We start from the raw sequence: 144,179 nt of genomic DNA on the forward strand, positions 1-144,179 counted from the left end.
CCCGATTCGGCATTGTAATCAGCGAGCAAAAATTAAGAGGTCATGAGATAAGAGGAAAAGCCTTGTACAATATTCAATGCTGTGCAATTTTATTTTTTTTAAATTGGTAAGAGAGTTATTTTTTGTAGGTCAAAAATAATTATGCGAGAAAAGAAGGCTTTAGATCTCGTTCTTACTTTTCTTCTTTGTGCTTTTTCCTTGATGGGGGTCTCAACTCCGCCCATAACCGGAACACCAATTGAATCTGTAGTTGTACTCATTTTTATGTGAAAGGGAAACTCCCTGTGACCCCCCCCCCAAATGTTTGGTCAAGCAACCCCTATGATAGAGCTTGCCATCCCTTTGTAACCTTAATACATTGAGAGCATTTTTTGGACAATATTTTTACCGAAAGCATTGATGAAACGACAACTTTTAACAACTTTTTAACGGAAAGGGCTTTCCATTTGTGTTAGTTTCATTTTGGGCTTTTTTCCATAGTTTTGAAAGTTCAATCAGCAATTTTTATTATAACTTTTGCAACTGAGAGAGCACAGTATTTTAGATCAGCTCTAACAGATGCACCATAAAATGAAAAAAAACATGTCAGGATAGACACATGAATCCTTGATCTTTAAAGATTCAGTAACAAAAGTGTAGGCAGACGCATTTATTCATAGCAACAAATCAAGTGTTAAATACTTTAGTGAATTTCGGTGTATCTAAGCATTTGTAATTATTTGTGAAACTGTTTGCTTATTTTTTACCATCCTCGATGAAGTGTTTTTCTCCCTATGTCCCGAGATTCAACCAGATCTTTGCCGTGCATTTGATGTTTAACATCAAGTGTGCTGCCGCCTAATGGTATAAAGCAAAGGCGGTAGAGCACTGGATTCCCATGCCGAATTCCAGGATTTCAATCATGAAAAATGCATGGATGTTTTTAATCAGTACTTCTTCTTTTACAATCATGTTTCAGTGGTTCAGATCCAACTTTAAGCCTTCACTCCCCACTAACAACTGGAGGAGCTTTTGTTTATTTTTTCAAAAACCCAAATCTGGATTATAAACAGAATGCAAAGTTCTAAACTGGATTTAAATGAGGAACTAAAGGAGTTTCTCTGGAATATAAAGAGTTACTGCATGCATTGTCCAGTCCTATCACCAGACGTTTTTATTTATCAATGAATATTTGGACTATGGGGCACAAAAGGGAAATGTGTAAGTGAAAACAATGGAATGGCATTTAAATACTTGATATTGATAATGCAAGACAATCCTGGCCATGACTGGTTGGGAGCCCGTAACTAGTCAACTAGCCATTTGTCCTACATATCTACATATGGAACATAAGAGAAATCTTACAGCCCGTCCTCCATGGAAAAAAGAATTTAACTCAAATATGCAACGATCATTCCGTAACCCCTTAGAAGGAAAGTTTTAAATTTAAAACTGCATTGCAAACACAACAAAACGAACCCCCCCCCCCAAAAAAAAAAAGCTATCACTTCAGAAAAGGAAAAAATAAAAAAAACAGTGTTGGACATTTGAAAATAGTTTTCAAATTCGTGGTCAGAGAAAAATAAAAGACAAAATCGGAAGTAAAATGCACAATAAACTGAACAAAAGGACATCCTGAGCACATCTTTCCGAAACTGGCCTCGCTGCTTGAAATTTGTGCACATTTTACATAATATAAAGTAATTTCAACTTGACTGCAACATTGAAAGTTGGCAAAATTGGAAGCGCTTATATCTTCTGTTCTAATTAATTGAGAGCAATGGAACAAACTTCTTGTGCAGAAAAAGCAATTTCTAATGACACATAATGTAAGGGGATGATTGATTTTTTCACCACACAATTAGGTGAAATATGTGAAATTTCAGCTTAAAAAATTAATTAAAAAAAACTAATTTGAAATTTAGAAAAGGGGTTCCCAAGTGCAGACCCCCGGAATATGTACGTTTGTGCCAAGTTTCAAGGCTGTAGGTGCTAAGGGGTCCCCTGGTCATCACGCACAAACATTGTCTCCTTTATAAATACAGATAGATACTTTTAAAAATTAAAATACTTTATTTGTACATAAAGGTGGTAAAACAAGTAACCATACAAGTATTTAACAAATGACAAAGTGAAACAAATTTTATCACAATAGAATGAATAACTAAGATGCAGGAACTCATACATGGTTTAGTCTAATACTTGAACGAAGTCACGTTCATTTTCTTTCTCGTACATTTCACAACAATTTGGAGGACATTTACGACTCAAGTCTTGCCGACCACTATGGGAGGAATGTTACGAAAGTTTTGAATGATGATATTTGACATACTCAAGTCCTGAACATTTTCCTGGCCACAAAATATTGGTTTTTTCAATCCAGGAACTTCACTCTTTTCAGCAGGCTTGTACGGAGTTATTAAGTTCAGATGCGGTAATGCTGGCAAATGATGAAAATATTCATGCCAAGAATGATTGGTTGATGACAATTGTGGAAAAGATGAAGATGAATGCAGTTTGCTTCTTTGTATGGTACTGTTTTGAAGATGAGTCAAACTATCTTCATATACTGAAAAAAAAAAGTTTTTATTACACTATTTACAAAAGTAAAATTGCAAGATTTTTTTTCCCCTATTAAAATTACTTGTTCTTTATGAATCGAAGAAAAAAGTTTTTAAGATTCATAGCTTCAGTTAAAATATGTGCATTCATTATCAGTAAATCCCACCTGAATTGCAAAGTTCTGCTGATGTAAAAGACAAAGTTTTCCCTTAATTTAACATAATTATCTTCATTAGTCCCTGAGAAAGATAATTCTAGCTTTTGACAAGTATCTGAACTGAAGGAAAAAATCAGTAAGAAACTATAATTAATTGAACAGTTTTACTTTGATTATTGAAAAATTTATGCTACAACTCCTAAATTAAGTTTGTCAAAAAAACTACTTCAAATAAACTTTGATGAGCAATTTTAAAATCTGAGGATATTTGACGTGACAAATCAAAACCATTTTTTTTTAAATTTTTAACAGGAGATACAAAAAAAAAAATTTTAAAAAATAAATAAAAATTTGAATTTTGACATCTTGAATTCAAATTATGTTTTTCGTAATCACGAGTGTGTGTATGTAAGTGTGTGTGTTTGTATGTGTGGGGAGGGGGGGTATGTGTATGTGTGTGTAGGCACTCATGTCTGTGTGCTGGCATAAGTGTGTGGGTAGTTGTGTGTATGAATGTGTGTGTGTGGGGGATATGTGTATGTGTGTGTAGGCATATGTGTTTGTGTCCGTGTGCAGGTATGAATGTGTGGGTAGTTTTGTGTATGTGTAGGTGTCTGTATGTATGCGTGCATATATGTGTAGGTGTGTGCGTGTGTAGTTGTGTATGTATGCGCGTGTGTGTAGGACATGGATGCAACCTGTAGACGGCTTTCGCTATAGGAGCAGCATCGTGAGGAGCCGGTCGACTGTGATGCTGCGGAGGGTGGCGGTGGGAAAATAAAATGATAGCACGCCAAAAAATGTCAAATAAAAGCAATAAGCAATCATGATTGCTCAAAAAAAAAAGAAAAGAAAAAGCATATAACTAAGATTTTATGCTGCATTATCTATTAACGCTCGAGCCGAGCAAAGAAATATCGTGAGCATGTGAGATAGGAGATGAAAGTTCATCCCATGATTTTGACAGAAATTTCATGGATTGGACAGATTATCTATACTAAACCTATCAATTTAGATTCTCATGCTACATGTCTATAACATGTTTAATATTTTTTCTTCCCATCAAACAGAGCATTAAAAGTCTTAAAGAGGTAAACATCGGGAGCTTCTTTGAAACACTGAAAAGTATCGAAACTATGTAGTTTGATGAACAAAACAGAGCTTTGAAAAGTAGAAAACCAAATAAAAATGGCAACATGAGGGTAAGAGGGGAAAAAAAGGGAAGAGATTGAGATTCCTCAGGAAAGCGATGTTCGGACTCTTTTTTTAGGACCTATCTTAAAAGTATAGACTTACACTTTTGAGACAGGAACCTGTTTTTACAGCTATTTCAAAATAAAAAGAATAAAAATGCCCTGGGAAAGAAAACAGCAGTAGTTGCACATTTTTAATTCTTCATTTCTTTTTCCTTTTGTTTGCATTTTTGCCATCTATTATAGTTTTGCTTTATTGCACAAGCTTGCTTACTTGATCAAGACATCAAAAGAAAAATTCCAGCATGTTAGTGGGGAATAGAAAACGCATTTATTCAAATATCTCAAAAACTCATTTTTGTAGATACTGCAGTTTACCTGCCCATGGCAGAACGGTCCTTTGTGATAGTATTAAATGAACAGAAAATCCCATATCAAATAGACGTGATACTAAGCATTAGTTTCAAGAGGTAGGAAAATTACCAAGAAATAGCAAATACAGTGACCTCTCACTTATATGCAACCAAAGGAGACAGTGAAATTTTTGCGAACAAGTGAGATTTGCACATGTGTGAAAGACCCAAAAATAAGCTTAAATGCAATAAGTTTACATCAGTTATAGTGATACTAATAGTATACTACTAACACTAATGAATAAATATGCACATTATTTCTGTTTATGCATTGTAATTTAATAAAAATGTAAAATTTGAAGTAGTACGTTTTGTCATTTTTTATACACTGTACAGTAAGTAAGGGAATTCTCCCAAACCTAAAAAATGTCACGTTATTAGAGCTATAGTCTACAAGGATGCAAAAAATTCTCAACAGCCTACGTCAATGCTTACCGCTTGACCACGACTTTTAGTGACGTCTACCTTTTCGTATGTAACTTGTTCTTCCCTCCCGATGTCAATCACAAGACTAATTCCAACCCCAGTTGCACATTTGTGCGAAAAAGAACGCGTTTTTGAAAGAATCCGAACAATGGAATACAGGCGTGTGAATGCATTCTAAGAGACAGAACAAGACAGGTACAAATCTTCCAATAAGCAAGCCTAAATACGCAAATTAACTAAAACTGGGGGGGGGGATTTTCCGCATAAATGAACAAGATTTAACATTGTTTTCCTATATCGCTGGCCGGCCCATGAGAAAAACATGCATGAGCGGAAAATGCTTATAACAGAGGCCACATATAAGCGAGAGATCACTGTAATTTTATAGCACTTAACCTAATTAGTCTATTTTAAATTATAAAATAAACCAGTGATAATTTACAATGAAGCAATATTTTAAACTGCAAACTATGAAAAAGTTAATTTTTTTAAAAGGAATACTCAATATTTATTCAACGAACAGTTAATACAAAATCAGGAAAAACATCAATTTGTACCAACTTTGCTTCAGATAAAACAAAATCTGTATGAACTTTTTATAAAAAAAATAAAGTTCGTCAATTTTGTATTAGAAAATCTATTACTTGATATATCATTAAAAAATATATAGCAGTGTATTGATTTTGGAATATAAGATTATTTTTAAAAGTTATGCAGCAGTGTTAATCAAAATAGCATCTAAGTTATTTTCCATACAAAATTTAACTTTATTGGGGGAAAGAATAGAAATTAAAACACGTAAATGTGATTCTCTCTCCAAATAGACCAAATAAAGGTTAAGAAAAAAATGCTATCAACTTTCTCAAAAACACATGATTTCTTTATTTTTTTTATGAGTTAATTTGAAATTATCTACATTAGGAAAATTATTGGCCATGATCAATCACATTTAGGGTAACGGCACCAGTAACAGGCATCACTCTCAGGTTAACTCTATTTTCTCAGCCTTTTAATGTATATAGACTTTTTAAACTACTTTTCTCACATGCAACTACATCTCATCTAACGTTTGACTGATTCTGGATCCTTTGCATTAGTTAATTCTATTGTTCTTTGCTCAATTTCGAAAAAAGGTCCGAGCCCCTAGTATCAGACACTGAAAATTCTGATGAAACCTAGCAACAGATAGGATGAGGAAAAGATGAGTAATGGTCATAATTCCCCTTTTCTCTTCAAAACTTGCAAAAGGTCTTTATTATTAGATCTAAAACCTTATTAAATTCAAATGAACATGAAACACCGGCAGACCTCGAGGTAGCTGTTCATAACCTTCAACCATTGCTTTGTAAATACCACCAACTGGCTCATAAAATTCCCTCTGATAACACTAGATGGTTGCACTGTATCACTCTTGCATAGTAATTCCTAGTAAAATTTAGCAAGATATGGTAACAAAATTTTTAATTTGATTAAATTTTTCATCATGCTTTTTCAATCTTGTTTATGTCTAAATATTTCTTTAATACAGCAAATTATCATTCACATGAATAATAACTCAATTTTATTCAATCCCCCCACACCCACTCCTCTTTTAGAGTAAGTATCAATTACAAAGCCATAAAATTTATCAAATAAAAAAAAATGAAAAAGAAACATTTCATATAATAAGATATTTGTTCTGATTATTTATCATAAAAATCTATTACAAAAAAAATTTAAAATATTAAGTAATTCTACTTTTAAACTTTTATCTACATTTATTAGTACTATTCAGCACATTTAAAATAATAAATTTTGTAAACAAATAAATAAATCATTTTTACAAATAATAATAATAATAATAAAACTCTTCCTAACCCCTTCCACAAACACCTAAACACCTAGAATAACTCAAAACAAGGAAACACTCTTGCAATCAGTTACTTGACACTGCTCAACTCAAATAGAATTAATTTCATGGCTTGGATAAATGTCTTCCTCTACTTAAAACATGCTGTATTATGATGATAGCGCTTTGGATCCAACAATGCTATATATTCAATAAAATATTTCAACATGAACCCATTATGACCCCATCTTGAAACTTCTACAGCCATTTCAGTTATCTATAAACATTGTTTAAAACAATTTTGAAAAAAATTGAGGCGGCAGCATTTTTACCATTAGCTTTAAATCGCAAAGTAAGAATAATTGATATGTCGCCCATTATATAAACACAATATAAAAACATATGAACATATCATACACTTGCTGCTCGAGTTCGACAAATCTCAAATCAGCTCAGACATACACTACACCACTTTTGCATGAAGAAGAATGAAGTTGAAACTAATTTCGAGTGCTGAAAATAGAAATTATAAAAAAAGACTAGCACTAGGTGTGATCTAAACGACTAAAACGATACCCTGATGGAGGGGGGGGGGGTGAATACCTTACTCATTCATGCACAAAATGCAGAAACCATAAAATTAAATTTTAAATACTTCTTTCTCTTCTGCATTTTTAAAAATGCTATACTATTTAGATTAAAGTCAGTAAATTAAAAACGTTTTCATCTTTCTGACATTGCTTTGGGATATATTTTTTCTTGCCTGAAATTTGGGAAGTCAAAAATGACTCATAGTTTCAAAAAAGGAGGTAAATTAAAAAATATACGTATTGATTAAATGTAAAAAAGAAAAAAGTAAAGGTAGTACAAATCTTTACTTTATATAGTGGGAAATATACCAGGACAATAGTCCCATGCAACATTCTATCAAAATACCTATCAAAAATCAGTTATAAAATACAAATCTTATTTCTTTTTGCATAAAATTTCATTTAAGAACAAATGAGGCAGGGAGAAGCAAAGGGAGATAAGTTGACATTTTCAAGTTTTGAGTAAAATGCATTTAAAGATAACGTCCTACGTAAGCATTCTTTTCTTTTTCCCCACCTAAATCATGCTGTACATTAGCACCTATCAGAGTTACTAGCACTATCTCTTGCCCCAAGGCAGAGGAGAGGTTCACCTCCCATTTACACTGGTTACCTCCAAATTTTTAATTTTGCCACGTACATCCCTTTGCTTCTCACTGCTTCAAATAGAAAGCAAAATACACCTAACTTTTTTTCGGGATAAGAAATGTTGGAACTTACTTTTTTGTTGCTTTAGTTTTAAATTTATTAAGGCTTTTTGCCCTTCATCACAGCCATAGTCTGCAAGTATTTGATATAACGCTTTTGCAAAATCACAATCATTATCACAGCCTACGAATAAAAACCAAAACTAAGCATAGTCACAAGAGCAATACAATTAGGTCAAATACAACCTAAAATATAGCAAATGTAACTTCATTACCTACCTTTTCAGGAATTACTTTGAAAATTAGTTAATTAATACACAAACATACAAACATCTGAGAGCTTATAAGGTGTTAAATTAATTAGAAAGTAGTGAATCAGGTTGAAAAATTCAGAAAATTGCTGTAGTAATTTTGTTATGCTTTTTTTCTTTTTTCAGTCTACTTTCTCATAAAAGTAAAAGAAAAAGCATGAAAGGCTGAATCCATCATAAAAAATCTTCAAAAAAATACAAAAAACAGATGCTTTTTATTTGGCTATTTAAAGGTTTTTGAACTATTATTTTTTTTAAACATAATACCATACCTGCCAACCTCCGAGGAAAAAAATCCGGAAGATTTTTTTATTTTTATCCACAAGATTTTAACGCAAAGTAAAATCAAACAGGACACCTACCCTCTTTACATTTAACAATACATTAGTTATGAATTTCATATCAATTGAACTTACTTTCGTTTAGTAAATATTACTTTTATTGCTTTCTTTAAAAGTTTGCAAATAACATTTGTTACTCATCTTAAAAAAAGAACGAAGCAAAAACAGCTTGAATTGAGAGAATGAGAAGATAATTGGCGCCGAAATTGTGCCCCTAGTTGCCCGCCGCGACGCTTGCTTTGATTGGATCCCGATGAAGTCATGCGCTGTATCACTCAGTGACGTCATAATCTTGCCTCGCTTCTTCTCCTGCCATTCTCTTACGGCAACCTTTCCTTGGCTACTTGGCCTAAAACGCGGTGCCGCGTTCCACAAAAGTATCTTTAGCGCAAAAATTAGCGAGATAATTATTTTTCCTACAAAACATGAAAAATCCGGAAGATTTTGCTCATAACCGGAAAAACGGAAAAGGACATAAAAATCCGTAAAACTTCCGGGAAATCCGGAAGGGTTGGCAGGTATGTAATACCAAGGGGAGAAATTCAAATATTTTTATTTGTGAAACCAACAATAAAAATTATTTTTTGGTACCAAAAAATTGAGAAATTCTGCAGATTCTTAATTTTCGGTTTCAGGAAACATGAAATAAGTTATTGAAAATAACTGAAATATTTTTCCTTGCAGACTTAGCATTGACAAAAGTTAGATATACATGTGTTGATTGATTGAATCCAAATTAAGGAAATTCAAAGAGAAAATCATTTTATGAGAACTACTAAACTACTGTGTTGTTTATTGAAATTACTTGTTAAACTATCATTCATTACTTTTTTTAAAATGTCTACTGATTTATTATTACATTTTTAGACACGTGTTATCAGTTTGGCCAAGATAAAGAACATTTCCCCACAAAATCAACTATCTTGCTTAATTGAATATTATATATTAAAACCATAGGTATTTGTTTAAGTGGGGCTGACAGTAGTATTTTTTTCATCAATACAAAAGTTTTTTTAAAAATTTTATACTTTGTGTTAAAATACAAAATGGTTACTTAAATACAAATATACAAAAATCAAACGTTAAACAGGGTGGCAACAAGAACTGTGAAAAAAAGTTCCCTGACTTTTCCCAGATTTCCCTGATTAAGTTCACCAAATTTCCCTGATTTACGTTACCAATGATAATGGTTTTTTTTCTTTGCTCTACTTGAAATCCATTGTATATCTGTATAAAATGCAGTATTTTTAACGTTTTAAGCTGTGTAAAGTTGTTGAACTAAATATATATTTTCAAAAGATGTTACTTTTTTTTAATAAAATGGTTAAAAAAATATATCAAGTCAATCTTTGGGGGGGGGGGGGAACCTACAAAACAGTACATTAAAATTTTCTACAATGGAAAGATTATAGAAAATTAAGAAAAAAAAAATACTTCATTTCCAGAAACCACTTTGCATGAGAATTTTAAGAAACTATTAAAATTACTCTTAAAAACATATGTGTATTTAAGATAGAACTAAAAAGTAATTAAAGTCATTTTGAACTAAGTTTTCAAACAGTATAATAGTTATTGCAAGAATAACAAGTAATAGTGAAAGAATAGAATATTTATGCAAAACAGATGAAACCATTTGACATCCATTCATAGGGAGCTTTTCTCTAATCAAGAACATAGGTTTTAACGAATGAATACAGCATTTTAACAATAAAAAAAAAAATTACTTAAGTACACAAGTTAACTGTATTTAAAATCATTTCAGTATGTAATGAAAAAAAAAATCTTAGATTGCTTTTGTAACAAAAAACTTTGAAATGCAAGAAAAAAAAAAGAAAAAAAAGCAATTAGTTAATTTCAAAACATATAAAAGAATACAACTTGGTTATAAAATTAAAGAATCACTTAAGTCTGAAGAAAAGAAAACCTTTATAATCTGCGGTGGCAACAAATAGTATAACGGCAAAAAACAAAGTTTTTTTTATTGAAAGTTCAGTTTTAGCAATTAAATTGAAAATGCAAAGAAGTGATAACTTTTAAGCTTTTATAGTATTAATTCAAAAACCAAAGATTTCTTCTTGAGATCGTGATTACAGTACGCTAATCACTTCAAGACAACGGAATAAAGGCAAAGAAGCTAAGGCATTAATGAAGGTTTCCTCTTTGCCTGTATGGTTGTTTATTTTACGTAGCATTGAAAGCGTAAAAGGAAATTTCAAGCTAGGTAAAATAAACAACCTAAGAGACACAGAAGAAATCTTAGGAAGTTCATCCTTTGGTTAATAAGTAAGATTCAATACTTTGACGTTGAGGAAAAAAGATGCACAAATATGCGGCAGTGTATAATCACACCTCATTAATTTTACTTTTTTTTTAACAGATCATTGGCAGAAAATGCGTAGGGAATTAGAGTACTTAATTTTGTAAAACAAAAAAAAAAAAAATTCTTCATAAAATAAATTTTCTCTGATTTTTTGTTATTTTTTCAAAATTCCCTGATATTTCCCTGACTTTTCCCTGATTAATAAAGTTCCCTGACTTTTCCCTGATCTCCCTGATCTGTCGCCACCCTGTTAAAGATAAAAACAAAAAAATCTGAATTAAAATGCAAATTACCAGAAACAATTGAGCAAGCAACTAATGTTCACCCTTATTATCTTAAGATAAAAGTAATGCCATAGATAATTACCTCCTTTTCCAGTCTCATAATATGAGCCCAGTTTGAGAATAGATTTTTTATGTCCTAAAGCTGCTGTCTGTGCAAATAACTCAGCAGCAGCTGCTTCATTTTTGTTTACACCCCATCCATTTTCATAACATACGCCTAGATAATATTTTCCATCCAGAATCTAATAAAAGGAAAAAAATATTTTAAGTTTTTGCAAACATCTATAAAGACTACAAAGTCAGCATTAAATAATGCTGACACAAAAGTTGAATAAGTTCGATAAAAATAAAATTCTCGTTTGATTCCATTTTTAATCAAAGTGATGTTTTGGACTTGAAGAAAGTTTTTTGTACATGAACTAAAATTAATTCACAGAAAAAAATAGAATCATTTTCAACTGAATTAACTGTTGCCTATAAGAACCAGACAATGCTGGATATTGCAAAGATTGAATGATTAAATCTATGCCATCTGCTCTTCTGGTACAGTCGAACCTATCCATCTCGAAAACTTTCTATGCTAAAATTTTTCATTTTCCCTGCATTTATGGGATAAATTCCAATGTTTGACTCCATGTTTACCTTGAATGAATTTTCTCAAAAAACTCTATACCTTGAATTCCAACTATTGTTTTTTTTAAATTTGATCCCCAGTTATCTTTATTAGAAAACAGAACTTAGGGATAAAAAATTTTTTTTCTAATATAAGCAGTGTACTCCTTCCAGTCCTGTGAGACATTTAACCAAGAGAAAACTATATGTACAAGGATTGACTTTGAGAAATTTTACCCTCCTGGAGACTGGGGAAGATGGGTAATTGTTGAAAGTGGGAAAAAGTTTTACTTAGTCATCTAGAACAGTAATGAGGATAATGAGTAACATTAATGACTGAATGAGTAACGAAGAAAGAGTAAAAATATCAACATTTTTGAACGACGATCATTGAAAAGTAATTTTCGTCTTAAAAGGTATGAATAAGCTTGGTATCGGTATAATCATTTTAGTAAAACATGTAATCATAACATGTCACACAGTAAAATGTTCAACACGGGGCCGTCGACAGGATTTATGGGCCCCTATGCAACTTTCTTTTGGGCCCCCCCCCCTATGGGCACCACAGCAACTTTTTTTTGCCCCCCCCCCCAACCTTTGATTCAACTTTCGCTATTATGCTTTGTTTTCACATAAATAGCGAAATATTCTCTGTAGATATAAAAGAAAATAATGTTTTACAGAATGTTTTCGTGTGAATAAAAATCGATTAGTAATACGTCTTGTTTTTCAAGAGGTTTCCAACTTAGTTTTTTTTTTTTGAGGGTTACAGCTGCAGCCGCAAACCATAAAGGTTCGGTGATGGACCGCAACATAACTATTACAAGGACGAAAATACGTTTTTGTCGGGGGTAGGGGATTATCGCATCGTAATGAAAGTTAAAAAAAGAAAAATAAATGGAATGAAATAAATAAACTGTTCCAAAAGTATATATAAAATGTTCAATAGAAAAACTCAGTTTGTTGGCTTGCAGCCACCAAAAACGATGTCCAGCTTAAGCTCTGTCATGGGAGAGTCTGAACTACTTAAGGTGTGATACACATTTGAATTTAGAAAGTGCGTCATATACTACATAAGTTAATGCAGCATAACCTACGGTATTCATTAATGAACAGCATTTAGACTCGATGTGGATTTTCTAAAAAAAAATTTTCTTGCATACAAACATGAAATTAAATGCAGCAAATAGTTTTCCCAAACGGGCTTCTCGAGCCACAGAAGCAAGACACGCGGGCCATATGCGGCCCGGCGGCCGCAGTTGGAAATGCCTGAGTTGTAACATTTAAGATTGTTCTTTAAATGAAAAAATCCATGGTGGCTAAGCCACTACCAGTCTTATGTACTGGTAACCCCATCGCCAAGGGGTCACGCCCGATAGCCAGGCAAGGCTAGCCACGGGTGGGTTTCTTCGTCATAGGATCCCAAGCCTAAATATGGGTATCTTATCAGGTTCCCAAGCCTAATAGACCAAGAGCTGACCCCCCAAAACACGATTTATCTCTTTTATGGCTTGTGGCCGGTTAAAATAATAAAAAAATGCAATTTAAAACTTTGGCTCGAATCCCCCCCCACTAATTTTGGGTCACACGGCTGCGTGGGTGGATGAAAGGTCAAAAAAATGAAAAATATCAAAGTGATGAGTTAAATGGCTAAAAACTATATAATAGCATTAAATTAATAAGAAAAAACCCGTAGCTAATTTCCCCCCCAGCTATGTTGGGGCGAACGTGGTGGCCCCCCAGGGGTAAAGTATCGATTATTAAACTTAAAAAAAAAATGATCACTTTCGTAGGGGGGAATTTTACAGGGTATTAGTTTCATTATTTTGATTGCCAAAAAAAATCCCCCCCCCCAGTAACTATGGGTCAATTTGTCAAAAAAATTTTTTTTTGTTCCTCTTTATTTGGTTCAAGTCGAGTATTATTCGAACTTACGCATGACTGTTTAAGTTGCAAAAAAAACCCCAAAGTTTGAACGTTTTTTCATTAAAAAAAACTCGTAGCAATCCCCCCCCCCCACACCTATGGAGGGGGTTGCTACGCGGTGCGCAGTTTTACAACGTGGCAATTTAATTGCAAAACAAAATATCTCCTCCCCAGCAATTATAAGTCTACTAGCTGCATTGTCAGGCGTTGCACGGTCTACCTCAAAAATGTACGTGTTTTCGGCGTTCCAAGCATTTTATACAATTATATAAATTTTCTCGCTTTCATTACATTTCTTATTGCTGCTCCACTCTTATTAGTCAAAGCGCAATGTTATATAGCCTATAGCCTTCTCAATAAATGGACTATTCAACACAAAATGAATTTTTCAGTTCGAACCCGTCGTCCCTGTAGACCAAGAGCTGAGCCCCCAAAACACGGTTTATCTGTTTTATGGCGGGTGGCCGGTTAAAATAATAAAAAAATGTGATTAAAAATTTTGGCTCTAATCCCCCCCCCCTCCGCCCACTATTTTCGGGTCACACGCTGCATGGGTGGATGAAAGGTCAAAATAAAAGAAAAATATTAACATAAGTGAAATGGCTAAAAATTATATAATAACATTAAATTAATTAAAAAAACCACGTAGCAAATCTCCCCTCCAGCTATGTTGGGGCGAATGTGGGAGCCCCCCCCCCCCAGAAGTGAATATCGATTGTTAAAATTAAAAAAAAAAATCACTTTCGTGGGGTTGGGGATGGGGAACTTTACAGGGTATTTGTTTCATTATTTTGATTTTCAAAAAATCTCCCCCCCCCCCCAGTAACTATGGGTAAATTTGTCAAAAAAAAAGTTTTTTGTTTCTCTTTATTTGGTTCGAGTCCAGTACTATTCGAATTTTCCCATGACCTCTTAAATTGTAAAAAACAATTGCAATTATTTATTCGGTAAAAAAAACACGTAGAAAATCCCCCCCCCCCCAGCTATGTTAGGGCGAACTTGTTGCCCCCCCAGGAGTGAATTATCGATTGATTAAATAAAAAAAAAAGATTACTTTCGTAGAGAGGAGGGATTTTCTCAGAGTTTACATTTGATTGTAGCAGGAAAAAAAATCCCCCCCCCCCAAAAAATGTTTTTAATTTAAATTAGAAATTTTGAAATATTTTTCAAAATGAAAGGAAGCAATACAGCGTCCGTACATCTGCTTCTACCATTGTGTGCTTAGCATGAAAAGAATGAAGGGGAAAGTATACGCCTGTGATGATTTCTTCTTGCTGTTTCGAGGGCAGTTTCGTCAGTGATCAACTGTAGCCAACACAGTGAAGTCGTTATAGCTGTTGGTTTTTCTTTTCGGAGCACGCTGTACCGAATCCTTAAACTGAAAACGTAAAAAAATCCTTTTTTCAAAAATATATTTTGATGTTTTTATATTATGAGTGTTTTAAAGGGTAATTTTAAGTGTAGCCAGCCACCAGATAAAAGATAATTTAGTATATTATCTCCAGAGTATACATTTAATTGTTTTAATTGCAAAAAAAAAAAAAATCTCCCCCTACCCCAGTAATTATGAGTTTATTTCACAAACAAAAGTGATTTTATGTTAAAATTGCAATAACGACGTTATTACTTGTAAATGTTAATGCGTTAATCCGATGCGTTAAATGAATTTTTAAAATAATAATTTGGAAATTCATATAGATTTATTTACCTTCAGCATATTGGTTGTGATAGTGTCTATCTAGTTTGATAAAAATGTTCTTGCAATCTCGATGATATAAATCTGCTTCTGTTAAGAACTCAGAAAAATCTAAATCACGGAATTTCAGTTTTCAGTCTTTTCGAATCTTTGAAACTTTTATTCCTTCAAATAAAGTTTCTGTCAAAACATTATCTTTTATCTGGTGGCTGGCTACACTTAAAATTACCCTTTAAAATACTCATAATATAAAAACATCAAAATATATTTTTGAAAAAAGGATTTTTTTACGTTTTCAGTTTAAGGATGCGGTACAGCGTGCTCCGAAAAGAAAAACCAACAGCTATAATGACTTCACTGTGTTGGCTACAGTTGATCACTGACGAAACTGCCCTCGAAACAGCAAGAAGAAATCATCACAGGCGTATACTTTCCCCTTCATTCTTTTCCTGCTGAGCACACAGTGTTAGAAGCAGATGTACGGACGCTGAATTGCTTCCTTTCATTTTGAAAAATATTTCAAAATTTCTAATTTAAATTAAAAACATTTTTTGGGGGGGGGGATATTTTTTCCTGCTACAATCAAATGTAAACTCTGAGAAAATCCCTCCTCTCTACGAAAGTAATCTTTTTTTTTTATTTAATCAATCGATAATTCACTCCTGGGGGGCAACAAGTTCGCCCTAACATAGCTGGGGGGGGGGGATTTTCTACGTGTTTTTTTTTACCGAATAAATAATTGAAATTGTTTTTTACAATTTAAGAGGTCATGGGAAAATTCGAATAGTACTGGACTCGGACCAAATAAAGAGAAACAAAAAACTTTTTTTTTGACAAATTTACCCATACTTACTGGGGGGGGGAGATTTTTTGGAAATCAAAATAATGAAACAAATACCCTGTAAAGTTCCCCATCCCCAACCCCACGAAAGTGATTTTTTTTTTTTTTTTTAATTTTAACAATCGATATTCACTTCTGGGGGGGGGGGGCTCCCACATTCGCTCCAACATAGCTGGAGGGGAGATTTGCGACGTGTTTTTTTAAATTAATTTAATGTTATTATATAATTTTTAGCCATTTCACTTATGTTAATATTTTTCTTTTATTTTGACCTTTCATCCACCCATGCAGCGTGTGACCCGAAAATAGTGGGCGGAGGGGGGGGGGGATTAGAGCCAAAATTTTTAATCACATTTTTTTATTATTTTAACCGGCCACCCGCCATAAAACAGATAAACCGTGTTTTGGGGGCTCAGCTCTTGGTCTACAGGGACGACGGGTTCGAACTGAAAAATTCATTTTATGTTGAATAGTCCATTTATTGAGAAGGCTATAGGCTATATAACATTGCGCTTTGACTAATAAGAGTGGAGCAGCAATAAGAAATGTAATGAAAGCGAGAAAATTTATATAATTGTATAAAATGCTTGGAACGCCGAATATACGTACATTTTTGAGGTAGACCGTGCAACGCCTGGCAATGCAGCTAGTAGACTTATAATTGCTGGGGAGGAGATATTTTGTTTTGCAATTAAATGTATACTCTGTAAAATTCCCTCCACGAAAGTGATCATTTATTTTTAATTTAATCAATCGACAATTCACCCCTGGGGGGGGGCACCACGTTGTAAAACTGCGCACCGCGTAGCAACCCCCTCCATAGGTGTGGGGGGGGGATTGCTACGAGTTTTTTTAATGAAAAAACGTTCAAACTTTGGGGGTTTTTTTTGCAACTTAAACAGTCATGCGTAAGTTCGAATAATACTCGACTTGAACCAAATAAAGAGGAACAAAAAAATTTTTTTTTGACAAATTGACCCATAGTTACTGGGGGGGGGGGGGAATTTTTTTTGGCAATCAAAATAATGAAACTAATACCCTGTAAAATTCCCCCCCACGAAAGTGATCATTTTTTTTAAGTTTAATAATCGATACTTTACCCCTGGGGGGCACCACGTTCGCCCCAACATAGTTGGGGGGAAAATTAGCTACGGGTTTTTTCTTATTAATTTAATGCTATTATATAGTTTTTAGCCATTTAACTCATCACTTTGATATTTTTCATTTTTTTGACCTTTCATCCACCCACGCAGCCGTGTAACCCAAAATTAGTGGGGGGGATTCGAGCCAAAGTTTTAAATTGCATTTTTTTATTATTTTAACCGGCCACAAGCCATAAAAGAGATAAATCGTGTTTTGGGGGGTCAGCTCTTGGTCTATAAGTAGGGGTATCTGTCAGGTTCCCAAGCCTGTATGGACGTCTGTCAGGTTCCCAAGCCTAGTTATGGGTATCTATCAGGTTTCTGAGCCTAAGTAGGGGTATCTGTCAGGTTCTCAAGCCTGTATGGGCGTCTGTCAGGTTCCCAAGCCTAGTTATGGATATCTATCAGGTTCCCAAGCCTTAAGTAGGGGCATCTGTTAGGTTCATAAGCCTTAATATGGGTATATCTTAGGTTTCAAAGTCCAAAGATTATAGAAGGCATTTTCTAGATTTTTTGGAAGCAAATTCTGAAATAATGTCTTCAAAGTTCAAACTTCTAGCCAATTCAGACTCTATAGAAAGCAGACAAAGCCCACCTAGTCTTTCTTGACCCATAGTTGACCGTAAAATGTTTTTGACAAATTTTAATTTGCTGAAGGATCTTTCAGCCTCTAGGGATGGTGCAAAAGATTCTAATTGCTGCGCATACATTAGGAAACAATTTTTCCAGTTTTAAGGATCGTAATGCATTTAATAGCGGTAAGGGCTTCAGCAATACTGGTGCTATGTTTGATTTGTGTATGAATTTCAGAAACACCATTTCTTCGTCAATTTCGGAACTTATGTCACATTCATAAGTTTCTGCGAAAGCACTACATTCCCTAATTAAATCCGTGTCACTTAGTTCCAGATCAGATCCGTTGATCAGGCTGTTTTAAAATGGATTTATTCCGTGCGTGATCGGAAATTACCTTTGCTAAAAATTAGGCATAGAAATTTACGATTTTCTCTTTTGCGAAGTTTCTATATAACGAACATTTTCAAAAGTCCCTTGCGACTTCGTTATATGGAGACTTCGATCACTCTTCAGTGAAAAGATTCTAACATTCCCTCTTCAATCAGGTAAACATTTTTTTATTTCCAATGTGGTTTCGATTTGATATTTAGAGTGTTCTCTGTGTTCTACTAATACAAAACTGTGATAAGATTCTGAACAGCCTCCCCCCCCACCCGAAAAAAAAAGGATAAATCCAACACTTATAAAAAAACGTTCACTGAAACACAAAGTTTACGGATGCGTGATGCGGGGCTATCAGAGAAAGGGAAACTGTAGGGGAGAGGGCCCCCAGAGTTGCATCGGGCCCCAACTGACTTTAGTCAGGCCCTATGCGCTACTATTGTAAACTAATGAAAGATTGTGACATAAGGTCGACTTTCCCCCCCTTTTCTCTCCCGTTTAAATTAAAGCTCCAATACATAATAAGAGTTGCAGGGCCTGATTAACACACATGCCAACCAGGCCTGGGTCTGGGCCCCCCCCCCCTTTTTTTACTTATGCATAGCATTAAAAAAATCATGTATTTTTGTGAAAAAATAAAAGGTTTTTTTTAAATAAATGTTAAACGTTATTTTAACATTATTTTAGGTTGGCTTAATGTGATAGAATACATCGCATCACACCCGAGGGTCCCCTGTTCCTATGCCATTAGTGACTTGCCCAGATTACAGACCCTCGGGAAGTTGTGATAGAATACAGAAGGGGGCCTCCAAACCTCCAAAGCGTAGTGGGCCTTGGGCCTCACTATTAGATAGTCGAACCCTGAAGAGATGCGCCGAAAAGTGGGTCCTGAAAAAGGGATAAGTAGAATTTCTCGCTTGGAATGTTGAAAATTAAGCGTATTCTTGCCTAGCCAACTCAAAAGTTAATTTTTAACGTTTTTTTTTTTTTTTTTTTGGTCCCGCTTCGCGGGCCCCCCAACGTCTCACGGGCCCCTGTGCAATGCATAGGCTTGCCCCCCCCCTCTCGACGGCCCTGGTTCAACAATATCAATGCAAAAAAACTTATAGGTCTGTGACTGTGTTCTCCAACTGCCTTTTTTGTATAACTTTTATTGAAACCTCTGTATCTAGAATTTTTGAAAGAAACCTGGAACCTTAGTGTTGCTATGAGGCGAAAATATAATGTTTATTTACTTCTGATATTTTTTTGTGCCACAACATTGATCCTTTATTATTAAAACTCACATTACTTTACTATCAACATTTTATGAAATGAATGAAAACTTACTCCTTTTTCTGCTAAACTGTTAAAAACAGTAAAGGCTTCTGACCACTTTTCAGTTTCTAAGTAATCCAAACCAATGAACGTTTGAGCCTTAAGAAAAGAGATTGATGATAAATTGCTAAGTAAACAGATGAAAATTAATGTTTAAAACACTGAAAAAAAAAAAAAGCATTAAGAACTGCATGATTAACAAATGAGGCAATAAGAAGCAAAGGGATGTAAGTGGACATTGTAAAGTTTTGAGTAAAGCACGTTTATTCAAAACAAGAGTAAATGTGTTTTAAAGACAAGCAGGGTTGGCAAAAACCCGTGTTTTTTTTAAAAAGCCCATGACCCAGGGTTTTTTAGTTTTTTTAAAAATAAAACCCAACTAAAGCTGGGGTTTAAAAAAAGAAATGTGGGTTTATTGTCTTTTTTAGGGAAAATGTGGAGTACTTGTAGCATATTGTAGAGTATATGGACAAAGCACAAAAATTGTTTTGGGGTAAAAAAAAAAGCTGGAAAATTCAGCGTTTTCTGAAGAAAAGTATAAAAGATGAGAAAACCCAAGAATGGTGAAGTTTCAGATTTTTTAGTTCCCGTGATTACCAACAGTTAAGGCAAAATTACTTCTCAAGTGATAAAATCTGGTTCGTTTTTAATTACTACATTTTTTTTTTTTTTTTTTTGCATTTTACTTTATTGTATTTCATTTTGTTATGCAAAACTACTGTAGAACTTCAAGTAGTTTAAAAATCCCTTTTTACTGAATTCCAGCTTAATCAAGACATTTCTTTGAATTTAATGTTGCCTGTTTTTCTATTTCTGTGTACAGAGTAAGAAATATTAAACTTTTTCGTAAGATAATGAAAATACTGTACATCCTGTTCTGTCGACCATTTGAAAAACCTGTTAATTTCTAAAAAATATACTTTGTTTATTCGAGAGTTGTGACGTGTTGGTTTGCAGAAAATAATTCACATGAAAGTCTTTTAGCTGGAGTAGTTTCCTCTGTACAATCTACAAATATTAGGAAAATCAGGCGTGACAGGACTTAGTCAAGATAATTTGAGCTATTTATTGAGACCAGTTAAAGAAAAAAGTTAAATACATTTATTTAAAATCTTTGAAGTATTTTTTAATGCCGTTAAGAGTTAACAAATACTATTAAAGTTCAAAATTCATTTTTAATGTCCATTGTCAGTGGTGAAGAACAAATAAAAAAGAAGTTTAAATTGTGAAAGTATTTAAATTGATTAATTTTTTAAAAAACTTCTCAGAAAATTTTAAAAAGCCCAATGGGATTTTTTAAAAACCCGTTGGGTCCAATCCGGCCAACCCTGAAGACAAGGCCCCAAGATAGGCTTTCATTGGAAAGTTTCTCTAAATCATGCTGTATAACAGCAGCTATTAGGGCTACTTGTACCATGTATTGTCTCACAGGGGTGATTGTGACTCCATGAAAAAATACCTGAACTTTTTTTCCCAAGAAGAAAAAGTGTTTTGATGGGCATATATATATACATTATGTGTATGTACACATTATATGATGTATATAAATCATTTATATACATAATTATTTGTTGGGGCTAAAACTCGAAGTTTTAATTGAACTTAATACGTCCATGTGCATGGTGGGAATTAAATTCTTTTAATTTTTCTCATTTCTTAAAAATTTTCAAGGATTCTTCTTATCTAGCCTTTATTCAACCCCCACCCCAGCTGTTCTTCGATAATTACCATAGAGTTAACAAACAATGACCGTAGCTTAAGCTTTATACCAAACAAAACGTCTTCAATTTGGACTTTTGGCATTTCATTAATCGCCCTAAATTTTACAAAAGTGGGTTTTTCTGAAAATATTGAAGTTCCGGCATTTTTGAAGATGAAGATACCGGAATTCAAGATGAAAATACCGGAAATCCGGTAAAATACCGGAACACAATCACCCCTGGTCTCAAGACAGAGGAGGGGTTCGCTTACCATTTGTGCTGGTTCACTGGTTGTCTCTAAATGTTAAATTTTGCCACTTACATCCCTTTGCTTTTCACTGCCTCAAATACTAAAATGTGTTTCAAAAAGAAACTGGTCACTTTTCCTTTTTGGCATCACAGTTTCTAAGGCTAACAGCATCAATATTTTAAGGATAACTGTTTATTAAACACAACCAACTGCATCATTCAATAATTCTGAAGCTACAGTTTGAAATTTAATTTTGTTGTTGAAAGTCTCTTCCTATATTGTAATATTCTATCCAGTATTACAAATGATGGAAATTTTGTTATGATCTGAAGGACAAAGGGGGGAATTTTTGAATATTTTGGAATTTTAACCTGCTGCATTAAGGCTAACCTACTTTTTCTTTTTTTGATCATCCTATTTCTGACAAGGTTCAAATTACCATTATTGGAAAGCCTAAAATCAGGCTAATAAGTCATTTTAAAAGGGTTCAATAATTATTATTTCATAATTTTACAATAGTTAAGGAGTATTTCCTCCGTCTATAACAAAAAATAAAATAAAACTATCAAAGTGTAAATTGTGCAGTAAAAAATAGGGAAATTGTGGCTCAAAGTCAAAAGTTATCTGGAATGACTGCAGTTCATTTTATGCAGTTCATGTTTAACAACAAGAATAAGGCTCTCCTTTTTCAGTGTGTATGCAGTATGACAAGAATCGAGTTTTCTTGCATTTTCATCGACCACTGGGAGGTAAATGGGGGAAAACTCAGCCCTTGGTGACTAACCAGGGTTGGCCGGATTGGACCCAATTGGGTTGGACCCAATGGGTTTTTTTGAAAAAACCCATTTAAAAAAACCCATTATTTAGCCCACTTTTGGGTTTTTTGAAATTTTTTGAGAAGTTTTTTAAAAAAGTAATTAATTTAAATACTTTTACAATTTAAACTTCTATTTTATTTGTTCTTCACCACAGACAATGGACATAAAAAATGAATTTTGAACTTTAATAGTATTTCTTAACTCTTAACGGCATTAAAAATACTTCAAAGATTTAAAAAATATATATTTAACTTTTATCTTTAACTGGTCAATAAATAACTCAAATTATCTTGACTAAGTCCTGTAACGTCTGGTTTTCTCAATATTTGTAGATTGTACAGAGGAAACTACTCTAGCTAAAAGGCTTTCATGTGAATTATTTTCTGCAACCCGACACGTCTCGAATTTCGAATTAACAAGTTACATTTTTTTAAAAAATTAACAGGATTTACAAATGGTCGGACAGAAAACGGAATTGGATGTACAGTATTTTCATTATCTTACAAAAAAGTTTAATATTTCTTAATCTGTACACAGAAATAGAAAAACAGGCAACATAAAATTCAAAGAAATGTCTTGATTAAGCTGGAATTCAGTAAAAAGGGATTTAAACTACTTGAGGTTCTACAGTAGTTTTGCATAACAAAATGAAATACAATAAAGTAAAATGCAAAAAAAATAGTAGTAATTAAAAACGAACAATAGATTTTATCACTCAAGAAGTAATTTTGCCTTAACTGTTGGTAATCATGGAAACTAAAAAATCTGAAACTTCACCATTCTTGGGTTTCGTCGTCTTTCATACTCTTCTTCAGAAAACGCTGAATTTTAACTAGTTTTCCAGCTTTTTTTACCCCAAGACAATTTTTGCGCTTTGTTCATATACTTACGCTACAATGTGCTACAAGTACCCTACATTTTCCCTAAAAAAAGACAAAAAAAACCACATTTCTTTTAAAAAACCCAGTTTTAGTTGGGTTTTTTTGGGTTTTATTTAAAAAAACCCAAAAAACCCTGGGTCCATGGGCTTTTTTTAAAAAACCCGGGTTTTTGCCAACCCTGTGACTAACACAGGTTCACGCACAAAGTATTAGAAAATTAGCATTCCTAAAAGATTTATTTTAAATGTTTTGATAGCAGGACTGTTTAGTTTAACCATGGTTTAAACCAAAGGTGCTTTTTGAACAGCCAAATCTTTTCATGACTTACATGCACTATTGGAAAATTTAAAATCCGACTTATGCAAAGTTATCAACAAAGCTTTAGTGATAAATACCAGATAAATAAGATTAATAAATTTGCAAATTTTTTTTTGTAATATCTTTCAAATGTAAAAAAAATTCCGCAGCTCTATTGTTTATCGCCAAACTTGCCCAGCAACCACGCTATCATAATCCATCCATCTAACAAAAAAAAATCCCGTGGAACATTCAAAAATCATCATCAGAAAAAAGAAGAAAATGTCGTACATTTCACTGGGATAAAAACAAATCAAAAGTTTTTTTCTTTCAAAACAAATCGCCAAAACAATGAATTACATTAACGGTTGCCTTAAAACAATAATCCTAGACTGAACTGCTTAGCGCCTAACGTGCCAAGCGACCACTCTACCGGAACCCAACCTTTTTGCGAGTGAAGCGGATGTTTTTTCTTTGGCAATAATAAATGTTTCGCCAAACAAACAAAAAGATATAAAATCACATTAACAGTAGCTTTCAAATCTTTATATATTAAGAGCTGTGTTGCCCGGCTTTGCATGGTCTACCTTGAGAACAAAAATTGTCAAGTGACATATATTAAACAATTAACTAAAAGAATAACTTAATAACTTAAAGAATAACTTAAATAAAAGAAAGAAAAAAAAACACCATGCAAAATTACCCTTCCAAACAATGATGACAGATATTAAAATACTTTAAGAAATTAAAATGCAAAAGATGGATTTTAAAAGCTTAACCATGGAAATATGCAATAAAATAAGTTTAAGGAATCAGATGCAAAGGATTCAAAAAGCGTAACCATGGAAACGCAAAAATAAAATGGTTGACAACCTAAATCAAAATGACATATTTTGAAATAGATTTAAAAACGCTTGTAACTTTTTTCCTTTGAAGATAGAAGCTAATTTTTTTTGACCAAAGGTCGAGAGAGATCTGAAGTAAAAAATCTCGCTTTTTCCAATGCTGTCAAAAAGAAAACTGTGGGACAATTCCTTCACTTTTTATTGATAGATTTAATGAAGAAAGTATTGCCTAAATTTCAGCTAAGCCTAAAAAAGTTCGAGCTAAAAACGCAAATTACTCCCGTTGTAATCAAGTTAGTGCATTGAAATAAATTGTTTAGAATGTAAAAAATTCTACCCTTTTTATCTATGTATAATATTAATATGTGCAAGTAAATTTTCATCCCTTTAATAGCCAATAATAAGCAATTTACGTGAAATTTGGGCCTAAATTTGAATTTAAAAAAGAAGTATTTATCGGATTTTTTCGAATTATAGCCTATGTTACTCAGTAAGAAAGCATCTTTCATATAATGAAATAATTTTTCAAATAGGTGCCGTGGTTCCAGAGATTACCTCGAACATATAAACACACAAAAATCCGCCCTCTCTCTTTACAATATAAGTAAAGATGACATTGACTTTTTCATCAATGAACAGACGACTAAATATTTTAGCAGTCTTTACTATTTTTAAAACATACTGAGCATGAGACAGAAAATACATGATCACAGCAATGCATGAGCAACATCCGACAGTGCGCCTACCATTAGCAATCACAACAATATCGAGTAATCCCAGTGATGTTATACTTATCTGACTGATAATCAAGAAAGCAATGATGTGTTTTTGACTTAATATGTCGCAATCTCACTTCAAGTTTTATGATATTAGGTGCAATGTTGACAAAATGGAGTTTAACTGTTTCATCTTCATTCATCAACTCGGCTAAATATGATACAGCTGATACATCTGATTTTGACATATATTTTCTGTCTCATGCTCAATATTTGGCAAAAATAGTAAAGCCTGTTGAAATATTGAGTCGTCTGTTCATTGATGAAAAAGTCAAAGTCGTTGTGAATAAAGACAGTGACAAAAACTAACCTGACTTTAAAAAATCATCGAAAATTGTTGAAAATTATTGTATCAACTGGCAGTTATTTAAAATAATTATGTTAAATGGTGTCTAAATTATAATAAAGTTACTTTTATATTCGAAATTGTTGTCCTTGTTGGAACAAAATTGAAAAATGATTCCCAATAGCATGGACAAATTTTTAATCGTCTTTATGTACAATTTAGCATTGAATAATATTTAGTTAAAAACTCTTTAATCATTTTCTTTTTTTTTTTTTTTTTTCATTCCCAATAACTTCATGAAGGATATGTCTCAATTTTTATGGTTTTCTTTATGTTTTTTCTCTGGTAAGATAGTATTTTCGATTTTTTTTAATTTTCTTTTTTACTTAGCAGATGATTTTTTACAGACTTAGTTCAAATGAATTTTTGAGCAATAAAAAATATTTAAATTTGTTTAAATGCAAAATTTTGAAACAAAAAATCACTTTTTAGTTTTTTTTTTGTATTGTTCCACCATTTCCAAAAATTCGAAAAAAAATCCGGAGTATAGAGGAGCATAAGAGACATTTTCTGACAAAATTTGGTGAGTGACTTTTTAGAAAAATATTGAAAAAAAATATTTAAATTTTATATTTTGTCAAAAATCGGGTTTTCATTTAAAAATTATTACCATAATAATTTTTCATGTATTTTATTCCTAAGAATAAGGGAAAAAATTACCATTCATTAATTTTGAATTTTACTATGAAAAAAAAAAAAAAAAAAAAAACAGGGTTTTTTTTTTTTGAAAAACTCAAAAATTTTGGCTAAATTATTTTTATTTGACATCAAAATGATTCCCCAAGTGCAAGTCGAAAAAGTTGCAAGGGCAGAGTTAACATATAAATTCGGCTACAGCCTTTAAGAAAAATTAGTAAATGTACCTCTGGAACTCCTTTCTTGGCTGCTTCTGCAATTAAAACCTTAGCTAAATTTTCATCAATTGGTAAGCCTCCCAGACCTTTAAAGAAGTATACTGCAAGATTAAAAGCAGCTAATCCATGCCCTTTGGAAGTAGCTTTTTGATAACAAAATGCAGCCTAAAAAATTAACAGAAATCATGTGCATCAATTATGTTTACTAGTCTCATTTGAAAAACAGCAGAAAAAACATTGGTCATAATTCACAGACGATAATTATTTTAAGAAATGAATAAACACCTTTCTGCTAAAAATAAAAATTTATACGACATTTAAAAAGCAGATTTGCAAAAGAATGCTGACACCAGTTCCAGGGTTACAAAGAACACCTTTTTCGATACAAAAAGATGTGAGCATGTGAATGTAAAGACATCTGGCAAAACCTTTACTTTTATCAGATGTAATTACATTTATAGAATCCTTTATTTTTGCACTGAAAAAGGGGCCCTGGTAGGTCGAAATACATCTGCATTTTTTCCTTTTTGTAACAACTATTTCAGTTCAATTGAATTTAAAAAAAAAGAGCAACACACTTTTTTAGTGAAAGTAAACTAATAAACATACTATAGAAGTTCAAAGTATAGTGTTTGATAACACAAAATATTTTATATTTTTAGATAAGAAATTATACTATACTAATGTATGTAATTACATTGATCACATATTTTTTTACTTCAGTAAATTATTAGAAATAATGTTATATTCTATTTTTATAAATAAAAAAATAATCTTACTCTGTGCAAATTGATTCGAGTCCCTTTTCCTAATTCATAGCATAATGCTAAATTGTATAATCCTTCGCTGGATCCGAGTCGGGCAGCCCTCTGAAAGTGTCGAAAGGCTTTCCTGTCATCTGCGTTGATGTTCGCGACACCGGCAGAGTTTTGTACAGCGGCCGTGTAGTGGCTTGCTATCATTTTAAAACTTCCTAATAATTCTGTAGTCTTATCCTAAAAAAAATATGTACTTTAATGGTTTACAAGAAGATTGAATTAATAAGATATGCATTTTATGCATACATAAAAGAACCAAATTTATCATTGAAAATCAAATTATTCAGGATAAGAAATAAAAACTAGTGCTTATTTACATTTTTTTTCTATACTCAGGAATACTGTAATCAGGGTTCGCCGATATATGGATGCCTCACTTGCCAAATCGGTTAACTCCATAAAACAAAAAGTAGAGAAAAGTTATGAAGAAGATTGCGTTATCCATAGGAGTAAATAGGCCCTTGCGTGTTAGATTTTCCATCAACACATGGTCAGAAAAGTACTGAACCAAAACTGTAATATAAATTCACATGCTAAGCATTGATAAAGCACTGTTAAAGCAGAAATGAGAAGTTTTTAAGTGGAGGGAATCAATTTGGCAATTGAGGCATCCATACATCAGTCGATATACATCATGATATATATCACGATAAGTATTCGATATTTGTTTTGAAAATATCATGATATTTTGATATTTTTAACATTTATTTTTTCAGTTATGGTATTTTCAATATAAAAATTCTATTAATCATAATAATATTGTTAATTTATTATTAAATGTAATTTATTTTTTATTCCTGAATCTTATAACTGTGCAAAAGTGGCTAACAGAAGAAAAATGAGTAAAACAGCTAACGCTTAATTAACTCCATTAAAGTTGACAAAAATGTAAATGAAATATTAGATATAAATAAATGAAAGAAACATTAACTTTAAATCTACATAGTGTGATAACAATAATGGAAAATAAAGTGATGTGAGGATGCATTTAGTACTTTGTAGGCATTAGTTAATACTGATTGAAAATATTGAATACACATAAAAATATCAAATTAAAGTATCGGATATTTTCAAAAATATCATGATATTTTTAAATCTTGACCAATATATTTTGTGAGGTGTAAATCAGTGTTTAAGATGGATCATTTTATCAGTATAAATTAATGTCCAATATAATATAAGGTTATGACTCATTTCTAATGAAAACCCTATTCTGGTTAAAATTTTGATCAGCAATGATGTAAGTTTAATTTATGTAATTACTATAAGGTGATAAGTATGAAAAACTATTCCTGTAACTAGGAAAATGCATAAACTAAAAAGACCTTGTAAATATTCAGAGTGCAATTAAATTATTAAGGAAAGTTTTTCATTATCAATTACATAACTTTCTTTCAAAAAACCACTGGCGAAAAACTTTTTAAAAATTCTGAAATCGGGAAAGAGGAGGAAATATATCAGGGTTCATACACTTTTGGTTAAAAAAAGTTCCCTGACTTTTCCAGGTTTTCCAGGTTGTTTTTTAGAAAATTCCAGGTTACTCGCTTCATTCAAAATTTAAGTTTAAATAGTAATATTTTCAGAATAATTAAAATTGTTTAAATTAGCGATGCAGAAGAACTGAAACTTCTCCCCTTAGATAAAAAAGAAAAAAAACTTTTTTTCCCCTCTGTTTTCGCTGTCAAAATTTTAAGTTTTTTTAAAACATTTTGTTCAAAATTGTTTTAATTTGTTTACTATTTGTTGAAAACAGAGTACTTTCAACTTATTTTAGCATTTCTTTGATGTCACGCGTAATATTATAGCATTTTGCTGTAGTCCTGCAGCAACCTTTTAGCATCCGCTTTTGGTTTACAATACTTTTTATTTTCTTATAAGTAGGTTACACGAAACATATTGAGCAAAATGCAATGCTAAATTTCAGTATAAATATGATTAACTTGTTGCATCAATCGGCATACCATGTAATGCATAGTAACAAAAATCAACATCCGCCAATGCCAATAATCTTTTTTTTTTTTTCACATATTAAAGGACGCTTACATTGAAATTTCAAACTTTCTTTTCCAGAAAGTAATAGTTAATTTTCAAAAATTCAAAACTTTTTGCACATTTAATGTTATTTTCAATATTACACATTGATTTCTTAGGGTGTAGGAATATTTCAATATTACACATTGATTTCTTAGGGTGTAGGTTTGATATTGCTAATGTTCTTAATAAGAAGCCTGTAGATGTTGTTTACATTGATTTTCAAAAAGTTTTTGATAAGGTACCGCATGTTGCTCTACTTAGCAAATTAGCTGATATAGGAATAGGAGGGAAAACTTTCATTTGGGTAAAAAATTGGCTGACCGGAAGGAAACAAAGAGTAGTTGTAAAAGGAAATTATTCTAATTGGAGTGAGGTCTTAAGCGGGGTTCCTCAAGGATCAGTGTTAGGGCCTGTTTTGTTCATTGTCTTTATGAACGATATTCACAAAAATATTTCTGGGAACATGAACTGTTTTGCTGATGATGTCAAAGTTATGGGGACTGTAGAAAATGAAGAACAAGCAAATCAGCTGCAAGAGGATCTAGATCATATTACGGAGTGGGCTGATAAATGGGGTATGGCTGTTAATGTTGGGAAATGTCAAGTGCTACATTTAGGGCATGGAAATAAGTGTACAAGTTATTATTTGCAAGGTTCAGTCATTAGTCAGGCAGACAAAGTTACTGATCTGGGGGTCCTAATAAGTCAGGATTTAAAGTTTAGCCAACAGTGCAGCATTGCTAGCAACAAAGCCAATAAGATGCTTGGGTTTATCATTAGATCTATTTCAAATAAATCTAAAGAAGTTCTTCTGCCCTTATATAGAAGTTTGGTAAGACCCCATTTGGAGTATGCTGTTCAGTTTTGGTCTCCTTATCTTAAGAAAGACATTAATGTATTGGAAAGGGTTCAAAGGCGGGCTACAAGGCTAATAAGTGGACTTTCCCACTTAGATTATGATTCCAGGCTTAGAAGGCTAAAAATGTACAGTCTTGAGCAAAGAAGAGACCGAGGGGACATGATTCAGCTGTTTAAATTTATTAAAACGAAAGATGTTACGGGGCTAAAGTTTAGCACTGAAAACAGGACAAGGGGTCATTGTTTTAAGCTATTTAAATCTCAGGCTAACATGGATATTAGGAAAAATTATTATTTTAGCAGGGTAGTGGAACCTTGGAATAGCTTACCGGAAGAGGTGGTAATGAGCAAAGGAGTAGACAGTTTTAAGAGGGCCATTGATCTTCACTGGGGATTGTAAATTGACTAGGACCAGTCTAGCTGGGCCCAGAGCCTGTTGCTGGTCGTCACTTTTGTATTTGTATTTGTATTTGATATAAACGTCCAATTCTGTTTCTGGAAGTTTAAGTCTGCTTCCATTGTGCAAACGATCAAATATGGCGACAAAGTGAAAAATTTAAAATAATAAGTAGATTTTTGGATTTGTAGTATAAAGTAGTAATAAATAATTAATAATCCTTAAAAAACTACAATAAAAGCAAAATAGTCAGTATTTAGCATATAAGAGTCTAAATCAATTAAAACAAAAAAAATGTAATGAAGATTAAATTTTGCATTTTTCCAGAAAATAATTACAAATTATCCGGAAAAAAGGGCACAATTTGTGTTGTTTTCAATAGTTTGCATTGCAATTAACATCCAATGCCGTTTTCGGGAACTTAGGCACTTGAAAAAGGCTTGTGTACTTCCATCTTGGGAATGACCAAATATGGCGGCTATGCCCAAAAATAAGAAATAACTTTTTTTTAATTTGTTGCATGAAGACAGTTAAAAAATAATAAATCTTCATGATACTACAATTCATTGAAAAGTTTTTATCACATTTGCGTCCGAGGCAGTGAGGATAAGATTAAGTTTTAAGAACAAAATTTTTCATTTCTCAAGAAAATTATTTCAAATAATAATACAAAAACAATTTGCAGACCATTTTTTGTTGTTTTCACCAGTTTTCAATTAAAGAAAACATCCAATTCTGCTTTGTTTTTAGAAACTTAGGCATTTTTGGATCGTATCTACTTTCATCTTGTGAATGACCAAAGATGGCGACTACGTTTAACACGTAGCTGAAATGATTTTCCGATCAACAAAAAAAAAAAAAACATTTTCCCCGATCGACCCTCCCATCTACAGGTTGTGCTTCCGAAGCAGTAAATTGTCTTCTCTCCTGTTGAGTTTGTGCATAATTGCTGGTCACCTGATTTTTTTTCCCTTGGGAACTACTGAGAGCCAAAAATGGCGGCTGCTGAAGTTTTTTTGGGTCGCCACTTATTTCATTGCTTTAAAATTGTTACAATTTTTTTTAAATACATCGATAAAAATGAAGATTAGATCTTTTAAAACGAAATTCCCTGGGAAAAAATTGGGAAAAGAAAAATTTTGGGGACACATTTGGAAAATTCCTTGACATTTTTGACTAAGTCATTTTCCCTGATAATTCCAAGTTTTCCCGGAGCGTACGAACCCTGAACCGAACAGAATGTTGTGGCAACCCATCTAAAACTTAAGGCAGTAGAAAGAAATGCGTTCCCCTCACTGACTCCATGCAAGAAAATCTTCGCTCTTTTGGCGCATTTTTCGTTGTGAAAAAAAAACGTTCATTTTTCGATTGCAGTTTTTAAGTGCCAGCGTCGGTTTAGATAAAAATTTACAATTTTTTTCGTGAAATCACAATAAAAACGAAGACTAGATCTCATAGTACTTAATTCCTTGGGGAAAAAATGGAAAAAAAAAAATTTGGAGGACAAAATTTGAAAACTCCCTGACTTTTCCCTGACATTTTTGACAGTGTCATTTTCCCTGACAATTCCCGGTTTTCCCGGAATTCCCGGAGCGTACGAACCCTGTATATCTATAAAGTTACACATTCACACTAGTTAATTTTTATTTGAAAATATTCACTAAAATTTGCTCATGTTTAAATAAGTAAACATGTTTCAAGATTTAAAAAGTTTTCAGGATTTGTGTTAATAGCATAAACCTAAGTTTTACACCTTTTTGGTAAAAACGGGCACAGAGCATGTTCAGAAGATTGTCCTAATTGCTAATAAGCAAATATTTTTGTATAGAGCCTGAAATTCCTTCTATCACAATAAATGCATTCATACAATCACTGTTAGGAATATTTAAATTAAGCATTAAAACAAAGAAAAAAGGACTTTTTTAAGATAGCAAACAAAAATTGCTGTCTTGTATAGTTTGCTTTTATGTTATCCTCTTTGTCCCTCGTTACATTTGCGACAAATATGGGACGTGGGGGGGGGGGGGATCAAAGAGATTTTTACTGATGATAAATCACACTTAATTTACAATATACTGCAGGATTAATCAAACTGTATAAACTAAAATATAAAACATCCACTCTTATTACCAGGTGGCCCAGCGGGTAATGTTTGAAACAAAGCCCAATAGATGGTGCTAGGTGCATGTGAGTGAAGCCAAACTTGGTGCGCATGCTCCGTTGAGTGGGCAATTGTACATGTGATGTTCCTTTAGTGTGCAGTGCGCTTTAACGTGTGATTCTCGTTAATAAAAATGAACAAATATTCGACGGAGGTTCGCATATTTATTGTGCTACAAATGGCCAGATGTGATGAAAATGTGAAGGCAGTTCAAAGAGCATGGCAGGAGAATTGTAAAAAACTTTGTACTATGGAATGAGTAAAAATGACAACAACGTGTATAAAGTACAAATAAAGTAGTATAAAAGAGTTAAAAACTCAACAAACAGCTGTTTTGGGGCTGTCACATGCAAGCCCCTTCATCAGTGCTAAACAGAACTAAAAGTCCAAACAATGTAAACCGGACGAAACCGTGAAGGGGCTTGCATGTGACAGCCTCGAAACAGCTGTTTGCTGAGTTTTTAACTCTTTTATACTGCTTTATTTGTACTTTATACACGTTGTTGTCATTTTTACTCATGGCAGGAGAAGTTCCACAACAAGAATTGGCCAAACAAAAGGGCTATGGAAAGGTGAGTCATTTAGTGCGTTTGACGGTACAAAGGTTTTCCTTTTTGCTTCCATGTTTGTTCTGAAAAATGTGTTTCAATCCTCGTCCCTGTAGACTGCATGAAAATTTCAAACGTACTGGATCAGTGGAAAAGGATAAAAAAGCTATGGCTACAGCCACTGCTACTGTGGTCACAGACGATGCAAAACAGGTCGTCGAAGACCTGAAGATTCCAGAACCGCCTAACTGCTGTCCTTGTTAAAGTTGGCGGTCACTTCAAACCTCTATATCATTAATAGCCCATATGTCCTTTCAATATACGTCATTAAATTCTTCTCAAGTCTTTTGTTTGTTTTTATTTTTTCATTTGTTTCAAACATTACCCACTGGGCCACCTGGTATCTTATGCAGTGGTAACTGATCATGTAAGAACACATTAGTATACAATTTGTAACATATTTATCATTAACGCTGAATTTAAAAATATTGTGGGGGGGGGGGGGGGGCACTAGTGCATAAAAATGTACAGCAACCCTTCTTTTAGAATCATACATGGCTTCATTTTTGTTAACATGAGAAGAAATTTTAGTTGAATAATTCAGATGAAACATTTTTCAAATAATAGGAAGTCTTAGCTTTAGTAATGGAGCGATATATTAGTAAAACTGTACAAATGTCTCCCCCCCCCCCCACATACACCAAAGAGCAGTTTAAAAACAAATTCTCTAAATATGCCAACAAAAAATATGTTCAAATGCAATTTTTAATCATCACTTTCATAAATAAGAGGGACGTATTCAACTTAAGCTAAAGAACATATCAACCTTTAAGTAATCAACTTCAAAAAGAAACAAATGATCAAACTTAAAATAAATTTTAAAAAATACATGAAAGCATTCATGAAAATATGGGTTGAGCAGTACCTTTTCAAGTTTCAGCCTCGAAAAGGGAAGAATTTGGGGATTCAATAACTTCTCTTCCTTTTTGACATGTTGGGGCATTCCATAAGCGTGCCTTCGGAAAATACACGATGATCCTGATTTATCGCGCTCATAAATGAGTTTAATATGCTTAACATGGACATTGAGGCATAATACAACAGCTGCACCCTAAAAACATAAGAACAAAATCTTACTCACAGTAAAAAATAATACAATTTACATCAATAAAGCTTTTTTTATATTGCACAAACAAACTTATTCTAATTAATGGAATCCAGCATAACCTCCATACCAAAATTAAGGGCCCCTTACAATATAGCTATAGACAGCTATATACTGTTAGGGGAAAGTAAAACGCAGTATATGCAAAATTTGCACTTTTTTTTGGATTTTTGTTTACGATTATTGTACTTAAGTTTTATTTAGTTTCTGATAGAAAAAAAAATCCAACATTTCCTTACTATTAGTATGAAATCCAAAATATGTTTCCTCAAATATTTCAGAAACACATTTTTGCAGATATTGTGCTTTATCTTCCCAAAGCAGTATATATAGTTGTAATAAGGCACAATACCTTAAATTTCACAGACAATATAGATGATTTTAGGTGTTTATGACAGAATAATAGCTGGGGAGAAAAATCATAGTTTATTATTATGTTTTTAAAAAAGTAACATGTTTGGCATAAGCAGTTGTTAAATTGCATATTCTAAGACTATGAATCGGTATCTTTTGGAATTTATGTTTAAGGTGTTAATTTGCTTCTTTTAAGAATGTATATATATCTTTATTTTTCGGAACTAAAGTAAAGTTTTAAGATGGTTATTAAAATATAAGTTTACGAATTTGTTTTTTAAAAAAAAGTGGACTTGTTTAGCACAACTTTTAATGACATATTTAAGTTGTTAATTTTTAGAATAAATGCCCCTATTCTTTGGACTTAAAAAGTAATATTTTACGTTGATTATTTTAAAATCGATTTAAATTTGTTAATTCATTTTTTATAAAATGAGCGTGCTTAGCTTAAGTCTTAATAATATATTTAAGACGTTGATTTGCACCTTTAAAGAATGTGTAACTTTAATTTCTAAAATTAAAATAAATTTAAAGTTTACCGTTTAAGTTAATATCTTGTTTAAAAAAATAAATGTGTAAATGAGGATGGCCTGTTTTAGCTTTTTTTTTCTACTTGTATGTAACATAGTTGCCAACCTCAAGATAAAAAAAATAGGAGCACTTAAGGGAAAAAATAGGAGCAATGAGGGTTAAAATAGGAGCACCAAATCGTGGCCTGTGCTAAACCTTCCTTCTGTACCGTAAGCTTCTATAAGTTCTAAGCACCCTTACAATGCATTTCTGAATTTTCATGTTAGATTTTCAACAAAACTACAACCAAGTATAAGATAAAAATATTTTACATTAAAAAAGCATCATTACGTAGGTACATATTGAAAATTTAAAAAAAAAAAAACATGATTATTGTTTGATTTAATAAAACTGCAACCCTTTTTAAAAATATTCCTTTATACATATCCTACATGTATTGAAAATGCATTGCATAAGAACATATTGAAGATTAAAAAAAAAAAAAACACAATTACTTCTTATACTTGGAAGTAAAGCAACTTCATAGTAAAGGTCAAGACTTGGAAATCTTCTAAGTGGCCAGTGGCCACTAGACTTCAAAAACTTAGTGGCCACCACTGTCACCAAGTTTTGAAACACAAACTGGAGGGGAGATGGGGCAGTTTTTACAACTTTCATGAAAAAAATAGATGAATAGGACTTCACACATTTTAAAATAGAGTCATTCAATACTTTTTTTGTACATGGAAAATTCAAGTTAAAATAGATTTCTGATTTATTTAAAAAAATAAATAAATAAATGAGAAGTCAGCAGGAACCTTCATTTTAGATGAAATGGTTTCAGCTTATAACAAAGCCTCCGAGGCAATAAGGATCAAATACAGATAAAATTTCTCTTTCAAAAAAATAATTTAAAAAAAACCCCATAACTTTTTGCCTTTTGTTATTTTTAATAGTTTGCATTGAGACAAACAACCCATTCTGTTTTCGGAAACTTAGGCAATTAATAGTCTTGTTTACTTCCATGTTGCAAATGACCAAACATGGCAACAATGCAAAAAAATTAAGATGATAGATTTTTGAATTTGTTGCATTAAAAGTAATTATAAATAATTAATAATCCTTAAAAAAACTATAATTTAGATGAAATAGACAGTTTTTAGCACATTAGCATCCAAACCAATCAGGATAACATAATATTCTGAAGAATTTTTTTTTTTTCATTTTTCAAGAAAAAAATTAAGAATTTTCCGAAAAAAAAAAAAAAAAAAAAGAAGCCCATTTCGCATTATTTTCAATAGTTTGCATTGCAATAAACATCTAATTCCGATTTTGAAAACTTGGCCACTTTAAGAGTTTTGTGTACTTAAATCTCGCAAATGACCAAATATGGCGACTAAGTCAACAATTCAGATATAAAATTTTGAATTTGTTGCATGAAAATAATTTGAAAATAAAAAATCCCCATGAAACTACAATTTAATTGAGAATCTTTAGCACATTCGTGTCTAAAGCAATAGGGATAAGATGAAATTTTAAATAGTATACTTGTTTTCATTTCTCAATAAAATTATTTAAAATAACAAAAAAAAAAAATTTTGCAGCACATTTTGCTGATTTTCATTAGTTTGCAGTTAAAAGAAACCCCCAATTGAGCTTTGTCTTTGAAAACGAAAGCACTTAAGCATCGTCTACTTCCATCTTCTGAATGACCAAACATGGCGGCTACGTTTTGCACGTAGCTGAAATGCTCAATGAAAAAACGATGTTCTCCGGTCGATTAGCGCTCCCACTCAGTGTTTATCTTGACACTAATGCTTCCAGGGCATAAAATTGCCTCCTCTTTTGTTGAGTTTGTGCACAATTCCTACCTTCCAGGATAGGGAAATTTCTTCTTTTTCCTCAGAAATCGAAAAGTGTACAAGCAAAGTCAAAAAACGGAGTTTTTTGGAATAAATCGGATTTTCGGAGTACGCAATAAAAATCGGAGAAACTCCGGGAAAAACGGAGCACTTGGCAGCTATGATGTAAGAAAAATTTTACATGTGTACTGTTTTCAATAAGAAGAATTTCAAAGTAAAAATTTTTTTATGTCACAACAAAACTAGAAACAAGAAAATGTATAACTTTATAAACAGGGTATTTTGTTTTTACTATTTTTTTTCCACGTCATGCATGTCTAATTACAATTGTGACTTATTGCAAAGCTAAATGTGGATAGTAAAATTATTCAATAATAATATGTTTTAATAGACATGATGTGTGAAACAAATTCGATTTATTATTTCGATGCAGCATTACATAAAAGTATGTGAACAAGCAATGTAACTAAAAGTAACTTTAAAGACGAATATCCGAATCCAGCAAATGAAGAGATGCAGAATATCCGGAATTCGGTATTCGGCAAAATTACTATCCGGTACATCCCCAGTTATAATGAAAGGAAACAAATTGCAGCATTCTTGGTGATTTGTCTGTTAGATTTAAGACTTTAAATTGATTTTAAAACATTCTTGTCAACACTCTTTTTGGTACATGCTGCATTCCTGTAAATTTATTGTAACAGTTTAATCCATGTTTTTGATGTACCATGCGTCGTTTTTACATTACATGTTTAATATGTTGTTTATTTGCCAGTTTTACTTTTAGTCAAAATAAAATTGTTTAGTATGAGAATATTGCTGAACATTGCCGAATACTATGATTTAACATTGTCATCAAGTGCAAAAAATAAAATAAAATAAATAAATAATAAGAAAAAAAATACAACAGCAAAATTAAATTTTATAAAGGGAAGAGAGAATGAAAAGCACTAAAAATGTTTCAAGAATAACTTGACCAATTCCTATTGAGAGTCTAAAAGAATTGCACTGTTGAACACAGATGCTGTAAATAATTTTAAAAAAAAAACTATTTTCTTACCAGCCAACCAGCAGTTTCCAAAATGGATGACCCATAAGTACGAAATTGGAACTGGGGGTCTTCCCAAAATTTCTCTTTTTTGTGTGCATGTTGACGATTGGAATTCCCATCTGAATACCTGAAATAAGGCAATGTTCTTTACACATGAGCTTATTTATTTTGTAGTATTTAATATTACATTTAACTAAATAAATGAAAATAATACATTAAGCATTTTTTTTTCTTTTTCAGAAGTTAAAGAATAAAATGATTAACTAACCCTTTGTGAGTAAATGGCGCTAAAACCAAGGGCTTAGAGTTTCCAGACTGTTTTTGATTCTCTACAGGATTTTGTCGATTCACGTGCCATCTTGGAAATACTAGTTTACAAAGAAAAACGAGAAGTATAAATGCATGCACTTATATATCATATTACAATGCAATTATTTCAGTGAATGAGAACCCCTCTCCACGCCCCCCCCCCCACATATAGTCAAACCTCCATATATCGAACTTCCAGCTCTATCAAAATTTTCTATGTATCGAAGTCCCAGCAAATTTCCATGTCCATTACATAGAAAAATTGTTTCAATATATTGAAAAAAAAGTTTGAGACATTCGTAGAATTTTTTTTTTTCCACTTTAGACTGTTTGTCTCATGAAAAATGAAAGTTAGGGGAGAAAATTATGTTCGCTAAAGGTTGCTACAAAACCTCACAAGAAATCTAGGGTTGAAGGGCAAGTAGATAGGTGTGGATGGTCTCTGAGGATGTCAAGGGTAGATAGGTGTTGTTCCGTTCTGGAGTTCTTAAATTCCATCAAGGTTATTTCAAATCTTAGCAACCAGTAACACAGTAAAATCAATTTCAAGTTATTCACAATGTCAGATTATCATTCCTAGTCTTTTCAGCTTCAGTGAAAATCATTTAAGTTAAGTAGATTGATTTTTTACTTTTCTCTCGATTACATTGTCGAAACAAAAATCCCCTAATGTTGCAGATCAAGTTGAATAGTTGAAGAAGGAAGATGTATGAAGGCGCAACAATGTCCTTTCTGGTAAATTTAGTATTATCGCAAGTAGAGTTCCTGCTATTGTGAGAAATCGAAAAACTGTAATAAAAGTACTGAAACTTACAGATAAATCACTCAAAAACATGAAAGGCTTTATCAGTTGGCCAAAATTAGCTTTAATTTTAATGTTTTAGGAGATTTTTTTGATAAACTAAGATCATTTCTACATATTGAAATTTCTATATATTGAATTTCTTTCCAGTAATTTGCTACTTCGATATATGGAGGTCTGACTGTATTCTCCTATTAGCTATGTCATTGAATTACATTTTTAATATGAAAAAATATTACAACTCAAATACAGGTCAGACAGCTTCTTCAGCTGTACAGCAAGAACCCTGATTTAACAAACAAACAAATAAACAAAAAAAAAAAAAAAAAAACAAGGACCTTTATAATGTGCAAAAAACCTTACTGGTTCTTGTATGCAGTTATCTCTGTTTATGTCAGACTTCTGAATACAGTGAAATCTCGTTACAAACTAGGGACTGCAACATTTGTTTGTAGTAATAGGAATTTCAATGTAATGGAATTCAAGCAATATGGCAAAACTTAAATCTAGATTGAAAATTTATTTCGTTGTACTGTTATTTGCTATAACACGATTTCACCGTTTTCGCATCAAGGGCTTCATTGACATGGGAGTTCATCTGAACTTAGATGCTACAGGGTTAAATAAACTTTTATACATTCGACATATTCCATGCTTTTTGTGTGGGAAAATAAATTTGAAAAACTATAGGGCTCATGTACTTCTTTTGTTAAAAATTCTTCCATAATTAGAACATCTAACATATAACATCTGACTAAGCAAAATGAATGAAAAATGAGAATGTCTAAAAGTAATAATAACAACAATAAGTCATCCTTTCATAATGCCAAACATAACATAAACCATACATCACAATCAAAAACACTAAGGCTGTCATTTAAAATTTTTCCAGCTGCGTGGGATTGTTAAAAAGACTGCACATTATTCATTTAGTATACAAAAAACAATTATGCACTTGGGCACAACTAACCTTTTCAGTTTTCTCTAAAGGATAATACAGGATTAATCTTCAATAGTTTTAAATTAAAATTGATCAAAGTTAAGTTTTATGCAGTAATGACTACCTAGTACCTACAAAGAATCAGGAGTGTTGAAAATGGTTTACAGCTAAAATTTCCCCAACCATGTTAGAGGTTTCAGATAAGAACTAATTCTATATTAGTTCTTAACATCAGTTAGAAGGTATAGAGAATTTTGGGGATTTTTCAAATTGCATTGTTAAAATTGACAAAACTTGTAGCTTCTCTACGCCGAGGTATTTAAAAAGTAAATGTAGTTTATTCATGTCAGTTTTAATAAAAGTCTTAATATCCAATACTTTTTAATAAATGTAACTATTAGCCAAAAAATAGTTACTCAAAATATAAAAACTGCAAAAAGAAAGTGCATTCAAAACATAATTGAGAAAAAAAATGAAAACAGAAAAAAAAAAAATATTGCCAGCAAAAATATTTTGGAATTATGTAATTAATTAGGCTATCTAATATCTTATCTAATATTAAATAGTTAAATAAACTGAAATTGCTGCCAAAATTTTCAAACAGCCAAAATTAATTAATTTTTTTTTTAATTTGAGTAACTCATTTCGTAATTCTTGATATTTGTAATTTTAAAGCATAAGAATTTTTTGATCTATTTATTTGATCTATAATAATAAGCGTCCTTAATTAATATTAACTTCTAAAATCTTCAAAAAATTAAGATCAGCACTGATAAAAATATATGAGCATATCAATATCTTTAATTTGAACTTAGATGCAACTCGAATGAAATTTTGGGGTAGTCATACCAAAATGACGATCATATAAGTCCGCTACTACATAATATAAAATATAATAAATGTTGAAAATAACGGTGAATGCAAAATTAGTGATGTTCAAGAGAAAGAATTAAAATGTAAACAAAAGCGGAGAGGTTTTATAAGCGGATACAGTCGGATTCCAAAATGGGTAAAACCTGAATTTAAGTTTGAATATACAGTAACTGATGCTCATATGAATCATGTTTGTTCTGAACAGTTTTGATTCCATTTAGCGGCTGATTCAATAAAGCGTCTAATTCAATAAAGCTGGATTTTGTTGTTTTTGATGATTTGGTTCAACATTAAAGGTTGATTCAATTAACCGGTGCCCACTGTATATTATTTCAAGTTTCTATTCAAGCAGGAAAGGAACTTGTATTCTTAGTGTTAAATTTTAAGCACGCAAGGGTTTTTATTTTAATAAACAGAACGAAATATAAAAAAAGATAAAAAATATAAGATATAATGCTGTTAAATAAACTTTTCTCTGTCAGTGCTATTATTGCAAAGGTAACACAACATTCAATTACCTGAAGTACCCATGAACTAATAAAATCAAAAATAAAGTCATTTGGTATCTGGATGATTGAATTAAGTTTTAATTGTATAAATATTAAGTTTTATGATATTGAAGCAAAACTAAAAAATTAATTCAAATACAAACTACCTTTCTGCAATATGGCCATCGAAAGTATGGAAGTAAAAACTCATCAATTAAAGCGATTTTTAGTGCTAAATGCAAAAAAAAAAAAAAAAAGCACCAAGTAAAGAAAAACTTCAGAATTAATAATAAGAATGAACATTCATTCAAGAGTTAAGAGGAATGAAGAACTATTTTTTTATCTGATAAACCGGCCTGCATGTGTCGTCTGCCAAAACTGAAGCATCTCTAAACATGTCAACAAATATATGTCTGCAAGAACATGTTCTAACATGTAAAACGAAGCAATGCAATTGGTCAGTCACATAAAAGAAGGTAATAATTCAACCAAAACTGAGCATTCAAACAAACAGTTGATTTATAAATTTCAATAAAACAGCTAACTTACTAGTTTTTCGACAAACACGCCACATTTTTTCCGTTTACCATCCAGTTCAAGTTCAGTGTTTTTGTTTTTTTAGTAAATCTGACGGTAAACAGCGCAAATCTGCACTAATGACACGCTGTGATTGCGGCTAAGTAATCTTCGCGTTCCCCAACGTTGCCGTTGCTTATGATTCTATAAACTCATCTTTCTTAACAATGAAATAATATCAATCCTTAACACGATAGAGTAGAAGCCCTGAAGCAAATAAACATGATACAAGTCAGAAACTTCGAGCACGAAACTTTGGCGTTAAATGTTTTACGCCAAAATTTCATTATTGTTTTGGAAGAACATGCTTTGCTTTGGGTGAAAAAAGACGTGGGTTGCGTTCGACGAGCTAGACCGGAGCGACCGGTAAGTTAATCACTTGACAACTAATGATCACGTGCTCCACTCAACTAATCAACTGCTTAGAATGGTAACCGCTGTGGTAACCGGTTGATCATAGAATCCTTCGGTTAGTAACCATTTTATTTACCGGTCGACTGGTGAGTTTTCGTCAAACGCAACCATGATGGATTAGTGCAGTTCTATAAAATAAAATTTATTAGTTTGACAAAAAGAAAAAAAAAACTTTTAGCACTTTATTCTTAAAACATATGTCATGAGTAAAACCAATAACAGTAAAATCCATCAAATGCAAGTTTTCTTCAGAAAATTTTATTTCGGTAGTTATTATAAACATTTTTCGCCAAATACAGCGATTAACTTCTAAAAGTGATTTCTTAGCCAATGAGAAAAGGCGTATGATGCATCTTCATTGCGAAAAAAAAACAAAAAACTAATAATTTAAAAATTAAAAAGCTGAAAAATCTCTTAAGGAAAAATTTGATACTTAATTGAACTAAATCCAATGCTTAAAGCTTTCCCTTCAAAAGTTGAATAAATCAAATGTAATTTAAATTTTAAATTATTATGCTTTTGAGGGAAAAAAAGGGAACTTTAGACATTTTTATTATTTAATAAAACTACGTCAGTAAAAACTACGTCTAATTACCTTTGTAAAAAATTCTGTATTTCGTAATAAATTAATTTACTGCTTGAATAAAATTTCGTACAGTAACCTGTTTCCTGTAGCCTCTTCACTCATTCATTCTTCTTCATTCATCACATTTATGGTTAAACGCGTTAACGGTACATTTCGTACATTATTCTTTTCTTTTTCTATTTTTTTGTAGGATTAAGAATATTGTGAAAGAAGATTTTACAAGCTACCCAGTTCTATAACTGGAATTTATTCCCGACCCGAGAAAGAGCCGACTGAATTCCGTCTAATATCTAGTTATTGTTAACCTGCGTAATACAGAATATTGTAAATAATTTAAAACTGGTTAAAATGTTTCAAATAGTCTTGTGATCTGCATAATCTTTAGGTTTTCATCTCATTGGTATGTATAAATTACACCTTTTATTTCAACGAAGTTGTTTAGCTTGCATGTTAGATTTAACGATGTTTTTTCATCTGGTTTTATGAAATTTTATTTGTTTTCACGCAGCTTTAAACCCCTCCTTGGGGAAAAAAAAATACAGCAACGGCATGACATCATGGTTGTACAACGCGCAATGTTTATCGCAGCATGTGTGGTGCAACATTTTTGGCGTGTATTTACCGTCATAGCAATAGCATGTATACATGAAGTTGAACTTTTATCTGCTAAAAATTTTAATATTGAATTTGTTATTGACATTAATTTTTTTTCACACGTTTATATAATGATTTCTTGTTTGTATTTGGACAATTTGTAAAATGTCACGTGAAGCTGAGGGTTAATTTGTATTACTGTGCAGTGAAGCATTGTTTACATTTTCCAAAAATCCGTTTCAGAACGAAAAGTATTTAAGACATTTAGTTGTTAGCTTAGTTTAATTTAGTTGAATATTTTTAGGCTCGTTTTCGTCGGTTTTATTTTTCTAAAGGTATGTATATTTGGGGGATTGTCCCTATAATCCCTTTTCTGATGATCCTTGAAAATCCCATATTCAAACAAATAGGGTCCCAAAGTCCCTTTTGATGTAGAAATGGAACCGTCCACTCTGAAGACCTCTCGACCGTTCCTCTTCAGTTCATTTTTTTTTCTCTTAAAAATCAATTAATTCTAAATTAGTGCTAAGAGTGTAAATATGCAACAGTCTAGAAGCACACTTCTACATTTTCTTTCTATTTATCCGTAAGTAAAATGCTGTATGACATGATTTTAAAAAATATTCCCCGCAATATATTCAGACGCTGTTTTCCTGAATAATGCCTTTTACACAGAAGTAAATATGTACTTTAATTTATTTGAAGAATTGAACAATTAATTTATATTTTCAAGGAGATAAAGGTTGTGGAATGTGCTACTAAAAGCAAGAGATAATGTCTTTATAAAGTAATTAAATGAATTTAGAAAAGAATTAAAACCGATTTTGGTGTTTGTTACACTACAATTGTTAAAGGAATATAACAGCCCTTAGAAAATTATTTATCCCACTTCAGAGAAAGCTTTTTTGAACATTTAAATAGATTGTCATTTTTCATTTTTTTTTCTTTTTTTGTAAATTGGTTCTGAATTTACATGTTGACAAACTGACTGAATTTTCCAAATTAATGAATAACATGTTGTTCAGAAAAAAAGTAGAAAATGCTGCTTTGTGATTAAATTTTTAGAAGTGCAAATATATATTACGTTGCTAGTAACACTTTACTCAAAATTTTAAACTCCAAAGGTAAAATGATAATGCGCTAGATTAAAAATTGCATAATATATCTTTTAACAAAATTCTTTTCTCTCGCCCATGGAATTATGACCTCCTATCTCGTTCTTTGTGGGGTGCTACTGTTTGGGTAACTGTTGTGTGGTGGGGCGCAGTTTATTTTCACAAGCTCGTTAAAGCTCTGGGCAGATTTGTTTAGATGCCTTCCAACGCTATTGTACAATCCGGAAGAAAAAACTGCTTTCAAACTCTGCCTAAGTGCCACAAAATCAGTATTTCTGAAATTGGGCACAAACCTGAAATTCTCTACTATGTGCATATCAAATTTAATCCCAAACCTAATACTGTTGTGGTCACTATCTCCAATGTGTTCCCCTACACATAACCCCTTAACAGAACCTTCCATGATGCAGAAAACTAGATCCAAAATCACTTCCTGTTGAGTACCCTGAGTCACGATTTGATCTTAGAAGCAATCACCAATTACTTTCAAAAATTCCATTTCAAAATCGTCCATTATGATGACTGACCCCTGGCTTAAGTTGGGTGGCCTATAAATGTTGGGTGGCCTCTGAAATACAAGTGCCATCATCAGTGCAATTAAAAACGAAGACAGGTTCAACCCGACTAAAACACAGTCGAGGCGAACATTGGAATGAGAGACGAGTTGTAAAAGATATGAGAGCAGTACCGGAAACGATGACGTCAAGGTTACGTCAGAACTACAGAGGACAGTTGCACTCAGGAGAAAATGTCACAGACAAAAAATAAATCAAATAACAGACTTCCAAACATTAGGAAAAGGGGGAGTGCTAGACAAATCATTGACGATTAAATTAGCATTTTTCCATATGAAATATGATTCCCAAAAATCTAAATCATGAATGGACGAACACTCGTGAATAACTTTGGCGGAAGAAAAAATAAAATTATGACCGCAAGACCAACAATGTTGAGCAATAGAGTAGCGTTTGAGATCCTGTTTTTTGACGTAATTTTCGTGTTCTTTTATCCGGAATTTGAGGGATCGTCGAGTCTGCCCAATGTAGGCCAATTTGCACTGGCAGGAAACACTATAAATGCCCCATTTGTCAAGGTTCTGAACAGGGTGTTTAAGCTGTGAAAATTTTAATTTATTAACAGGAGAAAAAGTGACGGAAAAATGAAACTTTTTTAAGATTTTGGCAATTTGTAGACTGATTTTAGGAAAAAAGGGTAAGACAACGGAACTCGAATAGTTCACAGGAGCAAGTGTTTGATTTTTGTTAGTTGAGCTACATAGCTTCTTATAAATGGTATCAATAATATTTGATGTGAATCCCCGATCAACCGCTATACCTCGTAGGTAATTCAGTTCTTGTAAGTAAATTGGAATTTGAACAAATGGCTGAAGCACGGTAAATAAAAGATCTAAAAGCAGCCAATTTTTGTTTAGGAGGGGGAACGGATAACTTGTGGGGGGGAAGAGAAACAGCAAAGGGTTTACGGAAAAAAGTAGTTGTAAACATATTGTTATGACAAGTGAAGGACACATCAAGAAAAGAAAGATGATTTCCAGACTCCAATTCAACAGTAAATTGAATATGTGGGTCAATAGTATTTAGGATGGATAAAAGGTTATCAAGGTCACTGACAGACGAGTCCAAAAGCACAAAAATGTCGTCAACGTACCTGACGTAAAAATCAAATTGTATAATTTTAAATAATTTAAATTCGAAATAGTGCATGTACAAATCACTTAGAATTGGACTCAAAGGGTTGCCCATAGCAAGACCTTCAGTCATCCGGAAAAAATTACCGTCGAAAACAAACGTGTTTAGTTTTAAGCAAGAACGTGTTAAATTGCACAATTCATTGATCTCAAAGTAGGAAAAGTGATGCTCAGTTAATCTCATTTTAAGGCAGTCTAACGCACCTTCAACAGGCACGTTAGTGAAGAGTGATTTCACATCAAAAGAGGCCATTCTATGGTTATTTAGCTGAAAAATTCGAAGTTTGCGAACAAAGTCAAGAGAATTCCGAACAGTAAAACAGTTGCTGGAAAGAAGAGGTGAAAAAACCGAAACCAAAAAATTTGGCCAATTTGTAAGAAGCACTACCAATGTTAGAAACAATGGGACGGAGAGGAATGAGTGGTTTATGCACTTTAGGCAAAGCGTAGAATCTGGAACATTGTGCAACAGAAGGAATCAAGCGTTTTTTGTGAAAATCTGGAATCAACGGAGATGACTTAATGACGTTACTGATAGTTTTTAATTCTTTACCGTTTCGTCACCGTTCTGGTACTGCTCTCATATCTTTTACAACTCGTCTCTCATTCCAATGTTCGCCTCGACTGTGTTTTAGTCGGGTTGAACCTGTCTTCGTTTTTAATTGCACTGATGATGGCACTTGTATTTTAGAGTGCCGAAACAGCTGTTTGCCGGTTTTTTAACCTTTTTTCATTCTGAATTTGTACTTTATATACGTTGTCATATTTTATTCAGAACAATATTTTGTTCAGCTATTTCTCCAATAGATCTGATGGCCATAAAAACTGCATTCATTTCTCCTTCGAAGTTATCCGCCCAAAGTGTCGAGAGGCTCCTGAAGAGTAAAATGTTTGGAGTAGGCACCACCAGCTGAAGAAGTGGCCGATCCGTCAGTATAAACCCTAAATCAATCCTGATCAGGGTACCTCTCGTGTATTGTGGCCAACTAAACAAATTATACCCAGCAATAGATAATAAATCAGCATTTTCGGTAGCCCATGTCTCGGTAACTCCAATAATATCCAACCTCTCGTCTATTATTATGCTTTTCAATTCTTCCAAATTGTTCCTAATACTATGAGCATTTGTATAAAAAACCTTAAGTAAGCCCATCTTACTTTCATTTAATGCTGCACGATTATTTGAATCCGAACTGTTAAAATCTTTTCCCTTATTAGCCACTCTATTTCCGTTTCTACTAAAATCCCAATAGTTAGTTCCCTTTCGAATTCTGCTCCTTAAACTATGCCCCTCATTGAATCCTCTAAAACCAATCCACTAACTATTTTGACCCCTGTAGAGCTCAGATGCAGGCATGCTCTTATGCATTATGGTCTTATTTTGTTTCCTCTTTGTATAGATGTTGCTTCATTTGCCAAAAAAGAAAATCAAGTACAGTATTAAAAAACATGTTTCCCTTTTTTATTGTAGGTCCTGATTCATCATGGGACAAACTTTATCAGAGCCCGTGACTGCCAAAGAAACATCGAGTTGTGCTAATGATTTCTTGAAAGTTGGGGCCTCCTGTATGCAAGGATGGAGAATCAGTATCCTTTTTATTTTAATTCAGTGTCAGGTATAGATCATAATTAAAATTCTTTAGTAAATTGGAATAAAGTAAACTAAAGTTTGTGAAAAATACAAATAATGTTTTTTAATTCTAAAGACTATCTCTATTAGCTTACTAAAAGGTATGAAATAAACTAAGTATATGGTTTCTTGATTGCAACACCCAAATATCGAAGTTGATCTTAATTTATGTATGTTTCTGTCAATTCCAAAGCAGCCAATAAATTAAAAATTGAAAATTTGAGCGAATATATAGGCTGTATACATAGGCGTAAAGGGGGGCAAGTGCCCTCCTACTTTTTTTGAGCCATGAGTAGAGTCATTATTTTGCTCCCTAGTTTCAAGCAAAGGTTTTTTTTAAATTGTTTGTAAAATGATCTAGACCTTATTTTCAAATGATAATAAAATGTGATTTGTATATTACAGATGCAATTAGTATGAATATGCAAAAATTATGTACTTGTATTCAGCCACCAGTTAGTAATTTCAACCTATAGTTTATTTGTTTTTAAACTGCATCATAGTGGTGCTATCAGAAAGCACAGAAGAGGCCTGTGTACCTGATCCTAAAGTGATAATGAAAGCAATACAGTCGACGCTCGATATAAGGACCATCTCTGTCCCAGAGAAAGAGGTCTTTATAACGAGTGGTCGTTATAAGAGGCAGAATTAAAAAGAAAATACACATGCATCATTCATGTCCCGTTGTTCCAGTTAAATGCCCAAATTATTTTTACTATAGGAGTTTTTAGAAAAATCATGTGTGCAAAATATTAAGCAGATTTTGAAGTAGAAAATATGGGGAAAAATACTACACACTTAACAAATAACTTACTTTCTGAATATAAAATCAGAAATATGTTTGCCTTTTTAGCACATGTTATTTTTGGAAAAAATAATTTTCTGATTCAGTTATAGTAGGTGATAATTAGTGTTTTTCTTGCCTTTCAAAAAAAACATTTTGAACACCTCTAGAACTCGAAACATTTTTCATATTAGGAACTTTGGTCTCAATTTCATCTTCATCATCTGATCATGGTAACATGATATAGATCAATTTGTTTTTGTGCATAATACTGAGAGATAGTTTACCTTCTGACAGATGTTCAACACATCCGAAATCATAATTTGTTTTAGCATAATCGTCAAAGTTTAAAGATTCATCCAATTTCATTTTCTTAGAAATTTTTTACAGCATTTGATCTTTATCGAACTTTTCATCTTGAATTGCCTCACCAATCGCTTCAGTTTACTTTTGCTTTTTAAAATCAGCATGATGGAAGCAATTCTTGATGTTTTTTCTGGAGATTCATTCCATGCTGCTTTAAAGAGATGCAAAGCTGCAAGGATACCCTTTTTGTAATCTTCACCTCCGTTGAGTGCAGAAGCAAATTCTTAAAAACCACGTGATTCAAACACGAAACTATTCCAATACATCTGTTAAGTCTTCTTTCTTTTGAATCCGGAAATTTCTCTTTTTTGCTCTCATTTTTTTCTGTGCTGTGGTGAGTGATGGTGTCCCCCCCCCCCCCAATCAAAGTTGAATTTTACATTGAAGATTTCATGCAGCTGTCTGTAAATAATAATCAAGGTCATTTCAAGTTATACTTTTGTTTTATTGGAAAAAGCATCGGAAATAGCAACCGCTATAATTTTGTCGCTGTATTGGATTAGACAATACAAAAGGGTCGTTATAACAAAACCAAATTAACATACAATTCATAGGGATAAAGTTGGGGCTTTTATCATTGGTCGTTAAATTGGGATGATCTTTATAATGTGTGGTCGTTATAATGAGCGTCGACTGTATCTATCAAAAGCCGATGTGAGCAATTGAAAATGCATTGTCTTTTCTCCTTTCTCTATCAATGTCAACATTTTGTAGAATCAAAAATAATTTTTTTTATCTTAATTTGAAAAATAGTTTAAAACTTATAAAAAGTTTGGGTTTGCCTATTTTTTTCCTGATATTTTTTTAGCCCAATTATGCTTTAAAAGGGCTCAAAACGCTGAATTTTAATCTATTTTTTAAAATTTTCACCAGGGGAAAAACCCTTGGACCCCCTTAAATTAATGATATTCTATATTGTATTTGATTGTTTAGGTTAAGCCTGGAAACGGATTTGTTAAATTTATTGTTAGTTCATTTTTTCATTGTTTCTGGCAAATATTCAAAACCGGAAGCAAAATGCAGGATTATGACTTACATTGTAAGTTAAGAAATAGTGCGTAAAAAATGATAGCAGGGATCTATTTCAGTCAGGACATATAAGTTGTGTGAAATCAATAAATAACTGCAAAAACAATACATTTCTTTAATACATGTAATAGGGTGGTAGCAGACATTTATAATTATGGTTGTTTCAACCATCAGTTATTCTTGGTAAAAGAATTAAAAGCATGGGCCATAGTAAAAACAAAATTAATTCAAAGAGGGGGAGGGTATTATGGCATTGTTTATTATATCTATGTCTTTGGTCTCGAGGGCCACCGTATAATCGAAGCTACTGTGATTCATGGCGGTTTCCATTAGGTGCTTGTCAACTTTGGTGCAAGGCCATTTCACAGTATTTAAATGTTGCGGACTCAACATTTCACTAAATTTGAACATTAGTATTTATTACTAAGAGAAATAGAAAATAATTCTTTTTTACTGTCATAGAAGTCCTACGAACACATAAGCTCTGATAAAAAGTATTTCTTTTGGAATGTTTTTGAAGTATTTTGGAAGAGGTTTGAGCCCTAAAAATACCGGTACACCATATTGTTTACTAAATTAGTACCATACTTTATTGTACCTTCTATGCTGGAGTTGTACGAAAACCAAATGCTTGGTATATTTATAGTTCATTTTTGCAGTCATTATTTAGAATTTAAATGTGTAGTTTTTTTAACTCCACGAATTTGATCCAGATAAATGAGGTTGTGTTGCATATTTCCTGTTACTTATGCAGTTTTTAGAATCACACTAATTATTCTTATTAGAGAATGAAATCCTATCGATCATAATGTTAACCAAGTTTCCTAAATCATAATTCAGACATGGAGGATGCACATACGCATCTGCTCTCTCTGGCAGAGGACAAAGAAGCTTCTTTCTTTGCCGTTTACGATGGCCACGGTGGGGCAAAAGTTGCAGAGTATGCTGGAAATAATTTGCACAAGAAAATTGTCACCCATCCCTCTTACAGTAAGTATCCCTTTTGACATGAGACTGTTTTATCAATTATGTCAGAAACATGTTGAATTTCGGCTATTGTGATAAAATTATGCAACTGGGAGTCATTCCCTTTTATGCATGGATTTTTTTTTATGAACCGAACTGCTCAAAATTTTTCTGGGGCATTTTTTTTTTCAATCACACACAATGTACAGCAGGCGCCGCTTAATGTGATCACGGTTGATGTTATCATTCGCTTAATGTTATCAGAATCACAAAGTACCTGAACACTTGTATGTTAACACACGTTAAAAAAGTCAGATATTGTAATCTGAGTCTTCGTTTATTATTATCACTTTTTCATAAACTTTCAATCCCCCCCCCCATATTTTTATTCCTCAATTGACAGAAAAACGTAGGCAAACCCTGACAAGACTAACTTTCTGTGTAGTATTTTGTGGTTTTCAATGCAGTTCAAAATTTTTCTAGGAATGAAGCTAGAGAAAGATCGCCCCCAGTGACCACACACTTTCTTTTGCACCTAAAAAAATTCAGTCACTGGACATGTTGCAGGCATTAATGTAGGACCTCCATTCTTGCCATTATTTTGTAAACTATGAAAGAATTGTGTTGAGATTGAAAACAAAGCAAAGTTACATTGAAATTTAAACAACAAGCAAAACTGTGCTAGAAAAGATAGAAAAGCTGAATGTGCTTTGAAACTGGTTTACGAATGTCGTGGAAAACGGTCATATTTTACTTCACCTATTACTATGTGATTAAAAATTGCATAATTTAGCTTTAACTTTTTATAATTCAGATATTTCCATTCTGTTAATTTAATAATTTATAATTTAAAACTGTATTCAGTTGAGTCATTGTGATTTCAATTTGAGGTTGCAAAAATAAATGCTTATTAAGTGGAATAAATTCATTATTTTGTGTCTCCTGGATTCTTTTCGGTTACTGTTATCAGTCGGTTATTGCTATCAAATTGTATCTGTCCCAAAGTGATCACATTAAGCGGCGCCTACTGTACTATTTAAATCTTGAATTAGTTCATTACAGGTTGACTACAATTGGTAAACAATTTACTATTTTTCATTTGCTGACAAAGTAGTATTTTATAATAATCAGGGATGAGATTCTTTATTTATGGTTTTGCGCGACTGTTCTTGAATTTTTGAAAATGGTTTCAATTTTTATTGCGATAGTGTCTCAAAATCCTGACCAATAATAGAGAATAAACCCACAGTACATACTAACAAGTGAAACCCACATGATTACTTACGTTTCTTTTGCACCCCATAAAATTTACAGCGTACATGATTCAGCCACCTCCCACATTAGCGTGGTTGTCCTTTTTTTTCACCTTTGAAAAAACCGCCCCAAACAAAATATGATTTTGTCCACTTTTTTTTTTTGCTGGTACATTAAATTTCTAAATTGAAAATACTGAACTTAGCAGTAATAAATAGATATGTTGATTCATTTCATTTAAGGAACATTTTTAAAATCTTAATAGCACACATAGATTATAATCAACTCAATTGTAGGTGAAAATGGGAAAAAATAGTTAAAGCTTTTTTGTGATAAAATGAATTATTGATATTAAGTTTAAATGCATTAAGTAACAATTAATGAAATGTGTGCATTTACTGTAAATATTAACATCAGCCACATAGTAGTTTGATTCTCAATTGATGCATTTACATAAAAAATAAAAGATAAAATGTCATCCAATTTTTCAGTCAACACTGAAATTTTCGAGTTTCCAAAAAATTTCACTGTTTTTGGAAAATTTTACTTGAGTCCACTTGCACCCCTGGGTAATGAAACTTTCTTAATTATGTATTGCTAGTTAATAAAATTATAATGCTTTGTTAGTAAAATCTTTGAAAGAATATTATGCTTGGGATCTGGGAGTTTGGCATTAATAAATTCTTCAAAAATTGACAGATTTTAGATTTTCACTTTATGAGCAAGCAAACATTAATGTACTAAATTTAAATCATTCATATAAATAGTCCTTTTTGTGTTTTGTAGTTCAAATTTGTTTTATTTTCATTTATCTAAATATGAATGATTCCTGATTTTTTTTCTTTTGCATTGTATAATATCAAAATATTATCAATTTTTTTTTTCTGTAGAAAAAGGAGACCTAGTTGAAGCTATTAAACAAAGTTTCTTAGAGGTTGATGCAGATATGTTAAAAGGTAATATTTTTGTTTTTATATTTTTTCCTGTATACATTTTTATATAACTACATTCAACTCGTTTTGATTTAAATTGCAGATGAAAATATGAGGGACGAATTAGCTGGAACGACGGCCGTAATTGTCTTGATAAAAAATGGGAACATTTACTGTGTAAGTTATGCAAAATTTAATGCATGAAAATGACTTACAAATTTGTTTGAGATTCATCTAACTACTCTTGAAATTATAATATCAGATTTGTGAGTTCAAGTTAAAGATGTCTTGAACATAATTAGAGGGTGTCATGGAAACATGTCCTTTCATTTTAATTATTTTGAATTAAATAGTTATATCTACGCAATGTCATGAGAAATGCTTTACCTGTGTAAGCTTTTAAAGGACCTCAAGTTCCTATTTTAGTCCATTTATCATACAGAAGGAATTTCCCCTTATGGAAAGAAAGAGTAGAAATTTTTTTATGATTGACTTTACTAAATTTTTGTATAATCATTGTGGCGACAGATCAGGGAGATCAGGGAAAAGTCAGAGAACTTTATTAATCAGGGAAATATCAGGAAATTTTGAAAAAATAACCAAAAATCAGGGAAAATTGATTTTATGTGGAAATTTTTTTTTTTTTTTTTGCTTTACAAAATTTAAGTACTCTGATTCCCTATGCATTTTTCGCCACTTATCTGTTCAAAGAAAAAAATAAATTTAATGAGGTGCGATTATACACTGCCGCATATTTGTGCATCTTTTTTCCTCAAAGTCAAAGTATTGAATCTTACTTATTAACCACAGGCTGAACTTCCTAAGATTGCTTCTGTGTCTGGTTGTTTCTTTTACCTAGCTTGAAACTTCCTTTGCCGCTTTCAATGCTACGTAAAATAAACAACCATACTGGCAAAGAGAAAGCCTTAGCTCCTTTGCCTTTATTCCATTGTCTCGAAGTAATTAGCGCACTGTAATCACAATTTCAGGAAGAAATCTTTGGTTTTTGAGTTAATACTATAAAAGCTTAAAAGTTATTACTTCTTCGCGTTCTTAATTCAATTGCTAAAATTGAACTTTCAATTTAAAAAAAAATGTTTTTTGCCGTTATACTATTTGTTGTCACCGCAGATTATAAAGGTTTTCTTTTCTTCTGACTTAAGTGATTCTTTAATTTTATAACCAAGTTGTATTCTTCTTTTATATATTTTGAAATTAACTAATTGCCTTTTTTTTTCTTGAATTTCAAAGTTGTTTGTTACAAAAGCAATCTAAGATTTTTTTTGTTGCATACTGAAATCATTTGAAATAGGGTTAACTTGTGTACTTAAGTAAATACCTTTATTTTTTTATTGTTAAAATGCTATATTCAGTTTTTTCTTCCCAAAAAAATTTACTTGATATGTTTTTTTTAAAACCATTTTATTAAAAAAGTAGCATCTTTTTAAAATATATCTTTAGTTCAACAACTTTACACAACTTAAAATGTTTAAAATACTGCATTTTATACAAACATACAATGATTTTGAAGTAGAGCAAAGAAAACCATTATCATTAGTAACATAAATCAGGGAAATTTGGTGCACTTAATCAGGGAAATCAGGGAACTTTTTTTCACAGTTCCTGTCACACCCTGTCTTAGTGATCAGTATGTCATATTTTCATACCTGCCAATTTTACTGTTTTTTGTTGTATTTTTTTCCGAATCTTTATACTATCTCTTGGTTTTCGGATTTAATATGATTTTGTAGAAGTAAACTTGAAACTAGTATGTTGTGACCATTACAAAACTTTCTTCTATGTCTTTCTTATGAATTCTGATCCCCAAAGCCCGACTAACTAAAAGTGAGGCCCAAGGACCACTATAATTTGGAGGCCCCCTGAAGGCTATTATTTTAAAAATAAATGTATTTTTTGTATAGTTGTAATGCTATGCATAATTCTTTAAGTAATTTGGGGCCCCTTAGGAAGAAGGGACCCCAGGCACAGGCCTAGTAGGCCTGTGCCTGGCCTACTTGTAACTTGACGATCGTCCCAATTTCTGAATTATCGCAAAAGCAAAGCAATGAGCGAAAATTGAAAGTTATTTTGAAAGCCTTGCTTGAATTAATTACGAATATTTTATTTGTCAACGTAAGATGGCAACAGTTAAACATTTCAAAACAGTGAGATAATATTTCCGATCATTTTCCAACAATTAAAACCACACAAAATACGCAGACAGCCTTTTTTCGATTTATCTTTCATGTTATTACATTAATAAAACTAATTTTATTCGCACAAAAAAAAAAAAAGAAAGAAAGAAAATCGGCCTCTCTTGGAGCGATTGGCGCCAAAATTGAACCAACGCCTGTTTACATATAGGTTCACATTTATTTCAAATTTCATTCCGAACAAAGCATTACTTCTTACGATATAGCACTCGCAATGAAAATGAGAAAACGTACGATGGTTCCACCCCCTTTTCAACTATTGACGTGAAAATAGGATCAGCTTTTGTGCCCTCTTAGGACTTCTTGTAGATAAATTTTTGCTTAATTCCGTTCATTATTTCTTGAGATGTAGCAGTCACAAGGGACAACAAAAAACGTTCTGTAGCTCACCCGCTTGAGCTATTGACACCAAAATTGAATCAGCACCTGTACATCTTAGGGGCAACATATGGAGCAAATTTTGTTTGATTCCACAAGTTACTTTCTGGGAAATAGCAGGCATGCATAGCTCAAGAAAGATCCCATTACTCCACTCCCCTTGGAGGAATTCGTGCTAAAAACCAGGGTTCGTTGATTTAAATCAGCTTGATTAAAATGATTTAAATTAAGTGATTTTTTTCACAAAATCATTAATTAAAATAGTTGATTTTACTTTTATAAATTTATTTTGCATTTTTGGAATGTATTGCTCTAAATTTAACTACACTGCATTTTACTATCTTAACTTCAACAGGAAAAACTAAGTAGATCCCTCTTTCCATGTGTGTAACAGATTTTCACTCTATTGCTTTTACTCCAAAATTACAGTTTAGAACAAAATAAAAATTTGGAGCATTTCTTATACACCATGACTAATATAGTTCAGAAAAGTAATTGTTTAACACAATTTTTTACACTAAAAAGGTACATGGTAATGGAAACCTTATCTTTAAGCAAAGCATAAAACAAAATCGCATCTTATCTAAGCATTATAACGTATTTATAAATCTTAAAATATTGAGTAGTTAGAGAACTTATCTTAATTTTAAAAGTAAGTTGAATGGATTCATCTATTGTATCAAATATATTATGTTTACTAATGTAAAGTAATTAGTATCTACCAATTTTTGAACATTTAAAAAAAAATCAGATTTAAATTTTAAAAAAATCACTTTTTTTTAGTTAAAAAAAAAAATTAGTCATGATCCCTGCCAAAAACCAATGGGAACAAGATCGCATAGGGGCACATATGTTTATCAATTTTCATTCAATTTCATGTAGTAGTTTTTGTTGCAGAACGGCCACAAAAAACCGGTCACACACATACGGATACAAACAGACATTTTCCAAAAATGATTGAAATCTACTCAGCACACCTCAAAACGTTCAAATCCTTCGAAATTCAAAAACTTCCACGAATCCAATGTGCTTTCTTCTATATCTATACTAATAATATAAAGCAGTAGAGTTTGTTAGTTTGAACGCGCTAATCTCAGGAACTACTTGTTGGAATTGAAAAATTCTTTTTGTGTTCAACAGTCCATTCATTGAGGAAGGCTTTAGGCTATATAATATCATGTTATGATCTGTGACATGGAATTGCCCCATTATAATTCTTCTAAGGATTAGAGAAGTGAATAGTTTAAAAGCATTAACATTTATTGCAAGTTGGGACACCCTCAAGCAAGTACCCCCCCCCCACTCAAAAAAAAAAAAAAATTCTGAAAAATCCTCAGAAACATTTTTTTTTTTTTTTTGATAAAGGTTCGTTTTTCAACTTTTTCACTTATTTTTCTTGGTGTAAAACCAAAGTATTTCACTCACTTCCCATGCTAAAAAAAATTTTCACACTAAAAAAATAAAAATTAATCAAGACTTGGAAACATTGCATATTACATATGAGTCACGCTGCAGATCTTAGACGCAAAGAAACTTTCTGTTACATTTACAGATATAATTAAGATTTTAAATGAAATTAAGTATACTCATAATATAGATTAATATATTTGAGGATATTACACCCATTGTTTATCACCAAATCAAATGCTTCAAAATTATCTAAACATTTGGTCAATCATGTCAACATCAGTTTTTTTTTTTTTTGTTATAAAACAAAATAGTTGTAACTTTTGGTTGCTCCAGAGTTGCTTTTGTTATGATGTGAAGTGGAAAACAATATTACGGTTTTTTTTCTTTTTGTTGATGTACAAACATATTGTTGCACCGTAAGTGATACCGATTAGGAACTTTGTATCTCTTGATATGTAGACAATAATATTTCAGTTAGAATGTATGATCTGTCTTTTTTTTAAATATACCTACAAATGTCAGACAGCAAAGGTTGAGCAAATGACAGTGAGCATAAAAATTACAGATAATATTTTTCGATGTAGCGGGCTACATGTAAAAGCTTTGCGGGCCTCATGTAGTCCGCAGGGCATAAGTTGAACATCACTTATATAAATAAATGAAATATTACAAATTCACTATGAAATACCAAAGCATAAGACCTAATACATACAGTATTACGAAAAAAACTGGAGAAACACATTTTTTTCTAACGGACCATTTAGCTTGTAACATAAACATAAAATGATGGAAATACAATAAGACATTTTGGTTTTTGGTAAAAACAACCTACACACATTTCCCTAGATGAGGTGGAAGAAAACGTTTCAATTAAATAGAAGAGGTGTCAGAAAAAAAAAATATTTTCTTGCTCCAAATCTTCGAAATTCAAAATGGGTACCAGGTTATTGAGAGTAAGGTAAAAGTTTGGTTATTGACGCTAGGGTTAAGAATACATGGTTTTACTTTGTTTTCTTTATTTATCCTAGAAAGCTATAGTTATGAGGAAATTAATTTTCCTGATTTCATTCTAGGTTATTTATAATAAATCATGTCTTAACTCTCGCAGTAAATTATTTCTTTGGTTATTTATTATATTTACATCAAGGTCCATTTGGTTGTAGTACAGTGAAGCATTGTTTATATGTTTTCGAAGGACTGAAAAAAGCGTATAAAGGAAAAAATGTATTATAAGTATACGTTAATATGTATTAGACTCTGCAAGCACCAATTTAAAATACGTATGAATGATAGAAAGGTATAAAAGAGAAATGTATAGACAATGTTTCACCGTATTCTTTTAGTAGGTACAGATTTTCACGCAATATTTCCCTTACATGAAGCTCTGCTTCTGAGGATTAATTCATTAAATCTCCATGACTTAACCAAAAATAAAATTGTTCTTACATGAAATGTTTGAACCAAAAACACCAGGTTTAAACCAAAAAATAACCCAGGTTGCGTTTTTTCAAGGAATTTTTTTTTTTTTTAACCAACCATGATGTGTACTAAAATCAGTCGTCTCAACTGTAGATTCTTTTTTGTTTGCTTAGGGTAATGTTGGAGATTCTCGTGCCATTGCCAGTGTAGCTGGTTCAGTACAACAGCTTTCTTACGACCACAAACCGAGCAACGAAATAGAAACAAAGAGAATAGTGGCCGCTGGTGGTTGGGTCGAATTCAATAGAGTGAATGGTATAACAATTTTTTTTCACCAAATGGAAAAAAAATATTGAAAATGCATTTAAGAGAAACTAAACTGGAATTCATTGTTTTAGGAAATCTGGCTTTGTCTCGAGCATTAGGGGATTTTGTTTTTAAGAAAAATGAAAAAAAATGTGCCGAAGAACAAATAGTAACAGGTAACTTTTGTTATTAATTAAATTATGTTGCATTCTAATGTTCTCTACATTTCAGTGTGATAAATGAAACAGTCTATTTTAAAAGTTAAATAAATACCTTTGTGCTAAACAGTAAAATAAGAAATGACAATGCCAGAAAGCACAACTGTAGATTACTTCAGACACGCGTTTCGGCGTTACATTGAACACCATTTCCAATGCAAAAGAAATGAGCATATGTATGAAAAGACATCCAACAAAAGAAGTATTTTCAAGTCTTTTCATCCATAAGCTTATTTCTTTTGCATTGAAAAAGGCTTTCCTTGTAACGCTGAAAAATGTTTCTGCATTAATCTGCAATTTGGGCTTTTTTATGTTATTTCTTATTTTGGTCAATTTAATGCTCTGTACAATCTGTTTTATCCAGACTAATTGGGATCGAAGGCAATCCAGCTAATCAAAAATCCGGGTAATGAGAGTAATAGGCAAAACAAATCCTCAAATAACTATTCTTACTTTTTATTGAGATAAAACACATTTAATAAAATTACATAGATTTGTTTACATAGCATTAAAACATAATATAATTAATTTTTCACAACAAAGTCTACTGTCCCTTGTTTCATACTAGTGTGTTGTTTGAATGAAGCACAGTCAAATAATTGCTTCATTAGTATTAGTCCAGCTAAAGTGGCGTTTCTGGCACTCCAAATACACCATGGTGTTTGTTGCTGTAATTTAGCGAATATTCTGTACATTTCGCAAAAAAAAAAAAAAAGTGAATGGCTTATAATTACATTCTTCTTGCCAGACAATGTGGCCAAAGGAGCAAGTTCTATTTCCAGACATTTTTTTTTTTTTTTTTCAAAATTTTCAGAAAGTTTTGACATTTTCTCTTTCATTTTTTTTTTTTTTTTTTTTTTTTTGGACCCGGTTTTCAGTCTGCAACATTTTTGATTTTGGTGATTGTGTGGCAGTAGCTTTTATGTTATGTATGCAACCGAAGCATATATTAAGAACGACATTTTTAGAAACCAAGCATTTCTCATAATAGTAGCCCTCCACTTTCATATAGGACTCTAGGAACTTTTACAAAAAATTTTGAAGAAATTATTTGAGTTTGCAGATAATATTACATTTTATCTAGGTCTGCTTCACGCTCTGTTTTTAAATTATAATTTATGTCAAAATAAAATGTTTTAAGAACTCCTACAAATTTGATCCTGACCAACAAAGGCCTAAAAAACAAGGTTCTACTGTTGTGTTTTATTATGAATTCTGGAAAATAACTATTAGAATTCTATAAAATTAGCATTCTATGTTCCAATAAACACATTTTAGATTTTTTCCTTATCTCACCTGTTTGGAAGAATCAGGTGAAAGATTAGATTTGTATCACTATGATTAGAGCTACTTTTTTGAACTACTTTATGCAATATGCATCATTGACTGAAGTGATGACTCATAGATACAGTATACTCTCGATATCTCGAAAACCTTGATATGAAGATAAAATTTTTTCTCCCTTGATTTTGCATATTTATCTAATGTTATTTTTCATTCTTATGTCGAAGAGTTTTTAATCAAAACCTTGTTATGTCGAATTTTTTGAAAGTCAAATGTAATTTTTCCGGAAAAACCGCAGTATATTGTCTTGAAGCAGCTCAAAACTCTTTTTGTTCCAGGCTGCTCGAAACTCATTTGAAAGAGTTCTGTAACTTGGTAATCCAAATTTTTGATAAGTTTTGTCATGGTAAATCATTATATTTTGTTGCTTCACTAGAGAATTCTTTTTTATTCTTTACTAGCTGCGTCGCCCGGCTTTGCGCGGTCTACCTCGAAAATAAAAGTTACGTCAAGCGACGCATGTTCAACAGTCAGTCCTCAATTAGAGAAAAAATAACTCTTCAATTTCCAGTCAAAATAATCATTCTTAAAGAAAGAAAATGTCAAATCAAAAATTCCCGAATAAGTTAAATGCAACCCTCTATAAATACAATTAAAATCCTAAGAAAAAGGAAGAAGATAAATTTCCAAATAATCAAAAGGGGAAATTTTTACCCCATAACAAAAACAAAATTTTATTTAGTCATAGCTGAGAAAGATATGAAAATAGAATTCCATTAGGTTTTAAAGTGCTTTTAAATTTTTTCCTGGTGGTTTTACAGCCTTTTTTTTTTTTTTTTGAAATTCGAGGGAAGTAAATGGTATTTTTTCTGGGCTTTGAATGGCGTTAAAATCAAACTGATGGGATAACACTGGGGGAAGAGCAATTTTGTTGTTTTAAATCCAACTTTTTTCAACTAACTTTTGGCCTCTGAATCCAAAAATAATCGCAGTTTTTGTCCATCACGTCAACTTTTCTACTTACAGGATACCTTCAAAAGTCATGCAAATTGTGCATATAAGGCTTAATAAAATAAAAAATTACCTAATGTACTGCAGGCTATAAAAGTTACCATAAGTAAAATTATTTGTACATATTGATAAGGTAAAAAAAAATTTGGTTATAACTTTTCTGGAGTGTTTAATCTGGACATTCTCACTTGATGATCCAGCACTAGTCAGCCATCATATGTGCATCCCATCTACCTTCATATTGTGTCTCCAAGACCTTCACATCTTGGTGGAATCGCTCACTGTGTTCTTCCCTGACTGCACCAAGATTTTTTGAGAAGTTTGCAAGATAGCTGTCTAAAAAAATGCAATTTGATGCTCATGTGGCAACCAAGTATTTTGCAGCTCTAAATGAGTTTTTGGACAATTTTGGCATAACTCTGGTCTTGTGTATTTCCAATAAAGTCTTTAGCAATGTTTTTGAATGCCAGCCAAGCATTCTTTTGAATTTCTGACATTGTTCCGATGAAAGTTCCATCTTTAACAAGCTGCCGAATCTGTGGATCGTAACTCTCTGTTAACTCTCAACACATTGCTTACACACTTTGTGAGGGGTCCATGATCTATCTGGATCTCAAATTTAACTTTAAAATAGGCATAATAGGCTTGCCTGACAAATAGACTGATGTTTGACTGGGAATGGTAAAACTGCTAACAAACGAATATAGGATATAACAAAATGAATATGGGATGTTTAAGCACTTACGACGTGCACTAGCAGACATAAGGAAAAGTTTCAGTTCATGTATTAATGAAAACTAAGCACTCCAAAACAAGAACAAGAACTGTTTATTAAAGGATAACTGAAAGTCCAAGTCGAAACGCTATTCAATTTTTCAGAGTAACATACAATCTCTCACTACAGTATCTGATGCGTAATTGAACTATTACAGACTAATATAAATCTGTTGTTATTCTCCTTTACGTCATTCACCCGGTGCCAATTGTAGAAGGTTACTATTAGCCAATAGAAGAGCAATAGTGCTTCCTATGATCCATGCTCAATTCCGCAGAGAGTAGTCGCACTCATTAAGATATAGAGAAGAAACTTGACATTGTAGAAAAAAATTAACTTCAGTTTTGAAACCAGCATGCATAATCTTTACTAATATCATAAAGAGAGAGGGTGGATTTTTGTATGTTTATATGTTCGAGGTAATCTCCGGAACCGCTGCACCTATTTGAAAAATTCTTTCACTATATGAAAGGTGCTTTCTTACTGAGTAACATAGGCTATAATTCAAAAAAGTCTGATAAATAGTCCTTTTTTTTAAATTCAAATTTAGGCCCAAATTTCACTTAAATTGCCTATTGGCTATTAAAGGGGTGAAAAATTACTTGCACATATTAATATTATATATCGTTGAAAAGGGTAGAATTTTCTTCGTGCTAAACAATTTATTTCAATGCTCTAACTTAATTACGGCGGGAGTAATTTGCGTTTTTAGCTCGAACTTTTTTAGGCTTAGCTGAAAATTAGGCACTACTTTGTTCATCAGATCTATCAATAAAAAGTGAAGGAACTGTCCCACAGTTTTCTTCTTGACAGCATTGGAAAAAGTGAGATTTTTTACTCCAGATCTCTCTCGACCTTTGGTCGAAAAAATTAGCTTCTATCTTCAAAGGAAAAAAGTTACAAGCGTTTTTATGTCAATTTCGAAATACGTCATTTTGATACAGGTTTTCAACCATTTTATTTTCGCGTTTCCATGGTTACTTTTGATTTGTTTTTATCCGAGTGAAATGTACGACATTTTCTTCTTTTTTTCTGACGATGATTTTTAAATGTTCCACAGGATTTTTTTTTTCTAGACGGATGGATTATGATAGCGTGGTTGCTGGGCAAGTTTGGGGATAAACAATAGAGCTGCGGAATTATTTTTATATTTGAAAGATATTATTTGATGTCTTTTTTTGTTTATTTGGCAAAATATTTCACATTGCAGTAAAAACCGCTTCACTCGCTTAATAGAGTTTTAAAGCAACTGTAAATCTAATTAAATGATTTGACGAAAAGTTTTAAATTCCAAAGAAACTTGAAATTTTTTTTGAAAAGTTATGTACGTATTTTATACAAAGAAAAATGTTCATTTCACATCAGTGGGGGAGGGGACGTCAGTTTTTTTTATTCAACGGACTTCCATTAAATTGTTAGCATGGGCATTGCTGTGCGGGTACTGCTAGTTAACTATAAAACAGCTCAGAAACCAAACTCAACAGAAAATATTTTTTAAATTGTTCCCCAGTGTAATTATTTCATGTAGAAAGAGCCATTTAATGCCATTTTTGGCCCCTAAAATTAAAATCTGAACGGTTCGGTTCTTTTTTGGCGTCCAAACCCCCTCCCCCCTCGTTCCTTCTCAGGTGCCCAAATACCTCCCTGCCAAAGGCTGTAGCCGGGTTTCTATGTTAAATCTGCCCTTGTGGCTTTTTTGGCTTGCACTTGGGGGTTCATTTTGGTGTCGAATAAAAATAATTTAGCCAAATATCTTAAAAAAAACTATGATTCTAGTTGTTTGATTAAGATATATTGCGTGCATTAATTGTTTGATTGCTGAAGAATTTTCTTGTAACTATGCCATAAGTGCGGAGAAAAATGCGTAAGTTTAAAAATAATAGAAGCGTCTGTGCTCAAAATACGCATTTACTCTATTTTTTACACAAAAGGTAATTTTTAACAAAACAATTTTTTTTTTGCTCCCTTACCTCAAAAGAAATTTTCTTCACAAATTTCATAAATTCCTTATTTACATAGAGCACAAATTAAGTTGCATGGTTAAATTCTTCTGATCTTTTTTTTACTGTGTAAACTTCACACTGAAATTTTCTCCCACGAAAACTTTTTATAGTATAATTAATTTTTGTTACTTCCTTTGGTATTTGTGGGTTGCCAGCTATTCTCTCTCTTTTTCAACAATAAAGCTTGAAGTAGATTATAGGGTATGTAGTGTGAAAATTATAGCAACAACAACAGTGATCTTAGTTCTATGAATTTTGGACTCAACACAAGAGTGGAGTGATAGCTCTTCCTTGGACTCAAACTAATGGTAAAGAAACTAAACATCTAAATATTTTAGACGTTCACATATGCTCTATATAATGTTTTCATAAAGTTTAATCAATCTTTTTGATCAAAAGCTTCCGAGGAAACGAAGGCTTTTAAATTATTTCATCTGAAGACATTGTATTCATAAGTAGAGTTTTTTCAGCATGGCTTCCGGGGTATCATTCTCGATGGAAGCGCTAAAACCAGCACTTTGCAATGACAGACTAAAATATTTAAGTGTAAAATATGTCAGGAGGTATGCAAATATTTTCATGCGAAGAGTATCGAATGTGCAAGAGACAAATGAACAAAAAAGGGGCAAAATTTGCTTGAAACCGCTTAAACATGAGATTTCATCAGAAACAGGCATGTTAAATCTCTGTAGTAAGTTACCAACCTAAAACCAGGGCTAAGGCAGAAAAACTTAAATCAAAGAGTGATGGCAAAGCTAAAGTATTATGTAGTGAGTTACCAACCTAAAGCCAGGGCTAAGGCAGAAATACTTAAAACACTTACTGGTAACTTGCTACAAAATACCTTAGCTTTGCCATCATTCTTTGAGTTGAACCGCACCATTGCTGCGGTCACTTATCTGGTTTGCTAATTCTGCACTAGCTACCAGTTTGATTGGCTCCCGTAAGAGATTTTTCGCCTCCAGCTCATGTGATTCCTATTCCAGGCTGATGAGTGCTAAAAGGCACGAAACTGCAGTCCTCGGATGGAATAACTGAGCTTGCGGTGTATTTTAAGTATATTAAATCTCTGCCATTAAAAATATTTTTATTGCAAACCCCCGGTTGGGAAACGCTGACAAAAGTGTTTACTGTAATTAGGGGAAAGCATTGAAGAGTAGGACAGCTGCATTTATGTACCAAAGTAAAATGAAATATTATTTCTAGCTTGTTCAGTAGGTATAAAGAATAGAATCATATCGAACCTAAAGCTGCCACATTTACGATACAATCTATAAATTTTTCAGATTTCATTTTGTCACATAAATGCAGCTGTCCCATTCCTCCCAACTCTCACCTATATACGTTTTTCCAAAAAAAAAAAATTCTGTTTAGTTCACTATTCTCTGTTTTGAAAATATCCAGATTGTTTGGATTTTGTTTCATACTTTTTTAAGTTTCAGAAAAATTTAGTGTGAAATAGGTTTGTAATTTTTGCTTATTTTCTATATAAAAATATTGATTGTTTCAGCTTATCCAGATGTCATTGTCAGAGAGCTGACAGCAGATCATGAATTTATTGTCCTAGCATGTGATGGAATATGGGATGTTATGACTAACGATGAAGTAGTAGATTTTGTTCGGACAAGGATATCGGCAAAAATGGAGCCAGAGCAGGTATCTCATATTTTTTTATCTCTTGCTCTAAAAGTTGGAACAATTACAGTGCTATGTTTCTTTGGGAAATAAGATTTTACTAGTGCTATTTTAACATTTTTAGAGCTTCAGCTCTATGACAGAAGAAATGAAAATAAAGTGACATTAATTTTAGAACCACACATTACTAAAGGAGAAAGTTGTACACAGAGTTCATTTTTATTTTATAAAGTAATTTGGCATAAAAAAATAGTACTATAAATGATTTTTTTAACTTTTGCTACGTTGTGACTATTCTGCTGCAGACACCACATGGAGTTAAGTGCTTTATCAATATACTAAGAGTGATTCTTAAATATACTCATTAATAATATATATATATTAACAATATACCGTTTTAGGATTGAAAGTGTGTTAAAAACAAGCGTTCAATATATGTTAACTTCCTTCTTCACTAATGCTGCACCACTAATATAGATATACTGTACAAGAACAATTTTGAAAAAAAAAATTTTTTTAAAGAAAATAGCTTGATTGCATTCTCTTTGCTGGCATAGCTGTAAGAAAACTGAAAAACAAGGCAACTATATTAAAGCTCCATACGATTTTTAACGCTATTTTTCCTCTACGAAGGAGTTTATATCTGGATACAGGGGTCGAAGTAGTCCTATATATCCTATATTTCCTATATTTTCAAAAAAAGCATCAAAACCGTCCTATATTTCCTATATTTTTCGAAAATGTCCTATATTTCCTATATTCCAGTTTTTACCCTATATATCTTTTAAAAAGAACAGTAAATAAACTTTTTGACATTGGATTTTTCATTAAATACAGCTGAAAGTACATCCCCAAACGAATTTCAAATTCAAAAACGAAACTGACTAAGTTCTGCAACAGGCATCTTCGCTCATTGGCTACAGCAATGTGACTTCACTATAGTTGGTGGAGTTTCGAGAACTAAGTCTGAAGTTGGTTTTAGAATTTTGCGTTTGGGTGGGGGGGGGGGGCGCTACAGCCGTTTGTTTCGTTTTCAATCATGGTTTTCGTTGGTATATTTTTGTGTTCAGTGCATTTTCTGATTGGAATGTTCTAATATTCTTTTTGCAATCTTTTCTTTTTGTGGAATTTTGGGATCGTGGAATGTTAGTTTCTTATGATGTTAAAACATAGTTTGTTGTAATAAGTGGAATTATAATGGCGAAATTGCATCGCTTAACAAAACTTCGTGTGGAGTAGTTGAACCAGGAGGACATTAATAGTACAAATTTTGGTGCATGGTGCACGAAAGGAAATGATTTTACTGCTTTTTGCCATTTTTGCAACTGTTGAGTGCCCATAAGCAATAGTGGATTTTCGCAATGGAGGCAGCATGCTGAAACATTTAAGCATAAAGAAAACTCTGAAAAACATCAGAAGGATCCTTCTCAAGCTCTGTTTGTTCTTAATACAAGGACTCAGCTTAGGTATAAAATCAAAGAACAGTGAAATTAGTTCTTGGGTCATGAGTGAGGAAGAAAGAATAAAATTATCTTTGCTCAAATTTTGTTTAGTTATTTAATCTATAAAGTACACTTTGCTTTTTCAAAAATTATTCTTTCAACGACAGGAAAGTCATTTCAGATGTAAGTTATCATATTGTTTGAGGGGTTTTTTTTTAGTAAAATCATTGATAAAAATAACTAAATAATGTAGGATATGTATTATTTATTTTTTCATAGCAAAATTATTCGTGTAATGCGTCCTATATTTGTCCTATATTTTTTGTAGAAAATATCCTATATGTGACAAGTCGATCACTTCTACCCCTGTGGATAGTTTTAGTCTCAAATAACTCGCAACATACTATTAAAGGTTCCGGTGCAGCTTCAACTTTCTTGAAAGGACGACACAGTTCTTGAGAAAAACACAGGAGATTTATTTACACTATGTACAGGAAATATCGTTAACAACTGCTAAATTAATCATCAGCAATTAAGTAAATAACAATCAATACCCTAAACTCAACGGTTACACACGTATTTACATCCAAATACGAAAAACAACACAGTGAAATGCCTCGCAATAAACAGAGCTAATACACTCTCAGTACAACTTCTCAATCGAGACTGACTTTTTATCATGCGGCGTGGCTTATTTATAGACATCAAAGTTTCCGCAATATTCCAAAAGATTCCAGAAAATCATAGATCGTTATCTTATTTCTTTCCATTCACAAATTATCATTCAGAAATGAGGGGACCGTATACTTCAGCCGAATGTACGGGGGCTGTATTTCCATTACAAGAAACTATTTACAGGTTATGTTACTACAATAATTTTAGATGAAAGATAATTTAATAAACGCCAAATTTAGCTAGATTACGACAAATTAATCACAAAAATAATTACTATTTACAGAATTTGTAACAATACAAAGAATTTATATGTTTTTTTTAAACACTGCAATGAAAAGTCTTATTCAAATAGGTAGGTTGTTGGGAAGACCATCAAGTGTCTCAACTCACTGGTTAGTCTAGCCATTGCAACCAGCTAGGAGCATTTTCAGCTTCAAGCTTGAAGCTAATGCTAGTTTTTTTTTTTGGCAATTTTCTTTAAAGAAGTTTCTGTTTCATTACATTTCATCTTGAATTATATGGAAAGTTTCTAAGAAATATAAAAATCTCAATCTTAAAGTTCCTCATTGGCTATGAGCCAGAGAGAACATTTGGGTGATGGTACTTCTAAAAAGCGAATTTTCACATAAAAGGAACTTAAGACCTCAAAATTTATCTTGATGGTTTTGATTCTCGACCAGTGTCCACGGCCCACGGGTTGGAAACCGCAGCACTAGGTGGTTGCTGTTGGGCAATTCAAACTGATAGCTCAATCAAAACCTGAAGTTCAAAGAACTAAAAGCAGGTCTTAAGCTAGCAAACCCAACTGAAAAATTGTGGAATGATCTGCTCGGGAAGAAAGGACTTACAGACACATATTTAACAATTAAATAAACATTTTATTAAACAATAAATATGTCAAAACATGGAAATAATAACAAGTGTAAATAAAATTCTCATTCCCCAACAATTGAATAAAAAATCCCCCCAAAAATATCAGTAGGAAACATTTCTTAAAAATAGTATCGTTTAAAGTTCCAGTAAAATTTATATGACTAGATTAATATAAGTACAACCTTGAGTCCAATGCCATAAACAGAATAGTTCATACGAACGAGTTAAAAGTTCATACCAAACAAGCTATTCCTTCCTTAAAAGTTGGCACAACATGTGAGGGCGCGATCCACCAACTTGGATCCCATATCAAAATTGTCCGTGACCATTCATGCCACCATGCTGAATTCAGAAAAGAAACCTGTCCTCCTGGACAACAGGAACCATCCATCCATCTAACGGACATCCAATCCAGCTCTCGAGCGTGGACCTTCAATGGTCCTGTTTGTTAGGCCTTTTCACAGCAAAAAAAACAACTTGATTTAAACTCTCAATTTTAGAGAGAAAATCCCTCACTTAAAAACTCATCTCAAGGCAACAACTGGAACATGCCCGCATTTCTAGCTGGGCTCAACGACAAACCTTCCTACATCTTTTAAAAAGAATCCACTATACTACGTGGAACTCCGGAGCACACAACTCCCAGGTACAATCTCAGCACCTCAGAAAAACATTGAACTGCAGTCACAACATATTAAAACAAGAGGTGAAACAATAAGAGAATGATTGATTGAGAGTTCTCACTTAAATAGTATTCCCTATCTCCCTACGCGATGGCGTGACGTATATCAAAAAGCATGCATAAATTACATTGAGGAAACAACTCAACACAGTTTATAGTTTAAAACTAAATTCTTTAAAATTGTTTCCCACATGCATACAGCAAGAATCTACTCAACATCTTTCCTATGACGTCACATCATCGTGGTGGGTCAACAAACGCATGCTACGCATGCAGGGAATGTTGGCTCTGGGGAACGATTCGAGCGCCGGTAAAATAACGGGATGACTTTCAAAGTTCGAAAAAAGAAGGAAGTAAGTTCTGGAAACTTTTCTAATCCTTCTAAAAACTTTAGGAATTTCTCCAAGAAAAAAAAATAATGGCTCTAGGCCAACAGTTGCGCTATATTTATGGGCCACAGCAACATCAGTTTTCCCCCCTGAAATTCTTATTATTTGAATCCAAACTTTCAACTGTCTGTTACTAGACCCTTGCCTGTTACTGGTGCCATTATCCTATTTATTTCCAATTTGAAAAGTATCCCATCATGTTACATTATTATTTTTTTTAACCCATTTGTGCCTGATTTTTTTTTTCATCGCAGTATTTTGTCGAACTATAACAAAAGGTCTAAAATGTATGTAAAAAATACGGAAAAAAATATACCTTCAAAATTTTTCATTTATTTGTGAAAAATCAAAACGTCCCAATTTTGGGACGCTAGGCACGAAAGGGTACATGTTTTTCAAACTTCTCTACTCACATACAAGCAAGAATACAGTTATATTTTATGCAACAAAATCAATATATAATGAAAAGATATTGAGATATATTCATTTATAGTTGGAAATCAATTATTATACAATAAAAATTATTAATTAGAATCAAGAAGTCATATTGTATGGAAAACTTTAAAGCACTTTTCATGCAATCCAATCATGCATTTTCCACATTTTCTTGTGGCTTTTTTGCCACAGTTCCCACACCTTAACTGGGTTTTATTAGTTTCTATGTAATGGTTAATACCATCATAGCGAACACAGTCAAGTACTTTGCTCTTAGAATTTCGTTTTTTTGTGATGGGCCTTCCGGGTGCTGATGAACGACTTAAGGAGTGAAAAAAACCTAAGCATATATCTCTCTTAAAACTGAGAAAATCTAAGGGTTTTGTTTCGTAAGATGGGCACAACCTATATATTTGCCAGGCGTTTTGGGTGGAACTTTCTAAGCCAAATACGAAGAGTGGCCACCACCATTTTTTGGATCGTATGGAGCAACGATATGCATTTAAATTTTGGTCCATACGATCCGTACCACCCATAAACTTATTATACTGAGCAATTATGTGAGGTTGATCAATTTCAATAATTTTTTTCTCTGAACTTGACCACCTCTTTGCTTTAACTAAAGGATAAACTCCATGCACATTTGATGCAATTGTGACAACGCTATTGTCCATCCACCTTACCATAAGTAGGTTCTGTTTCTCATCAGTAAAATACTCGTGAGTACCTCTCTTTAGTTTTTTGAAGGATTTGACATTCTCCAAAGGACAGTCTGCTATACGATTGGCACGTACAGTTCCAGTCGCTCCAATATTTCTTTCAGATAGCTCATCTATAAGAGCGGGACTTGTGAACAAGTTATCGAAATACAATGCATACGGTTTATCTGCAGGCAATTCTGATATCAAATCCAGCACAACAGATCCTCCCATTCCTAATCCTTTAACATCTGTTACTGTTCCTGCACCCTGATACGTTTCGAATTGGACTAAGTATCCAAGTCTCGTATTTAAAGACCAAACTTTATAACCAAATCTAATTGGCTTTGATTTGATAAACTGTTTACAGCCATGTCGTCCAAAATAGGGAACCATGCTCTCATCCACTGTAAGTTGTTGCTCCATTGGGTAGTATTGAAGAAATTTTTCATTTAGCATTGAGAAAAAAGGACGGAGCTTGGCTAACTTGTCTTTCTTATTTAGTTTGTCGTTATCAGCAAAATGCAGATATTGCATTATCTGTTCAAAGCGATTTCTTGTCATTGAAGAGCTTATTGCAATATTATTCACATCAATTGATGGGTCCCAGTACAATCGTCGCCTTGGTAACTCCGCATAGCCACTTGTCAAAAGAATGGCAATGAAAATGTGTAGCTCTTCGTGGGTAACTGAAAAAGACATGCAACCTTTTTGTCGAGCATATAGAATGCTTTGCTCTTTTATCGTTGTAAATAAGTCCTCATCAAAAAATTCTTGAAATATGGATGTAGGAGACCAGTGAATGTTCAAAAAAGGTGGCTTTCTTTCACTCCATTGTTGTGTTAAAAGCGCATTGAGGTCCTTCGCTTTCCATTCTCTTTTAACAATTTTCTTTTTCCGTTTTGGAGGTGGAAGTATGTTTGTATCATCGTTTTCGGAAGAAGAATCCCCAACTATTTGCACTGTCGCTTTTTTGCTGCACATTTTAACTATTGCTGGTGCTCTTAATTGTGAACCAGACAAATTATTCACACTTATATTATCCTCTGCTCCACTATCTTCGTCTGTTAAGTTTTCATTCTCAGGTGGAGAAATAATTATGTCAGCATTCAGGAAGTCCTCATCATCTGACAACTCTTCCAATAGAGCCAAAGCTTCTTGTACGGATAAACTGGAAAAATGTAACGTATACTTACAAAATAATACACAATCAACAGTACAGTAAAAAAAAAAGTAGTACCAGAAAATATAAAAATAATTCTTGAAGCAAAACCTTTACTTTCGTATTTGTTTATCGTTTTAGTGAAGCAAGTGAAATGAGCAAAACATTTGTTGAGTGTTATATGAATTTATAAGACATTATAAAAACTTTACCAGGACAATTTATCAAAAGCTTATGCAAGTCAACGTGGGAATATGGGATGTAAATTACAGAACTGCACTATTTCCGAAGTTAAAAAGTCACTTTGAAAAAAAAAAAACCCAGCGAGAAGGGTTTTTTTTTGCACAGAATTAATATAAATTGAAAGAAAGGGAGTCCTTTGGCTATTCTGTCGCCAAACATTCTGTTATAGGATACTAATTTTAAAAATAATAAAAGAAAAATAGCAATTACACTGCATTAAAAATGAGTTCAAAAACATGTACCCTTTCCTGCCTGGTGTCCCAAATTTAGGACGCTACAAAAAACTTCGTAATTGTACTTAAAAGTGAAGTACGAACGAAATTCAAAAATACGTATTCTTTTCTAATGTTTGTTCTACTAAATAATAAAAGCTACATAAAAATTGACTAAAAATTAAAGAAAATATGTTACCTTTTCTTAGATGCCATGTTGTTCCATGCAGAACAAGCCTTGATCTGAAATAAAAGCTATCAAGCCCTAAAATAAATACGCAAATGTGCTGCCATCTGTGATCAAATATTGAAAACAAATATCCAGCATATTATATCCAGAATTTTAAAAAGCTGTGATAAATGTAGTATAATTGGGAATTTTTTAAGGGAAGCGTCCCAAAAATGGGACACTAGGCACAAATGGGTTAATAGACTTTTAAAAATGAGATGATTTCACCATATTCATGGGCAACATCATCCTCTTAAAAGGCTTATTATTTAAATCCAAACTTAATGACTATCTGTTACTGGTGACCTGACCTTATTTATTTTTAACGAAAGAATTCCCGACTTTTAAGTTATCCCCTTTTCACCCAAATTTTGCTCCGTAAATTTTTTCATGTAAAGTATCCCTGCATTTTACGCGTAAGCCTCTCGAATTTTTAGCTTTTAGTGTTTTCAACTATGCATTTATTTTCAGAAGAGGTTGATGCTTGAGAAGTTCTACACCAACAATACTCAATGCCCCTTTATCCTTAATGACCCTCTGAATCCAACAAATGTAATCTTAAATCATTTTAAAAGAAAAGCCGTACAAGAAAAATCTATGCAGTCATTTACATCAAAATTTAATCTTGCAAAGAAATAGGAAGACGAGCAGATAAGTTGTTTGCATATGCCCCAGAGTACAGAATTTATGGAGTGAATGAAAACGCTTAAATTGTGTGCTCATCAAAAAAGCTGGGGAGGTAAAATTCCTAACTGTTTTTACCAGCCACGTGACAAGTAAACCAGTTCCTTTTCGTTCATAGACCTGCTGGAGAGAAATACATAACATCACTAAGCTTTAAAAAACATTTTCTAAAGTTTGCACTGTGAGAAGTTGATACTCTCTATGATCTCACTGAAAGTCTTTCACAGTATCATCTTCAAACAGTGATGACAACTACACAGTTGTTGGGAAGCATGCAGAACGTTCAGAATGTCTTCCATATGTTACTTGGTCTTGATTCACCACCAGTTTATTTTTAAAAATCACCACAATTGTGATAGTTAATTTTTATTTATTTATTTATTTCATTTACCCTGTGTTTTCTTTTATCCTAAGTGACTGTAAATTAGCGAAGTGTCGTTCATGAACTAACGGATCGAAAAGAACGAATCCTTAAAATGAATGGATTTGGTCGTTCACTTAAAAATGAAAGTTCTTTTGAATGGTGAGCAGTTTGGAACATTGTATTGATGCACTTGTGATAAAATCGCTTTTTTTTTAATTACATTCATCTTCAAATGTTTAACTCTTAATCAATTTCAAATTTCTTTTTTCTCAGTGCAGTACAATATATTCATTCGGACCTTTTTTACTTTCTGATTTATTTATCATTTTTCTTTAACTGTTGCAGTTCATTTGCAATTTTCCAATGTATCCATTAGTAACGTTTTGTGTTACTTGTTTGTGTCAATGAAACAAAATGTTTGGACATTCCACTTTTTGTTCCACGCACCTCTAAAATCCTTCTCATGCTTTCTGTCGCCAAAATTAATTCTAAAAATACCTTTTATCACTTTTCTGGCAAACCAACATCCCTATCAACTACCATCTATATTGATTTGGTTTTATTTTCTACTGATTACTACTGTCTATTTTTTCCCCTATTTAAAAAAGTTGCGGTTTTTTTTTTCTGTTTTCATCGGTACTGTAGAATAATTTTGAAGCTCTCTATAATACTTTTACGTGAGATTTTTTTAACATTAAGTTCTCCAATACTTGGACTGAGCTACCGATGTAGTTATTGTTATACATGGTCTATAGATAATACTGTAATTATATATACAGTGCTGTAGCTGGGAAAAATTAATAACTTAATTTTTTGATGTGCTAAAATGAAACCTGCAATTTTTGGATAGAAAAACATATTTTACCATTCGGCAACTGAGAAATATCTTACAAAATAAACTATATTTGCTTTATACATCTAACCTGAATCAAGTTCTTTGATTAATTTTTTAGGCATCTTATATAATTAAAAACTGAGCATATGTATCTATGTATGTATGTCCGAGTTACTTCTCTCGCACGCCAGTGAACTGACCATCGAACGAGGTATCGATAGATTCGTAATCTTCCCGTCTTTATGTTGACTATTTAACATAATCCTCCGATAATAATTAGCAGAGATATCAATTAAAAGCTGTTAATTATAATACTTGGATTTCGACATAAAATCCCTGAATTTTCTAAGGCTTTCCTCCATTTGAATTATTATTCAGTGCTTCAACTCAACTTTCTGTAGCAATGCTTTTATTAAAATTTGTAGCGTAAAGAAAATCATTGGAAAGAAAGATCTGTTACTTTTTTTTTCTTGAATATGAAGAAATGAAATTTATTTTTGTTTTGAGGCTTTTCCTGTAATTGGGGAATTTGAAATGTTTCCTTTATGGGTATTTTTCTACAATCTGCCTCAAAATTTTACTGATTTTTTAAAACTTTTTTTGTTCACACCTGATTGTTGAACACACGTCACTTGACTTAACTTTTATTTTCAATGTTTTCTGTTCAAAGCCGGGGACGCAGCTAGTATTTTCTTACTTTTTGATCACTTTAGTTATTTTTTTCTTCAAAGAATATTATTGATCTAATAAATTTTTGAATATATGTGAGTATGTCGTGCAGCAAAATCACCTGCAACTTTTTTGAATGAACGAGGTTGTTCAAATGGACAAGTTGAATGAACGATCCTCTGATGAACGGATCCTTAAAAAGAACAATGTTGCCCACCTCTACTGTAAATCATTTAAATGACAAGTAATAAAAAGAAACCAAGAGGAAGCAGTTAAATAACCTGGTGATTAATCATTGGTAATTCTTTTAAATCACATGCGTTTCCAAGAGCACAAAAGTTAATAAAATGAAAGCATTTTCCTCTAATTAGTAGAACTGCACAAAAAACAATATTAATTATTATTTTTTTTGGTCTATTTTGGGGCAATCGCATGTAAACAAAATGTCAAAACATGCTACAAAATCTTGTGCGGCTGAGGCATAGATGCCTATCAAAAGCAAGCTGAATTATGATTCCCTTGCAGTTAACTATTAAAATCAGGATATAATTTTTCTAAATATTTTGTAATCTGTAGTTTTGTGTATAATTTATTTTAAATTTAAATTCTTAATTTTTTCATGATTGTGTTATGTTTCTAGCAACGAGTCCTGTATTTAGTAATACTTTTCATGGCCATGTTATTGTATAATAGCGTCAGATCTCGAGTCTGTTTTCAGTCGATTATTTTCCATAAGAGTAGCACTAATAAAAATAAGTTTCTGTTAAAAATGAAAGCTGGTTCAACTTCTAAATCAAAAATTGTTCCGAAAAAAAATCATTTTTTTTTTAAATCTTGACAAATACTACAAATTTTTATGTTTAAAAAATTCCGACTTAGATTTGTGAAGAACTGATGACCAGATGTCTTGCCCCCGACTGCCAAATGGGGGGACTGGGCTGCGACAACATGACGGTGGTCTTGGTATGCCTGTTACAGGGGGAATCCTACGAAGAGCTGGCCAACAAGTGCTCCAGGGTGTGCACCTCCCACAACGAGGACGCCCTCATCCTCTCCGAATCTTCCACTTCGGAGGCGGAAGACGACGAAGACAGCAATAAATCGGATACCCTCCACCAGCGAGATGCCTTGATTAGGGACTGTAGTGTGCCCACGAACAGGCCGCCCCCCCTGGTCCCCAACACTGTGGGGGACAAGCCGCCCGCCGCCCACCTGACTGGGCTGGTACAGATGGACAACTCTATGCGAGAGGGGGGAGAGCTTACGATCGCATAAGTGTACTTAGGAGAAATATTTAAAAGGAATTGTAAAAATTTTGTAGGTAATTTGAGCACAATAAAGCATTTAAGATATAAAGACAAGTTACTGTAATTGTAAATAATGGAATTCACTGTCTATTAAATCTTGAACATGAAATCCTATGACATCTTGATTCACCCGCTTGAAAAAAATACTCTTTGGGTTGCGCTGATTTTCATCATACTAGTTCTAGGATTTTTTTTTTTTATGAAGTGCTATATTTAGCTTTTTATACCAGGATGCTTTTTTGATGTATTTTTTTTACATATCTTGTCCAAATTTTTTGAATTGAATTTTTCTTTGAAGTATAAATTTTGCTTTTAGTGTTAGTCCTTTTTTGAAAACTGAAACATGTTCCATTATAATTTAATTTGATGGTCATTAATAATTATGGATTCTTAAGTATGCATCTAGTTATTTAAATTATTGTAAGTTTCACGACTGCTGCTATAAGTTAAAATATTCTTATGAGTTTTTGCTTATTTATTGCTCATAGGCATTTTTTTACTAAAATAAAATCATCGAAATACTTGAATTTGTGTGACAGAACAAAACATGTGTCAAAATAGAGCAGTATATTTTACTTTCTTTATAAGAAATTGCTATTAGTTGGTAACTTTGTTTGGAAATGCTTTGAATTCTGCTACATATGCACAATTGAACTGAGACAATTTTCAATGTATCTGGCTCTTTAAATACCATGCATACGGTAAAATTACTATTTTTCTCTCTTAAAATGAACCAAAAAGCACCAACTGAAAAAGAACAGAAAAATAATTATATTTGCTTTTTTAATTTTCAGAATTTAACTTTGATGTGTTTTAAGCATTTAACTGTGCAGATTGCTATCATAACACATTTTTTCGGCACACAATTTCGCTATGATTTGAAAATACTTCTATTTGTACTTCTTTAAACGTACTATTAAATATGTCATTGAATTATAAAGCTCAGGAAACATAATTTGTTAATAATTGTAACTGTTTCTTTAAATCATAGAAGACTCATATTTAATTGAGATTATTAAAAAAGATCAATAGTAAGAGTTCAGCTGTTTTAGGCAAATTATTTTAACATCAAGTTGTGTTCAAATACCTTGCATCCATCTTAGCATGTGCCATACTGATTGTTTTGAAATAAGAGGGAACAATATCCCCCCACCCCCTAATTTATTGGCTATGTTGGGCATATTTTACGTTTTAGAGAATAAAAATTATGTATTTAAAAAATAGCTTGAAGCAACTTGGTTGTTTTGTATTTTTTTAATTAAAAAGTTTGTTCTGTTAATATTGAGTTATATGATTAAAATACAATCTATTTAGTGACAAAGTTGTAAAAATCTTTTTGCCATATGATTTTAAAACGTAGTAGTGTTTGAATTTTTAAGCTCATTTATAAGCGATCAAGATTTTAAAAGTGGTGCCTTTAACAATAGCACACCAAAGATGACAAATTAATATATTGTTTTTATAAATATGTATAATTGTAAAAATTATTGTATCATTACATTTATTTGTATATATTGACATTTGTAATATATTTAAATTGAAGATTTTATACATGCTATTTTATTGAAAAAATGTTTTATCTTATTAAAAACAATAAGTAAATATGACTTGAGTTTCTTTTGTCTTTTGCTTTTTTGATAGTAAATTGTTGAGTTTATAAGTCAAAATATAAGATTCATCTTTGATATGTATAAAATTTTAGTAATTGTGTATTTAGTTTTGAAATAATAAACTATGTAATATTCTCTACCACAGTGTCTTTAATTTTTTGGTAATTATGTAATTTTTAATGCTTTTCAACTCATGGTCTGTTCGAAGATAAACCATGTCTTGAGTTATCCTTCACTCTTTTTTTAAGGTCCAATACCATACTTGTCAATGTTAACGTATCAGGTGTAACATTTACACAATTTACAGGGTTCATACGCTCCTTCAAAACTCCTCCAATACTCCTTCATTTATAAAAAAATTTTGAAGGGCCCTTCAAACTCCTTCATTTTGGTTTGAACTCCTTCAAAACTCCTTCTTTTTTAGTTAAATACTACATAATCTTCCTCTATAACAGAAACTTAAAATACTTCGATTGACAACTAATTTCGTCACAAAGGCGATTTTCATGTAATAATTTCGTGCATTTATTTTTTTCAATTTACAAATTGATCATAGTTAATTCATAAAAGTTGAAGGTGAGAATTGTTATTAGAAGACTAAGACATTTCATAAGTGAAGTAAACATGTTTAAATGGTGCTTGGGTATTTTTTCACGTTTTATGATTATTATTTTTTCCTTCACCACACTCTCAGCAGCATAAGTCAAGTTGTCTAATTATTATTTAAATATTTAAAACTACATAAGTAAATGTACTACGTTAAGTGATTGCGTAAAAAAAACAATTGTTTAGTTAATTGCAGTTATGATATTGTAAAAAGGGTCATCCACAAGTGATGTCATGGTTTGAGGAGGTGACGGGCTCATGAAATAGCGACAAGGGGAAGAGAGAGGGTGACAAAATGTGACATCACACAGTTATTGTAGCAATATGTTTAAAAAATATGATGTGACAAAAGGAGAATTTTGGGGTGAAGTGTGATACTTTGTGATAAAGGGTGCTGATGGTCAAATATATTGAAAAAAAAGTGTGACATTTAATGACACTCCATTTGTACTCCTTCAAAATCTCATTTTACTCTTCAAAACTCCTTCATTTTATTTCTGAAACTGAGTACGAACTCTGATTTAATTGTTTTTTACGTTTTAGATGTTTTACATATTTTGAAATCCGATTGCATCCGCCTCTGTAAACTTCCCCCCTTTTGGTTTGCTATGTGATTCTGTCGCATGGATAAGGCTAACTTTGTGCTTACCATTATTTTTCACTTTTCTTATTTCTTACATTTCATTGAAGATGACTTGCACAATCGCCATTTTGCCACACCTCGGAAATTTAACTATAGTTGGGGCAAACTTAACCTCGTAGTGTCATTATGCTATGATTAGAAGCTGTGTAGCTGTGGAAATGCTGCCGGGTTAGGCTTGCTCCTACTATACCGCTATGCTAAGAGGAAAAGACGTATCTGCAGCCGAGTTTAAAATGAAAAATTGCTATTTAAGGTTTTACGCCACCATGTATTTGATGCGTATGCAATTTTTTTAGAAATTTTTTAAAAAAATATTTACCATTGACAAACTATTGTAAAACGTTGTATTTAGGTGAAATATGTGACAAAGAACCACCTGGTGACCGTAACTCAATTTTGATAAAAAGTGCAGACATGACTTTTGTGCTTAGCACAGCAGTATAGTTGCATACAATTTGAATTAAACTTGTTTCATCTTTTTTTTCTAAACATTGATTAAAGACGTTTTGGATGGCAATGGAACATCCCCATTAAGAAATTTAGCTGATAAAATTATGCCAAAAGTCGGGAAATATTGCAAACCAAGAAATTCATGATTTTTTTCATTATTTTTAAATTTTCTTTAAAATTTTAGTGATCATATTATATCATTCGATTTAAATTTTTAATATTTTTGCTAATCAACTCTTTGCACTGCTATTTTTACACCATTCTTAATTTTTTTCGTTCTTGATTAAAATTGAGCAAAGTTTAAGCATACGAGATTGAGATTGGCCACAGAAATATTTTATTGATTCCCATTTCCAAAACTTGGCAAGTATACAATACTAAGAAGTAACCCTACCCAAATGTCACTGCCCGTTGGAATAAAATTTTGCATGTCAACAGAATACTTTAAAATATTGAGCTCGTTTTCCGTTCTTTATTGGCAATAAACATTTTTAACGGGGTGAGATTTGCCCCTAAATATTATTCCTGTATTTTTCAAATACTACAGGAAAACAACTCCACAAACCAGGAAAAATGCAATTCAAGTCATTTCAAACCGAACTTTCCCAGAAAAATATACATGTTACAACACTCAAATTTATGACATTGATTACACAATTAAAACCATTTAAAATTAAAGGTTTACAAAACGAATATTTGTTTCAAAACATACTAGTTACTCTTGATAAAGATCCTAATATGTCCTTGTTATTGATTATTGACAATGATGAGGAATGCATTCCATGCTTGCTCCAGAGAAGCCATCATTCAAAAATTTCAGTATGATTACTAATAATATTACTGTTGTAGGGCAACGAATATTACCTATTGTAACAATGGGTTTTATATTTAATCATTTAATGGGGAAATGACATGAAATTTGCCATTTTCCATCCTAATCAAAATAATTTTATTTTAGAATTTTTATTTTTCAGCTTTCTCTTAAGATTAAGCAAATCATTTAATGAAACCCTAAAGTCTAAATGGTCTAGTTGCTGAGATATGAGCAAAAGCAGGCCTCGGATATTTCCGTGTCAATCATGCCAAGTATAATCAGGGCCAGATTTAGGGGAGGCCAGGCGGGGCTACTGCCCCTGGGCCTCCACAACAAAGGGGCCCCCACAATAAAATTTTTACAAAATATCCTAACTTTCATGGGTCAAAAAATCTAAAATATTGGATATATATATATATATCAGGGTTGTCAAAAACCCGGGTTTTTTAAAAAAAGCCCATGGACCCAGGGTTTTTTGGGTTTTTTTAAATAAAACCCAAAAAAACCCAACTAAAGCTGGGTTTTTTAAAAGAAATGTGGGTTTTTTGGTCTTTTTTTAGGGACAATGTGCGGTACTTGTAACATATTGTAGCGTAAGTATATGGACAAAGCACAAAAATTGTCTTGGGGTAAAAAAAGCTGGAAAACTAGTTAAAATTCATCGTTTTCTGAAGAAAAGTATAAAAGACGACATCCCAAGAATGGTGAAGTTTCAGATTTTTTAGTTTCCATGATTACCAACAGTTTAGGCAAAATTACTTCTCAAGTGATAAAATCTATTGTTTGTTTGTAATTACTACGATTTTTTTTTTTTTTTTTTTTGCACATTACTTTATTGTATTTCATTTTGTTATGCAAAACTACTGTAGAACCTCAAGTAGTTTAAAAATCCTGTTTTACTGAATTCCAGCTTAATCAAGACATTTCTTTGAACTTTATGTTGCCTGATTTTCTATTTCTGTGTACAGAGTAAGAAATATTAAACTTTTTCGTAAGATAATGAAAATACTGTACATCCTATTCTGTTTTCTGTCTGACCGTTTGAGAAACCTGTTGATTTCTAAAAAATATACCTTGTTTATTTGAGATTTGTGACGTGTTGGTTTGCAGAAAATAATTGACATAAAAGCCTTTTAGCTAGAGTAGTTTCCTCTGTGCAATCTACAAATATTGAAAAAAACAGACGTGACAGGACTAAGTCAAGATAATTTGAGTTATTTATTGACCAGTTAAAGAAAAAAGTTTAAAATATTTATTTAAAATCTTTGAAATAATTTTTTTAATGCCATCAAGAGTTTAGAAATACTATTAAAGTTCAAAATTCATTTTTTATGTCCATTGTCTGTGGTAAAGAACAAATAAAAAATAAGTTTAAATTGTGAAAGTATTTTAATTAATCATTTTTTTTAAACACTTCTAAAAAAATTTAAAAAAACCCAAAAGTGGGCTAAATAATGGGTTTTTTTAAGTGGGTTTTTTCAAAAAAACCCATTGGGTCCAACCCAATTGGGTCCAATCCGGCCAACCCTGATATATATATATATATATATATATACTAGAGGACCCGACAGATGTTGTTCTGTCAAACTTTGTAAATTGAAAAGTTAAAAAATTTAAATAAATAATCAAGTGTTTGGACCATTTTGTTGAAAAAATAAGTAAAAGAAAACGATTTAAGCTGCTTGGTGTCAGAATGCGTATTTTTATTACAACTTGATTTATCTAATGCCCAGTGAGCAGTTGTTTTATTAGCTATTTTTTCTCCCGTACTTGATGGTTTGTTCCTTCAGCCATACTCAAAGGGTAAAAAGCGTCCTCAGATATTAAGTGTAAAAAACTAACAACACATCTAGAACAAATGGGAAATACCGCTGCAACAACCCCGATATGAAAAAGAATAAAGTAATCGAAAGGATATCGTTTAAAAAGTTATAAAGGTAAAAATAGTTTTGAATGGCGAAAATCACTCATACCCCCCCCCCCCCCCTTTCGATGTAAAATAAACACACTCTTCAACTGAAATGACTAAAAACTCTAAAAAAAACTCTATTGTTTATAGCCAAAGGCGCCAAGCCACCACGTTACAGTAATACAGCCGATTAGTGAGCAAAGTCTATCCCGACCGATTAGCAGTCCGATCTTTTGGACGAAAACTTTTAATACTTCATATATTGCCTAATTTTTTCTTTCCACCAAAGATAAAGATCTTCCACTGCATCTTCTGATCTTTTGTGTACAGAACTACCCTGTTGTAATTTATCTGGACGAAAATAAAATTTGTTTCGTTTTTAAATTACATCATCTTTTCCTTTAATCTACGTTTTTATCAATTCTCAATTGACATATCACAGTAGGAAATTTCATTACAAAAAGCAGAGCTGGCTTTCTTATTGTCCTTTGGCAACGGGTTAAATATTTATTTAAGTTCTTGCTCAACAATAGTTTAAAATAAATATTAATCATTTAAGGGAGATATAACCGTCCAATGTTTTGAATTAATTAACAAAAACGTTTCCGATTCGATCCATCGCGCTTCGAAACCGTGCTTGCCACAACTTAATTACGATGCATGTTTTTAAAGTAAGTACCGTTTTGATATAAAAAAAGAACGAGTACAGATAGAGCAAAGAAATTAATTGCACAAAAATCTACCATCCTTACGCTATTTTTTGACATTGCTCCCGTGATTTTCCAAGCATTTGTCATAGCGTGGTACAGGTTTTTGTATACCTATTCATAGAAAATTGCCGCCTGTGTAGTCAGCCATGGGATAACATGTTCTCTGAGCTCATTATTGCTGTTGTGCCACAGACCACCTACGAAAGACTTTAGATGCCGAAACAAATGAAAGATGTTGCGAGCGAGGTGAGGGCAGACCAGAGGATGTTCAAAAACGCCCCAGCCAAAGCCCTGTAAGAGTCCTCATGGTTGACTAAACGGGCGGTAACTTTTTGCGAATAGGTATACAAAAACCTGCACCACGCTATGACAAATGCTTGGAAAATCACGGGAGCAATGTCAAAAAATAGCGTAAGGATGGTAGATTTTTGTGCAATTAATTTCTTTGCTCTATCTGTACTCGTTCTTTTTTTATATCAAAACGGTACTTACTTTAAAAACATGCCTCGTACATACAAAAAATTTGATCAAAATCAGTCCAGCCGTTTAAAAGCCTTATGGTGACAAACGTCCGTACAGAAGATTTTTATAGATTAAGATATATATCAGAATATTCGGATATATATCAACGTATCGGATATTTCCGAAAATATGATGATCTTTTTGAACCCTGATTAGGGGCCTCCACTCCTTCGTTGCCCCGGGGCCTCCACACTTCCAAATCCGGCCCTGAGTATAATAAAAGTGCTTAAAAAGGAAAAATTTCAAATCCTCCGATGACAAGAAAAGCCTTAAAACAAAAGCAAGAATTTTATTTGTTCACAGTCGAGAAAAAAATACTAACATACCTTTCTTTTCAATGATTTTATTCATGCTAATTAAAACTAAAATCACAGCAGACGTTAAATTTCAGATTTAATATTGATGTTCCTTGACTTAAAAATGCTTATAACTTTTCTCCTGGTGATTTTGCAGCGATGGTGGTTTTGAAATCCGAAGGAAGTAAATCTACTTCAGGGGTATTTTTCTTGAGCATTCGAATGAGACTGAAATCAAGACAGTCGTATAATTTTTTCGGGTAGGAAGAGCCATTTTGGGTCCTAAAATTATAATTAGAACTGTTCGATACTTTTTTGACGTTCGTTACCCCTTTCGTTCCTTCTCGAATGCCCGAGTACTTCCCTTCCAAATTTGGTTGAGATCAGACATAAACTGGATTTGTATAGGGATAAAACATGCATAGATACTGTGGCGGATCCACTCCCTTGAGGTCTGAACTTGTACTAGATAAAATAGAAAATTCAGAGTTTTTTAATGCTGCAATACATTTGTGAATTTAAATATGCATTATATTGAAATAAACTACTATATATAGTGACATATATATTATTAAAGGGGGGGGGCTAGTAACTTCTCCCATTTGGTCAAAACTTAAAGCAGATTAATTTGTGATCTGCAATGGGAAGAAAGGCTTGGAGGGGAAAATATTTCGTGTTATAATCGGAGTTTTTAATATGAAAGTTCAAAAAAAGTTTTTTGACTTAGCAAAAAAAGTTTTTTTTTTCTCTCAAGTTACAGCTTTCAAAAATTGAAAGCAATTTTTAATAAACTCACTTTAGAAATCGCAACTATTGGATAATTTAATTTCTAAATTGAATTTCTATCGTTGTATGCATCTTTGGTTTACAGTAAAATACCACGCGAAAATTTCATTAAAAGGAATTAATATTTCAATATCTGTTTAGGGGTTTTTCCCCCTTCCCATGAAGGGGGGGGGTTTAAAAAATAAATTAATAAATTAATTAATTTGAATTTTGACATCTTGAATTCAAATTATGTTTTTCGCAATCACGAGTGTGTGTATGTAGACGTGTGTGTTTGTGTGTGGGGAGTATGTGTGTTTGTGTTTAGGGGGTATGTGTATGTGTGTGTAGGCATGTGTGTTTGTGTTTGTGTGCTGGCATAAGTGTGTGAGTAGTTGTGTGTATGAATGTGTGTGGGGGGGGATGTGTATGTGTGTAGGCATATATGTTTGTGTCTGTGTGCAGGCATAAATGTGTGGGTAGTTGTGTGTATGTGTGCGTGTGTGTGTAGTTGTGTATGTATGCGCGTGTGTGTAGGACATGGATGTAACCTGGAGATGGCTTTCGCTATAGGAGCAGCATCGTGAGGACCCGGTCGACGATGATGGTGCGGAGGGTGGCGGTAGGAAAATAAAATCATAGGAACGCCAAAAACAGTCAAATGAAAGCAATAAGCAATTGTGCTTGCTCAAAAAGCCGGAGTCTGACGTATCAAAATGTCGGGGTCGGCTATTTTTCTTCCGACTCCGGCCACTCCCCAAAAGTGTTCGTACACCTACGACTTTTAATAAAATAGGACCCTATCCAGGGCCGTCGGTGTTTTCCCATTTGGTTCAAAAATTTCTCCACGGGGGGCTCCGCCCAACTGACCGGAAACACGATTGACCAATCGGGTGTCTTCCAACTCTACGTAGGGTTTGAAGGGAGGGGCTTAGGTGCTCGGACATTCAAGGCTGTTTTATAGAATAAATTTCTAAGCTTAAAAATTTGGCGCCTTAGCTTGGCGCAATTTTTAGCACCATTCGGGGTTCAGAGCGTGGGTTGCCATTGAAAAGTTCCAAGTGGTAGAGAAGAGAGCAACTGGGCTAGAACCATTCCGGTGGACAGTGGGGGGGGGGGGGGTGCTTTTGAAAAGTTCCACGTGGTGAAACTGGTTGCACGTGCCTATGCAAAATGGGAAAGTTCATTGAGAGCAATCGTCAGGGTAGCAGACAGGATATAACATTCGCCTCAGGCATCCACTTCCAGGGCAAACCGGCGTCTCCAATTAATTTAAAAAACACCCTAGTAGTAAAATATTAATTAATTCTAAGGAAAATAATAAACATTTATACATTATTTTCAACTGAAAAATTAAGTACAATGACTTGATTAATTATTTGTTCAAACTAAAAAATCAAGTGCTAATTTAAATAATAATCTACTTTATTAAAACCGATTAATAATATTTTATTAAAAAAAGCAAATAATCGCTTTTTGAAATAGCTAATTTTAGCGTTCATTGAATGATTGATCAGAAACTTGGAAGCTATTTTCTCTAAATTTTTCTGAATAACAGTTGTAATAATTTATAATTAGTTTGTAACAATTGATAATTAGTATTTTGCACATAATCAGTTGTGCATTTAAGTAAAATTCAGCGGGGGAGAAGGGGGGGGGGTCGCATTTGACGACTTTGCCAACTAACTTACAATAACTAACCAACAATATATTTTCATCCCCAAAACCGCGTTTCTCATCTCACATGCTTCTAAGTTCCAAATAAAGTTCAGTATTATTAGCCGATCGGATCAAAATATTCACTTTTGAATGTAGTAAAGAATACTTGTGCGTTTAAAGATGGACACTCCTGCAAAAGTCTCTCATTTGCGTTTGACTTTTTTTAAAAATTCAGTAAAAAGAAAAAAATGATCATAAAAAAATTGCATTGTACTTTTTGTAGAATGTGCAGACAGAAGTTTACAACTCGTATTAATTTATAAACACAAGCGTTTAGTAAGCCGCACTTACACTGTATGAATCTCCATAATTTTTATTTAAGCACAAGAACAAAAATTGGTGGAGTGCATGGGTTCAAATGCCTTTTTTTTCCCAAACATATAGTAACTTTTTTCAAACAAAACACTCTCTCTCTCTCCCACACATCAAAGCAGCTTCAGCTTCCACTTTCGGAGATGTCATTAGTAGCATATAATAGACAAAATAAAAATGAAAAAAATCAGGAGAATTGCGTTACATTAAACATGACTAACTAATGGGCATGGTTTAGGGGTTTTTTTTTTTTTTAGATTGTTTTTGAGCTGTGTTGTTACAGTTCTGGATCTTGGTAAAAACAAATTCTCATGATGTTAGAATTTTGCACTCTTATAGCTATGAAATTTTCATTAATTTTCAACAAAGATTCATACACTTTTCTGACATAAATTGAAATGCACTGGTTTGACCAGTTATGGTCACTCTAGCTTAGTAATGGTTGAGGCATACACAGAAATTTTTGGGTCCGTCGCACATGACTTTCACGGTCGCCCTTCCACATTGTTAACTCCTACGGTGCTAAATATATTTGAACCCCCCTTTTAAAAATCTCGAGTCCCCTCCACCCTGTGCACGCCCCTGAGCTATAGGCCAAGGCCATACTAAAAACTAAAACTGGTCATGATCGCTGTGTTCAATTATTTTCAGGAAATACACAAAAAAGTATGTTAAAACTTATTTTTTGAGCAACATCCATCAAATTTCAAGTAACCAATTCCAGCGTATTTAAATTGAAAATTGGAAAAATAACCCCCATTTTTATTAAGCACTTTTATTACTTGGTCTGGTTGTCACGGAAAAATCTGAGGCCTGCTTTCGCTTATATCTCAGCAATTAAACCACTTACGGATTTCGGGATTTCTTTTAATGATTTGCTTAATTTAATGGTACAGCTAAACGCTGAAAAATTAAAATTCTAAAATAAAATTATTTTTTCGGTTTGGATGGCAAACAGCAAACTTCATGCAATTTCCATATTAAATGTTTGAATATAAAACCCATTCTTACAAATTTTGGTGCCTTGCAACAGTATTGTTAATCGTAATCATAATGACTATTTTGAATCAAGTCTTCAATGGAGCAAGAATGAAATTTATTCACTGTCGTTGCTTTTTTAGGGTTTTTATCCTCATCCATGCCAATAATCGATAACAGGGCTAAGTAAAAAGACATATTAGATTCTTTATCACAAAACATATGTTGTGAACCATTCTTTTGCTTATATCTCAGCTAACTTCGAGGCTTCGGAATTTCACTAAATGATTTGTTTAATCTTAAGGTACAACTTAACGCTAAATAAAAATTTTGTTTAAAAACGAAAATCTTCAAAATAACGGATTTTTTTGAAAAATACTAAGCACTTCACATGATGCAATCAAAAGGACAAAAAAACTTTTTTTAGTTCAGAAAGGCAATTATATTAGACAGGACAAAGTATTCCTGTAGTTTTCAATTATTTCAAGAAAAAGACTTCACTAACGAAGATAAGTGAACTCAAGTCATTTCAAATCAAACTTTCCCATTAAGAAAAATATGCATGTTTCAACTCTCAAATTTATGATTGAAAGCTAGAAAATGATAAAACACTCTACATGACTTGAGCCGTACTTTTCTTCGTTTGTGAAGCCTTTTTCTTGGAATAATTGAAAACTACACGGATACTTAAACCGTCTTTTCTGACCCGGAAAAGTTATTTTTTCCTTTTGAGTGCATTATGAAAAGTGCTTAGTATTTTTTAAAAAAAATCTGTTATTAATCGCATTTTTCAAAAGCGGTTTTTGACAAATCGCTTTCAAAAGGTTCGTTTGAACCAGGGCTGCGGAGTCGGGGGGAAAATGGCTGACTCCGACTCCTAGATTTTATTTATTTATTTTTATTTTTTTTTTTTTTTCAATCCACTCCAACTAATGGGAAGTAAGAAAATCTCTAAACATTGATTGAAATACTAATTCCTTTTTATGAAAATTTTGCGTTGTATTTCATTGCTAACCTAAGATGCATACAACGTTAACTTGAATATCAAGTTTTCCATTAGTTTGGATTTTATAAGTAAGAATACTTTAAAATCCCATGCTTTAAAATAACTGAAAAGAATTAATTTGCTCTCCTTTAATGTATAACATATAGATGTTGATTAAATCGTTTACTTTCAATTTTTGAAACTGTACTTGAGAGAAAAAAAAAAAAACTTTATTTCTAAATCAAAAAACCTTTCTTGAGAAGGGGTGGTCAGCCCCGGATGACATCCATCTAGTGGATGACTGCCTAAGTTAATTTCAGAGTTTATAAAAACCATAAATACTTTTTTCCTGGAAAATTTCCCCCATAAATCTTAAATTATACTTCATGTATAAAATTTCAACGAAAATAGGGCACTATATTGTGGAGAGAGGCAGGGTACATGTACGTCTGGAGAAAGTCGTACACAAAATGTGAAGGAAACATAGTGTGTCATATAATTCTGCATTTATCTTACTCACAAATACAAACCCAAGTTGCTTAAAATATCATTACAAATTAGAATTTATTGAGGTGATTTGCTGCTACTCCCCCATCGATAACTTTTATAAACAATTCCATCGATAAAATTGTGAAATGAAGTTTGAAACATTGTCACATGCTTTCATTTTTTGTTATTAAGTTCAAATTAAACTTTGATTACAAAGAATAATTCTTAATAGGTTGTGTTTTTAATCAATATTTAATATTTCATAAGGTGTAAAAATTAGAAATTAAAATGCTGCAAAATTTAAAATGCAAGTGCTTAAAAAAAATAGCTGGACATTTTACATTACGTCCATGATTTTAAGTAAAAAAAGTAGCAGTTAGTGTAAACTAGCAATAAATTAATATTTTTTTACATTTATTACTAATTAACATTATGGATTTTTTTTCTATTTATAGTGTCATATTTGTTTAGAATAGTAAAACTAATGTAATGTGTCAGAAGATTTAATAAACATTGAAAAGCAAAAAGATTTAAATTTAAGGTCTAAGTATTTTTTTAAACATTTAAATTAATTTAAATGAGAAAAAAATTATAAGTAAGAATTTTAATTAATTTTGTGACATGGTATTATACTGATACTTTCATTCATTGCATAAAAAATGTTTCTTAGGGAATTTTCGAAGTTTTCAATTTGTTCACTATGCGGTTGCTGAATGTTGAAGTAGGGGAATATGCGATAAAGTGAATAAGCGGGGCGAAGTGAAATGGTGAAATATTTACTTTGCTGTTAGCGCTACCTATCTAGTAATATTTTAATTATGTAGTAAAAAATGTAGCCTATTCTAGCTAAGAAAAAAATAACTCTAACAATTATAGAATGTGATAACACAAGCAATTTTCGAAAAATGATTCTCATATTGTATTATTTTACTGTTAGTCGAAAATAATTCTAGGTATTATTAAATGATAAATTTCTTGTAATTAATATTTGAAATATTCATTGAGACCTAATATTCGATGCAACATTTATTTAGTTAATATTAAGCCTATTAATATTTTAATTATTTTGCACAGTCAGGCAAGTACATGTGGGAAAAGTGAAAAATTAATTTCTTTTAATTATTCAATCATTCATTAAATCGTTTACGCATTTTATTGATTACTTTATTAACATACCTTAATTTAGTAATTCAATTATGTATTCATTCATACTCTTATTTTCTTATTCATTCACTGTTTTACTCACTTGTTTACTTGTCCCCCTACATTAATTAATTTAATTAATTATTCGTTTATTTCTTTCAGCATCTTTTCATTTATTCATTCAATCTTTTATTTACTGATTCCATTGACCAAAAATATTTTTTTATAATCGAATAGAAAATATTTTATTTCAAACGTATTTCATTTTTCACTTAGTCCCATGAAAAAATAAAGCGAAATTTTTCCACTTTTTTTTTTTGAAAGCGAAAATGAAAAATACTATTTCAATGCACGTTTTATTATAAAATACAATGTTCTTTCATGTACTGTAATTTTCAAAACAAATTTCTAATTTGTTCATTTTGAAAAAGTTCAGTCAGCTTAACCATTTCAATTTGCCCCACATTCCCCTACTCTGTCAAAACAAATAATCGGTTTGTCTGTCGATATACAGTATACCGAATACCAAGAATTCCGTGCATCTCTAAAATAATAATAATAATAATAATAATAAAGAAAGAAGGAATGAATCATCAAAATTCAAAGAACTGGATGGATAGGTTTTCAAGAAGTTGTTTAGAATTTTATGCTATTTAAAATTTATTTACACGGGATTGCTTTTTTAAAAACTAATCTAAAGTTTGTTAGTTTTATTTTATTTTTATCCTCATTCTGGTAACTTTATCAAAATAAGTTTTTCATTTATGTTTTTCCTTTATTTGTCCTTATTGATTTCTAGCTGCTTTTTTTCATTGTGCTGTAATCTAATTTTATAATCTGGGCATAGACTGCAAAGTTTTGATAATTTCGATAATTTTGTAAACTTTATGGGAAAATCATTGTGTTTTATTGAAAAAAAAAAAGCATTTATAATCAGTTGATCATTCACATTTGTCACTAAAATAATTTTAATTCACTTAAGACATTAATTATGTAATTAGTTTATAGTTTGGAAATTTTAAGCTTAAAATATAATTGTGTTGTGCATTATTTTTTTTTGTTTCCTATGTAGGCAATAAATACTTTCATTATCAGTTTGAGTGAGAAAAGTAAAACACGCGAAATTTTCGCCATAGTACTACGAGTCTTTTCCCCCTTTCTCACCACCCCTCGACAATAGGAGTAGATAACACAGTATGTTCCCTTTTGTATTCCTACCTCCATGACAAGCAATTCTTCCACCATGTATTGGCATTTATCGATATTTAGGGATCGTCAAAACCATAGACTAATAATAAATATAGACCGAGCTATGGCAACCCTTTTGCTGCTCATAAACCAAACCATGTGACTAGTGGATATCCTAGCAACAGCGGGCGTTGATCGTAGCAGACGATCGAAATAAAATAAATAAAAATTGATGGAACACGGAAGAATGATCTTTTATGGAGTCCGATTTGTAAATTTGTTATTCTAAGTTGTAAATATTTTGTTGATATAGTGAGTTTTTCGTTTAGATCGTATTGTGCATTTTCTTTAGTCAATTTCAATAACTCTCTAAGCAATTAAATATTCAAGCGCCCAAAAAGAATCGGCAAACGGTAAGATTTTTACCTACAATTTCAATTTAAGATACTGATTAGTACATTTTTGCGTTAACGCAAAACGTTTACGCCATTACGTTTACGCCAACGCTGACGTAGTAGTTCCAAATGAAATAAAAGTTACTGAAAACTGTGACCAAAAACTATTACTAGTGTCAAAACAATGCATAACTAAAAAAAAAAACTGTTCAATCTCTGCACTTGGAAATTTTTTTTTAATGAAAACACATTGTCTTAAAATACATGTCGAGTGTCAAACTATAGATAATGCTGCCATCTAGCAACCATGCTGCCAAAGTCTTCGCCAAGCCCTTCCACTAGTCACGTGATACATCTATGAACCAATTTTCTTCATCAGCAAGAATGAAAAAGCTCGGTCTACTCTTATTATTAGTCTATGGTCAAAACAGTTTATTTTAGACAGTGGGCAAAGATGGCGATGCAGTGGCTCAGACTTTCAGATCTCTTTATTAGGAGGGAGATGTTCGTCACGTGACAAGCTTATCTTGATGTGTTTGACAGTTTGAGCCAGTTGAAACCTCACCGGGCCGGGTGTCGCTAGGCCAAAACACTGGGGTGGGGGGTACGCATTTGGCGCCCCGACCTATACGGAGGAAAGGGAGAGGATGTCCAGGATCAGTGGCGGATGGGACACCATGAATCGGCCCTGGTATTTAGAGGCCAGCCGGCCCCTCAACAATTGCTCCATAAAGAGGTGACGCCCCCCTCCCTACTTTTTTCGAATTAATGTAAAAGAGAGAGCGAATCCAGCTTTTAGTTTCAGGAGGGAGTCGTCACTATAATTTGAGGATTCAAGTTAGGAGAATTTGCGTTTTAGAAAATTAGAGAAACAGAATAACTAATACGAACATCAGTAAAAAGTGCAATTTTCGTGTAGAACATGGGGGTCCGGGGGGCTCTCTCCCCGAAATTTTTCGAAATTATAGCTCTAAAAACTCAATGTTAGCCCACTTTCGGATGATCTTTTGCGATGTTTGCAGGAGGGGGGATTTGAACAATTCCCCATGAACATTTTTGAAATTAGAGTCCTAAATGCACATGTGTAAGCTAACTTTGGAAATACTAGGAGAAGGGGTGGTAATGTTAGAGGAAGAAGAGCTCGGAGAGGGGCTCTCCCGGAAAAGTTTTTCGAAGTTGTTGGTCCAAAAACGCAGCTTTATGTATATGGTTTTTGGTAGTGGTAAAGAAAGGAGAGATTCGGAATCTTTGCATAAGTTTCGGGGGGGGGGGGGGGGGCGGAACGCTTTCCCGGCCATTATTCGAAATTGAAAATTTAGAAACGCTATTGTTAGATTAATAAATATGCTAATGATAGGATGGCTATCTTTGAAAATTCTTGATAATTTTAACTTTAAAAACGCAGTTTTAGTCTATTTTTGACAATGTTAATGAGAGCAAAGATCCGATGCCACCCCCTCGGGAAGTTTTTTAATTTGTTTTCTTAAAAATACTTTCCAGATGCCTTTCGGTAATGTTAGGGAGTGAAGAGGTTCATGGGTGCACCCCAGGAAATTTTTCGAAATTGAAATTAAAAAAATAGAATTGTAGGTCTTCTTTGATAACGTCAAGAAGACCGACAACTTTTTGAAACTGATGCTTAAAAAACTTTATTTTAGTCGACTTTCAATGACGTGAAGGGGAGGAGTTTTCGGGAGATCTCCTCCGAAAATTTTTCGAAATTGAAACCCAATTAACAAAATTTAAAACGATCTTTAATGATGCTGGCGAGCGCGTTGGGAACGCTCCAACGAAAATTTTTCGAACTTAGCTTTTAAAACGCAGTTTTCAAGCGATCTTTGGTAATGTTAAATAGTTCTTTGTAAGTGAAATTTTCAACTTCCAGCCTAATGTTTGTAAAATCACTCTCTATGCACACATGTAATTTTAAACACTTGTTAACCACTATATTTTCCCTCAAAAGGTGTTATTGACGGCGATTGAAAAGCGGTGTAAGTCACAAAACGCTGCGTGTCATATCTCGGTGAATATTGGTCGTACTAATTTCAAACTTTTTGTGTTGAAATTATTTTTCAATGGAGATTATTTCTCTAAATATAAGTTAGGGGACCTGGTGCCCGTATAAAAAGTTAAATTTTGTATTTTTAACTCATTTTTATTTTTACTTCAAACTTTCAATATCTTAACCCTGCATCTGAGTTTGAAAATTTTTGCAATTGGAAGCATACATCTAGGGCTAACGGTTGCGAAAATAAAGGTCTTGCAGGTTAAAACAGAACTTAGTAAGTAGTATTTAAGTTAGTATTTAAATTTAACTCCTCCCAATTCACATCAAAGGATTGAAGCCGTTATTAGCTTGCATTTGACAAAATGAATTTATTTATATCTTGATTTGCGAAAGATTTAAATAGAATTAATGCTTGCCTTATTGACATTCTTTGAATGTAAAATTTCTATTTAGCGATTTCGGAAGAAATATTTTATGGCTTCGCGCTCTTATATCTCTACATAGTATAAAATGAAGTCCCCAAAAAGCGTCTGTGTGTTTGAACTCGCAAAACTCGAGAACTACCCGGCCGATTTCGCTGAAATTTTCACAGTTTGTTCCTTTAAGTCCTGAGAAGGTTTGCAGACCAGTTCGAAAATAATTCTATGAATAGTTCTTTTTTTATTCCAATTTGGACCCAATTTTCACATAAATTCCCGAATATGGGGGTGAAAAATTACTTGCACATATTAACATTACATATCGTTGAAAAGAGTAGAATTTCTCGCGTTCTACGCAATTTATTTCAATGCTCTAACCTCATTACAGCGAGAGTTATTTGCTTTTTTAGCTCGAATTTGTTTAGGCTTAGCTGAAATTTAGGCACTACTTTCTTCATTAAATCTATTAATAAAAAGTGAAGGAATTGTCCCACAGTTTTCTTTTTGACACCACTGAATAAAGCGGCTTTTTTTACTCCAGATCTAACTCGACCAAAGGTCGAAAGTTTAACCCTCTATCTCCATTAGAAAAAAGTTACAAGCGAATTAAATGAAGTTCAAAAATCTGTTCTCTATTCAAATTTTTAACCATTTTATTTTGCGTTTCCACGGTAACGCTTTTTGAATCCACTGTTTATTTTCATCTTTCTCATTTTCAATTCTTAAACTTATTTTATTTTGTGTTTCCATGGTTACGCCTTTTAAATCCATCTTTCTCATTTTATTTTAATTCCTTAAAAGTATTTTAGTATCTGTCGTCATTGTTTGGCGAGAATTTTGCATGATGGTTTTTTTTCTTTCACTTAATCCTGGTTATTAAAGATACTTCACTGGACGCAATGGTTTTTTTTTCTTCAAGGTAGACCGGGCAAAGCCGGGCAACGCAGCTAGTGTAGTTATAAAGAAATTGATGAAGAGAAGGTTTTAAATGATCTTGTAAAAAAACCACGAAAATGGATGAAGGAACAATTCCCACTCCCACACCCTCCAACCTTCGTTTCACAGTTATTATGATATCGATGCGAATAGGGAAGTTTTCTATTTTTCAATTTTATTTTTGTATGATAGAGTAACATGTATGAACATCATAAGTGAAAAAATTTTTGCGATACGATAAGTAGTTTTTTTAAAATTAATTTTTAAAGTTCAAGCGCTTGTGACGTCAAATGGCATAGGAAGTAACGTCATGCGTTCTTCCTATAGAGGGGAGAAGCCGAAGGTCACGCATTCGACTTCAAAGACGAAACGTAAAAGGCTTATCTCCTCGCATTTAACTCCTCGCGTTCCTGGAACATTAAACCTCTCATCCTTTCGGAAATATTCGAATATCATCATTGATGTTACGAGGAAGATTATTTAGATTGTGCTTTAACGAATCCGGTCTCCATAGTGTGTTCTAAAGGATTATTGAATTTCTAAAAAATAAAAATATCAGCGCGCTCAAAATGTCCCTAGCGAAAACAAGGGATCTTCGGCGGAAGGCTGCCCATTCGCGCCCTGTGACGTAGACTCGTGACGTTTCAGAAGAGCGCACTTTTGCGCGTGCATTTTTAAAAATTCATTAAAAATCAACCACGGTGTTTTATAAATTGGTGAATTTTTTAGTTTTGAGGGTCAATTAACAATATCCAATAGCCTAAATATGAACATTTTATAGGTTGCAACTTCCCTATTATTAACCATTTTAAGCAAGTGATATAAATGAATAATGACGGAGCCATAGAAACTGTTTGGTTAGATATATTGAATAACAATTTCGCACTAGAAATAAATGAAAAATAAAGCACCAATTTTCAAAATTTTGAAAACCAGTCCGAGAAAAGGTTCTGACTGCGGCACGCAGTGGCGCAGCCATGGGGGAGGTTTTGGGGTGAAACCCCTCAGAGGACCTTTGATTTTAACACAAATTTTAAATACTCATACAGCAGTTTATACACACATTTGGGCGGTTATGACCAAAAGTCAATTTCTGGATGCGCTACTGCTTCTGACAGATCCACATTTGATAATTTTAATGGTTTAGCTCATTCTCTTGGTGGAATTTTCTGCGCTTTATTCGAAGTCGGTAAGGACATGGCTCTGGTGTATACAGTGCACTTAAATAACTTATATCGAAAATAGGGAGCATAAGTTCCATCAAAAGGGGTGACCATCGTCTTATCGAAGTATCAAAACATTCTATATTCAACGACGGTAATTCAGCGGTGACTGAACGCTTGATTCGATTCCAATTCGATTCCGAGTCACAACTGACTACACCTGTATTTATGTCGAGGAGTGCATACTAAGTGCCTTGCCTCCATTATTTTTTTATGCCGATAGATGGCAGCACCATCACCGGATCGAACAGTTAATGAGAATTTAGAACTAGTCCAGGAGCTAATAGTTACCAGGTGCTAACACCCCCAGAGGTATCGTTTCACTTGGAGGACATTGAAACCACGAGCATATTTAACGTCACCCAGTCCCCTTTAATGACGACGGTGGATCTTCGACCATCGAGGTTCGAACTCAGGACCCTCCGGCCCCGAATCCGACACTCTACCGATCGGGCTACCACGACCGGAACGCTTGATTCGAACGAGTTCATACTAAGGAGCGTTGAAGAGCTGTTGCCATTCTAAATCAAATAATTTTCTACACAATATTAGGGCATGGCGATGCATCAATGCATCGCAAAGAACTGGTGTACATCCTACATCATTAAACCGGCTTAGAATTTTTCTCGGGTTAGAATAATGTAGTTCTGCCTCTGGCTCAGGCGCGGTAACTTACTGCTAAACACTAAGCGCTTTGTTTTGATCAATTTGACGAAAGTTGTTGAAAATGCGCCGAAACATATCTATATAACGGGAAAATATCACCCTATTCCAATTTTGGAAGCTTTCGTGACCTATAACAGAGTACAAATTCAATTTCCGCTGAAATTATTCTTTGCACCTTGATGCATTACAATGTGGGGTCGTTTCCAAAAATTTAAAAGTATTTTTTTTTCGGAAAGAGCATGCTTAAAAACATAGAATCTGACCATTTTTTAAATAATATCTTTAAGTTTAATATTTTTAAAAAAATTACTTAAATCGGTGCTCTTTCATCGTTTAACGCTTCTGCCGATGACATCACAAATGATGAAATGCCATTCAGTGTTGCCATTCACACAACAAAATATTTAATTCGCATCTTTACTCACGCGCATTGGCAACGATATGGTTGGTAGCAAGCGTAGAGCGCAATTTTAATTCGCTGCTTGATTATCATTACGTGGAAACGTAGTAGGAAAATGCGGCAAAGTGCATCATTTGTGACGTCACAAAGACCACGCCTTGTTTGAAAAAATCGGACATTTTAAAAAATTAATTTAAAAAACGCTGTTTGCAAAATGAAAGTATTTTCTGGGTTTATGTATTTTTTATTTATTTTTTGCTCATTCTATCCATTTTAGTGACTAAAAGTAGTACTTTTGACTGAAGGAAACCACCCCATTTTTAAAATCATAACTTCGAAAAGATTTGTGACAAGATGGATTAAGAATTTGGGTTTTTAAATTGTTTTTTTTTTTGAAGAGCTTCTATTTCACGTTGGTAAGTTACTTGTGGTCGTGGCACACTTCAAACGAGCGGAATCATTGACATAATGGCGTCTTTCCGTGAACCAACTAAATGCCGAGTTTCTCAATTGGCTCGTATTTGAACGGACAACGCAGATCTGGAATCACTGAATTTGTGTTTCGAGTTTCTTTACTTTATCACGAAACGAGGCCTTAAATGATCCTCGAAACGCTCTTCCGTGTTCTGCGGGATCATTTAAGGCATCTCCAGTAAACTACTTACTCCAAAGAAAGACACGGATCTCGCTCTCGGGATTGACAACTAAACGTTATTGGGAGGAATCGCCCCCCGCCGCAATGAGATAGATCAGTCTATAAATTTCTATTTTTACGGCTCTGTAACAACACCTCCTCTGCCATTTGGGCCCACTCTTGTTTCCTCAAGAGTAGGGGATGAAGAGGCAGAAATGATGCGGTTGTGCCGCTCTCCAAAGCAAACAAGGACCGCCGTACTTTTTCTCTCCTAATGGCGAGTTGGGAATCGTGACGACCTCTGATCTCGCCAACACCCATCGCTGCTTTTTTGAAGCCTCTCATCCCCCCCTCGAAATCCGATGATCACAGGCTAGGCAACCCGACCACTTTTCTCACTCGCGTCAAATTATCGGCATAGGAGAGAAAATGAAAGAGAAAGGAGAGAAAAAACGGCCACTATGTTTCATAAGGATGCACTGTGAATTTGCCACTTTTTCGAGATCTGTTTTGTCTTTTTTTCCTGCCGAAGTGAAAGGATTAAAAACTAGTATGTTGTGGCCATCACGAAACTTTCTTCTATATTTTTCCTTTTTCTGATCCCTCCCCATGCTTGACGAGGAAGCAATATTCCTAACAAAAACAAAATTACACATGCAAAAACTTGACGACCATCCCAATGTCTGAATTATTGTAAAAACAAAACAAAGAGCGAAAATTGAAAGTTACTTTAAAAGCCTTACTTGAATTAATTACAAATATTTTATTTATTAACAAACATAAGATGGCAACAGTTAAAAATTTTAAATCATTGAGATAATATTTCCGATCATTTCCATACAATTAAAATCACGAGAAATACGCAGACGACAATCTATTACGATTTATCTTTCTTATTGTTGCATTAATAAAACTATTTTTTATTCGCAAAAAAAAAAAAAAAACTAATTTGAATTTCGAAACTTTGAATTCAAATTATGTTTTTCGCAATCACGAGTTGCGACAAGACTCTACTGGTTAGAGTTATTGTTTCTAGAAATGGCTCCCCCCCCAAGCATGTCCCTCCTCCTGAGTGCTTACGTGTATATAGTTGTGTGCGTGTGTGTGTAGGCTTACGAGCGTGCACGTAGGCGTGTGTATGTGTGTAAAGGCGTGCGCGCGTAGGCGACTGTGTATGAGCATGCGTGTGTAGGACATGGACGCCACCGCCCAGCAAAAGTGGATTCCGGGGGACAGTGCTCAGGACCAGCCGCGCCGCCGCCGGTGGACGGTGGTGCTGCAGCCTGGTCCAAGCTGAAAAAGGAACCGGAACATCAAGGACTGTCAAGTGAGAACAATAAGCGATCGTGATTGCTCAAAAAAAAAAAAAAAAAAATCAACACCTCTTGGAGCGATTGGAGTCAAAATTGAACCAAAGCCTGTTTACGTATGGATTCACATATAGTCAAATTTCAACCAGAACGTAGCATTACTTCTTGAGATAGGGCACTCACAATGGAAAAAAAGAACGGGCGATTGCGCTACCCCCTTTTTAGCTGTTGACACCAAAATAAAATCAGCTCTTATACCCACTAAGGGCTACTTGTCAAAAAAATTTTGTTTGATTCCGTTCGTTATTTCTTGAGATACAGCAGTCACAACTGACGACAAAAAACTTTCTATAACTCAACCCCCGTTTGAGCTATAGACACCAAAATTGAATCAGCACCTTCTTCTGTTAGGGGCAACATATGGACCAAATTTTGTTTGATTCCAACAGTTACTTCCTAAGGAATAGCAAGCACGCGTAACTCAAAAAACGTCCCATTGCTCCACCCCCCTTGGAGGAATTCGCACCAAAAACCAATGGGCACAAGTTCACATAGGGGCACATATGTGTACCAAATTTCGTTCAATTTCATGCGGTAGTTTTTGCTGTAGAGCGGCCACGAAAAACTGGTCACACACAGACGTGACACACACACACATACACACAGACAGACAGACATTTTCCAAAAATAGTCGAAATGGATTCAGCACACCTCAAAACGCTCGAATCCGTCAAAATTCGAAATTCGAAAATTTGCACGAATCCAATACTTTCTTCTATATATTAGATATAGAAGAAAGTAAAAATGAGAGTTGTCACAAAGAGGAGAAAGTTGGGTGGTATCATGCTTAGAATGTCAACCAGAAAGCAAAATGGCTAATAGTCAAATATGTTTTGGGGCAAAAACTTCTGCTACATTTATGCGAAAGAAAATTGGAGGTATTGGTATTGCAAAACAAGAGAATTAATAAAACCGAAATAACTTAACGTCCCGTTAAAAACTCCGGAAATTCTTACGGTAAATTTTACTTTAAAAGAGAGTTTTTACAGAAAAACTTGACAGCTTGAGTTTCACCGGAAAAATCAGCAATTGCAGCGTCAACTGGTACATTACGTGACTAATGGTTTGTGAAGCGAATAACGGGATCGTTTCCAAAATTTTAAAAGTATTTTTTTCTGAAAGAGCATGCTTAAAAACATAGGATCTGACGATTATTTAAATAATTTCTCTGCGCTTTCATTTGTTTACACTTCTGTCGTGTGACATCACAAATGATCAAATGCCATTCTGTGTTGCCATTCTCAGAACAAAATATTTAATTCGCATCTTTACTCACGTGTATTGGCAACGATATGATTGATAGCAAGCATAGAGCGCAATTTTAATTCGCTGCTTAATTGTCATAACGTGAAACCGTGGTTGAAAGATGCCCCAAAATGCATCATTTGTGACGTCACAAAGACCACGCCATGTTTGAAAAATCGAACATTTTAAAAAATTAATTAAAAAAAAAAACTGTTGTGAAAACGAAAGTATTTTTTGGGTCCATATAATTTTTTTTTGCTCATTCTATCCATTTCAATGACTAAAAGTAGTACTTTTGACTGAAGGAAACCACCCCATTCCACATACCCGCTCCTCTCCCCAGTCCCATTCTATATAGGGGCTAGAGAGCAGATCTGTAAATAATGCGAAGGCAGGCTCGAATCCCACTGCTCGTATCTCGCTCTTTTTCATCCCTACATCTTCTCTACATCTTCTTTTTTCTACCTTAAAATTTTCCGTAATCTCGTACTGTATCTCGTTCTTTTTAATCAGGGCATCTCCTTAAACATCACTCAATTAAAAATAAATTTGGTTCTAATGAGAATTTTACATCGTAATTGAATTTTGAATATTGGTACAGTTTTAAGAACTTAAAAACTGCACTTCATGTTCAATTTTTTTAAAGAAAGAATAGAAAAAAAATAATAGTTAATTTGAATTTTGACATCTCGAATTCAAATTATGTTTTTCGCAATCACGAGTGTGTATGTAGGTTGTACGCGTGTGTGTTTGTGTCCAGGCATGAGTGTGGGTAAGTGTGTGTGTGTATGTGTGTGTGTGTGTGTCTGTGTGTGTAGGTGTATGTATGTATGTATGCGTGTGTGTTTGTGTATCTGTGCAGGCGCATGTGTATGTATGTATGCATGTATGCGTGTGTGTTTGTGTATGTGTGCAGGTGCATGTGTATGTATGCGTGTGTGTGTGTGTGTGTGTGTGTGTGTAGGGTATGAACGCAACCTGGAGACGGTTTTCGCTAGAGGAGTAGCATTGTGAGGTCGGCCGACGGTGGTGCTGCAGAGGGAGGCGGGGGAAAATAAAATCATAGGACATCAAAACTGTCAAGTGAGAACAATAAGCAATGTGATTGCTCAAAAATGCATTGTCCATATCATATTATGTCTAATTTCTTCTTGAGTCCCTTGTGAAACTTAGTATATATTCATTAGAAAAGAAATTATTTCACTACACTTTGACCATTCTTACATAATGCTGCAGATCATGATCTGAATGTTTCAAATACTTTTGAATTATAGAAAAAGTAACAGCATTAAATGCTTTTCATAAAGGTCCAGCCGAAATTTTGCTTCAAAAAAAAAAAAAAAAGAAAAAAGCATAGACTGGACAAATGGATAAAGATTGTTACAATCACAATCATTGGCAACAACTTAATGCTCAAAATTTTAGAAATTTCTTTTTCAAAATGATGATGTTACGGAACATAACTAATAAAATATTTTTTTTACAAGCATGTTTAAAATACAACTTTGTTCTGATGATAAATACTTTCAAATGTACGGTTAATGATTGCAATACCGGTGTACCGAATACCGGTATTTGGAGCAATTTTGTAATTTCGTAATACCGGTATTTGCTGAGGTAAAATACCGGTATTTTCGATATTAGTCGAAAATAATAAACAGTTTGAATTGAAGAATTTTCAATTCAACGTATTCAAATACATTTTAAATGTACATTTCTTTTTCCATGATATAGAACCAAAATCAATCTATTAATGTAAAAATTTGTCTTCAAAAGCACGAACTAATAGAACATCATTAAACAAAAGTAGCGGAAAGATTGCAAAATGATATTGTCGTTGCTAGATAGTGAGATGAATCGCATTTTTGTGCGCTTTTGTGCAACCTAGTTTTTATTTTTTCCCATTTCCCTGATCACTCACTTTCCCTCACATGAAAGTTAATTTCGAGTGAAATTTTGAATGCATTTGACCTGTGAACAATTTATTCCAATTAATAGTTGCAGCAATAATTTTTTTTAAAAATATTTGTCTCAAGTCGCACCTGTACTAAATTTTGACAAAACCTTTTTCTTGTTACCATAACAAATGGTAATTTGCTTGTCACTAGTATCGGTTAGTTGTCCTGTCTCGCTATTTGGTGTTGTACTTGGCAAGATAATGTATAGAAACTATATAGTACCTTAAAAATGTTGCATATAGGTAAAACATTATGAATTCAAACATATTTTCAGATATTTACAAAATTATAATTGTAAAGAATTTTGACAAGAAAGCGAAAACGAATAAGAGAAACTAACAAAACTAAATTTAGTCAAGTTTATAGTGAATTTCAAACCAAAGGGTTAATAAAAAGCAAATGCAAACCTCTCCTGCACAAGACAAAATGTTAATATTGGAAAATTATCGTCTATCGGAAATAAATTACAACTAGCTGTAAATTAAAAAAAAAATAACGATACTACACACAATACAAAAGAAACCCACACACACACACACACACACACACACACACACACACACATGCACAAAAGGATTTATCCTAAAATACCACGCAAGATAACGTATTATTTGAAGATGAAGGACTTCGAGACAATTACAGGATGTGCATCACGCATTGTTAACAGTACCACCGACCTGCGTGAATTCAGAAAGAGTATTTTCAACTGTAGGAGAGTTGACCACTAAAATGAGTTCCAGGCTTAGAGGCATTTCAATAGATCCATTATACTTTTTTACTATTGTTGATATTTTATTATGACATTTGTTCCTTCATTTTATATTTGTTCAAAATCCGTTTTCATAAATAATACAAATTTTGTACAAAATTAGGAAATGTGGCAACAAAACTATGTTTTCAAGCATTTTTTTAAAAATTTCAAACACCAGTATTAATATCGGTATTCCAGTATCACGTTTTAAAAGTATCGAATACCGGTATTGAAATTTTCGTCCGGTATTACAATCCCTATGTACGGTTTAGGGCAAAAATATTCGTTTTGGTTTTCTAGTCTCTCTTTTTTGAGCATTTGATCCTCCTGTTTTTGAGTGTCAGAAGTTAGCAGATATGCTATCGCGACAGAGCCGTATACAAGGGGGGGGGGGGTCTTAGGGTTTACCCCCCCTTCCACCCCGAGAAGTTCGGTTTGAGATTAAAATGTTCGTTTATATTTAGAAATTTCCAAAAAATATTGTTCCAAAACTCAAATGTCTTTCATATGTATATTAATTGCATAAAACGCTTTCATAATGATAACACGACAACTTGAACATTAGCACAAATAGCGAAAAACTCCGCATGAAAGTTTTTAAACCCTCCAAGAAATTATTTTCTGGTTACGGCTCTGTAATCGCGATATCACGAAATATGGACGAAATGAAATGAAAATTTGCATGCAACTTAAAAATAAAATAAATTGAAACAAAATGCTTTCTGAAAATTTGACCCGTGGCCTCACGTCCTTGAGGGATTTGTTTGCATTTGGAGGATGCGAAAATTATCTATTAAAACCAAACAGGGGCTTAAAGATAAAATTCTGATGCAGATGACGACAAAAAAAAAAAAAAAAAGAGAATATTATATGATGATAATCTGTTTTTATAACATGACATGCAGTTTTTTGGAAAATGAGGAAAGGAAGAGAATTGGAGATAAAAAATTTTAAGATTATTAAATTTGTTTTTAAAAACAAAAAGAAAAGAAAAAAAAGGAGATAGAGAGAGATCTTTATAATACTAAGAGAAACGAACAAAAATGCAATAGTATCATTGTTGTGATATCTACATTAAGCGCATAGCGGTTACAGATGTACATAACAACAACATAATGTCATTGGATAAATTGATGTTTAAAGATATTGTTACACTACGTCTTACGTAAAAGTATTTATGGGGAATGACAGCATGGTTGCCCGATCGGTTAGACACAAGGCACGTTAATTTGATACTGTTACGCTTAGAAGGTACTTCCACGACCTGTCGTTGTCGCAAGGTCAAACAAGCTGCAATCACAAATCAATAACTTGGGGGACTGGATCAGGAGTAGTTCGGCCCCTGATTTGAACCGAAATCTTGATAGACGGTGCTTCCATTGTGTGTGTGCCTAAACTGAAATCAAACTTGTTTAAAACGAAAGATGCTCAATTGGCTTCAAGTCAGAAAGTAAATTTTACTTCCTGACTTAAAGCCAATTTACTTGAAGAAAATATACCATTTTTTATTTACTTTCTAAATACTGTTCAAAAAGTTAGTCATTATCATCGATGTCTAAATAAGCCAGTTATTGTCAGTATACTGAAATTTAAATAATTCAGTCGCCTAAAGTCTTGGGAAAATTTGCAGAAATTTAATAAAAATCGCTAAAAACCTGAAATAGATCGGTAGAATCGTAAAAATCTTTTATAAAACTGAAAAAACCGCCAAAATTTCATAAAAAATACGAAATATCAAGCAAAAATAAGCAGGTAGGTATAAATTACAACTAATGGTATCAAAAAAAAAAAAAAAACTGCTCTCTCTCTTCCCAAGAACTCAGATAAATCTCCCAGGAGCCCAGGAACCTCTTCCCAGGAACCTAAATCTGCCTATTCCCCTACCAGTTTTTCCAAACAGGAGTTGCGGAAGTATCCTATTCGTAAGTGACGTCACTTATACGGAAATATAATAGGAATGGGAATATTAGTTATGTATCATGGATGATAAAAAGTCCACGAATTCAATCTGTAAGTGGTATTACATGTAAATGGCATCCATGCATTGGCAAACGGAGCGTTCGAATTGGTGGCCGGATTGCAAACTGGGCAGTGGGGTGGAGCTCGTGTGGTTGGAAAGAACTAGCATAATTCTTCATGATTTGGAGGGTGATTCCGAAGAAAGTATGGCGTCACATTTCTTGAATCTTTAACGAGTGCGGTTTACGTATGAACTTATTCTTATTTTGGAAAAATGCGCTAAGAGTTAAGAGCACATCGATGTTATCGAGTGTAAAAGTAAGTGATGTATGTTGGTGCTGAACTCATGGGTGCCCTCTCCTCTCTCAAAATGCAAGGGCGCACCGCTCCTAAATATCTTCAAAGCTCCTTTCCCTCAAAAAAAAAGTGAAAAACGCCCCTCAAAATACCCCCCTCCTAAAAATTTCAGTGCTGCAGTCTGCGCCATGACCCCCCCCCTAGATGGGCACCCCTGCTGAACTCATAACCAAATGAGTACTGATTAAGACTTCACTTTTTTTCCACATAAAAGTGAAGCAGCACTCATTTGGCATGAGAAATGAATGAAAGCGCATTTTTCCAAAATAAGAATAAGTTCATACGTGAACCGCACTCGTTAACGATTCAAGAAATGTGACGCCATACTTTCTTCGGAATCACCCTCCAAATCATGAGGAATTATGCTAGTTCTTTCCAACCACACAGCTCCACCCCACTGCCCAGTTTGCAATCCGGCCACCAATTCGAACGCTCCGTTTGCCAATGCATGGATGCCATTTACATGTAATACCACTTACAGATAGAATTCGTGGACTTTTTATCATCCATCATACATAACTAATATTCCCATTCCTAACACTATGGTAATGAGGATCTAATAAGGCTTCTCGGAGCAAAAAAGTCTTAAAAGTCGTTTCTCTCCACTTTTTCATTGTCTGTGTCTTGCGGCTGCTTCGCAATCTCCTCTGCCAATCGATCATTAGTCAAGCCGAAAGTAGCTGTTGAAGTCCGCCAATTACTTTTTCGGCATCTGGCATCAATCGTTTAGTTCTGATTGCGAATGCCTCTTTTTTTTTTTTCATTATTATATTTTTCCCATTCCTGATGACGCTTCTGCCAGGAAAGGCCCAGCCACCTGCCAAATCTGACGCCAAGGGTGGCAGTTTCTTCTCCTCTTTATGATAAATCTTGAGCCCCGCAGAGCAAGAAACACGCTCGCCAAAAAGCAGGGAAGGCAGGTAAAATAAATTGTTTGCCCAAGATGAAGATATGCATGCGAATCTCTAATGCGCTCCCATTGTGTGAGAGCGTGCCGCTAATAACCGTTATTAGAACGAAGGCAAATCTGAAACAAACGATGTCTCGGGGGTATCGGAATGTTATTTCGAATGGAAATGTGTCGGAAGATTGTTTGGAACTATAAACGCAATATTTGAGGTTCCTGCATAAATGATCGATCTGTGGACAAGAATTAGGGGACCGGAATTTTCAGAATAAGTCATTACAGAGCCCCATTAAGACTCGATTTTTCCCTATCTTCAGATTGTTTCGCTGTCCTCCTTGGGAAATCATGAATGATGAATAATCTTGATTTAATAATAATGTTTTAGGTATTCACAAATTGCTCGTCACCTGTACATTGATGAATACCATATTGTTATAAAGCAGTTTTATGAGATACCAAAATTACAAGCCAATATAATGAGACCAAAAATTCCCAAACTAGATGAAGACTCGGAAAAGATCTTTTACGAGTCTCAAGAAAGAAAGAAGACATTCAGAGGTGAAAGGAGCGATTAGCAATGTTGCATTTTCCACTAGTGGAAAAAGTCTCACTTCCCAAATCCACACCCCAAAGGTCAAATTAAAAATATTTTTTTGTGGTCCACTAAAGAGTCTTGATATTGGAAAATCATGAATAATGAATCCTTGGAAAATCATGAATAATGAATAATATTGATTTAATAATAATGTTTTAGGTATTCACAAATTGCTCGTCACCTGTACATTGATGAATACCATATTGTTATAAAGCAGTTTTATGAGATACCAAAATTACAAGCCAATATAATGAGACCAAAAATTCCCAAACTAGATGAAGACTCGGAAAAGATCTTTTACGAGTCTCAAGAAAGAAAGAAGACATTCAGAGGTGAAAGGAGCGATTAGCAATGTTGCATTTTCCACTAGTGGAAAAAGTCTCACTTCCCAAATCCACACCCCAAAGGTCAAATTAAAAATATTTTTTTGTGGTCCACTAAAGAGTCTTGATATTGGAAAATCATGAATAATGAATCCTTGGAAAATCATGAATAATGAATAATATTGATTTAATAATAATGTTTTAGGTATTCACAAATTGCTCGTCACCTGTACATTGATCAATACCATATTGTTATAAAGCAGTTTTATAAGATACCAAAATTACAAGCCAATATAATGAGACCAAAAATTCCCAAACTAGATGAAGACTCGGAAAAGATCTTTTACGAGTCTCAAGAAAGAAAGAAGACATTCAGAGGTGAAAGGAGCGATTAGCAATGTTGCATTTTCCACTAGTGGAAAAGGTCTCACTTCCCAAATCCAACCCCCAAAGGTCAAATTAAAAATATTTTTTTTGTGGTCCACTAAAGAGTCTTGATATTGGAAAATCATGAATAATGAATCCTTGGAAAATCATGAATAATGAATAATATTGATTTAATAATAATGTTTTAGGTATTCACAAATTGCTCGTCACCTGTACATTGATCAATACCATATTGTTATAAAGCAGTTTTATAAGATACCAAAATTACAAGCCAATATTATGAGACCAAAAATTCCCAAACTAGATGAAGACTCGGAAAAGATCTTTTACGAGTCTCAAGAAAGAAAGAAGACATTCAGAGGTGAAAGGAGCGATTAGCAATGTTGCATTTTCCACTAGTGGAAAAGGTCTCACTTCCCAAATCCAACCCCCAAAGGTCAAATTAAAAATAATTTTTTTTGTGGTCCACTAAAGAGTCTTGATATTGGAAAATCATGAATAATGAATCCTTGGAAAATCATGAATAATGAATAATATTGATTTAATAATAATGTTTTAGGTATTCACAAATTGCTCGTCACCTGTACATTGATCAATACCATATTGTTATAAAGCAGTTTTATAAGATACCAAAATTACAAGCCAATATTATGAGACCAAAAATTCCCAAACTAGATGAAGACTCGGAAAAGATCTTTTACGAGTCTCAAGAAAGAAAGAAGACATTCAGAGGTGAAAGGAGCGATTAGCAATGTTGCATTTTCCACTAGTGGAAAAGGTCTCACTTCCCAAATCCAACCCCCAAAGGTCAAATTAAAAATATTTTTTTTGTGGTCCACTAAAGAGTCTTGATATTGGAAAATCATGAATAATGAATCCTTGGAAAATCATGAATAATGAATAATATTGATTTAATAATAATGTTTTAGGTATTCACAAATTGCTCGTCACCTGTACATTGATCAATACCATATTGTTATAAAGCAGTTTTATAAGATACCAAAATTACAAGCCAATATTATGAGACCAAAAATTCCCAAACTAGATGAAGACTCGGAAAAGATCTTTTACGAGTCTCAAGAAAGAAAGAAGACATTCAGAGGTGAAAGGAGCGATTAGCAATGTTGCATTTTCCACTAGTGGAAAAGGTCTCACTTCCCAAATCCACCCCCCCAAAGGTCAAATTAAAAATATTTTTTTGTGGTCCACTAAAGAGTCTTGATATTGGAAAATCATGAATAATGAATCCTTGGAAAATCATGAATAATGAATAATATTGATTTAATAATAATGTTTTAGGTATTCACAAATTGCTCGTCACCTGTACATTGATCAATACCATATTGTTATAAAGCAGTTTTATAAGATACCAAAATTACAAGCCAATATTATGAGACCAAAAATTCCCAAACTAGATGAAGACTCGGAAAAGATCTTTTACGAGTCTCAAGAAAGAAAGAAGACATTCAGAGGTGAAAGGAGCGATTAGCAATGTTACATTTTCCAACGAGTGGAAAAGGTCTCACTTCCCATATCCGCCCCCCAAAGGTCAAATTAAAAATATTTTTTTGTGGTCCACTAAAGAGTCTTGATATTGGAAAATCATGAATAATGAATCCTTGGAAAATCATAGATAATGAATAATATTGATTTAATAATAATATTTTAGGTATTCACAAATTGCTCGTCACCTGTACATTGATCAATACAATATTGTTATAAAGCAGTTTTATAAGATACCAAAATTACAAGCCAATATAATGAGACCAAAAATTCCCAAACTAGATGAAGACTCGGAAAAGATCTTTTACGAGTCTCAAGAAAGAAAGAAGACATTCAGAAGTGAAAGGAGCGATTAGCAATGTTGCATTTTCCACTAGTGGAAAAGGTCTCACTTCCCAAATCCACCCCCCAAAGGTCAAATTAAAAATATTTTTTTGTGGTCCACTAAAGAGTCTTGATATTGGAAAATCATGAATAATGAATCCTTGGAAAATCATGAATAATGAATAATATTAGTAGGGAGATAAGGCCGGTTCTGCCCCAAGAGGCGGCTCTGCGGCTATGAGCCGCCTCCCAATCCCTCCGCTTCCCTGATGCCGCCTCCACCGCCTCCTCCACTTCCTCCCCACCCCCTCCCGACCTTGGGGTTGACCCTCCCCACGACCGGGGCCGCCGCGAGAACCCGTAGAAGGTGACGAGGGTTTTTCCCGCGTTTTAGATATTTTTCCCGCGTTTTCGGACTTAGAATATTTTGAACTTGTTGTCATGGTATCCACAAAGTTTTTACTTTTTGGATGGCAACACTTGTTTGAGTTTCGGTTTTGGAATGGCAACACTTGTTGTCATGACAACCAGAGTTTTTAGTTTTCGGTTGGCAACACCTGTTGCTATGCTTTAACTTATGCGGTGTTTAACGTTCATGGCGCCATCTATTGAGAGGTTTATTTTTTTATTTCTACGAATTTAATTATTTTTATTTTTACAGAGTGTTGAAGTTGGGAATCGAACACCCAAACTTTGAGTTAGCAAAAACGTATGCTAACCACTATGCTATATTTTTCATTACTCTTTCAGTCTTAATGTGAATCTGTACCATGACAACGAATATTACAATTAAATTAATTTTAAAACCATCAGTTAATTCACTCTTTAGTACTAATCATGACATATCATTAACTGTATTTCAGCTCATAATTGAAACTATCATCATTATTATTATTTTTCATAATAACAAAGTTTTCACTTAAGTAAAGATTTATTTAAATACAACCCATTCGAGATTTTAGATTTGGTTCAATGCTTTGTGGACTTGAAATATATTTTAAACTTTGATTTTCTTTTTCATGCATTTCAAACTTTATCATTTTTATTTTTTTCTAACTTGTTAAATTTTCTTAACTAATTTCATTTTTCTTTGTCAAATTTACAAATATTTTTTCTAACTTGTAAAAATTTCGAAGAAATAATTTTCTTAACTAATTTTTTTTTGACTTTCATACAACAAAATATTTTTTCTTACTTGTTAAATTTTCAAAGAAATAATTAACTTAAATATTCTTTCACACATTTTGAACTTTAACGTTTTTTCCTGTCATTTAGCACTTTGATTTTTTTTTTTTTTCACTATTTTAGCGTTTTTCAATTATTTTCAGTCTTTAACTATTTTCTTAACTTTTTAGTCTTTAACTAATTTCAAGCATTTCAGACTTAGATTATTTTTTCGTGATTTCGATTTTTTTTAGTATATTTTAGAGTTTGATCATTTTCTCGCTTGTTTTTACTTTATCGTTTTTTTTTTTTTTTTCCGATATTTTTAAACTTAGAAATTTTTCACAAGTAGTGACAGGAATCGAACCTTCAAATTTTTCAAAACGTTATCATGTCTTCAATTTTTGCAATCATGTCAAACTTGCAATCAATTTACTCTTAGTAGTAATTAACACTTATCATTAACAAATTTTTACGGATTTTAAAAAATCAACTTAATTAATTTTTTCCAGTAAGCAAATTTCGCACTCAAGTTACATTTCATCACTGCATATACGTTTCAAGAGTTTCATTGAATTTATCACATTCCATTTAATTAACTCTAATAATTACTTTTTCATTAATACTTAACTTAATCATTTTATCATACATTTATTCCAGTTACAAAATTATGCTTAAAAGTTATTTATTTTTCTTAGCACAAGAGATTTTAACATGTTCCTACTAAAATGCTTTTCACTCTAGTTTGAGTTTACTAAAATAGCAACTCATTTACGATTTAGATTCATTTAATCGTCTTTGATTCTTTTTTCATTGTTAATATTTTAAATTATCACATACGTTATTATTTTTATACATTTATCCATTTAATTTTCGAAAATCTACAATCAATTTACTTTTCGTATTAATTAACACTTATCACTATCAAATATTTTCATGAATTTTAAAAAATTATCTTCTTAAATAATTTTTTACTGTAACCAAATTTCCCACTCAAGTTATATTTTATCACTACATATGCTTTTCATGAGTTTCACTTAATTTATCGCATTTCATTTAATTAACTCTAATAATTATTTTTTATCATCGATATTTAAGTTAATCATATTTTCCTTTCTTTATTTTTTTTTTTCATGCAAACACTCTTGATGGAATAAAACAAAATTTTCAACTTTCATGAATTAAATCCCCTCTGAATATTTTATTTTTACTTTACCATACTTTACTATTTTACTTACTGCGTTTTACTATTTATCATTCATTACAGCTTTTCCAAAATATTACTTTACAACCAACCAATTTCATTTACAGAATTTTCATTACAATTTATAAATTTCACTTTTATTTAATTATTTTTACCTACGGTAAAATAAAACACATAACACAAAAATGTTAAACATCAATGAAGTACCCAAGAAATGTTAAAATTATAAGTCGAGTATCAAAACTTCATGTCAGCAAATTTTAAAAATAGACTTACCGAAAAATAACTTTTACTGAAATTCATTTCAAAACTTGGAATCAATTTACTCTTAGCATTAATAAACACTTATCATTAAGAAATTTTCATGGATTTTAAAAATCAACTTATTTAATTTTTTTCCAGTAAGCAAATTTCGCACTCAAGTTACATTTCATCACTTTATATGCTTTTCAAGAGTTTCATTTAATTTATCACATTTTATTTAATCAACTCTATTAATTTTTTTTTTTTGATTAGTATTTAACTTAGTCATTTTATCGCATAGTGTTTTACTTTATTATTTTTTTTTTCATACAAGCACTCTTGTTAGAATAAAACAAAATTTTCAACCTTCATGAATTAGAATCACTTTGGCTATTTCATTTTCCCAATAATATTTTACTTTAACAACTAATTTCTTTAACAAAATCGATATCATTTATTTTAGTCTTTATCCTTTTCGAACGATACATTCAAATGGACAGCTATACGTTAAATTAAGAAACTTAATCTAAATTTTGACAAATTAAGTTATAGCTAAATACTGACTAAAATTAAGTACAAAAGACTAACCTTTTTGGGGTGAAATCCCTCAAGTACCAGCTATCGCGAAGTTATTTAAAAACAGTGAATGAAATTGTAATAAGTGGATTGTCAATTATAACTCAATCTCACAAAATTACAATTACATGCATGTTTTATTTGAAATCGCTGCATACGGCTGGCTGCCCATCGTCGATTTGCAGAACGCATGCCGTGATATCGCAAATCAACTCGGCTGTTGAAAGAAACTACCGTAATCCCACAGCACTTCGGATCGTCCACACACACACACACACATCGAGACGAATTGAGAAAATGACTTTATCAATATTGCTATCTACCCCTTTACCGATAACAGATAACAAACCCCACGTGCTAGTATTATTCACCACCTGGCCTACGTCTTTCAAGTGATGTCACTGTTTCTGACCAATTAAAATTAGTTCACGTTTCTCAAATATCAAGCACATAGATCGGCAATAGCCTGATGTCAGGTTTTCCAAACAAAATTTTAGATTTTAATTCGTAGTTTCGAATTAATTTCTTTTTCATTTCAAACTTATAAAAAAAAATTTCCAGCTTGTAAGAATATTTCTTTCAAAAACAGATTTTTGATTCAAAACAGTATTTTTTCAAACTTGTAATATTTTTCTACTTAGAAAATGAAATCAAAAATTTTTGTTTTCTTTAATCATATAAAATATTTTTAAGAAATAATTTCTCAAACTTGTAATATTTTTCCACTAATTAAAAAAAAAATCAATTTTTTTTTTCAATCATATAAAAATAAATTTTTAATCTTACAACAGTAAATTTTTCCGCAAAAATATTTTTTTCAAATCAAAATAATAATAATATTTTTGTAACATATTGTTTTTTTTCCTTTCAATCTTTTTTTTTTTTTTTTTCAAAAATTTTCAAACTTACAAAATAAATTTTTTTTCAACTGAATCTTCAAACGAAATGCTTTAATTAAATTTAAAACTCAATATCACTTTACTCTTAGTATTAATAACCAATAGCACTTAACCATTTACTCTTTGCACTCTAAGTATTAATTAACACACACGCATTAGAAATAATAATAATAATGTTTAAGATACTTACAAATCATTTACTCAAGCTTTCAAATATCCATCTAGCATGTTATTGTTCATTCGTGTGAGGGAACTTGTAATAAAACTTTACTTATCAACCGAAATTATAAGCGAAAATATCGCATTTTTTAGCACTTAATATAATCCTACAATTAACAAATTGGTTTTAACTTTGAATTTAAGAAAAACAAAAACTATTACACACTTAGTAACATATCTATCGATGTATATTATTTCATGACAAATCACAAATAGGTGAGGATCTTTTATCGATCATGTGACCAACTAAGTTAAGAAAGAGCGTTCTTATCTCATATGAGAATTTATAAGTCTTTAATATTTCTCTTTAATGTAAGTGTATTGATACGTACGAGTTTGTGTATGTGAATATAACAGTGTATTGTTTTCAAACCATTGTCATGTTTAAGCTTTACGGTTCTAATTTTGACTTTCCACTTAGCATTATTTGAAGTCCTTCGCATGCATTAAACTATAGAAATATTACAAAAATTATATTTTCATTCAGTCTTAATTACAAAACCATACAATAAGATGAAGACAACACCGATAGTATAAAGATTACTTACAATAAAGTGCATATAAAAAATATATGTAAGAGTGATTTCAAAGTATAATCCATCAACCATATTCAACAACTCAATCAAAACACAAGTCTCTTTTAAAATGATAAACACAATTTATTCACACACACAGTAAAAGACAATTAAAAAAACTTTCATCTTTAAGTAAAACTCTTCAAAACTTTCAAGCGTATTTTTAACATCGATTGCATCAAATAAATCAGACACATGACATTTTAAACATGGACTATCAACATTCAAAGTAACGAAGTCACGAGTCAAGTTTTCCCAATTAACATTAAAAAGAGCCCGTTCGAAAAAAAAGTGTCGAACTTTCGACCCCTTGTTAATGATTCACATTCATGCACTCTCATGTAAAAAATGAATCCATTTTTACAATCCACACATTCTTTTTTAGAAAGGTAGTTTATGTTGTATATGAGCTCATCAAATAGTCACTTACGTAGAGAATCAGCCAGTTTACGAACTTCTTGTGATGTATATGTGCTGATTTTATCACATCGACAATCACAGGGATATTTTTTCTCAATTTCCGAAAGGATGTACTCTTTTAGAGTATAAGTCATAAGTTTGTCTTTGACACTACGTGAGATACAAGGGGATGCGTAGCACAATTTGTCAATCTGGCTTTCCAAAAGTAGAACTCTATCAGGCATCAACTGGAACACTTCTCGTTTCAGTTTGAACAATCTTTGCACACTAACACAGATGTTACCATTCGCACTCGACTCTCCTTTTTTATAACAAAAGCGAAATCATGGTCTTCGATTAATTTTTGATTTACATTTTTACGTAGGCTTGAAATAAGTGATCTCCACACATCTGGTTCTAAGGAAATACCATCCATAGTTGGTCGAAAAATACCATCTTTCCCACACGTATATCTTCTAATATGCACGCGTGTACGTTTCCGAAAAGTATTCACCTAAAGTGAAAATACAATCACCCAAGTGTATCATATCATCAGGCTGTGGAGAAGCCTCAATGTTCATTTTCATGTTCGTTGCATCCCATCTGTTCATCTTCAGGCTTCAAAGTTTCAGAATGATTTTCACCAGCGTTAGTCATTCTTAACTCTCATAGGATTAGGAGTCACAATACTAAAACAACTTCCTGTGAACTTAAAAAATAAATCAAACTAGGTTTTAACACTAGCTGGTGAAGAAAAATCCTAAGTACATAGAATAAAATTTCACGATCTCTTTCAAAGCTCAGAATCACCCTGAAAATGATTCTCCAAACATCCACTATAAACCAATGAATATTCACTTTAACCAATGAGAAGTGTACATAAATCTCCTGCTACTGACGTCATAGAATATCACATGAACTTTTGAGCAGAATTGAGTTGTTTTACACAGTATTCAGATTTTTAGAAAATGCCAACACTTTGACTTCCAAATTCATCCTGACCTACTACGAGTAATTTTAAGATGGTAGCAGGTTTTCACATCACATCGAATGCCGATGACGGTTTCGCATCTCATGCAAATTGACATGATCAATTACACGTGATTGATCATGTCAATTTGCATGAGATGCGAAACCGTCATCGGCATTCGATGTGATGTGAAAACCTGCTACCATCTTAAAATTACTCGTAGTAGGTCAGGATGAATTTGGAAGTCAAAGTGTTGGCATTTTCTAAAAATCTGAATACTGTGTAAAACAACTCAATTCTGCTCAAAAGTTCATGTGATATTCTATGACGTCAGTAGCAGGAGATTTATGTACACTTCTCATTGGTTAAAGTGAATATTCATTGGTTTATAGTGGATGTTTGGAGAATCATTTTCAGGGTGATTCTGAGCTTTGAAAGAGATCGTGAAATTTTATTCTATGTACTTAGGATTTTTCTTCACCAGCTAGTGTTAAAACCTAGTTTGATTTATTTTTTAAGTTCACAGGAAGTTGTTTTAGTATTGTGACTCCTAATCCTATGAGAGTTAAGAATGACTAACGCTGGTGAAAATCATTCTGAAACTTTGAAGCCTGAAGATGAACAGATGGGATGCAACGAACATGAAAATGAACATTGAGGCTTCTCCACAGCCTGATGATATGATACACTTGGGTGATTGTATTTTCACTTTAGGTGAATACTTTTCGGAAACGTACACGCGTGCATATTAGAAGATATACGTGTGGGAAAGATGGTATTTTTCGACCAACTATGGATGGTATTTCCTTAGAACCAGATGTGTGGAGATCACTTATTTCAAGCCTACGTAAAAATGTAAATCAAAAATTAATCGAAGACCATGATTTCGCTTTTGTTATAAAAAAGGAGAGTCGAGTGCGAATGGTAACATCTGTGTTAGTGTGCAAAGATTGTTCAAACTGAAACGAGAAGTGTTCCAGTTGATGCCTGATAGAGTTCTACTTTTGGAAAGCCAGATTGACAAATTGTGCTACGCATCCCCTTGTATCTCACGTATTGTCAAAGACAAACTTATGACTTATACTCTAAAAGAGTACATCCTTTCGGAAATTGAGAAAAAATATCCCTGTGATTGTCGATGTGATAAAATCAGCACATATACATCACAAGAAGTTCGTAAACTGGCTGATTCTCTACGTAAGTGACTATTTGATGAGCTCATATACAACATAAACTACCTTTCTAAAAAAGAATGTGTGGATTGTAAAAATGGATTCATTTTTTACATGAGAGTGCATGAATGTGAATCATTAACAAGGGGTCGAAAGTTCGACACTTTTTTTTCGAACGGGCTCTTTTTAATGTTAATTGGGAAAACTTGACTCGTGACTTCGTTACTTTGAATGTTGATAGTCCATGTTTAAAATGTCATGTGTCTGATTTATTTGATGCAATCGATGTTAAAAATACGCTTGAAAGTTTTGAAGAGTTTTACTTAAAGATGAAAGTTTTTTTAATTGTCTTTTACTGTGTGTGTGAATAAATTGTGTTTATCATTTTAAAAGAGACTTGTGTTTTGATTGAGTTGTTGAATATGGTTGATGGATTATACTTTGAAATCACTCTTACATATATTTTTTATATGCACTTTATTGTAAGTAATCTTTATACTATCGGTGTTGTCTTCATCTTATTGTATGGTTTTGTAATTAAGACTGAATGAAAATATAATTTTTGTAATATTTCTATAGTTTAATGCATGCGAAGGACTTCAAATAATGCTAAGTGGAAAGTCAAAATTAGAACCGTAAAGCTTAAACATGACAATGGTTTGAAAACAATACACTGTTATATTCACATACACAAACTCGTACGTATCAATACACTTACATTAAAGAGAAATATTAAAGACTTATAAATTCTCATATGAGATAAGAACGCTCTTTCTTAACTTAGTTGGTCACATGATCGATAAAAGATCCTCACCTATTTGTGATTTGTCATGAAATAATATACATCGATAGATATGTTACTAAGTGTGTAATAGTTTTTATTTTTCTTAAATTCAAAGTTAAAACCAATTTGTTAATTGTAGGATTATATTAAGTGCTAAAAAATGCGATATTTTCGCTTATAATTTCGGTTGATAAGTAAAGTTTTATTACAAGTTCCCTCACACGAATGAACAATAACATGCTAGATGGATATTTGAAAGCTTGAGTAAATGATTTGTAAGTATCTTAAACATTATTATTATTATTTCTAATGCGTGTGTGTTAATTAATACTTAGAGTGCAAAGAGTAAATGGTTAAGTGCTATTGGTTATTAATACTAAGAGTAAAGTGATATTGAGTTTTAAATTTAATTAAAGCATTTCGTTTGAAGATTCAGTTGAAAAAAAATTTATTTTGTAAGTTTGAAAATTTTTGAAAAAAAAAAAAAAGATTGAAAGGAAAAAAAACAATATGTTACAAAAATATTATTATTATTTTGATTTGAAAAAAATATTTTTGCGGAAAAATTTACTGTTGTAAGATTAAAAATTTATTTTTATATGATTGAAAAAAAAAATTGATTTTTTTTTTAATTAGTGGAAAAATATTACAAGTTTGAGAAATTATTTCTTAAAAATATTTTATATGATTAAAGAAAACAAAAATTTTTGATTTCATTTTCTAAGTAGAAAAATATTACAAGTTTGAAAAAATACTGTTTTGAATCAAAAATCTGTTTTTGAAAGAAATATTCTTACAAGCTGGAAATTTTTTTTTATAAGTTTGAAATGAAAAAGAAATTAATTCGAAACTACGAATTAAAATCTAAAATTTTGTTTGGAAAACCTGACATCAGGCTATTGCCGATCTATGTGCTTGATATTTGAGAAACGTGAACTAATTTTAATTGGTCAGAAACAGTGACATCACTTGAAAGACGTAGGCCAGGTGGTGAATAATACTAGCACGTGGGGTTTGTTATCTGTTATCGGTAAAGGGGTAGATAGCAATATTGATAAAGTCATTTTCTCAATTCGTCTCGATGTGTGTGTGTGTGTGTGGACGATCCGAAGTGCTGTGGGATTACGGTAGTTTCTTTCAACAGCCGAGTTGATTTGCGATATCACGGCATGCGTTCTGCAAATCGACGATGGGCAGCCAGCCGTATGCAGCGATTTCAAATAAAACATGCATGTAATTGTAATTTTGTGAGATTGAGTTATAATTAACAATCCACTTATTACAATTTCATTCACTGTTTTTAAATAACCTCGCGATAGCTGGTACTTGAGGGATTTCACCCCAAAAAGGTTAGTCTTTTGTACTTAATTTTAGTCAGTATTTAGCTATAACTTAATTTGTCAAAATTTAGATTAAGTTTCTTAATTTAACGTATAGCTGTCCATTTGAATGTATCGTTCGAAAAGGATAAAGACTAAAATAAATGATATCGATTTTGTTAAAGAAATTAGTTGTTAAAGTAAAATATTATTGGGAAAATGAAATAGCCAAAGTGATTCTAATTCATGAAGGTTGAAAATTTTGTTTTATTCTAACAAGAGTGCTTGTATGAAAAAAAAAATAATAAAGTAAAACACTATGCGATAAAATGACTAAGTTAAATACTAATCAAAAAAAAATAATTAATAGAGTTGATTAAATAAAATGTGATAAATTAAATGAAACTCTTGAAAAGCATATAAAGTGATGAAATGTAACTTGAGTGCGAAATTTGCTTACTGGAAAAAAATTAAATAAGTTGATTTTTAAAATCCATGAAAATTTCTTAATGATAAGTGTTTATTAATGCTAAGAGTAAATTGATTCCAAGTTTTGAAATGAATTTCAGTAAAAGTTATTTTTCGGTAAGTCTATTTTTAAAATTTGCTGACATGAAGTTTTGATACTCGACTTATAATTTTAACATTTCTTGGGTACTTCATTGATGTTTAACATTTTTGTGTTATGTGTTTTATTTTACCGTAGGTAAAAATAATTAAATAAAAGTGAAATTTATAAATTGTAATGAAAATTCTGTAAATGAAATTGGTTGGTTGTAAAGTAATATTTTGGAAAAGCTGTAATGAATGATAAATAGTAAAACGCAGTAAGTAAAATAGTAAAGTATGGTAAAGTAAAAATAAAATATTCAGAGGGGATTTAATTCATGAAAGTTGAAAATTTTGTTTTATTCCATCAAGAGTGTTTGCATGAAAAAAAAAAATAAAGAAAGGAAAATATGATTAACTTAAATATCGATGATAAAAAATAATTATTAGAGTTAATTAAATGAAATGCGATAAATTAAGTGAAACTCATGAAAAGCATATGTAGTGATAAAATATAACTTGAGTGGGAAATTTGGTTACAGTAAAAAATTATTTAAGAAGATAATTTTTTAAAATTCATGAAAATATTTGATAGTGATAAGTGTTAATTAATACGAAAAGTAAATTGATTGTAGATTTTCGAAAATTAAATGGATAAATGTATAAAAATAATAACGTATGTGATAATTTAAAATATTAACAATGAAAAAAGAATCAAAGACGATTAAATGAATCTAAATCGTAAATGAGTTGCTATTTTAGTAAACTCAAACTAGAGTGAAAAGCATTTTAGTAGGAACATGTTAAAATCTCTTGTGCTAAGAAAAATAAATAACTTTTAAGCATAATTTTGTAACTGGAATAAATGTATGATAAAATGATTAAGTTAAGTATTAATGAAAAAGTAATTATTAGAGTTAATTAAATGGAATGTGATAAATTCAATGAAACTCTTGAAACGTATATGCAGTGATGAAATGTAACTTGAGTGCGAAATTTGCTTACTGGAAAAAATTAATTAAGTTGATTTTTTAAAATCCGTAAAAATTTGTTAATGATAAGTGTTAATTACTACTAAGAGTAAATTGATTGCAAGTTTGACATGATTGCAAAAATTGAAGACATGATAACGTTTTGAAAAATTTGAAGGTTCGATTCCTGTCACTACTTGTGAAAAATTTCTAAGTTTAAAAATATCGGAAAAAAAAAAAAACGATAAAGTAAAAACAAGCGAGAAAATGATCAAACTCTAAAATATACTAAAAAAAATCGAAATCACGAAAAAATAATCTAAGTCTGAAATGCTTGAAATTAGTTAAAGACTAAAAAGTTAAGAAAATAGTTAAAGACTGAAAATAATTGAAAAACGCTAAAATAGTGAAAAAAAAAAAAAAAAATCAAAGTGCTAAATGACAGGAAAAAACGTTAAAGTTCAAAATGTGTGAAAGAATATTTAAGTTAATTATTTCTTTGAAAATTTAACAAGTAAGAAAAAATATTTTGTTGTATGAAAGTCAAAAAAAAATTAGTTAAGAAAATTATTTCTTCGAAATTTTTACAAGTTAGAAAAAATATTTGTAAATTTGACAAAGAAAAATGAAATTAGTTAAGAAAATTTAACAAGTTAGAAAAAAATAAAAATGATAAAGTTTGAAATGCATGAAAAAGAAAATCAAAGTTTAAAATATATTTCAAGTCCACAAAGCATTGAACCAAATCTAAAATCTCGAATGGGTTGTATTTAAATAAATCTTTACTTAAGTGAAAACTTTGTTATTATGAAAAATAATAATAATGATGATAGTTTCAATTATGAGCTGAAATACAGTTAATGATATGTCATGATTAGTACTAAAGAGTGAATTAACTGATGGTTTTAAAATTAATTTAATTGTAATATTCGTTGTCATGGTACAGATTCACATTAAGACTGAAAGAGTAATGAAAAATATAGCATAGTGGTTAGCATACGTTTTTGCTAACTCAAAGTTTGGGTGTTCGATTCCCAACTTCAACACTCTGTAAAAATAAAAATAATTAAATTCGTAGAAATAAAAAAATAAACCTCTCAATAGATGGCGCCATGAACGTTAAACACCGCATAAGTTAAAGCATAGCAACAGGTGTTGCCAACCGAAAACTAAAAACTCTGGTTGTCATGACAACAAGTGTTGCCATTCCAAAACCGAAACTCAAACAAGTGTTGCCATCCAAAAAGTAAAAACTTTGTGGATACCATGACAACAAGTTCAAAATATTCTAAGTCCGAAAACGCGGGAAAAATATCTAAAACGCGGGAAAAACCCTCGTCACCTTCTACGGGTTCTCGCGGCGGCCCCGGTCGTGGGGAGGGTCAACCCCAAGGTCGGGAGGGGGTGGGGAGGAAGTGGAGGAGGCGGTGGAGGCGGCATCAGGGAAGCGGAGGGATTGGGAGGCGGCTCATAGCCGCAGAGCCGCCTCTTGGGGCAGAACCGGCCTTATCTCCCTACTAATATTGATTTAATAATAATGTTTTAGGTATTCACAAATTGCTCGTCACCTGTACATTGATCAATACCATATTGTTATAAAACAGTTTTATAAGATACCAAAATTACAAGCCAATATAATGAGACCAAAAAATCCCAAACTAGATGAAGACTCGGAAAAGATCTTTTACGAGTCTCAAGAAAGAAAGAAGACATTCAGAGGTGAAAGGAGCGATTAGCAATGTTGCATTTTCCACTAGTGGAAAAGGTCTCACTTCCCAAATCCACCCCCCAAAGGTCAAATTAGAAATATTTTTTTGTGGTCCACTAAAGAGTCTTGATATTGGAAAATCATGAATAATGAATCTTTGGAAAATCATGAATAATGAATAATATTGATTTAATAATAATGTTTTAGGTATTCACAAATTGCTCGTCACCTGTACATTGATCAATACCATATTGTTATAAAGCAGTTTTATAAGATACCAAAATTACAAGCCAATATAATGAGACCAAAAATTCCCAAACCAGATGAAGACTCGGAAAAGATCTTTTACGAGTCTCAAGAAAGAAAGAAGACATTCAGAGGTGAAAGGAGCGATTAGCAATGTTGCATTTTCCACTAGTGGAAAAGGTCTCACTTCCCAAATCCACCCCCCAAAGGTCAAATTAAAAATATTTTTTTGTGGTCCACTAAAGAGTCTTGATATTGGAATTTTTTGGGCACGATTTCTTACAAAAGTAATTAACACAGTCGTCATTCTGCTGTTGTTTTTTTACCTTCGTCATCCAAGCTTTTGGAATCAATCTTTCGCTTTGAAAATCATTAACAGCCACAGTTTGTATACCTCAGTACCAAAGTGAAAATCAATTTTACTAGAAAAAAACTACTAGAACCGTGTGGGAATGTCGGGGAAGAACAATTAAAATTCATTTCTCTATCAAACTTAAGTTAAACTGGAAGTGGCAGATTATTACTGCTAATGATATCATTCTGGCTTCAGGCAAGAAATCTCAACTTCGAGCTGTCGTGCAAGATATATGATATAAATTATTTTACACTTTAACCGGCTGCAGGTCATTATTCTATGAAATAACTAGTTAAACCATGAAATACAAGAGAGTTTTACACTTTAACGGACACGATCAGTTAGTCCATGAAATAACTAGGTATTCTATAAAATAACGGATTTCATACTTTAACGGTAACAGATACATATTCAATTCCTTTTAATTTTGTTTACTTGTACAAACTTTTCCATATACGCATGTAATATACAGTCGAACCTCCATATATCGAAATAGCAAATTGCCGGAAAAAAATTCGATATATAGAAATTTTGATACATGGAAACGATCTTATTTTATCATAAAAGTATCCTAAAACATTAAAATAAAAGCTAATTTTCTTGTATGAAACTCAATTTATAATTTATACGAGCATCAGATTAAATGAAAGTTAATGATTAAAAAATTAACAGAAATTACATTTTTACGCCAACATACATCTTCGGCAATTCAACTTGATCGCAACATTAGGAGATTTTCCTTTCAACAATGTGATCGAGAGAAAAGTAAAAAATCAATCTAAACTTGAATGATTTTTACTGAAGCTAAGAAGACTAGGAATGATAATCAACAGACAAAAGGGATAACTTTAAATTGATTTTACAGTGTTACTGGTTACAACTAAGATTTAAAATAAACGTGAGAGAATTTAAGAACTTCAGAACGGAACAACGACTTAACTACACACCCTTCAATCCCAGATTCCTTATGAGTTCCGTAGCAACCTCTAGTGAACGTAATTTTCTCCTATAACCTTCATATTTCATGAGACACAGTCTAAAGGGGAAGAAAAATCTACGAATGTCTCGAAAAAAATTCAATATATAGAGATTTTTTCAATATATAGAAACAACTTTTCTATATAATGAAGAAAGAAATTTGCTGGGATTTCGATATATAGAAAATTTCGATGTGTAGAAGTTCGATATATGGAGGTTCGACTGTAGTTTTATAATTATCAATTTAAATGTAATGAACTCGGAAAACTTTTTCATTTAAAAGGTGGGTGTGTCATGCAGACCGATTAGACCAACCCTGATGATTAAGCGTTACCAACAAGCAGTTTATTATCAACAAGCAACAATGCACGCACAAAGTAGTTCACATACAGTGCGTCAAGGCTACCTACTCTTATTTTACAGTGAAGTAAGTTTTGTTGTCTTCCTGGTTCACTGTTGTTTACTATAGCGTGAAAAAAGCTGTTCATTGTTTTTGAAGCATAATTTATGTAGTTTATGAATTCGATAAGAAAACTAACGCCTTGTATCGTCATTTTTACTTCCTTTTACAAAAAAAGAAGAATTGTATTCGCAAAAAAAATTTCACTCAAAATTCGACCTTAATTTCCATTTTTCTCACCCCCGAATGAATGTTGAGTTTTTTTTTCGACTCGACCACACGTGGATATATGCTTTGAAACGTACAGACACCCGAAATATCCATTTTGACGACCCCCGAGTTAATGCCAACGAGTTTTCTCGTTACATCCGTATATACGTATGTATGTGGGTATGTGCGTATGTATCTCGCATAAGTCAAAAACGGTATGTCCTAGAAAGTTGAAATTTGGCACGTAGATTCCTAGTGGGGTCTAATTGTGCACCTTCTCTTTTGGTTGAATTTGGATGTTCCTAAGGGGTCTTTTACCCCTTTTCGGAGGGAAATCATTGTTAATTTCGATGTAAACTCATGTGGTGTTATAATTTGTCGGACACTTGGCGATATATCGCCAGTCTTTTGGTCGCCAAGTTTTATCGCCAACTTGGCGACAAATTTGGAGATTTTTTTTTTAAATTTGGTTTCACTTTGGCCACTGTTGTTGATATTTAGAGAGTAAACAATTGAATCACATTAAAATTGCCAATAATGTGGAAATGACATTATTAAATTGGAGTAAAAGGAAGTCGTGTGATGCACACATCAGCTGGTTTTCCCCTGTGATTTGATAACATTACAAAAGTAGACCTAGAGCAATAAGGTCATGAGATGCATATTATAGGACTCCGGTGTCCTTATTAATGCGCCGAAGGATAGGGTGGAGGAAGGGATCCTGTGTTGCATATACTGCACATATGTGCACGAACCACGCGCGGGAGTGAAACCGAAAAAATATTTTTTATTTTTTATTTTTAGCAGTTGCACTTGAACATAGGAATTGATTACGCAAAAAATCTCTCTCCATGTAATGCTCTGCCACTGTAGTGGATTTAGTGTTAACCAGGGTGCACCACGGGGAGGCCCACTACATTACGCTTAAAATATTGTCTTATCAGTATCCCGAATGTGGATGATTGATCTTCCTTTTTTCCCTTGAAGGAAATATGGAATTTTTAGTAACGATTTTTCTTGTCTTTCTATTAAACATACGAGTTTATTCAATTTTTTTAAAGTTTGATAGTACTTTTTGCCGTATTTTTTTTTCGAAGCACGTGTTCCTAATAGTTCCAAATCTCCTTACTTCATTAGGGTGATCTTGTTTGGCGCACTTTCTTAAAACATTTTTGCCTCTGAGGAGCTAAAGTTTCTCCAAATGCTTATAAGCGATTGCTGTTATGCTAATTCAGCACGGTTCTTTTGAATAAGAGGCTTTTAATTAGACCGCCTAATATCTCTATTTTTTGCGTTTTTTTATCAAAACTGTTATTACTTGGTATTAACTTTAATGTATTTTCGTGAGGAGTTAATCATGTTGCTATTGTAACTTGCTTTTTAAGAGATTTTCTTTTATTGGTTTTTAATGAACTCCGCTTAAAACGGTTTTACAGACGCAGTTATTAAAGAGGAAAAAACATCAAGTTTCCTCTATTATGTTTCTATTCTTTTTAAATAATTTTACGACTTTTGTGCCTCGAGTAACATTTAAATGCATGACTTTTATAAATCTTTCCTGCGGAACCGAGAATAGAGAAGTTTCAGTGTTTGTTAAAGGTTTTATTGGAACAGATGAAGCAAAGCTCTTTTTGTGCAGAGCCCTTTTCCAATGATTATTGAGCAATCACGATTGCTTATTGCTTTCATTTGACTGTTTTTGGCGTCCTATCATTTTATTTTCCCACCGCCACCCTCTGCAGCATCACCATCGACCGGCTCCTCACGATGCTGCACCTGTAGCGAAAGTCGTCTCCATGTTGCATCCAAGTCCTACACACACGCGCATATACACAACTACACACACACATACACGCGCACACAAACATAAACCTACACACACATACACCTACACACATAAACCTACACACACATACACATATCCCCTCCCCCACACACTCATTCATATACACAACTACCCACACACTTATGCCAGCACACAGAAACAAACACACATGCCTACACACACATACACATACCCCTACACACAAACACACATACCCCCACACACAAACACACACGCCTACATACACACACTCGTGATTGCGAAAAACACAATTTGAATTCAAGGTGTCAAAATTCAAATTAATTTTTATTATTTTTCTTTAAGTTTGAAAAATGCGTTATTGGCGTAATTATTACGTTCGTCCATCTTGCATCGGTTTACTCTATCAGTAATGTTTTTTATTCCTTTCCATGGGGCTGCGTTAGGCAATTTAGCCTTTTGCAAACCTAGTGCGACCCCCCGATGAGGCATCCAGTCTTTCACGTGCCACCATTAGGGCACTAAAAAAAAAATGTAGGCGAAATGTTATTTCTCTGTCCCCTGTCCTCAACACACATTTGTCAACTTTTGAACAAATTTATTGTGTTATGAAAGGGTCAAAAAAAAAGTAAATGAATAAATGTATAAATAAATAAAAAAAAATAAACAAAAATAAAAAAAATAAGTAAATAAATAAATAAATAAATAATATATGCATATGCATTATGATATAGTATAACTGTTTACTTGAATGAGCCATAACAATATTCTTAGCCATCTATTATCACTAGCTGCGTTGCCCGGCTTCGCACGGTCTACCTCGAAAATAAAAGTTATGTCAAGTGACGCATGTTCAGTAATCGGGCTTCAATTAGAGGAAGAAAAAAAATATTGTAAAATTTCCCGTTAAAATAATCATTCTTAAAGAAACAAATGGCAAATCAAAAATTCTCGAATAAATTAAACGCAACCGTCCATAAATAACTTTAGATGCCAAAACAAATGAAGGTTGGTGTTGGTGTCAGCGAGGTAAGGTCGGAATAGTCCGGAGAATGTTCAAAACCGTCCCAGCCAAAGCCGTGTAAGACTCCTCGTGGTTGACTACACAGGCGGCAACTTTCTATGAATAGGTTTACAAAAACCTGTACCACGCTGTGACAAATGTTTGGAAAATTACAGGAACAATGTCGAAAAATACTGTAAGGGTGGTAGATTTTTGTGCAAAAAATTTCTTTGTTCTATCTGTACTTGTTATTTTTTTAATTTCAAAACGGTACTTACTTTATAAACATCCCTCGTATATATATATATATATATATATATATATATATATATATATATGTAAGAACCGCCGCTCGGTTCTTATTACGAATCTTGTTTTCGCAAGTTGCAGTGTTGTGGCGTGATAATCTACCACGTAGGAAAAGGACAGAGCTACATTCACTAATCACATCTTTATTCTTGCATGGAATATAACAGCAGGAACTTCTCTTCTAACTAACTTGTTTAGTTGTGCCACGATTTTTATATAGGGAATATCATTAAGAGATTACAGATAATTATCCCTCGATCATGTGATCTCACGTGATCTATATAGGAGGAGCAGATTGCAATAACGAAATATTATTGGGCTTTGCACCGCAGACAGAGGCTGGCTTAAGTCTGGAGGGAAAAAAAGTGTCTGGTAGGTACTTTAAGGGGAATCTCATCTGAGCCCACAACATAGCCATATATGGTGTGAGAAGCATTTAAGTGTGTAATAAATAATGTCTGTGACTCATACGCGCTGACATATAAGTGAACAGAACTTAATATGGAAAAGGCCTAGCAAAGGATTTTTCATATTACATCCCCCCCTCCCCCAAAGAATACGACAGGATTGAATAAGGGGGGAAAATGAAGACGGGAAATTATCTGCAACCTCTTCCTTTTTTTTTCTTCACTCTGAAATGTTATAACATTATACACATTACACATACAATAACACTACAGTTACTAATAAAAACACAGTACAATTAAAATGACATTGTAGTTTGAGGTAAAATTATGTAACACTCAATACTTTTTGTAAGTTCTCTACATAATTCAACATATGTACTCAACATTCTTTCTTATTTTAGCTCAACGATGAACAATAAAATTATTTCACTCGTGAGATAGCTTGAAGTTGCTCGGTACATTATATTTCCTCAGTTTAGATATATGAACTGTTTGTGTTTTTTCCTTGGTATGCGCATTCGGTTTGTTAATTTCATAATTAACATCTGAAATTTTTTGAAGAATTTTATATGGTCCACTGAATGGTTGAGACAGTTTTCGAGAATTAGGGTATTTGAATTCTTCATATATGACAGTGTCATTTGTGTTAAAAGTTTTGTCCACAAATCTTGCATCGTAGTATATCTTATTTCTTTCGTGGTATTCTTTAGTTCTTTCAACTGCCAATTTCCTTGCTTGTTCGACCGGAGGATATATGTCTTCTTTTATTGGATTTTCAAAAGGTACAATACCATACATTAAATATGAAGGAGGAAACTTTGTTACTGAGTGTGGAGTCAAGTTGTATTCTTGAGTCACTTGCTCCAGTAATTTAGGCCAAGGAACTTTTTTAGAAGTTTCATTTACTTTACACTTTAATCGAGTGACAATTGTTTGGTTTAGTCTTTCCACTTTGCCATTACATTCTGGCCTGTGTGCTGTAGTCAACAATTGTTTAATTTTATTGTGCTTTAGAAACTTCTTAAAATGGGAAGACGTAAATGCCGGATTCTTATCACTCAAAATACTTTTAGGCACTTGTACGCTGAAGACTTGCTTAAGAAAGTTAATGTATGTTTCAGAAGTAATTGACTTTGACGCAAAAGACCACATATATCTTGAATGATGGTCAATGATTAATGTCATATACTTTTTAGTGGAATTGTAGTAATTGAAACCAGCCACACTATCTACTGCAACAAGATCAAATGCTTTTTCAACCGGAGGCATGGATTGTAGCAAGCCAAATCTTTTTTGCCGAGGTTTTTTATTTACCTGACACGTATGACAATGCTTGTTAAAATTAGTTATGTCTATTGTTATATTTTGCCAATAGTAAACAGGCGTAAGTAAATTAATTGTTTTTTGAATTCCTGGATGTCCAAATTTTTCATGGACAGTTTTGAGTAGTTTATATCTTAAGGAGAATGGAACAACGATTCTCGTAAAACCCTTTCTCCGCAGGCATAAAATATTATTAATTTCAATGAAATTACCCGTTAAATTGTCATTTTTTTGAGCCTCTTTAATTTCCTCCAGCTGTAGTAGATGTGAAGCTTGGGTTCCAGTAACTGTTACTGCATCTTCCTCTTTTAGATTACTTTTAGGTATGTCTCTAGAGAGCATATCAGCCTCCAAATTCATGGTACCTTTCGTGTACCTAATATCATAGTCATACATGCTTAATAATAAGGACCATCGGAACAAACGTCCTTTTAAATTTTTTACATTTTTGAGCCAAACTAACGAGGCGTGATCAGTATGTATGGTAATTTTTCGACCAAAAAGATAGTGATGGAATTTGTTTAAAGAATCGACTACAGCCAGACATTCCAGCTCCGTAATTCCATAATTTTTTTCATAATCCTTTAAAGAGCGGGAATGGAAAGCTATAGGATGTAAGGTACCAGAATCATCAGGCTGTTTCAGTACTGCTCCCACACCAAGTTGACTCGCGTCAACACAAATATGACATTCTTTGCTAGGATCAAATATTTTTAAAATAGGTTTACAAATTAATGAATTTTTCAAAACTTCAAACGCTTCCTGGCACTCATCTGTCCATTGCCAAGTTGTGTCTTTTTTCAGCAAACGATTTAATGGATTTCTAATAGTCGCATACTTGTTTATAAATTTGTGATACACATTTATTGACCCCAAAAATCTTTGAAGAGATTTGATATTGGTTGGTGGTTGCAATTTTTTAATAGCTTCAATATTACTATTATCTGGGGTAACAATTCCATTACAAATTTCATAACCTAAAAATTCGATTTTTGTCTGTAAAAAAGAGCATTTAGAAGCTTTTAGCTTAATATTTTCTGTCCTGCACATTTCAAAGATTTGTTTAAGGTGATTTAAATGTTCTGTAAGAGTCTCAGAAAAAATAATTATATCATCAAAATAGTTAGTTGCAAATTTAATTTTTTGTTTTGTCAGAATTCGGCGCAGAGTTCTCTGGAAAATACTTCCGGAATTTTTCCAACCAAACGGTAATTTATTCCACTCATATAGGCCACTGTTAGTGACAAATGCAAGCTTTTCTGTATCTTGGGGATGTACGGGTATATGCCAATATCCCGACGCCATGTCTAATTTTGAGAAATATCGGCTTTTTCCTAATTTATCTATGAGTGTTTCTATTAACGGCAATGGTTCTGCATCTGATTTTGTAATTTGGTTCAATTTCCTGTAGTCTATGCATAATCGACTTTTTTTATTTTCGTCTTTTTTAAAAACTAGTGTAACAGGTGCACTATAAGGACTTGAGCTCTCTTTTATTATTTTTGCTTTTAGCAATTCTCGAATTTGATTGTCAATTTCTTCCTGTTGTTTAGGGGACGTTTTATATGCCCTTAATGTCACCGGTAAGTCTGATGTTAACCTTACCCGTTGTGGTTCAATTCTAATAGTTCCAACATCATACTTATTTATCGAAAATATATCGTCATAATTTTGGAGCATTTCCTTCAGATCCGCATTTTCTCCGTTTTCCGATTCCCCGTTGATTGACTGACGTGAGCGTAGGCCTCCACCCCCGCAATCCAACACGGAAACCTTAGAAAAATGAAGAGGATCATTTATTTCGCTTCTCCAAATTTTCTTTTTTTCTTTCTTAGGATATTCTGAAGTGGTTTCACTGTTGTTAGCGGTTAACTCCGAAAAACACTGTTTCGATGTCTTGAAGCAAAAAATCCTCTTGCGGATGAAGCATGGTATTATCTTACGCAAATCACTCAATGCTGTAAAAATTTTAAAATGCTACAGCTCTGCCCTCATTTATCATCCTACCGGCTTGTAAGAACCGCCGCTCGGTTCTTATTACGAATCTTGTTTTCGCAAGTTGCAGTGTTGTGGCGTGATAATCTACCACGTAGGAAGAGGACAGAGCTACATTCACTAATCACATCTTTATTCTTGCATGGAATATAACAGCAGGAACTTCTCTTCTAACTAACTTGTTTAGTTGTGCCACGATTTTTATATAGGGAATATCATTAAGAGATTACAGATAATTATCCCTCGATCATGTGATCTCACGTGATCTATATAGGAGGAGCAGATTGCAATAACGAAATATTATTGGGCTTTGCACCGCAGACAGAGGCTGGCTTAAGTCTGGAGGGAAAAAAAGTGTCTGGTAGGTACTTTAAGGGGAATCTCATCTGAGCCCACAACATAGCCATATATGGTGTGAGAAGCATTTAAGTGTGTAATAAATAATGTCTGTGACTCATACGCGCTGACATATAAGTGAACAGAACTTAATATGGAAAAGGCCTAGCAAAGGATTTTTCATATTACATATATATATATATATATATATATATATATATATATATATATATATTATTGAAATATATATATATATATAATATATGATATATATATATATAATATATATATATATATATTATATATATATATATATATATATATATATATATATATATATCACGGGCGGATCCGGAAATGTTTTTAAGGGGGGTCAAGTTTCAATGGGTAGACTTCCATCGCAAAAAAAGTATCAGTTAAGCAGGTGTGCCCATCCCTCCAAGTGTGATGGAGCTTCCCCCATATGCTACAGAGCACCCTCCACCCCAAATGAGACAAAACTCCTTTCAAATTGCCACCCCCCTCCTAAAACTTCCAATGGCGTAACCTGCACCATGGATCACATTTCCTCAAATTTTCGTAAAAAGCCACATTTCTTTAGGCAGACAGGTTGGTCACGTTGGAAAAAACACGCGCACACACACCATATGCATGGTTTGAGATGAAATAGTGCTCTGAAAAACGTTAAGCGCATTAGAGACGATTATTCTTTGGAAAAGTAACGAAAAACTCAAAATAGCAGTAGGACAGTAAACGAACCTTTGAATTATGATGAGCTGAGAAGAAATATCTTGCTTTGCAGAACTAAGTTTTAAAAAAAATGGTTAACATTTATTCCATGTACTATTTTTTCGAATTAAAAAAATTGAGTTTTAAAAATTATCTCAATAAAATTCTTGTCACAGGGGGGCCAGAAGACCCTTTGACACTCCACTGATATATATATATATATATATATTTATTTATTTATTTATTCATAATTGATGAGTAATTAATTTTTGAAATTCGTTAAAAAGCATTTCATTTTACTTGCCGGCAGTGCTTTAAAAAACTGAAATTCCATGGAAGTTACGGAGTAAGGTATAATATCTCATTTTAGTGCGGTTTCATTTGATGTATTTTCGAGAAAAAAAAATTCACAAAATTTTTAAATTTAAACTTTGATTTTCTTGTTAGGATAGTGTCTTTTAAGAAATTAAAAAATATTTTTAGTGTATTTTAATGAATACATAAATACATTCAAGAATGTTCATGGTGGGACCATGAAAGGACAGCTATCACAGTAGTTACTAAAATATTGCAATCAAGGGTCCGACATTAAATGCTGTAACTACCAATCCATTCCTAGTCCTTCTCTAAAAATGTTTGTATGTAGTCGTTAAAACAAATTAAAAATCATTTATTTTTTCCAAAATTTTTAGAGGATGCTATCACAAAAAGTGTTACAATTTTGAGGGATTTTTTGAGCAATCACGATTGCTTATTGTTCTCACTTGACTGTTTTTTGATGTCCTTTGATTTTATTTTCCCACCGCCAACCTCCGCACCATCACCGTCGACCGGCTCCTCACCATTGTGCTCCTACAGCGAAAGCCGTCTCCAGGTTGCATCCATGTCCTACACACACGCGCATACATACACAACTACACGCACACGCACACACACACACATACACACACACATACACACACGCATACATACAGACACCTACACATACACACACACAAAAACATACATACATACATACATACACACAACTACTCACGCATTCATGCATACATACAGACACCTACACATACACACACAAAAACATACACACAGAAAAAACATACACACACACATACACACAACTACCCACACATTCATGCCTGCACACACACAAAAACATATGCCTACACACATACACATACCCCCACACACACACATTCATACACACAACTACCCACACACTTATGCCAGCTCACAGGCACAAACACACATGCCTACACACACATACACATACCCTCTACACACAAACACACATACCCCCACACACAAACACACACGCCTACATACACACACTCGTGATTGCGAAAAACATAATTTGAATTCAAGATGTCAAAATCCAAATTATTTTTTTTTTAATTTTATTATTATTTTTATTATTATTATTATTATTATTATTATTGTTTTGAAAGCTATTCAAGTTACGTATTAAATTAAAGGCCATGCAATTCTCTTTGAAACGAAACAATAACAATGATTACAACTCTGTTTCTCACAACTTGAACTGCGATGCACAAAGAATTTAACACTGCCATTAGTTGAAGAGGGGAGAGGAAAGGCGCCCCCCCCTCTCTCTCTTTTGCCAATAACGGTTATTGGCGGTGGGCCAATATAAGGATTCCCCTTCTTTTTTCCACAAGCTGATATAATGGGGGCCCAGCAGAAATTAAATCGTCCAATGGCAGACGTCTTGTCAATAAAGACACGCTACAAAAATTATCTTCCATTTGGTTCTCAGCTAAGTCGCCATCTTACATCAATTACTAGCTGCGTTGCCCGGCTTTGCACGGTCTACCTCGAAAATAAAGCTGCTTCAAGTGGCACAAGTTCAACAATCAGTCTTACATAGAAGAAAGGAAAAGTAGTATAAAAATTTCCCTCTACATGTAGAAAAGAGCTACCTTATGACTCACTAGTGGTACCCGCATGGCTTTGCCCGTCATAGAAAAATTAAAAGGTCTTTCGGTTCGACTGTATTTACAAATAATGTATGGTGAATTTTCTCGCCAATTGGCTTGTACCCATGTTACGGTTCTACGTTATGATAATTTCGTATCTCGCCAATTGGCTTGTGCCCATGTTACGGTTCCACATTATGATAATTTCGTAATTTACTCGTCCATCTTATGATTTTTTTGTTCTTAAAATTGGAATAGAAAAAGAACCGTATCGAATTTTCGAAAAATCGCTTCGAGGTGCACACCCCCATGCTACAAACTAACTTTGTGCCAAATTTCATGAAAATCGGCCGAACGGTCTAGGCGCAATGCGCGTCACAGAGATCCTGATAGACAGTGAGAGATCCGGACAGAGAGACTTTCATTTTTATTATTAGTAAAGATTCCAAAAATTCAGTCTTGTAATCCATGAAACGTAAACATTCCGTTTCATGGATTTTTTTGGCTTTCGCCCTCCATAAGGGCGAGAAAAACCCTATGGGAATTCCTGAGCATCAAAGGACCTCTGTGGCAAATTTGGCAAAAATCCGAAGTAAACTGGATTTGTAAAAGGAACACCAGACACACTGCCATTTTTATATAGATAATCAGTTTCACTATGGCTAACTGTTAAAAACGGCAGTTGTGGTTCATTTGAAATTCAGTAGTAATTCAATTTTTTTTCTTTTTTTGTCTACATATTAGGTTCCGTTACAAAGTACTTCTTTCATTGAGGCAGTACTCATCTAAGAGAGGGGAGAAAAATCTGACGTCTAATTTGTAGTCCAAATTGCGGAACTTAGATAAGTTACAACAAAGATCATAAACCCAGGTTTGAAGCTATAATCCACGCTGCAGTCTGCTTTCCTTGCGCTAACAAGACATAAAGTAGGCTTAAAGTGAGAAAACACTTAACTTTTCTCGTGTCTGCAAATAAGAATGGCCCTCTGATGGGCAGAGGGAAGTTACCAAACCTGGAGGTCGCCATGTTTGGTTTCCTCTTTTGTGTGCAATAGGGAAATTCCATTCATAAAAAAAATATATATATTAATTTGAATTTTCGGCATCTTGAATTCAAATTATGTTTTTCGCAATCACGAGTGTGTGTATGTAGGCTTGTGTGTTTGTGTGTGGGGGGTATGTGTGTTGTGTGTAGGGGTGTGTGTGTAGGCATGTGTGTTTGTGTCTGTGTGCAGGCACATAAGTATGTGAGTAGTTGTGTGTATGAATGTGTATGTAGCATGTGTGTTTGTGTCTGTGTGCTGTCATAAGTTTGTGGGTAGTTGTGTGTATGAATGTGTGTGTGTGGGGGGGGGTATGTGTATGTGTGTGTAGGCATATGTGTTTGTGTCTGTATGCAGGCATGAATGTGTGGGTAGTTGTGTGTATGTGTGTGTGTTTTTGTGTGTGTGTATGTGTAGGTGTCTGTATGTATGCATGAATGTGTGAGTAGTTGTGTGTATGTTTTTGTGTGCGTGTGTATGTGTAGGTGTCTGTATGTATGCGTGTGTATAGGTGTATGTGTGTATATGTGTTTGTGTGTGTGTATGTATGGCGTGTGTGCGTGTAGTTGTGTATGTATGGGCGTGTGTGTAGGACATGGAAGCAACCTGGCGACGGCTTTCGCTATAGGAGCAGCATCGTGAGGACCCGGTCGACGGTGATGGTAAAATAAAATCAAAGGACATCAAAACAGTCAAGTGAGAGCAATAAGCAATCGTGATTGCTCAAAAAAAAAAAAAAAAAAGACTATACTATTCGACAAAAATCAGCTAAATCAATGAAGGCATCGAATGAATTATTCTGGTCTGGTTTAGGTGTTAGCGTTTGTGTGTAACTTCGCATTTTCGAGCATTAATTTTTTGATGTCATGCATTAAATTTTGCAACATTTTACTCTAATTGGTGTGGTAATTACGCCAAGCGGAAAATTTTTTCGACAAGTAAAAAATTTAATACAAAAATCAAAATAAACTATGGATAAATTAAATAACCGAGAGAATGTTCTTTCTGCACCATGAAATGATGTTATGATAATTTATAGTAACTTACGAAGTCTAATAACATACTGGCAAAGAAAATACAATGTTTTTACTTTCTTCTATATCTAATTTCTGTGTTCCTGCGTTTTTAGTGCTTAATTTTTTAAATATTTACCGGAAGAGCCTCGAACTCCATCCGATCCTCTAATATAGAAAAAAATACTAGATATTAGTGAATATTTTCGAATTTTGTCTGATTTGGACGTTTTGAAGTGTGCTGAGTCCTATAGACATAGAAATATCGAAGCATATGTCCTGAGACATACAAATAGAAGGTGTATGTTTGAAAAATGAATTTGTTTCAAAAAGAAACTTGGTTTCGCTTTTTGTGTGCTACTGGAATGTAGTATGAGTTCTTACACTAGTAAAGTTGTCAATTTAAATGCCATAGAGGTTTGTTTTTTGACTAATTACTTGTAAGTTTTCTATATTTCATGTAATTAAGCATATATTAAAACTTAGCAAGAAAAAAATAAATAATATAAATTTCATAAACAAAATTAAAAAAGAAAATTTCGTCAATGTTTCAGAATTCCTTATTTTCCGTTTTCACAAATCCAAAACAGGAGTGTTTCTATCTATATAGTGGCGGACAAACAGAAAAAAAAACTGAATTATTTGAAAAAATTCACATTTTTGCACATTTCTCGTTCAATAAGAGTCCAATTGTTCTGTAACTTTTGTCACATAAAAGGCATGCTTCAGCTAGCAAGTTTCAATAAAAGTTGAATCATCCATGCATTTTGAGGACTAGCAAACTTGAACATGGGAATTAATTTGAAATTTTCACAACAATAGTTTCGGTGGTAATTCAATTTTACATCCAAAAAATTTTTTGTACTTGAGTCACTTTACTTCATTACGCCTGATATATGCTTGGTTCATAAAAGTTTTTTCTGCATTTTTAACACATCGTGTACTTGAAGGGCTGCCAAGTCCTGCAAAAGAAATTGCTTATTAGAAGTTAAAATTGCAACAAGATCACAGACTCTGATATTTAAGTAAAAGTTCTCAATTTTGTTACCAACTAATCAACTTTGAAATTTAAAAAAATCTTCTTTTTACCTTTAACTCTCTACACCGTACCCGTACTATATCAATTAATTATGTTCCTCAACCAGTGTGTTAGCTGCTGAATGGTTCAGTAAAACTGTACTACAGAAGATATTCCGCTTGCTTTAGCTTTAGCTCAATTTCTCTGGAAAGAAACTGATACGAAGCAAAGAAACCAAAAATGGCGAGGCTCCTTTGTAGCTTCGCATCCGGTGGTAGTTTCATTAGCAAGTTGTAATTGTTTGGGTGTGACCACAGGCACGATCGTATATCGTGGCCAGCGCAAATAGATGTCAAAAGGAACCCACCGTTCCATCCTGACGAACGGTCACCCTTCGACCCCTCTCCCGCCAACCGACCATCACTCTTATTAACAAGACGTACCCCCCTTTTCGCGGCGAACAGCGAATTCTTGAGCGAAAATGCGGTTTCTTCAAAGCAGCATTTACGTGTCGCGGGAGGGTGGTTTAATTCAGGCGCAAGTGATTTCATAATTTGCGGACCGCTAAATGGATACGGAATTGCAAACACGACTTACACAATGTATGCACTCACACCGTGGGCAAGCTGTTTCGTTATTTTTTAAGCAATTTTAGGGACCGTAAAAACAAAAGGACATTGGTTGTTTCGTTGCGGCTTGTTGGTAAACTATTTGACGAGAAAGGTTCTTAAAAGAAATGTATATAGTAACTAACCAAAGATTACTAATTTGTTTTTGACATTCTGACGTTGGTTTTATGATATCCGCAATATCTGGTTAACGCATTGTCCTACGAGTTCATGTACCGGGTCCCCGTAACTTTAGGGGCACCAAAATAGTACATATTTCGTTGCCCTCCCCCCTTTTTAGCACATCTTACATTATATTCCTCCCCCCCCCCCCCATTTTAATGGGACTAATCCACAATGCATAGATATGAATGTATGACTTTGTTTTCTAGTGTATAGCAATAATTTTGAAAATGTTCGGTGTATTGCATATACGGATTTTTTCATGAAGGCCACCGACATTTACCAGGACCTGGCGTCACTTTGGTTTGATCGGGTCTGGATGCACTTGGTATTCGTTTGATCCACAATTCTTGAATTTGATATATGAAAGCTAGATGAATCACTGCTTTTACGCGGTTTCAATTACCTTTTTCCTAGAAAACTGTTCGTAAACGGAGAGTCAGGCACAGAATTCCAAACCTCTACTTTAGGTAAACCGGCGGCTTTAACCACGTGTTGAAAGAAATTTCCCAAGAATCGTTCTTGGTATGTCAAGGGAACAATTAGTGGGGGCTTCCATTTCGTCCCGAGCAAGTTGTAGCACCTAAATGCAATGAAGTATATAAGATAATCATTGATTTTTTCTCTCGATTTGTTATGGAAGTTCCTAACAAATTTGATCTTCCACATTTTTTTAGCAGGTCTCGAAACATTGTAATGATGTCCTGATTCAAATTTTCACTTATATGATCGTACAGGGTCAGTTAGAGTAAAGAGAAACATGGAATGAATGCAAACAAACTCTATTCCCACACTTGTGGTCGTTTTTGAAACGAAACTGTTTTAACGTGAATACTAAGTGACATACGGAAGAAATTCTGGGAGTTCTGCGAATTTCCAAACAATCGCGCCATCATTTTTTGTAGAGGGCACTGGAGAAAAAGCTGTTTTTTCAAGTTGAGTGATCATTTATTACCCTCTCCAGCAGGTCCACAAATGCGAAGAAACTGGCTTCGAATCTTTTTACTTGTCACGTGGAAAGTTCTTAAAAACATTTATTTATGAATTTCTACTTCTGAACTATTTTTTAATGAGCAAATTAGCTGTTTCCCCGCAAATATTGTACTATGGGGTAGATCAAAACAACAAAGTTTTTCCCCTCTCCCCAACTTTTCTGGAAAATTTAATGTTAATGACACTTTTGTGTAAATTTTACATAAATTCAATGCATAATTTAATTTGTTTTGTGATTTTTCTTTTTAAATGATTTCAGATTACATTTGAAAGACTCAGCGGGTCGCATACGACATGCAGATCAGTTTGGTTACTGTTGGTGTAGAACTTTCTAAGTTTCTAAACAGATGATCTATAGTGCGATTACCTACCTAACATCAACCTCGTGGAGATATAAATGGAGTTTTTCCTTTAACGCCACAGTCTCTGAGGCAAAGGAAAACACGCCTGAGACACATGGAGGGGACATGATTTCATTCCCCAAGAAGTCAAACTTGTTGACGAATAAGTCAACATTTTCCTACCCATTTACTCTAGTGTTTCTTTTAAATGCATAGTCTCTGGGGAACACTCTGGGGTAATAGGAGATATGATTTCATTCGCCTACAAGTCACAAGTCAACATTTTCCAACCCAGTTTTACTCCAGTGTTTCTTTTTACCCCCATAGTCTCTGGGGTAAAGGAAAACACGCCTGAGACACATGGAGGGGACATCATTTCATTCGCCAACAAGTCAAACTTGTTGACGAATAAGTCAACATTTTCCTACCCATTTACTCTAGTGTTTCTTTTAAATGCATAGTCTCTGGAGAACACTCTGGGGTAATAGGAGATATGATTTCATTCGCCTACAAGTCATAAGTCACCATTTTCCAACCCAGTTTTACTCCAGTGTTTCTTTTTACCCCCATAGTCTCTGGGGTAAAGGAAACACGCTGGAGTAATAGGAGACATGATTTAGTTCGCTAGCAAGTCATACAGTCAACATGTTCCGACCCAATTACTGTTTGACTATGGATTGTATGGAATTGGCAAACATCCAGCTATAAGGCGACTCCATCTGAATGAGGGGAAAACTAAAAATTTTATGCGCGTATTCCGCTCATTTGAATGAGACTCTGCTTAATTTAGAGGCTAACATACATCTGCAAAATCTGACATCCCTGAAAACTAATAAATGCTTTTATTTCCGCGTGTAAGTCGGATGTTTGTCTTTCCATACAATCCGTGGTTAGACAGTACACCAGCATTTCCTTCAACCCCATAGTCTCTGCGGTAAGGAAACACGCTGGGGTAATAGGAAACATGATTTCATTCGCCAATAAGTCATAAATCAACATCTTCCTACCCAGTCACTCTAGTGTTTCTTTTACCCGCATAGTCTCTGGGGTAAAGTAAACACGCTGGGGTAATAGGAAACATGGTTTGTTCTCTAGCAAGTTATAAAGTCAGCAATTCCCTATACCCAGTTGCTCTCAGAAAGTTTAGTCTTGGACACAATGAGACCAAAATTTTAAGTCTCGGTTCATCTTTATCTTTACTAAGAGTAAAGCTGAAAGTCTCTCTCTCCGTAGGACGTCTGTAGGATGTCTGGCTGTCTGGATCTCTGTGACGCGCATAGCGCCTAGACCGTTCGACCGGTTTTCATGAAATTTGGCACAAAGTTAGTTTGTAGTATGGAGGTGTGCACCTTGAAGCGATTTTTCGAAAATTCGATGTGGTTCTTTTTCTATTCCAATTTTAAGAACAAAAATATCATAAGATGGACGAGTAAATTACGAAATTACCATAACGTGGAACCATAACATGGGCACAAGCCAATTGGCGAGATACGAAATTATCATAACGTGGAACCGTAACATGGGCACAAGCCAATTGGCGAGAAAATTCACCATACATTATTTGTAAATGTACAGACGAACCAAAAAACCTTTTAATTTTTCTATTGCGGGCAAAGCCGTGCGGGTACCACTAGTCCGAAATGAAGGGAAAGATCCAAAGTTGAAACATTGAAATTCCTTTCATATCGTCGTCTGCTTCGATGCAGGAAATCAAATTTGACACTCGTCATGCACGGAAGACGTATCAAACAATACGCCCCAACTTTTTCTGGCACTGTATCATTTTCCTCGGTCTCTTCGGGGATTCAATTTCGACAGGTCGAAAGGGTGGATCAATCACGCCTACGAATAGCGCGGCACACCCCTGCCTCGATGCTTTCCGAATATTGAATCATGGTCACGGAAGTTTGATCTGGAGCGCGACAAGGGATTGCGTGATCCATCAATCAGTCGTGATTTCAGTTGCTCGTTTCTCAATTTTTAAAGCATAAGACTTTCCAAGTGCTTCCCAAACTTTCTCTTTGGTGAACCAAACTCACTGTTCAGTGATTGGGAATATCATTGGGTCACTGCGATGCGTTGCTGTTTTCAGTTTTTTTTTTTTTTTTTTTTGAGCAATCACGATTGCTTATTGCTTTCATTTGACTGTTTTTGGCGTCCTATCATTTTATTTTCCCACCGCCACCCTCCGCACCGTCACCGTCGACCGGCTCCTCACGATGCTGCTCCTGTAGCGAAAGCCGTCTCCAGGTTGCGTCCATATCCTACACACACGTGCATACATACACAACTACACACACACGCACACACACACATATACACACAAACACATACACACACATACAAATACACACGCATACATACAGACACCTGCACATACACACAACTACCCACACTTTCGTGCCTTCACACAAACACAAACACATATGCCTACACACACATACACATACCCCCCCCCATACACACATTCATACACACAACTACCCACACACTTATGCCTGCACACAGACACAAACACACATGCCTACACACGCATATGCATACCCCCTACACACAAACACACATGCCTACACACGCATACGCATACCACCTACACACAAACACACATACCCCCCCCCCACACACAAACACACCCTCGTGATTGTGAAAAACATAATTTGAATTCAAGATGTCAAAATTCAAATTAATTATTTTTATTTTACCTTCCAGTTATGTTTCTGAGATCATAAGATCATTAATTTCAGTGGAATCTCGTCTATCCTGATCTCCGGATCAATTATGCAGCTTTAAATAATTAATATTTAAGTGCACCGAGCATTCGTTTTTTATTTTCACTCAATGCACAGGTCATGCATAGATTGTACAGTAAATTATGGTGAGCTAGCTAAAACCACTGCAGCTGAACTAGAGTGATAAACGGTTTAGATGATACATACGTGTTTGAACCAGAAAACAGTATGAGAAATTGTTTAGGTATTTTTAACCTCTTCAGACCTGGTGTCCGGTATACCGGACATACTTTAAACAGCTGCTAATCATTTAATAATTGATTTAATTAGTTGATTTTTTTTTGTAGTTGACTCTTTACATTCCACTTATTATAATTTGTGAAATAATTTTTCGTTTTGGGATTGACAACACTGACATATAAGGATTGAGAGATAGAGAGTGGCTCATGTTTCCAACCATGGATTTTCATCTGAAAAGCGAGGTTTTTTTCCTGATTTTTTTAAAAATATATAATTTTTAATTAATCATTTGAAACGCTTATACTATGTTTTATAATTGTTTGTAGAACATTTTATAATGAAATTTGTTCGGTATTTTATCGTTTTTGTATATGAAATATTAATTTCAAAATTATAAGTCCGGAATATTGGACGTGCCATAACTCTTTTAATTTTTCTCCTACATACCCAAAATTTTGTCTATACGATACCCTTTGCCATTGTACACTGTGTACCAAATATCAACATCTTTGGTCCAATATTTCATAACTCCGACTGAAGGGGTTAAGCTTCTTTTAAACATTTTTTTGTAATCTTGCTGCAAAATATATGTTTTTTGTCGCAATGAACGATGAATCTTCTTTGTTTAAGGATTTTCTTTGCTTATTGCCCATACCCGGGATGTCCGGACTTTCCATTATTCGGATTGCCTTTGGTCCCAGTTGGTCCGGATAGACAAGGTTGCACTGTACTTCTCTTTTGTGTTTT

At 33.1% G+C, this 144,179-nt stretch overlaps 2 protein-coding genes across 2 annotated transcripts; one reads left to right on the forward strand and one right to left on the reverse strand.

Annotated features, from left to right (window-relative positions):
* Positions 1 to 2,164: 2,164 nt before the first annotated feature.
* On the reverse strand, positions 2,165 to 42,140 carry LOC129234395 (uncharacterized). Its single transcript, XM_054868391.1, has 10 exons — positions 42,029 to 42,140; positions 38,336 to 38,435; positions 38,077 to 38,194; positions 34,051 to 34,236; positions 27,089 to 27,304; positions 26,319 to 26,474; positions 19,555 to 19,641; positions 11,134 to 11,293; positions 7,869 to 7,979; positions 2,165 to 2,548 (listed from the first exon to the last, which is right to left on the reverse strand). The coding sequence occupies exons 1-10, from the start codon at positions 42,051 to 42,053 to the stop codon at positions 2,247 to 2,249; spliced, it is 1,461 nt and encodes a 486-aa protein (XP_054724366.1). The 5' UTR covers positions 42,054 to 42,140; the 3' UTR covers positions 2,165 to 2,246.
* A 1,086-nt stretch (positions 42,141 to 43,226) lies between these two features.
* Positions 43,227 to 78,664, forward strand: LOC129234396 (probable protein phosphatase 2C T23F11.1). Its single transcript, XM_054868392.1, has 9 exons — positions 43,227 to 43,455; positions 47,944 to 48,059; positions 51,122 to 51,271; positions 53,392 to 53,457; positions 53,537 to 53,610; positions 59,027 to 59,168; positions 59,252 to 59,335; positions 65,961 to 66,106; positions 76,557 to 78,664. Exons 2-9 carry the CDS (start codon positions 47,957 to 47,959, stop codon positions 76,950 to 76,952), a joined length of 1,161 nt encoding a protein of 386 aa, XP_054724367.1. The 5' UTR covers positions 43,227 to 43,455; positions 47,944 to 47,956; the 3' UTR covers positions 76,953 to 78,664.
* The last annotated feature ends 65,515 nt before the right edge of the window (positions 78,665 to 144,179 follow it).

The sequence above is a fragment of the Uloborus diversus genome, chromosome 1 (genome assembly GCF_026930045.1).
Source record: "Uloborus diversus isolate 005 chromosome 1, Udiv.v.3.1, whole genome shotgun sequence".
Taxonomy (NCBI): Eukaryota; Metazoa; Arthropoda; class Arachnida; order Araneae; family Uloboridae; genus Uloborus; species Uloborus diversus.

Excerpts from the sequence above, each read along its gene's own strand:
- LOC129234395 (XM_054868391.1), bottom strand. The coding sequence starts at position 42,053 with ATGTGGCGTGTTTGTCGAAAAACTA. Across the intron at positions 38,195-38,335 it reads GCGCCATTTACTCACAAAGG|GTATTCAGATGGGAATTCCA; the intron begins GTTAGTTAATCA and ends GCCTTATTTCAG. Across the intron at positions 34,237-38,076 it reads TGGAAACTGCTGGTTGGCTG|GGTGCAGCTGTTGTATTATG; the intron begins GTAAGAAAATAG and ends TTATGTTTTTAG.
- LOC129234396 (XM_054868392.1), top strand. The coding sequence starts at position 47,957 with ATGGGACAAACTTTATCAGAGCCCGTGACTGCCAAAGAAACATCGAGT. Across the intron at positions 48,060-51,121 it reads TATGCAAGGATGGAGAATCA|ACATGGAGGATGCACATACG; the intron begins GTATCCTTTTTA and ends ATCATAATTCAG. Across the intron at positions 53,611-59,026 it reads AAAATGGGAACATTTACTGT|GGTAATGTTGGAGATTCTCG; the intron begins GTAAGTTATGCA and ends TTGTTTGCTTAG.